The sequence below is a fragment of the Henckelia pumila genome, chromosome 2, assembly GCF_033568475.1.
Source record: "Henckelia pumila isolate YLH828 chromosome 2, ASM3356847v2, whole genome shotgun sequence".
Lineage (NCBI taxonomy): Eukaryota > Viridiplantae > Streptophyta > Magnoliopsida > Lamiales > Gesneriaceae > Henckelia > Henckelia pumila.
Window position 1 is genome coordinate 192,473,266 of NC_133121.1, and position 144,179 is coordinate 192,617,444.

The following is a 144,179-nucleotide window of genomic DNA, read 5'->3' on the forward strand; positions in this document are numbered from 1 at the left end:
ATCCACTCGATAAGTGATAACCACTTGGAAAGTCCGGATAGGGTAGTTCGATCATTCATCATATGAATATCCATTTGCATGCTTCGAACATCTCTATGTTCCCTACCAATGAAACGTGGTACTCTGCATCGCAAATGCTAGTCTCAAACTCGAGCGATCCTTATCCTTATTATCGGACGACTCAATCGACTAGGAACAGTTTAGAATATACAGTGACTATAAGATGTGTTTCATGATAGCCATCCCCATGTGCTACCACATCTTACATACACTATAGTATATTCAAGGTCTTTATCAAAACAACAATAGTATATCACAATATAACAATATGAAGAAAGATAAAGTCATTGCCATTAATAAAAGTGTAAATTATATTAAACAAAAGATTGTTTATATAAAGAGTCATCAAAGCCCTTAGCCACAAGTTGACTCACCGGGCACCCACTCTTTCAGAATAGTAGACACAATCTTCACCCCATGAATGAGATCTCGTGATTCATAGGAACTAAATAAGGAAGAAAACCCCTGGGCAAAAAGTACAAACAGATATGGTGATAAAGGATCACCCTGGCGCAATCCCCTGCCCGGTATTATAGGGCCAGATACATCTTGATTAATCCGGAACGGGTACCTCACTAATCTGACACACTGCATCACTAATTCAGTCCACTTCTGAGAAAAACCCATCCTTGTCATCAATGCCTGCAAAAAGTCTCCTTCTACTCTGTCATATGCTTTGCTCATATCAAGTTTGAGTGCCGCATAACCCCTTCTCCCAGATTTTCTGTTTCGCATCCAATGCATAGTTTCAAATCCCACAATAATGTTATCCGTGATTAGTCTGCCGGGGATGAAAGCACTCTAGAACTCATCTATCAATCTGGACAAGACATACCTTAAGCGATTAGTTATGGCTCGACCTGCAATCTTGGAACACACATTGCATAAACTAATCGGTCTGAACTCCTTCATGAGCATTGGATTTTTCGTCTTTGGAATGAGAGTTACCAACGTGTCATTCCACGGAGCAATTGGGACAGCTTCATTCAGAAATTGGAGGATGGCTCTTGATACATCATCACCCACCACCGACCAAAATTTCTGGTAAAATAGCGCAGACATACCATCCGGGCCTGGGGCTTTGTCCGGGTGCATGTAAAAGAGAGCATTCCGAACCTCCTTTGAGGTGAAAGGCAGACAAAGTTCCTCATTCATTTGATCATCCACAGTACTTGGAACTGCACTAAGAACATGCATCATGTCTGCTGTAGAACGATCACCCAACTTGAACAAGTTCTCGAAATAGTCTAAAACAATTTGAGTCATCCCTTGATTATCTGAGCACCAGTCACTGTGAGACGAGATCAGACCCTGCATAACATTAAATGATCTTCTTTGTGAGGCCATAGAATGGAAATATTTGGAGATACGGTCACCATCTTTCAACCACATCACTTGGCTTCTCTGCCTCCAATAAATTTCATCCTGAGTTTCAAGATTTTCTGTTTCAGCTTCCAAACTTTTAATTTCATTTGCAGCGGCTTCCCAATTCCGACTAGTTCGAAGGTTATTAAGCTTCTCGAGCTTTTTATTCAATTGTTTAGGGATGTGTTGGAAACGTTTAGCAGCCCAACTACGCAATGCACTCTTGCAAGATGATATTAGATCAAGCAAATTCCGATTAGGATCCCTAGGACCCCATCCGATTTTCACAATCTCTGTACAATCCTCCTCAGTCAACCAACAACGTTCAAAACGAAAGAAGTCTCTGATATTCCGAAATTCACTCCTGGTACTGGACTGATGATGTTTTAATTCCAAATAAATCGGACGATGGTCCGAGTGATAAAAATCCAAAGAGGATGTCAATGCTGCCGGATACATAAGTCTCCAATTCATGTTCCCGACGAACTTATCAAGTCGTTCAAAAATTAGACAATCTTGTTCCCTTCGATTAGCCCAGGTGAATAAATCACCATGACAATGTAGATCTTGTAGCTCACATAACTGAAGACAGTTTCTGAAAGTCTGCATTTGTGATGATGCCCGCTTGGTCCCTCCCAATTTCTCATTGTCATAGCATATTTCATTGAAATCACCCCCCACAAGCCACGGTAAAGAACTGAATTCAACCATACTTTTGAGACGTTGTAACAGCTCCCATGAAAAATGAAGCAAAGATGCATTCGGTTGGCCATAAAATCCCGTAAATCTCCATATTTTATCTGCTTCCTTGAGAACCACATCTATATGTCCTTGTGATTATGATTTAATCGACACCTCCAGAGGGTCCTTCCAAAATAGCGCCAGCCCCCTCGCTCTTCCCTTGGTAATCAACAAAGAAACCACCATAGAAGACAAAAATGAAATTTCCACATTTTACATCTATCCTCTCTCATTTTAGTCTCACTCAAAAATAAGAGAGTTGGGTCCTTCTCGGCTATGAGCCGTTTAAGTTCACGGAATTCTCTTGGGTTCCCAAGCCCCCGAGCATTCCAAATAATAATACTCATATTGATCGGCGGGGTTGCGTCGCAACCACCGCCGTAGTATTATTTGTCTCGACGACTCCACCTTGCATTTTTGATCTTTTAACTGCCTGCTCATCACTTTCCTCAGCTAAACAACCATCAATAAATTTTCTGAATGGTCTCTTAGCCCCTAGAGATGTTTTGGTATCAACACTAATCCCCTTGCCTTTTCCCACTTCTCGAGCCAGTCGTTTCCATTGCTTGGATGATTTTTTTTGAGATTCGGCACCCATACCCACAACTTGCATGTGTATTGTTGGTTCAGAGATTGAGAGTGAGTGCTTCGAAGGTGGGGTTGCAACATCTATCTTTTTGGTCAGAGATGAACAAGAGCTAGTTTCCAGCATAGACACCTTAACAAGTTCCAGACCAGTAATTCGATTATGACTAGAATCCTGTCTGCCTAACCTTGAATCATCCAACTGCATATAAACTTGGTCTGCTAACTCATGGAAATCTGAGGGGCTTCTCACCTGAGTTCCCTCTACGTCTGAAGATGTGTTGGTTTTCTGTGATTGGGCATGATGACGTTCATTGTATCTGTTACCCCTCCCATTTCCAACATGAGCAGAAGCTCGCAGCCAAGCACCATATTGAAAATGAGATTTGTCAGCCTTATCATCGACACAATCCCTAAAAGTGTGTCCTAGTTTACCACAAGCAAAGAAAAAGTCTGGTAATCACTCATAGACAAGTAGAACGATCACATCTTATTCACCTCCAATAGCCTTTATACAGATATATTTCTTCAAAGACTTCAAAATATTGATCCGCACTCGGATTCTGGAAAAACGTCCCAGATAGGCTCCATTGTCACCTGGATCTATCTCCTTCGCGTACCCAATTAGCATCCCCAGTTTTGATAAAATCTCCTGTTGCATGAGCTCTAGAGGCAAAATATGACATTGGATCCATACAAAAATTTCATCAAAGGGCATAGCAGTTGGATTAGTCCATCCTCGTGTTTCCTGGAAGACCACCAAATTGCGAAAGAAGTTCCAAGGACCATCCGACAACGCCCGTTTACGATCCCCTTGAGAGGAAAATTCACAAACAAACATATTATCCCCCAGAGATTCGATGATTACCTTCCTTGTTGCTTGCAAAATGCGAGGCATTTGTTGTCTAAATGTCTCTCAATTCACAGCTCAAGGCGAATGCACTTTCGCCACTAAACAAATGGCCAGTTTTTCTTCTCCAATTTTTGTGTCTTTCATGTCTAGGGTTAGGGTTTCTTGCGGTCCCGAGGAAGATAGTTTCATCACCTCTACCAAGCGAGCCACCTCATCTGGATCCATGTCTCAAGGGAAGAATTAAACCAACACTCAAATCCAAAAATATTGAGCGAGACAATCCTGTAGATAGCAGGTCACCAACCTTTATTAGAGTTCACAAACCCTAGAGAGAATTAAAAGCAATACCACGTGACTTTTAAATTCTAAAAAAGTCTATTTTGAATGCCACTAGATTTCTATAGAGTATTTAAAAGTCATGATAGAATACCCATAGACTTTTAAAATCCACAAAAGTAATTAAATGTCATCAATTCTCCTCCATTTAGAGAAACTACATGCTCTCTGGATATAACACTTAACTTTGAAATTTCAAATTATTTGAAAAAAAGAGTGAAAAATAAATAATAAAATCCATTATGTTTTAACTACTCCTTATGGTTAATATTTTAACCCAAAAAATATTCATTTTTTGTTCCCATAAATTTATTAGATTTTTTTGTGAAATTAATTTTAATAAAATAATCAACTTTTTCGTCAAACACAACAGGTGTGCAAATACACTAGTATATAGAAAGATAGCACTTACAGTATCTCATGTCATGAAAAAAATAAAATATTTTTTTATTTATATCACTTTTTTGTGTTCACGGAACAAAAATATTGGTGTCATAGACCTTTCTCGACAGAGAAACTAGAAGACAACACGTGCATTTTCTAATTATAAAACCTCCACACCCAATATAATTACAAGTGATCAATGTTTTTTCAAATTTGTGTAATGATTTTCTAGATATATTAATCGGATTTAGGGTGCTTAGTTTTTTTTCCCTTCTTTTTGGTTGTCATTCTTATTAGTTTAGTTAAAGTAGGAAGATTATAAGTGTATATTTATATTGGTATCATATTAATGAACTAAGTTGGTTAGTATACTCAGCTCAAGTTTAGTTATACTAGAAAAATGGGCACACCCATTATGTGTGTGATGAAGAACACTTATTAATTTTGGTGATGACTAAAGCAGATCAAAAGAACGAAACAAAACCAAAAACAAAGTAAAATCAGAGTGATATCAAATTGATACATTGATATGGACATATTAAAAAGCTTATGGATATCTCTTTTTAACATGCTCGTTGATCGGACAATACAAGTGAGAACAGATCAATACCAGATCAAATCAAACTCTACAACAAGTCAATATATCGATTGATAAGACAAAACAAAGCAGCACGAGATCAGATCAAAGCTACACAACAATGTTGTTAAACTAAAAGACAAGGAAAGTTGTTGGAGATATAGACGTTAACGTCCGTACTCGACAATGATTCAAATGTTCCACTATATTTGGAAATGTACGAGGACACGTGTCATCTTCTGGTTCAATGTCAGATGAAACAGAGACAAACATTCTACTGACTACTTTTGAATAAGAGCGTCTATAAATACTTGATGATACTCAAAGATTAATAATTTTTACCAACTTTTTCTCTTGATGATACTCAAAGATTAATAATTTTTACCAATTTTGCTTTCGTGATTTTAAGCTTAAAGATTATCAAGATTTCATTTGCGAATATTCACGCAGTCAGACAAGTATCAGATCAAAGTTCAATACACAGAGTTCAAGATTATTGCTTATATCAGATCAATTGATTGAGATCACTCTGTGATACTCAGACCAGCTTGTCGAAGCATATCTCACTTAGAATTCAAATTGTAACTCAGTTAGATAGTGATCTGAATTGAGAATTTGATACTAAGAGTTCCTTTCAAGGGTTGATCGAATCGGATTTTTACAATTTTTTGTGTAAATCAAACTCTTCTAGTGAAAATTCTTCTAGAAACTTAAGAAAGAGATCCGTAGAAGTTTTAACTTCGAACTTCCATAAAAATCTCGGGTTCCTTATCTTTACTTACTGTATTTACATATTCGATCTGCCTTAAACTTTGTAGTTCAATTTTTCAAAGAAGATATTCCACTTGATTGGATCAGTTCTTTCGAGAAAAACTGTTGTTAGGATAAAATATGTGTGTAGGGGAGGGGGGGGAGGGGGAGGGGGTGAATACACACTTAAAATATTTCAAATTATTTTCTAAAACTTTTCGCGAGAAGTCTTGATAGTGTTAATTATCGAGACTATTTCCTGTGTTATCAAAAGCAGTTTGGACTACTGAAATAGTGCGGATAAACAGTCCAAGTGCCTTTGTGATATCTATATATATATATATTAGAGTAAGAATAACTTGTGCAGATAGAATAAAATAAGAGAAGATATTATGGAAGTTTGAAGAAAACTGCTTCTACGTCTCCCCTTCTTCCACTTAGAAAGGAATTCACTAGAAGACTTTGGTTTATACATTTCTTTTGTATACAACCCACTTTAATCGTAGGAATTATCCTTCGCCTAGATCGAAACTCCTAGTACACCATACCAAATAAGACACAAAGTCTTAACAGCAACGAGCGAAACAAAATGGGGTTTGAATGAATCCATAGATTCAATCTATTGAGAAACTCTTCTTCAACATTTCGTGAATGAGCAGTTTGAGAGTTTTCTTGATGCCCTTGATAATCCTTAAGATGATCTGATGAATGACTTGAATATGTAGGCTTTTTGAGCAAATAAGATTTGTAGTTTCAAAGTGATCGGAGAGATAACTTTTTTGTATATTTCTTCACTAACTTTTTTCTGAAGCTTTCTCTCTAGTATTTATTGTCATCTTTTGCAAGGATTAAATCTCACTCATCTTGGATCTCTCTAGTTGAGTGAGATTTAATCCTTGCGTTTTATTAATGTGTTCAATAAATTCTCTCCCGGAAATCTTCAAATATAAGGAAGAGTCTACTTGAGCTGACGAGAAGACTTTAATGATTTGAGCATTTCAAGTAATCATGTGAGCACTTCAAGTTTTGAGCAGTTCAGGCAATTCGAGCAGTTGAGGCAATTCAAGCAGTTCAAACTCCTGTTGAGTAGTCCGAATATTCATTTGAGCAGTTCAAGCTTTTTACCTATTTTACAAGACTTGGCAGTTCAATTTTTTGATCACCAAAACTAAGAGTCCAACAAATTTCCCCTTTTGGGTGATGACATAACCTGTGAACTCTTTCTAAAAAATCAAGAGATAAAAAAATTTAAGATAATAATATATGTAAGTATTTTAAGAACAGTTATACAAGATATCAATCAGTTTGTTATGCAAATAACTACTTCTGAAACCACGAAGCTCCAGTTCTTCCAGAGCTACTTACAACACCATTTTTTGTCTTATCTTCTTTCTTTTTCTTTGATTCTTTCACTTCCCCCTTTTTGACATCACCCCGCTGTAAATGAAGTACAATTTCATGCAGCTGAGCAACCAAATTTGCTTCCATTTGATTTATCTTTGCTTCAATTCTTTTCTCTAATTGGTTAATATGAGAAGATAAATCATCAGCAGTGACAACCGTCTGGTGTGCAAGATTTGCAACTTGAGCTTTTTGATCAATTCCCATTTGCACTATCTTGGATAACTCTCTCTCAACTATACGTCGAAAATTGGTCATAGAATAAGAATCAACAACATTTCTGGTTTTTGTATCCTTCACCAACAGTCTTATGGTTTCCAATTGAGAGTAAACAACATCATTTGAAATTGGGATATCTTCTCGTGGAGTGTCATATTCTCGAAAAATATGATGAGAAATCAATTTTTTTCCTTTTAATTGAGGTACCTTATCTTGCTGTTCTTCTGAATCATGATCTTCTGATTGGTGAGAAGAAGATACCAACTCTTTATTAATCATTTTAGGTGTTTGAACCTGTTGCTCTGAAGTTTGTGGGATATCTGATTGTGGAGACTTAGGGAGGGATGGTATTTTCGGAGAAGGATACCTAGTCATTTCAATCTTTGGAGAAGGATCGCAGATAAATTCAATTATTGGATATTGAACAATCATAGAATCATCAATTTTCATGGTTGGACTGGTTGGAGATTTAAGAATTTCTTCCTCAATATTTGTGTCCATGTGGTCAAAATGTTGTAAAGGAAGTTCAAGTTCAAATAAAGATCTAACAACATCATCAACCGAAGCCATTGAAACTTCTGGAATAGAAATTTCAGCAGTTGAAGGACTAACAGTTGATTAGTCAGGAATTGGAACTTCAATCTTTGAAGAGCTTTCTTTAACAATTTGAGCAGATGAAATATCTTGCTGTTATTTAGAAGGTGCAATTTGTTGTTCAACTGATTTAATAGTATCATCATTTCTTGGTGGAGACATGTCTGATTAAGTTTCTTCAGATTCAGAAACTTCTTCTTCAAATTCTTTCAACATATCTCCCCTTCAGTATTGATAGTATGAAGATGTTCATCAATTTCAATGTTGGTAAACTCAAGTCACTTCTCAACATTTGAATTACCATGGAAATATGATGAGCATCCATCTCCAACTGAGAAATCACAGCTGCATCATCAACAACAGTCGGATCAGTTGAAACAAAATTTTCCCTCTTTCTTTGAATGACCATTCGTAACAAACTTTCCCTCAGTTGTTGCTGAATAAAATCTCTTCTAGTGATAAATTCAGTTATTTTCTAGTTTCAGCCCAATTAAGAATTGTTTCTTCACTTTTTCTCAATCGATTTAGAAGTCTTTCCTTTTGAATTGTGGAAAACATGGTATTTTGCCTATGATCCACCTACTGATAAAAAAATAATCATCCTCTTTTCAATAGTTTTATCAATTATTGAAATGGTTAGATCAATAGCTGACTGGATGACAGATTGTTTGGTGGGAGACTCTAAAACTTTCTCCTTTCCTTTTCGTTTAAGTTCTGGAAGGCCTGAAGTCATGTGAGTGACATTGAGTTCAAGAATCTTAAATCCCGATTGAGTTGTAGATGCAGGAATTTGAGCAAGTAGGAGAGGTTATCTAAGATTCTTAACCAATTTCAACCTCTTAACAGATGACGTTTTGTAAACTAGTTTAGCAGTTGAATCAACAATAGAATCCTTTGATAGAATATCCAGAGTGGATGTAGTTTTGGAAAGATACTTTTGCTTTGTAAAAACATGAATAAGAGGATTTTCATCTGCAGATGTCTCATCCTCAGATTCATCAATAACTAATTTCCTTTTGACTGACCCCTTCTGCTTCTTAAGGGATTTGGTTTTACTAGTTATGACAATAGACTGTTTTTCACCTTCTTCAATCTTTACTTGTTGCAATTCATCATCAGTCAAGATATTTTTCTTAATGAAACTAGTTATAAAAACATCATCCATGACCTTGGAGTGAGGAAGCGGTTCGTCCATAATGACAGTTCCACCCAAATTTTTAACATAAATTTGAATAGCAAAGCCTTGAGATTGATGCTTACCTCGCACCAGTTCAGTGAAAATATGAAAGTGAATGTCTGACCAGTTGACCTCTAGTTTGGAAGCGATGAGCACCATGGCTTGAAATTTCTCCAGTGTGATCTTTTCAAAGGTGCCAGATTTTGCCAGTAAGAATTTGGAAACAATATTTGCGAGCCACCTGTACTCCATGTTTAGATCCATCTTATAGTCTGGAGCTTTAAAAGGAGCACCCGTAATGGAGAATGTTTCTATCCAAATAGCAATGTAGCCATCGAGAACATCCGAAAATTTCTAAGCACCAGCAGTGGTCAGTGCTAGAGAATCACCAAAGAATTTATGAGAATTTGAATAGTTCTCTCCCTTAACAATATTGCAAATACATCCATGTATCAAGGATGCATTCTTGAAAAATTCAGTGATTATCTCCGTAGAATAATTTGGCGCACATGAAAGAAAATGACGGAGTCCTGAGGCATCAAGCATATCCAAAATGCAGTTTATAGATTCATTGTTCACACTTCTGATGACCTCAAAGTCGAAGGATAATGCATTTGAGTGGAAATCCATTTGAGTGAAATTATACAGCCGAAACAATAGAATGAACCTAATGTGTTTGATAGAATGATGTTTCGAATATTATAACTGAAAAGAGAGTTTGTGAGTGTGAAAGAAGAGCGATATTGTGTTTTAGTATATATAGTGTGAAGACCTAGAAATTCTACATGCATGCATGACCACTTCATCTAAATAACTACATGTAATTCAAATCGCCAATAGGACTTAGCAAACATACAAGATTGTATTTGTCACTCTCCCTACAATTAAGATACTTTGACCACACCAATAAAGCCAAATCAATTCGACTTTTAAGGCTGAATTTGAAAAGGAATGAAGACCCTTTGGAACGCCCATATTCACCATTATGATCAGCCATTAGGAGACTATTAATGGACCATAAAACCAAGGCTAATGACACCAATTATTCAGCCATGAAACCCCCATCATAAAGGGTCATTATGACCATGATTAAAGAAGGTTTATGACCACTTAATGGGCTAGAAATGTGTGCTCCTTCAGCTGCCCAAAGACCACTATATAAGCACATCTACCTTGAAGAAAAATGACATACCAAACACTCCACACCTTCAAGTTTTCGAGCAAGAGAAAGAGTTGTGATTCTTGTGCATTTCAGTAGCTTTTTAGTGGAGTTATTATTCACTAGTTTCAAAACTAGAGTAGCCTGTGCAAGTAGTTGAGCAAAGAGTGTTGTCTGAAGTATTATCCGAATCGAGCCAAAGTTTCACGAAAGCACTACTAGGCTTGAAGTAGAAATTCTGTCCATAGCATTCACTCACATTCTCATAGGATTCAAGGTAAGTGGGCTTATGTTTCTGAAGCAATTTTTCATCCTATGCTTCGTTTGTTATCCTTTCCTTTCGTCTCATATCTCTTCTCGTATTTTCTAAAAGTAGACTTTTGTACGTATAATTCTTGATATAAATTTTGCACACTTATACTTCTTCATAAGTGGGCTTTTATATATGTTTTGAAATGATGATGTTCCTGTTTTCGAGAATCCGATTGTACACCGATTATTTTGTGTCTTTGATAAGTACCAAATTTATGTTTTAAGAGTTTCGTTTCATTTGATCGTATTTCATTTGTTCCGTGTCCTTTGAACTATATATGTTTCTTTTGAATGATTCGTTATACTTTGAGGTTTTTGAAATAACACTGTTATGATTTGATTTTGAAGTGGAAAGAAAATATAATATGATATATGGCCCTACACGGTGGGTATAAAACCGTTATATGGCCCCTACACGGTGGGTATAAAACCGTTATATGGCCCCCTTCGGTGGGTATAAATCCAAAACAATGGTCTCGCCCCTTAGAGAAGTAACATATAGGGGACAGAAAAATGAACCATGAATAATGAAATGAAGTTTCAGTGCCTTATGTATGTTGACCTTTTGTTTTTCTTGATACGATTCCTTGATCTGTTTCAAATAATTTTGGTCTAATTGAAAGAGTGGGTGCCCTACTAGCCAACTTGTGGCTGAGAGCTTTGATGACTCTTATTGTAAACAATCTTTGTTTAATGTAATTTACACTCTTTATTGGCATTTACTTTATCTTTTGTCATATTTCTATGTTGTGACGTACTATACGAAGTTTAGATAAAGACCTTGAATATACTAGAGTGCATGTAAGATGTGATAGTGGATATGGATGACAATCATGAAACACATCTTATAATCACTATATATTCCAAACTGTTCCTAGTCAATTGAGCCGTCTGTAATTAGGATAAAGATCGCTCGAGATTGAGACTAGCATTTGCGATGCCGAGTATCACGTTTCATTGGTATGGAACATGGAGATGATAAAAGCATGCAAATGAATATTCATTGAATGGATGATCGAACTACCCTATTCGGACTTTCCAATTGGTTCTCACTTTTCGAGTGGATGAGTCCGTGGTTTTGGTTGTACAGCATTAGTCCTTACTACTTGAAATATCATGGAGACTCTATATGCTAGTACTGTACTTTGACTCGTTTACCGGCTCCATGAGGGTCATCATGTGTCGAGATTGGGTGCAGTTACGACGCATATAGGAGTAAATGTTTTGTTGTCAAGGATTCACCACACACGTGCAAGCGTGGATATCCTATGCGATATGAGGAGATATTAGTGTGACAAATCTCTGGCCAGAGTACATGATGTGCTTTAGGATACATGGTTTCCTGGATGCACATGCGATGTCACTATTTGATCTTCAAGATGTATTGCATAGTTATCGAATCTCGAACGACTCTAGATATACCAATGGTTGTTGATTCAATCGGGATATTTGGATGAAGGGACCGTACTGTACTCTAACCGAAACCCACTAGTTCTTGCAAGCACTATTAGTGATACCTAGGGAATCATGGGGCGATGTTGCTAGGCGCTCTTACCATGATTCGATGGGCTAGTCGAAAATTGTTATTTCGAGTCACAAGGAGTTGTGAGCCCACGACTAGTAATATCCCTGGACCATTGAGGGTAACACAAGTAATGGATTTCTAATCCCCGTTGATATAGTTAAATTTAATAAGTTAAATTTAGCGAACGAGAAGTAGGACTTCTTATTGTAGAATAGAGAGAGTGAGGTTTCCTAAAATGACATGAAGATGCTATTTTTGAAAACCACTGAATTTGGATTCAGAAAATTTATCTTGACTTTAATGTATGCAGAAAAGGTTTCTGTACACATTGGTGAAATTGGTTTATCAATTGGAGTCACGATGAATTTTATATTAATTTCTGAACATACGGGCTTTGCTTGTCAGGCTTGAACTTATGACTAACGGGCCCTAAGCTGTTAGCAGCCCATGTTATAAATAAGTTCTTCCAGTACAGAAATTACACACAACACTTCATAATTTTTGAAAACCTAGAGAGCTCCTCTCTAGGGTTGGCCGAAATTCCCCTCTCCCCTGTTCGAAAATTCCAGTCTCAATTTTCGAAATTGCAGTCTGGTTTAACAGATCAAATCTGTTAATCTCTTCGAAGAAACTTCTGATAGACTTTCTAGTGCAGTCTGTCAGAGGGTTTAGAATTCTGTTCATGGACTTGATTCGGGAGTTGATCGATGCATCGGTTCCTGGGATATACAAGAAAAGCAGATTTATCTGTTGGTGTCCATAATCTCAAGCAAAACCTTGAGAGGTAAAATTTAACTTTTTTTTATTTTACGCAATTATTTTAATCGTACAAATATGGTACCCAATGATCTGGAATCGTTTCAGATCTGAAAATAAAATTTTTAAAACTTCTGCTGCCTTGGGTATCAGATCTAACAGATCCGAGAACGTGTTCCAATACTAATGTCTCGATTCCTGTTGTGACATGTTTTGCGACATGTCACTTTTGAACTCATTATATTTCGATATTTTATTTCACGATCAACCTCCACTTGCTGAGTGTTTTCCAAAACGCTCACCCCTTCCCTCCCCAGATAAGAATGAAGATCAAGTGGACGAGGCTGAACAAGACATGTTTTGGGGATGGTGATGAAGTTTCAAGAAAAAAAGACCTCTAAAATTTTCTTTAATCTAGTTTCCTTTATATTATCGCTTCCGCACTCATGTTTCGTATTGTAAAGACAATCCTGTTTTATGAAATATACTTGTTTTGGCAAGAATTGTGCTACGAAGCTTGTTGTTTCAATGTTAAATTGTTAAACAATGCCGGTAAACTTTTTTGATACAAGTTTAACCTTCTTAGCTTCAGAAAAATAACGACCTTAAAATATAGACTCTACTCTTTTTTTCCAACTCAGATTCGACTCCGAATTCGAATATCCATCGAACGAAGGAATCCCATTTTTCTTAAACCAATCCAAATAATAATAAAAATCTCTCATATCTCCTTCATCATATCTCTTTTCATCTCCATACTCATCAACTCTTCTCTCTCCCCTATTACTATCATACTCATAGAATCTCCTTTCAAACATTGTACCTGCAAGAAAAAATTAGTAATAAAATATCATCACCCAAATTCTCACAAGTCACTCCAAAGAAATCGCTCAAACACTCCTTTTTTCACTCAAAATATGGAATAGCTTTATGCTTTGTGGTTTTGTGTGTATCAAACTCACAAGTTCAAAACTTTTAAACACTTGCCAATCGACTCACATAGATTGCACAAAAACAAGGAATTGACTTTATGAAGATTTAAAAACTTGGCACCTAAGGATGAACAAGACACAAGAAAATTGACCACAAGTTATTTTGCTTCCTTTTTTTTGACAATTTCGGTCTCTACTTTTTTTTTGGCCGATTTCAAATCTTTTTTTTTAATTTTCAATTTTTCTCTTTTTTTTGAATAACTTGTAGCACAAGACACAAAACTTGGGCAACAATATTGACAGAACGAAGAACAACGAACGAAGAACGACGAACAACAAACGAAGAACACAAAGAACGGATAAGAAGAACGAAGAATAGATAAGAAGAATAAATAGAAAGATACGACTTACTTGAGTCAATGAAACCTTAATATTTGATAACAAATGATGTGAATTCTTAATGTATGGAAGGCAAACACGAATATATTAAAATCGTACCCTCAATCCAATAGACAATAAGATTCAATTGTGTTGTCCCGATATTTTGAACAAGTAAGTTTCGGATATTCACCTCTAGTTTACAACGAAACTAGCAACAGATAATCACGAGGATAAACAATTAATCACAACGAAACCTTCAAAAAACTTGTTTCTGACAATCCACGAAGATAATCAATCGAAAAATGCCACCAAGTTTATGAAACTTTGATAAGTTTTATTTGATATAAACAAAGCAAAGCTTTGGAAAAATTCTAGAAAGAATTTTAAGAATTGATAAAAATCAATAATTTAATAACTTCAATAATCTATTCAATAATGAATGTATATGTTGTATTTATAATACAACTACAATATAACGCTAAATAATGCAAAATATATCAAAATATATCACCAAAAGTTATCTAATAGGATTAAAAGACTCAAAAAAATAGGAATAATATCAAAAATATCACAAATCACTCAAAACACACACAAACATGCCGCACTGTCTGTGTGCACAGACCCTGGATAAGGGTCCGGACATAGGTCCGTGTGCCCATGGCGATCCGAGCTTAAAATTGACTATGAAGAGCTTCAGGTGCACAGAATCCATGCCTAGGTCCGTGCCTAGGTGCAGGGCTGGTCCAAAGTTGGTTTGAAACTAAACGTATTTCCTTGAAAAAATCATATCTCAAGTTTTAGCCGTCGGATCGAGCTGAAATTTTAACTGTAGCTTTATAAAATCCTAAACTACATTATGAATGGTGGAGATTGGATTTGTATGCCTCTAAATTCTCCAAATAATTTCAGTCCTCCAACTCGAGCTCCATGCATTCTAACTTGGCTCCCATGCTCTCCAACTTGATTCCCATGAATTCCAAACCCTTCAACTCTCGAATGTAAATCACTGAGAAAATCTTGGAATAATATGAATCTTCGAGCGCTTTCTAGATTCATATCACTATCAGAAAAACACAACAATCCGTCTGTCTGAAAGTGAAAACCGGATGTGTTGTCTCCCTGAACAAGTATTGTTAATTTCTGCGTCTTCAAATAAAAAAACTGCACTTCTCGGATACGAACAAACAAGGATGGCTCAGTTATCACAGAGAAAACTCGGATTTCCTATTGTCCTTTCTTATGCCGAAACATAAACCCTGAAGAACAACATTCTTGAATGGTACTAGCTCTTGCACTAATACTGAGAGCACTGATACTCATTTTCTGGCTAAGTGTGTCCGCCACTGGGTTCGAAGTACCTGGATGGTACTTAATCTCGCAATAATAATCTTTGAGAAGATCTAACCATCGACGATGTTGCATGTTCAGCTCTGCTTGAGTGAACAAGTATTTCAAACTCTTATGGTCCGAAAAGATTTCGAACCTCTCGCCATACAGATAATGACACCAAATCTTCAGTGCAACACGATTGTTGCGAGCTCTGAATCGTCTACTAGGTAATTCCCTTCGTGGGTCTTCAATTATCTAGAAGCATTAGGCAATCACATGTCCATTCTATGTCAACACATATCCCAACCCTTGAAGAGATGCATCTGTTAAAACTACATAGCCTCCGGGTCCAGATGGTAATGCAAGAACAGGTGTAGTAGTCAATCGTCCTTTTAACTCGTCAAAGCTCTGCTCGCACTCACTTGACCAGAAAAAAGCAACATCTTTTCTTGTCAGCTGTGTCAACGGTATAGCAATTCACATTAAATTCTTGATAAACCGTCAATAATACCCAGCCAAACCCAAAAAGCTATGAATCTCTGAAGCTGTAGTCGGATGCGACCAATTCAAAATAGCTTCAGTCTTACTTGGGTCAATTGATACTCCTTCTTGAGAGATAACATGACCAAGAAACACCACTCGGTCAATCCAAAACTCGCACTTGCTGAACTTGGCATATAACTGCTTCTCACGGAGAATCTGCAGTACAAGTCTCAAGTGTTGTGCATGTTCATCAACACTGCGCGAGTAGATCAAAATGTCGTCAATGAAGACAACGACAAACTTGTCTAGGTAATCACGGAATACCATGTTAATCAAATCCATGAAGACCGCAGGCGCATTTGTCAACCCAAAAGGCATCACTAAAAACTCATAGTGACCATAACGGGTATGAAATGCTGTTTTTGAGAGATCCACATCTCGAACACGCAACTGATGATACCCTGACCTCAAGTCAATTTTATAGTACACAGAGGTACCCTGGAGTTGGTCGAACAAATCATCAATCAGTGGCAAAGGATATTTTTTCTTAACCATCGAGTGACTAAACTTTCTGTAATCGATACAGAGACGCATAGAACCATCCTTTTTCTTGACGAAAAGAACTAGCGCTCCCCAAGGTGAAACACTCGGTCGGATATATCCCTTATCCAACAAATCCTGCAACTACTGTTGCAACTCTCTCATCTCTACTGGTGCTAGACGATAACGCGCATGAGAAATCGGTGTTGTCGCACAAGTTCAATCCCGAACTCGACCTCTCTGACTGGAGGAAACCTTGGAATCTTATCTGGAAAGACATCTAGTGTAATGCACCGGGCCCTCACCCTCTGCTCTGGAGGTGCAAGGTTCTATCCATGGGGAGGGCAAAAACTCTCCTTTCCAGGTGGGGAGAAAACCATGAGTATGGGTCTGGACCGCCCAGAGCAGAAGGCCAGATGAGCCAGAAGCAGAGGGTGAGGGCCCAGCCCATTACATAAAAAAGCTCAAGTGATACCAGGGATGATAAAAACTTGTACTTATGCCTGAAGGTGCAAGGTTCTATCCCCGAAAAGGGCAAAAACTCCCCTTTTCAGGTGGGGAGAAAACCATTAGTATGGGCCTGGGCCGCTCAGAGCAGAAGGTCAGATGAGCCAGAAGCAGAGGGTGAGGGCCCAGTCCATTACATCTGGGTACTCACAAACTACTGGTAACTCCTCTACAGACCTGCTACCTACGGATCTATCAACCACATGGATAAGGTAGCCTTCCCCACCTGCATCTAAAGCCTAACAAGCCCTCAAAGCGGAAACCAGAGGCATAAGGGGTCGTGCTCCCTCACCATAGAAAAACCAATTATCGCCCTCAACCGAACGAAACTGAATAATCTTTTGATAACAATCCACCGTATCTCTATAAGAGAAAAAAAAATCAATACCCAAAATACATTCAAAATCTTCCATCGCTAGAATCATAAGGTTTGCTAACAACTCAAAGCCCTCAAACTCTAAAGTACATCCCAAGACTAAACGCCTGGCCAAAGCTGAATGACTAGTCAGGTAGAAACGAATAAAACCACGTCTAGAGGTATGTACGGAAATCTATAGCGCTTAGCAAATCTTGCTGAAACAAACGAATGAGATGCACCAGTATCTATATGAACAAAAGCAAGAATTCCGCACAATCTAAATGTACTTGCAATAACTTTCTCATTCTCTTTCTGAACCTGATCATGGCTCAGGGCATAGATTTGTACTGGAATACGTGGTCTCTGGTTGGTGCTTCCAACTGACTATCCCGATGTCCTCTGCAGGACTGATGCTTGTGAACCGGAACCAGATGTTGATCCCCCAACATTCTGCGGTCAATCCCTCTTCATGTGCCCCATCTGGCCATAACGGAAACAGGCGCCACTGGCTACACGACATCTGTATGTAGGATGATGTCCTCCACACTTCTTGAAATGACTCGATCCTACTACTACAAATTTTTTTTAAATAAATATTTATTTATATATATATATGTATATATATATATATATATATATATATATAAAGAGAGTAATAGTAGTGAAACTTATAATAAGACATAAATATTGAAACTTAGAAAATAAACTTACACAAATTATTTTACAATAAATTTAATAATTCTGCATGCAAATAATTATCTTTAAAAATAAACATAAATCCATGCATAAAAATATCACCACTCGAACTCTCGTAAAATCTTTAACATAAAATCCATAAATTCATAAATAAATTATAATACTTGTGCGGAAAAATATAGTTTTCTTCAAGATCACTGAAAACATAAACTGAGCATAGGTCACGGGCTAGCCAACTGTCGGGATCTCATACGTTCTCACCGCCAGTCGGGGTAATATACTCTACATCAGTGTCTCCCTGCTCACCTGCACCATTTAAGTCTAGTGAGCCAAGAGGCTCAGAACGTTCTATCTCATAATAACAACATGATTAAAATAATGCATCACATAACACATGCACGATACATAATAAATAATATATAAACATGCATGTCATAAAATATATAACTCATGATCATCTCATAACATAGCATACATATTCATATCATAATCATCATGCATCATAATAAGGGAATATCATCATTTAAAACTCTGAAGATTATATTCATGTTGTGTGACCGTAAAAGTGATTGATCAATAAAAAAACCAACGTACGTGGCGATGGGATCTCCACCTCTTGGCCCCTTCACCAGGCTCACCCCGGATCCATAGGCAAATCATCATAACATATGGAAAGGCAATCGGGCCCCAGTATCCCAACTCTCAGTCCCATACTCTATGGAAAGGGCTCCGGGCCTAGGTATCCATCCCCAATCCCGTATTTGTCACACATTCATTTCAAATTCCTTAAAATATCTTATTTTTTTATGCCCAACATCATACATATACATACATTATCATGCACATCATAAAAAATTCATTCATGATCTTATTTTTCATAAAATATTGCCCGTAAATATATATTAAATTAATTAATAATATAACTATAAAAACATCTTCTTTTTTATATATATATTTACTTAAAATATTAATGCAATAATTTAATATATATTTACGGACCATGCATATTTTTCATGGATTGATTCAGGCTGCTGACTCCTTAAACTTAGGCCCATTAACTTCTAAACTGGCCCAATATTTCATCTTAAGCCCATTAACTTACGTTTAAGCTCAAATAAATTATTCAATCCCAATAAGACATATATGGCCCAATTATAAAGCCCAAGCCCACTAATAATCTAAACTAGCCTAATGGGCCCAAAAAAATTAAATTGGCCCAATAACTTTCATGGGCCCTAAGCCCATAAAATTTAATGTATTAACTTAAATAATTATTTAAGCCCAAAATATTATCCCAAATAGCCCATTTAAATTCATTAATTCAACTTAGGCTTAATTTAACACTTAAACTAATAATAAATCCTAAAATAAAAATACCCGAGCCCGACTAACACAACCCCGACCCAAAACCAACCAACATGACCCGTGACCCCTCGGACCCGACTCGAACCACCCAGCCCGAGCCCAGCCCGAAGCAAACCTAGAACCCGATCCCCTTTTTCCAGCTGCTGCGTGGCAGCGAGCAGCCTTAAAGAAGGCCGGCGTCCGGCCAAATCCGGCCACCACCGGCCGTAGAACCACCTCTAAACCTAGCCCACATCCAGACATTTCCATCAAGCCAAGAACCAGCCCAAATCGTGACCTGAGCAGCTCACACGAAGACTTGCACTCATACACTTTCCCAGCTCGCGCGCCAGTATGAGCAGCTGCCGTATTTTTGATCGTACGGCCTGCTCCGATAACCAATGACCATGAAACCACTACTCAATCTTATCCAACATCTAGATGGTTCCAATGAAACTGATCTTACATCAAACCCTGGCCTGAGGATGGAGAACGAGCCTCTCTTCCACAAAACCTTTGCACTGCGCAGCTGGTGCATCAGAAATGATATGCCATGGTTCCAGCCTATTCCACCTTGAAACTCTGACCCAGCTCAATCCTAAGGACTCTTAGACACCCCTTAACCATGAGCCAACAAACCTTGAACGTTCCAAGCAAGAAAAACGTGAGGAAAAGATGTAAGGAAACGAATCTGCTTAACATAATAATGCAAATTTCATATCTAAGCCATATCCAACATACATGGTTAAATATTTCATGATGAAAGCAGAATAATAGAACTTAAATGGTGAGAAAATAAGAGAATTCAAACGTGCCTTTGTTAATATTTCAATCAAAATACGATACCGATGCGTATTGGTTCTCCGGGATGAACGAAACTTAAAACCTTGCTTGAACCTTCCAAAAGATCGTGTATGGTATGTGTTGAGAAGAAAGTGTCGGCAGCTAAATGTAAAGGAAGGAAGAAGAAAAGATGGTGGATGAGTGATTCATGTGGTGCAAAAGAAAACAAAATGGGATGGCCCAAGTTCTACATATTGAATGCATGCATGTAGATAGTTGTCTCCTAGCCTTCACGTGCATGGGTTGTGAATTATTGGGTTCAATCATAGCATTTGTTTAGTGATTTTTAAATGGTCTCTTTAATATTAATATGCTTAATTTTCGTCCAAAAAGTTACTTAAATTTTAAAAGTGTACTAAAAGCTCTTAAAATGGACTTAGTAGGTGAAAAATAGGTTTCCAATAATATGTACTTATCAAACAACTATTTTTCTATAAATTAAGTCTTTAAATTAATTATTTTTCCTAATTATGCATGCGAAATCACGTAAAAAAAATTTCGGACGTTACACTTCTCACACTGACCCTTATTCTTTCCAAAACTATACATACCTTTACCGGATCCCAAACCTAACCTAGATCCTGAATAAGAAGGTGTACCTGATTTCTTGAAATATTGGCCTCGCGAACCCAAGGAATTTCCTGGTCGGAAAGAAGAATAAAAGTTTCGGTTTTCTCTTGAGGGTATTCTCGGCTTGGCAGCAACGGTTCACCAATACTTCATACGACGCCGGATCGTCGTTGATAGACACTAGAGAATAAATCTCTGGATTGAGACCTAGCAAAAAAATATCATACTTGACCTCCAAGATGCTGGCAACATACGGACAGTAAGGCAAAAGCTCAAAGAACTTCAATTGGTACTCATCAATAGACATGCTGCCTTGTTTCAGATTCATCAGTTCATTCGTCTTCGCCTGACGTAGAGCTGCAGGAAAGTAAAATTCTCGGAATGCTGTATGGAATTATTCCCAAGTAGCCGAGCCTCGCGCTGCTATGATCGGTGCGGAAGTAGATTTCCACCACTTACGAGCATTCCCATGAAGAAAGAATTTAACATCCTGCATTTTTTGCTCATCAGTGCAACGATACACCTCGAAGCAGGTTTCCATTTCTTCCATCCAATTCTCATCCGCATCCAGATTCTCGCCTCCCTCTAATGGCTTTGGAGACATCTGCACGAATCTGCGCAAATCAAACTTGTCTCTATCATCCCTGGGGAGATGATGCCTCCGACGTGGTTCCCTGACCTCGTCATCTCCCCATCGACCACCGATGCTCCCATGACTTTCATCATCTCAACCAACCATCTAGCATGAGTAGCAAAATTAAACCTCAAAACTGTATACCTATGTACCAATTATGCATGCTCTGATACCAATAAATGTAGTGACTCAACCCATATCACTTCTGGCTCAAAGCTTAAGCATGCAATTTAATTAATCCAATTAAAAATGACAGATACATCGAAAACATTTAAATAAACAATCTTACAATCTACCAGCAGAACATACGGTTTCTAAAATAATAATACAACTCAATCGAAAACTTAATTCTAAAATCTCAATACAAAAAACCTGGAACGATACAATCCTCCCTGCAGATCAACGACCGCTACCACCCGGTCCGTCCAACCTAAGTCATGCCTCGTGGAATGGGGTGTACAGAACAAAACCATGAACATGAGTATAAAACGCCTAGTATAAAAATATGAGTATACAGGTACTATGAATGCAATGCAAGTGAAGGTGTAGGAAACCTATCCTCAAAAGAACTCTACTCAGTCAAAAGCGTCATGATATGTAGCACACTAGGCTGTTGCATCAAGAGGTACTCTCATACCATAAACCGTGGATATATCCGGGTTCAAAACTATGGTACTCATCCACAAAATATAACGGGGCTGAGCGACCCCACTACTGGTAGTACCAATGAAATACAAGCTCAATGTGTCAATGCATGCATCATAATATCAGTGATATAATAGATGCACATATAATTAATGTCACATAAAACATGCAAACATAGAACATGCATAATCAATCAGGATATCTCGGATAGTACGTCTGTACCTCTATCCAGACAAATCAAGAACCCTAGCAACCTAGCAGTCCAGGTACTCAAAGTCCAAGCCTATAAGCAAAAATCACCATATCACTTATAACTCTCTAAAAGTATTAACTAAGCTATTACGTACTCCCTAATCTCTATAGGGATATAAAATTATACCTGCGTTCGTCGCCAGCCTGCTGATGGCGATTGCCTAAAAAACTCATGCACTGCTCCGCTGCTACCCCTTCAGCGTTCCGCCACTCTCGGCCCTCCAGTAGGACGCCTAAAAACCCCTAAAACTCACTAGAAGAAGCTATGAATGAGATAGAGAAGGTGAATGGGCGAGTGAAAAGTGAGCCTCGGCAACCCTATAAATAGACAATGATCGGAACCTCCGATCGCACGATCAGAGCTTCCGATCCATGCTTCTGATCTCTCTCCGCCAACCACGTGTCTTCCTTCTAGAGGTTGCCTGCCGACAGTAGATCGGAGCATCCGATCCCACTTCGGAGTTTCCGATCTCACTGGCATCACTGCCTACGTAATATTCCGAACAATTTACATTCGGAGCTTCCAATCCCACTTCGGAGCTTCCAAACTCCCCAGAGCTTCTGAACCCAAAAATATGGCTCCGATCACTTCGGAACTTCCGAATTCTATTCGGAGCTTCCGATCTTCCCAAAGCTCAAAGCTCTACCGGACCATTTTTGATCATTCTGGATCTATTCCTCAAGTCCTTAAACCCATTTCAGGATCCCTTAATCATGTCTTAGCCAATTAAACATAATTAGGCACTTGATTAACTTAATTTAGAGACGGGTTACTACATCAGATTTGTAGGGGGCTTTCTCTGATATCTTCATTGGCTTTTAGATAGCGTGACGTGTCTATATTTTCTTATGTTTAATTGGAATAGTTTGTTATAATTCGATGCATTTTGAATGATAAATTTGGTTGTATAGCTCATAATCATTGTCTTTGATTTAATATAGGAATATAGGAGAAAAGATGATAAAAAGGAAGTTTAGAGCAGCTGCGTTTGTGAGATTATGGATGAAGAATGGAAAGGAAGCTGCTGCGCGATAGCGCATGTAATCAGCGCAAGCAGCGCTGTTGGGGAGTGCTAATGTTGGGGAGTGCTAACGCGCATGGAAAGAATTGGTTTGCACATGATTTGGTTGAAGAGCACTTGAAGTGTCTGTGCGTGTAGAAATTTAAAGCAGATTTTGGCCGCTCGATCCGCAGACTTCTACCGATCGAGCGGTTCCAAGAAATTGAAGAACAGTAGGGGTCAAGATTTTAGCTCGCTCGATTGGTCAATATTTACCGATCGAGCGCACCAGCGTGCAGAGTTTTTAATTTTGGAAATTCTTTGGTCGAGTTAGGATTAATCTTTGGAAGATTTGGAGACTTTAAATACTGATATAACTCAAAAATTAGGGGGATTGATCAGACTTAGACGACATGGAACGTGAGAAACACATTGGCGGCTAGGTTTCTTCTCTATTTTCTTAGATTCAATTTTTCTTTCATTAAATTTTCTGTAGAATTCATGAATATTGTTGGCTAAGTTTTAGAACTTGATTGAGGAAGACAAGCTCTTGATTTTGTTTATTCATGAGATTCAAATTTTTCAATGTTTAATTTTTATTGAGTATCAAAAGTTGTTCTGTTTTATTTCATGCTTGTATGTGAGATTTTTGGATTGGCCATCTTAGGATTTCGCTATACAATCTAATGCTAAATTAGAATTCAAATCCGTAATTGTTTGAATCAACTAATTTGCGAAGCAACTGTGTTTAATATTTTCCGCTGGTGAATTTGTTAAATCGTAGGAACAACAATTTACTAGATTAAATACAATCGCTGGTATTTGTGTTGCCTAGATTCGTCAGTTTTACTCATTTTAATGCTACCTTAAATTTAAATCTAGATTGCTGGTATCCGGGTTGATTTATTGGTAAGGGTTAATCTAGAACGCTGGTGTCTAATTAACTAAGATTAAGGTGAAACATGAATTTAATTTTCAATAATGAATATTCGATAGAATTAATTATTTTTAGGCAATCAATGATTGAATGAATAAATATCAAGGGTGTAGTCGACCGATACCAAAGCTTGTTTCTCATTGATTTCTTCGTTATAATTTAATCTTGAATGATAGTTGATCGAAATCCATTAAATATTGCTTTTAAATTTTTAGTAGTTAATTCCAAACTCAAAAACCCCTTTTTATTTCATTTTAGAACACATTAAATTTCCCTTTCCTCGTGGGAACGATCCCTACTCATACTACTACGTATTTTGTTTATCTGATTGAGTCGGGTAATTTGGGCATGACACGATCAAGCGCTACCAAATTTTGGCGCCGTTGCCGAGGAATCGGTGTTAAATTTATTGTGTTCTTTTTATTTTTATTTTTTTTCCGTTTAATCTCACTATCTTCTCTTTTCTTTGTTTCTAGTTTTTTCTCTATCGTTCATTCTTTCAGATGACTCTTCTGACGAAGAATTCCCCTTTGACCAGGAGATTGAAAGAACTCTGCACAAGCGAAGGAGAGAAGCTCGTAGAAAACATGAAGAGGAAGAAATTCGTACTGAAATTTCTGAGGAAGAGATGGCTGCTAACGCGAATATGAGCCTAAGACAACTGGGCACTCCTGATCCAAACCAACAACCTTTATGAATTACTTTTCCTAATCTAGAAAATAATGCTACTTTCGAGCTTAAATCTGGATTAATTCATTTATTAACTTATTTTCATGGTCTTGCAGGTGAGGATCCTAACAAGCACTTGATGAAATTTCATGTGGTTTGCATAAGTATGAAACCCCATGAAGTGACAGAGAAGCAGATCCAACTGAGAGTCTTTCCTTTCTCTTTGAAGAGTGCTGCAAAGGATTGGCTGTATTATTTACCCTCTGGATCCATCATGACTTGGACTGAGATGAAAATAATTTTTCTAGAGAAGTACTTCCCAGTTTCCAGAGCAGCGAATATCAGGAAGGAATTTATGGGATCAAGCAATTCACAAGGGAATCATTTCATGAATACTTAGAGCGGTTCAAAAAGCTTTGTGCTACATGTCCGCAACATCAGATAAGTGAAAATTTATTAATTCAATATACCTATGAAGGTTTGTTACCTCATGATAGGAGTATGTTAGATGCGGCTAGTGGAGGAGTCTTTGTAGATAAAACTCCAGTGCAAGCAAGGAATTTGATTGAGAATATGGCTGCTAATTCTCAGCAATTTGGCACCAATAGGAGTGACTCTGCACCTAGAAGGATTAACGAGGTAAAAGTTTCTTCCCTTGAAAGACAATTGATTGAACTGACGTCTCTTGTGCGTCAAATGACTGTAAGGAATGGACAGACTGCAAAAGCATGTGGAATTTGCGCTGCCGTGGGACATGCAACTGACATGTGTCTCACGCTTCAAGAGGGATTTACTAAACAAGTCAATGTAGCAGGAAGATTTCCCGGGCCACCACAACAAAAGTATGATCCTTACTCGAATACATTCAATTCAGGTTGGAAGGATCATCCCAACTTTAGATATGAAAACCCTCAGACAAATCAACCTGGGCCTCAAGCACCACCGCACCATCAAACTTATTGGCCACCGTATCCTCCACAGCCACAGCGTCCTCAAGTTCCAACGCCTGGTGAGTTTCTAGAAAACATTGTTAAGGATCTTGCAACTAATACTGTAACTTTTCAACAGGAAACGAGATCAAGTATCCAACATTTGAACACTCAGGTGGGGCAGTTGGCAACCTCCATTAATAGGTTGGAGGAACAAATTTCTAGTAGTTTACCATCACAGACAGTGGTGAATCCAAAGGAGAATATGAGTGCAATCACCTTGAGGAGTGGAAGAGAGTTAAAAGTTCATGAAAAAGTGGTAAACAAGAAAGTACATAACGAAGATGAGGAGAAATCCAAGGTAGAGGAGACTGAGCTTAATCATGAAGAAGCACCGAAAGGTAAGTTTCCTCCTCTTTATGAGTATAAACCTGTAGCCCCTTTTCCCTTAGCATTAAAAGAGTCCAGGAAGGATGAAGGTATCAAGGGACTATATGAAACTTTTTGTAGATGTGAGGTGAATATTCCTTTATTAGATGATATAAAACAAGTACCTCGCTATGCTAAATTTTTAAAAGAGTTGTGTACTGTGAAGAGAAAACACAAACTGAAGGGGTGTTAGAAAGTTGAATTGGGAGAACAGGTCTCTGCTATCATTCAAAGAAAGGTACCCACAAAATGCAAGGATCCAGGTATGTTTTCGATTCCCTGTAAAATAGGAGATGTTCAGCTTGAGACAACCATGTTAGATTTAGGAGCATGGATCAATGTCATGCCATACTCTGTTTATGCTTCTTTAAAACTTGGGACTTTGAATGAAACTGCAATTGTTATCTAGATGGCTGATAGATCTACTATTTATTCTAGGGGTGTGTTAGAGGATGTTTTTTTTCAAGTTGGTAACTTGGTTTTTCCTGCTGATTTTTATGTGCTTGATATGAAAAATAATGATTTGAATAGTCCAATTTTTCTAAGAAGACCATTTTTGAAAACGTTGAAGTCCATTCACTACAACAAAACTCCAAATACACAACACCTAAAAGACAACGGTTTTTTAAAACCGTTGTCTATGAGCGTTCTTTTTGTGAACAAAGACAACGGTTTTTAAAAACCGTTGTCTTTTAGCGGGTTTTTTTTAGGGCAACAACAACTGTTTTAAAAAATCGTTGTGGTAGTGCCTTTTATTTTAAGGTTTTGTATTTTTTTCCCCTCAATAACATCAATTTTGCAAAAAGACGTCTATTCTGATATATATTACTCTCAAAACCACACGAACCACAAAAAGAAACCAAACGCCAAACCCTACCCTTTCCCGTCACCTCCCGACCAGCGCCAATCAGCCGCCATCACCGCTCTTACTCCAACGGAAACAAGCCGGAGACCACTAAATGTTAGCCCAAGATCTCATGAACTCGATTATGTTCTGAATCCTAGAAACTATGGGGTCAAATTGTGCGAGCCATCGTCCCTGTTTCGATCAAAATCTGCGAGTAGTTCTTCTTTGTTTGTTCCGGGTAATTTGCTCCGATTTATAGTTTTTTTGTGTTCTTATAGCTAGCCTTTGAAATTAGTATAATACTTGAGCAATCTCAGTCCTTTCCCGAAGAAATTTTCATCCGCGGTTACGCCGATTGGTGTGGCTTTTTTCATGAGTTTCCAGAATTTTATTGTGAATTTCGTTTCCGAGGTTCAAATGTTTCATTTTGTCGCAGCTTCTTGTTATCCATATGAATGAGTAATTTTTCATATGAAGGATAATAATTAATTTTCCAAGGTGGACAAATTTTAAAGCTCAATATATTGAGTTTATGTCAACTGAGAGTGTTTGAAGCTTTGTACAACACCATAAACAAACCATAAGTGAATATCCTCTTTTGATATATGTTTTATTATACAACACCATAAACAAACCATAAGCTCAAATTAATTTTTCTGTATCTGATATATGTTTTATTATAAGTCATGTTTCCGATTTTCTAAATGCAGAATTTAGCTGATTGAAGCTTCAAGAAATTTGAGTCTGACATAGTAATATTTTCTCGGATCCAATGCTGGGCACCATACAAGTTTCAGGTATCAACAGATGACTACATTTCACTACAAATTTCTTACACTTTTTAACTCCACGTCGTGTTCTTGGTTTGGTATCATAGTTCTGGAATTTCAAGGGCTATGTGGAGGTCGAACCAAAGCATGCAAATCTTGTCCCTTGAAGTTGATGGGGAACAGAGAAGAACCCTAAGAACCAGAATCAAGAGACCAAAATTTGATACACTACAGAGGTTACTAATTTTTTACATATGTGCAATTACATTGAGGAAATGGTTTCTCTTAACTCGACAGTCTTTTTATTTTGCTTTGGAGCCTCTAGGGATGGAAAATGCAGGGGAATCATGTGTCTTTTTAATGATTAGAAACACACGACTATACAAAAATTTCAGAAACAATTTTTAATTTTAGTATTGCTTAAAGTGGTTATTGATATATTGCATACAAGAAGTAAAATTTGTACCTTTCGAATTTTTGTTATATTACCTCATCTTCCCACATCTGTTATGTTTAGGTATTGGGCACTTGTCATTTATTCATCAATGGCAAAGCTAGGGGCTTCCTTTATTTTTCTTTTTTCAATAGTTGAAAGCTAGCTAGGGGTTTGAAATCTATTTCTTGAGTACCCAAAACATAGGAGTGATGGGATTGATTACTTCTCTGCAGCGAACACTGATGGGATTGATACTTTCACTTCCCACTATATTATATTATTAATTTAAGGGCTTGTTTCTGAAAAATGGGTACAGTACAAAAGATTGTTTCAAATGCAAAAGAGACATTACAGAATCTTTGTTTCAGTAATGGATGGAGTTATGCCCTTTTCTGGGGGTTTGATCACACAAATTATTTGTAAGAATGTTGAATATTCTGCATGTTTCTATTATATGTCCTAAAGTTTAATTTTTCATACATTTCTTTTATTATTCATGTGTCTTGAATCTTGATTCTGAGCTTAGGAGTATATATAAAATGGTGTTGGGTGTTTAGTTAGATGTTTTCTTCGTGTTTATCATTTAATTACAACTTCTTTTGCATGATTTTTTTTATTCCTCTAAAGAAAATCAGGATAAGTACTGCCTTTTTCAAATTTTTGTGTTTTATTAATTTATTCCTTTCATAACATCAAAATATGGTTTACAAAATTATGAAGTTTATTTTGGTAAATGAACTTTTCTCGGATCAATTATTACATGTCGTATTTAGGATGACAATATGTAATATTATGTATTAAAAGTCCTCCTTGAATATGATCATTTTATTGCATAAATAAATGCTTTGTCTTTACTCTACTTTGGAGATCTGATATCAATAATTATTTACATTATATTGTTTTTATTTGCATTTATACTGTTTCTTTTTTAATTATTTTCTCCATCTTGTATAGATTACTTTAATCTTTTTTAATCTGTTTTGGGTCATTGCAGGTAGTTGACATTAAAAGATGCATATTACCAGGAACAAATGAGAGCTGTGATTGAATATGCTGCTACAAGTGCATGTTCTTGGAGAAGGGTAAGCTTTATTAATTCATATATATATGGATGTTTTCATAAGATCACAATGAGAGGCAAAGTTCTTTAGGATCATTCCAAAATCTTGAGGTTTTTCAGGTATAAATCATGTTGGCATTCCTTCCATACATGTTCTCTTAGAATTTTGAACATCATTTTATTTCAGCTGTATTATTAATCTTGTGGAAAATGATTTCATGTCATTTTACGGGATGGTTCTGAATTGTATTGCCAATTCTCCTTGGGGATAGAGGCTCTGACTATTCTTTTAATTGAGAAAATTGTGACATTTTCAATTATATTGTTTCAATCTTGATGTATAAGCTAATCTTGTTGATCGCAAAACTTTATTTGCATACTATAGATAAATTTCAGTAGAACCATGGGGTGTGCAATTTGGTTCTACTCAAAAGGTTAGTATTCGTTTCAATATTACAATGGAATGCACCTTTGCCCAAAAATTTTGTTGTTCAGTTACTTTCAGGTGGAAACCATAACATTGATGTTGATTATTTGAGAAAAAAATACTAAATATATATACTGGAGGTCATAGTGAAGGGAGCCAAACAGTTAAAATATTTTGGGAGGTATGAGCACATGATAACACTCAATCCACCTAATTTTGATTGCTCTCCAGTTATTCTGCTGAAAAATATTTTCCATTTACACTCAATCCAAGTAATTTTTATTGCTCTCCACTTTATCTTCTTTTTGTGAATTTACCATGGTTGTGGAATTCTGATTCTGACTGATGTTTGGAGTGCACGTGTGTTCCATGTTTGACAAGGCAAATGATGAGATCAATCATGGTAATTAAACTAAAAAAAATGGAAGTGCTCATTTTAGTTAACTGAATTTAAAGGTTAAGATTTCTTTGAAGTATGTTTATATGTTAAATGATTCTTAGTGTTCTATCTTGGGTTTGAATCTTAAGCTAGTATTTGAGCCAATCCCATAAATTTCTACTCATTTCAGCTCTAATTTCAGTTTCTCTGACGAGCTACCACCACTCAATCACCATGGAATAGATGTTTGTTCGGTTCCAGCATGATCTAGCTCTAATTCTTGAAGTTTTTAGGCTATTCACAGTTGGGTTCCAGCGAGGGAGTTAGAAGACAGCATAACCAAGGACAATTTATAGTGTGATTGAATTAGATTGAATTAGTTCAATTTAGTGTGATTGGATTAGATTCGAATTTCGAGTGATTTGTAATACTGTAAAATTGTATATTAAATTTTATTTTAAAAAATTTAAATTTTGATTGATTAATAATATTAAAAATTTGTATATTAATTTTTTTTGTTTTTTATTTAAAAAACGACAACGGATTTAAACTGTTGCAGACCCGTTGTCGTATGCCTCCAAAGACAATGAATATAAACTGTTGCAAAATCGTTGTGGTATACCTCCAAAGACAACGGATATAAACTGTTGCAAAACTGTTGTTGTATGCCTCCAAAGACAACGGATATAAACTGTTGTCGTTGGGCATGCTTTTTACAACACCAACAATTACAACGGTTTTAAACCCCCCTACGACAACGGATAAAATCCGTTGTCGTTTTCCGTTTTTCTTGTAGTGATTATAGATGTTAACAATGGCACTCTCACTATGGAGTTTAATGGGGGAGATTGTTAAGTTTCATATTTTTGATACCCTGAAAATTCGTGGTTGTAAAAGTGTTGTTAATAATATTGATGCTAATGATTACTTGTCACAAACGCACAAGATAGTTGTGAATGAGGATAAGTTGAAGGAAGTTATTGGAAAACCTGTAAAAAATTATACTGCTGAAATTTTTCTTTCTGATTTGCAGGTACCTATAACTAAGTCAAAACTTCCTCCAGATCAAGAAAAAGGAATGCCTAAGGGAAAGGGAATAAGTAGTCAAGAAACGGGGATAAGCAAGATATCAAAGCAGAAAAAGCATAGATAGAAAATAACTACAAAACTGTTCAGATGGGTGAAGGTGACAAGGGAACTAGATATGAACCACCTTGATGAACTGAAGCATACAGTCGGGCCGACGACTGTAAACAGAGGCGATGCTTGGGAGGCAACCCAAGGGGAGTATTCCTTTTTATTCTTAGTATTTATTTATTTTTGTAATTTCATTTTTACTTACATTGGGAATGGTAGCGCTAAGTCGTGTCATGTCCAAATTACCCAACTCAATCAGATAAACAAATTATGCAGTAGTGTGAGTAGAGATCGTTCCCACGAGGAAAGTGAAATTTAAATAGTGTTCTTAAAATACTGAAAATAATAAAAGGGGTTTTTTTTTGGATTTTTAAAAACTACTATGCAAAAATTAAAATAAGAAAGATCAATAAACTAACGAGACTTGGTATCGGTCGACTACACCCTTGAAATTATTCATTCGATCATCGATTTCCTAAAAATAATTAATTCACATTGAATATTCATCATTGGAATTTAATTCCCGTTTCACCTTAATTTTAGTTAACTAGACATCAGCGTTCTAAGTTAACCCTTACCCCATAAAGTAACCCAATACCAGCGATTAGATTTAAATCCACGTTAGCATTCAAATGAGTAAAACAGATGAATTTAGACAACACAATACCAGCGATTGTATTTAATCTAGTCAATTTTTGTTCTTACGATTTAACAAATTCACCAGCGGAAAATATTAATCATAGTTGCTTCAAAAATCAGATGATTCAAACAATTACAAATTTGAATTCTAATTTAGCAATAGATTGTATAGCAAAACCCTAAGGTGATCAATCCTAAAATCTCACATAAAAGCATGACAATCAATCCAAAACAACTCTTGATACGCAATTTGGAATTAAACAATGAAAAATTCGAATCTCATGAATAAAAAAAATCAAGGGTTTGTCTTCCTCAACCAAGTACTAAAGCTTAGCCACAAATATTCATGAATTCTCTAGAAAAATTCATGAAATAAAAAGTAAATCTAAGAAAAGAGAGAAGAAACCTAGCCGCCAAGAGATTTCTCTGCTTTCTGCCGTCTAAATCTGATAATTCTCCCTAAGAAAAACGGAATAAAGATCTAATAAAAGTCTCGAGTCCAAAATAAAAGAGTTTCCAAAATTAAAATTTCTTCTCCCGAACAGCGCCTCGCGCTCGATCGGTTAAAGTCTGCCGATCAAGCGCAGGCAAAAATGTGATCCTACTGTCCTTCAAATATAATGCGGCCGCTCGATCGGTATAATCTTGCAGATCGAGCGAGCCAAATTTCCAGCTCCTACTATTTTGCTTCTTCAAATGGCCGCTCGATCGGTTGAACATTGCAGATCGAGCGGTCCACTTTTTCTTCAAAACTTCTCAGCATTTCCTTTTGCTCCATAGTTCATTCATACGTCCTCCAAAACGCACAACCTACACACAAAACCGGGAAATAAATCATGTAGACACACAAAATGCAATACGAACAAAATACGTAATTAAAACACATAAACGAATGCAAAACAACAACTAAATAACATTAAAATAAACAACACAAACATGACTATCAAATACCCTCACACTTAATCCTTGAGCAAGTATGCAAAAACAAAATGAAAACACAACAAAAACATAAGCAAGGATGAATCATGCACAACATAGCCTCAGAGAAGTTATCCCACAAAAAACAAGTTCACAACTACTCTCGATCATCAATGATACAACTTCAGCCGAATGAGAACGTGCGTGTGTGACATGTTACCCCAGCTACATGCAACTTCAAAAGACAAAGCTTCAAAACTATTCGCCGACCTAAGACAATTTAGTGCAAGTTTCATTGTGACGCCTAAAATTTCTTAATTTAATTTTCATGCCTAAATTAGTCTTTAATATTTATTATTTTAATTATTTTAATTATTTTAATTTTCTATGATTATTTGGCTAAATATTATATTCTTCCGCGCATTAGAATTTATTATTTTTAACTTTTTGCGAAAAGTATCATGTTAATTCCCGGAACTAGTAAAATCAAATTTAATATTTTAAATTAGAATTTTAAGCTTATATTTTTATTTAGAGGGTGTTTGGCTAAACTTATTAAAAAGAGCTTATAAGCTCTTAGAGCTTAAAAGCTGTTTTACGAGCTTATAAGTTGTTAGAGCTTATTTTAAAAATAAGCTGTTAAAGTGTTTGGATAAACTTATTTTAAATAACTTAAAGATATTGATATGTTTGGTATTATAAGATCTTTTATTGTCAAAATTACCAAAAAGGGTATAATTCTATGAAAATAATATTTTGAGTTATACACATACGAAAATAGTTTTAGAATAAACCTATATTAAAAAATAAAATTGTTTTAATATTTTATTTTTAGAAAAATTTATGTGATTTGTAATTTTTTTTAAATAATATTTAATATTTAATAAGTGGAGGATAAGATAGAGATTTATTAAAATATTCAATGATATTTTAGAGATATGGAATATTAAAATAAGATCTTTTTAAAAAAGTACATCTCCCTTTACTTTTTTAAAAACAGCTTATTTTGACAGCTTATAAGCTGTTTTTTTAAAAAAATTACCAAACACATTTTCAAAGCTTAAAAGCTCTAAAACAGCTTATAAGCTGTTTGAAAGAGCTTTTAAGCTCTGCCAAATACCCTCTTAGTACGATTTAAATTGTAATCCTAATTTTTTTATTGGTTTGACATTTTTTTTAGTGTATAGCACTTTTCCCTTAAATTTCTTAACACTTCCATTTTTTCTAGGGTTACCTAATCTAGCACAAGGTTCAATCCTAGCCACACATTCACACACACAAAAAACTCACACAACTCATGCACACAAACACACACAACAGCCGAGAACGCCCTGTTCTGTCCCAAGGAAGCATCGGCTTCACTCTCCATTTTCTCTTAGCATCTCCATCTTCAATTCTTCTCCAGTGGATCGATCCTAGGCTAGCTGGTCGAGGTTTGGAGCTCGTTCCCAGCTCGATTCCAGCTCAATCGAGCAACGCCATTCCTCAGCTTGTTCGGCCGCAAGCTTCCCCATATTCTTTTTATTTCTTGTTCTTCGAATTCCTTAGCTAGGAAAGGATATGCTTCTTCTTTTCCCCTTGTAGATTAGTATATATATTGTGTGTATTGTACTCTCTGGAAATATTTTTTTTTTGAAATGCACTTACATGAACTGCCCTGTTTCGGTCATTGCACTTGCACAGAATTGATTTCTTCTCGTTAGTTTTGCTGGAAAAATTACATCGTTTGATGAGTTTTGGAATGGTTGTGAACTGGTAATATGATTATGTTTATGCCTTGAGTTTTCGATAATTTCCATAAATTATGTTCTTACGATGCCAAAATTTCCAGAAAATTTGTCAATCATGTAAATGCTTGGTTCGGTCGGTTGTGTTTGGTGATGAGTTGGATGGTGATTTAGGACTACCATGGTTGTTATGTAGTTCACATGGTAGCTTCTAAGAAGGTTCGAAGTCGACTTGTAGGTTGGATGGGAGGGAGTTTCGAATGCGAGGGTAAGGATGGGCTCGGCTTTGAGGTCGGCTAGGGGCTACTGTAGTTGCTGAGTTTAGGAGGTTTGTGGGGTTAGATTGATGGTGATAGTGAGTCTAATGCAATGGTTGTGGTCCTAGTTCACTAGCTTGGGAGATGGGAGTCACTTAGCTAAGAATTTCAATGGATGTATAGCTAGGACATGAGCAGAATTTTTGGGCTTTGGGCAGGCTGTCCAGAAGCTGTTCGAGACAGGGTTTCAAACTCGGGTTTTGGGTAAGGGCTCGGGTTTGAAAATGGTCTAGGATGTTGGGAATACGTCGGTTCAAGCGAGAATCAATTTGGATAAGTTTCGGTCGGGTTCTAGAGTTTTGTTTGGCTAGGTACAGAATTTTTGAAACCAATAGGGCTGCTGCCCGGAATTTAAATTTTGTAAAATGATAGCTTAGGAAATAAATCCCAAGGATGATTTCCCTACTTATTTCTAAGTGACGAGGAGTCGTGGTTTCAAGCAAAATCCTTTTTGGGTAAGAATCAAGCGAGTTAAACATTTTACGGGCGAAACCCTCCGAGGAGTCCTAAGTGCAAATTTTGAGTTAAAATCTCCACCTTTTGGTTTGTTCCCTAAATCATCATCCCGATCACCCTTGTGTGAGTCATATGCATGATTATCGTTTAATATTTACATAACATCATTTCTACATTTACGACATATTTTCTTTATGCATGCTAAGTCCCATATTCATGAATGAAAGAAAATTATCTTTTTCGAACGAAGTGAATTGGTTGTGACTATATTTATTTACGTGTATGTGTGGGGTTGGGAGACGTTGATAAGTGCATTTTATGCACTTAATTTATATATAATTTGACTTGGATTTTGTTATGTATGGAGTGGATTTTATGCGTGTTAGTTGTTATTTTTGTGAGATGCAAGGAATGACGCAAAAGTAGAGAGAAGAAGCGGAAAGCCGAATTACAGGACAGCAAACTTCAGAAAATTATTGGGAATGTTATAAACCTTCAAATTCGATCTCCACCGTTCAAATTGAAGATTAGGATGTTTTAAAGTTGCTGTCAAAATTTCAGCTTGTTCCGACGGCTAGAACTCAAATTATGATTTTTTCAAGAATGCTGCGCGAGTTGGATGCGTTGTAGCGCACCCGCGCCCGGAACCGGCGCTCCCGCGCCCTGTAACTTTTATTTTGAGACAATTATTGGTGATCAGTGCACCCGCGCCCTGGAACCCAAAAACGCGGCGCACCTGCGCCCGAGGGTGGCGCACCCACGCCTGACGTGTCTTATTTTTGGAAACTTTTAGTCTCAAACTTTAAAAGGACTATTTGGCATATATCAGAGGAGAATCGAGGGTTTTCATCAGTTTTTGAAGGCTAGAGACGGCTAGAGACCAAGGAAAAGGGAGAAGAAGTATTCTTGGCACGAAGACGGACGAAGCGACTACCGGAGACGGAGAAGCATCATCTACCTTCGTTTTTATTTCATTCTTTCTCATAATTTTTGAATGATGTTCAAGAACATGCTTTGTTTGATTTTTATTTTCATTATGAACTAATTCCATTGTCTAGAGGGACGACGTAGCTTGACTTGAAACCATGTTTTTGATATTTTGATTGATATATTAGAATTATTCATTCGGTTTATTTGTGTTTTCCTGATTTGATTGCGTTCAATTTACTGGTCATAGATTGAATGATATTTTATTTAGAATCTATCACTCGAGAGAGGAGATTTTGAATACGACATAGGAAAATACATATTTGGTGTTCATATTGTTCGAAAGACATATAACTCCATAGAAGTCATTAGAAGAATTCTTGTGTTATTTACCGGATTTAATATTTAAACTTATATAGACATATTGAGTTTGCTATTGAATACGAATTTCTTCTTGACACTCGAGAGAGGTAGTAGAAAATAATAGGAATTCTTGGCTAATAAACTAGAAGAAATTATAATTGAACAATCATTATAAATAAATTGTGGTGGACAGTCAAGTGAAGTCGAACCTCTAGCATTCATCGCTTATTGATTTTTTCTCTCGTGAACTCGTGGTTATTTAGTTTTGTTTCTTGAAAATTTTAGTTTTATAAAATCAAACCATTTTCGTAGCTCTACATAGGATTAGGATTTGATTAGTCGCAAATATTTATTATAATATTATTTATTCATTCTCTGTGGGATCGACTTGGACTTAATTCCTATATTATAACTTGACATCGTGCGCTGCGAGCGAAAAACACGTAACAAGTTTTTGGCGCCGTTGCCGGGGATTGAATTTTATTTGATTTATATTAAATTGTGCTAATTAGTCTTAATTTTGATTTAGAGCATTTTATTTTATTTTGTTGGTTCTAATTTAAAAATTTTTCCTGTCTATGCAGTTTATGCGAAAAAGCCAAAGTTACGACTCACTGCTCTTTGATCCGAAAATCGAGAAAACTGCTAAAGCTTTGCGAAAAGCTAGAAGAGAAGAGTTGCAACAAATGGCTGAAGAAAGAGAAAGAGAACGTGTTGTCAATAATGCTCCGATGCCTATCAGAGATCATGTAACGCCCCGTTTTTATCTTAATTGATGTTATTTGAGATAAACAGTGATTTCAGAATTCAAGAGCTGACTTTTTAGAGAACAGGGTCTAATTTGTAGTTTTTGGAATTTTCAGGGACTGAAATGCAAATATGGGATTTGTTATATTATTAGACTTTGACTAAGTCTTTCCCTTCACTCCTTCATCCCCTCCAACCGTGTTCCATCCATTGAAGGCGAGAAAGCTTTCCCCCAAGCTTTGTGATTTCGATTCTAGCTCAATCTGTCCGATAGAATTGATTTCTGACTTGATATCTACGATCACAACGACGAGTGCTCCGTTTGGAAGTAAGTTTATCTTAATTCTGAGAAGTTTGAATTTATCGATGTTGTCAGAATTTGTTTATATTCGGAGAGGATGATTATGAGTTAGCAGTGATCGTATATCTAAGACGGTTCGAAGATCTAACGATGATCGGAATTGTTATGATTTTTCTTGTCATTTTCGAAAATCTTGATTTTGAGATGTGTTGATATTGTGTTGGGTTTGATGTTTGAGGATTGGAATGAGTTTGTTGAGTTGTTGTTTTGCTGTCTGCATTTTCGGTTTGGTCAGTTTACAGCCGTTATGCCGTCAGTTTGAGTTTTGGATATCGTTTCGATGTTTTGAGTTATACCGAGCTTAGTATGAGTTTTGATATCGATTTTGATCACTATGACTTCTTCTGATAGATTGAATTGAAGTTCTTGGAGATTGTGAGCCTTGCAGTCTTGATCAGTTTGGAAGAGTTGAGCCGGTATAATATTGATGTCCTTCTTTATCGATTGATTTAACTTGACTTGGATATTGATTGAGGAATTGATGTTTTCAGATTGAAGTTTTGGAACGACAAAGAAGAGGTATAAGATGACTTTGGAATGGAGTAGGACGATTAACTCGAATCCGGATTGATTCGAGTGTCCTAGAAGAAATCACATATTGCATGTCTTGAATTCTTATTTGATTATATGATTGAATTTATATTGAGTGCATGAGATTACATATGCATTCATATTGAGCCTTGATTTATTCAGATTGAATTAGACAATCTAGGGATTGTAGTCGAGTAGCTTGGTAGGCGATTTACTACCTTGTCGAGTAGCTCACTATAATGCTCTTGACTCTAGAGGATTAAAGCATGCCACGTCCACCTCGAGAGGGAAGTCGGTGTGATTGTAGGATGTTTTAACCTTGGGATCCCAAACCAAAGAAAGAAATAAGAATTCCAATTGATTATCTGAGTCTGATAATCCAGAAGTTTTTAAGACATGCATATCATTTTAATTCAGTACTTGAATGGATTAATTGATAATATGAGGAATGAATTCATAGTATGATTTGATAGGTTTATTTGATTTCATGTTAGTCTCTTTTACTGGGAATATCATATTATCTCGCTCGATCGAAAGACTCTTACCGATCGAGCGAGCACCTTTCAGCGAGGCAGAGTCTGGGACATTTTGTGCCCGCTCGATCGGTAAGATTTTACCGATCGAGCGGGGGTCCTGAATTTTGGGCAGAGAGTTGGATTGTTTTGGCCCTCTCGATCGGTAAGATTTTACCGATCGAGCGAGCACCCCTTTTAATAATAATAAAAAAAAACATTGTTATGCCTTAATCCTTTTAATTAGATTGTCTTGATCTATTGCCTTATCTTAAGAATAGAAGATTAGAATCTAGGTCTCACAGATCACTTTCGACCGGTGATCAATAATCATTATTCTGGGATAGCTCGGCAGAACATCACGGCAAATAATTTTGAGTTGAAGCCAGCTCTGATTAATATGTTGCAGCAGAATCAGTTCAGGGGTGCAGCTACTGAAGATCCAAATCTGCATCTGCGTACTTTTCTGGAGATTGCTGACATAGTGAAGATTCATGGTCTTACTGAGGACACCATCAGACTACGATTGTTCCCGTTCTCTCTTAGGGACAATGCTCGTAGTTGGTTGCAGTCACTACCTCTTGGGAGTATCACTACATGGGAAGACATGGAATCCAAATTTCTGGCTAAGTACTTTCCTCCTGCCAAGTCTGCCCAGCTGAAAATTGAGATCACTACTTTCAAACAGCAAGATTATGAGTTACTGTATGAAGCTTGGGAGCGGTACAAGGAATTGCTTAGGAAATGCCTGAACCATAATTTTCCGGACTGGGAACAGATTGAGTTATTCTACAATGGTTTGAATGGCCCAACGAGGATTTCTGTGGATGCTGCAGCTGGAGGTTCAATATTTTCTAAATTTCCTGAACAGGCTTATGAGATGCTTGAGCAAATGACTGTTAACAGTTATCAGTGGCCGAGTGAGAGATCTGCGATAAGGAATCCTGCTCGAATTCAAGAGGTTGATGCGTTCACTGCTTTGAATGCTCAGATGACTACTATTTCTACACAGTTGGCTGCACTGACCAAAGGCAATCAAGTTTCTATTAAGACAGCATCGCTGGCGACTGCCGTAAATTCTGCTGATGGATTTGAGAGTGTGGAGCAAGCTCAATATGTGAACAACAGAAATTACAACAACTATCGAGGTAATTCTGTACCCAATCAATATCATCCTAGTTTGCGTAATCATGAGAATTTTTCATATGCAAATAATAATAATGTGTTGAATCCTCCTCCGGGATACAATACAAATAAGGGTGAGGGTAAGCCTCCTTTGGAGGATGTTGATGGTGAGGATTGAGACTCGCCTTGACAGCTTAGAGACGCATGTGGCCAACATGGGTGCTGTATTGCAATCCATGGAGACTAGCATTGGGCAGTTAGCGAATGCACTGAAAGATAATAACAGAGGCCAATTCCCAAGTAATACTGAGGTGAATCCCAAGGAGCATTGTAATGCTATCACGTTGAGGAGTGGGAAGCAGGTGGATAATGAAGAGGGCAAATCTGAGAGCAAGGCGTATGAAAAAGTTTCAGTTGACGAGAAGAAGGTCGAGGAGAAAGAGTCTGAACCTGAGCAGAAAGCGATGTACAAACCTCCTCTTCCATACCCCCAAAGGTTCAAAAAGAAGGCAGTGGACGAGCAGTTCTCAAAATTCTTGGAGATTTTCAAGAAAAAACATATCAACATCCCTTTTGCTGATGTTTTGGCACAAATGCCAAATTATGCGAAGTTTATTAAAGAGGTGATGTCCAAGAAAAGGAGACTGCAAGAGAATGAGGTGGTGAGCTTAACTAAAGAATGTAGTGCTGTGCTTCAAAAGAAGATGCCACAAAAGCTGAAAGATCCACGGTGTTTTACTATTCCTTGCACTATTGGTTCTTTTTATTTTAATAATGCACTTTGCGATCTAGGAGCTAGCATTAATCTGATGCCTTTGTCGGTTTTCAGGAGCTTAGGACTTGGCGAGGTGAATCCCACAATGATCGCATTGCAGCTAGCTGATAGATCTATCACATATCCGCTTGGAATCATTGAAGATGTTTTGGTAAAAATAGATAAATTTATTTTTCCGACGAATTTTGTTGTGCTAGATATGGAGGAGGATGCAAATATGCCACTGATATTAGGGAGACCTTTCTTGGCCACTGCTGATGCCAAGATTGAGGTGAAGAATGGTGAGTTGTCGATGGGTGTGGACGGAGAAAAAGTTATTTTTAACATATTCAAGAAATCAAGTAATCCACTCATCTTGGAATTATGCATGATTGAGCGATTTGTGAAGCTGGATGACCATCCCAAACTTGTTCATGAGGTAGATTCAAAGAAGAATGATCGAAGGTGCCAAAGAAAAATAAGAAAACGAAGAAGAAATCAAAGTTTAAAAGGTTGTTGAATATATTTGGAGGGTGAAAGCGAAAGGGAAGACCCTCAACAAAGCGGAACCGGGCTAGAATTGGAATACAGTCGGGCTATGGACTATAAACTAAGCGCTTCTTGGGAGGCAACCCAAGCTAGTTTTTATGCGTTTTTTATTTTTTTTTAGTTGTTTTTGTTTTTATTTTTATCATGAGAAATCTAGACATTAATAATGATTTTTTGAATTGTGTAGGTGAAAAATTATGGAGCTGAAAGAGTTTAGGAGCCACCCCTGAGAAGAGTTTTGAGTGTGCCGAGTACTGACGCTTGGTGCCTAAGGTATGTATCTCTTGTTTTTAATGAATACTGTACATTGAGGACAATGCACAATTTAAGTTTGGGGGGATGTTTAAAATTTGTGAAAATTTGAAATTTTTTATGAGTTAGTTGGAGTTAAAGGCATGATGTTGTAATTGTGTTGGCCTATGATGAAAATAATTTTTTTTTTCGCTAAAAAAGTTCATGTTAGCTATATTTAATCTTGAGTTCTCACATTTATGCACGAATGCCATGATTTTCGATACTCCTAAGAATTAGAGAAAAATTATGTGGATTTGTAATGTGGATTAGAGGAATTGATTCTTAACTCTTGTGATTTTTGCTTGAAACTGAGATAGATTTTTATGAACACAGAAGTGATTTAGGCATTTTTTTTCGAATCTATGGAGCTTTTTTTTAGCCATTTTATATTCATAAAAAATCCAAAACAAATTGAGTAGCTAAAAAGTTCAAAGAAAAGTAATGGTGGAGAAAGTAAGGTGAGGGGAGGCCTTGAAAAAAAAATGGATTGAAATTCTAGTCCAAATACAAGGCATAAAAATGGAGATGTATGGAGTAGAAGAAAGCCAAGACTAATGTCTGGCAATGCAAATAAAAAAAATTTAGCTACTCATAATCCTGCGCAAATTGAAAATATTCAATTTCCTTTGCTTTGAATTCGGAGTCCTTGTTTACATTGATATACATATGGATGCTTATCTCCTGCCGATTATACTTGAGAATAATGTTAACCGAAAAAGTCCTGTTGATCTGTGTGAGTAAAAGTTGAACTTGGTTGAGTGTATTTTGAAACTTGAGGGCGGAGTTAATGATTTTATGAAGCTTACGGTTTGCATGATTTTACCGAAAGTTAGGTGGGTAGAGGAGATTGGCAAATCACACACACACGAGAACTCTTGAGAAAATTAGCCGACATGTGCATTGAATCTTGGAATGTATAAATTCGGAGGTCGACTTTATTGCTCATTATTATTTTTCTCGGGACTAGCAAAAGTCTACGTTTGGGGGAATTTGATAAGTGCATTTTATGCTCTTAATTTATATATGATTTGACTTGGCTTTTGTTATGTATGGAGTGAATTTTATGCGTGTTAGTTGTTGTTTTTGTGAGATGCAAGGAATGACGCAAAAGTAGAGAGAAGAAGCGGAAAGCCGAATTACGGGACAGCAAACTTCAAAAAATTACTGGGAATGTTACAGACATCCAAATCCGATCTCCACTGTTCAAATTGAAGTTTAGGATGTCTTAAAGTTTCTGTCAAAATTTCAGCTTGATCCGACGGCTAGAACTTTATTTTGATTTTTTCAAGAATGCTGTGCGAGTTGGATGCACTGAAGCGAACCCGTGCCCGAAACCGGCGCACCCGCACCCTGTAGCTTTTATTTTGAGAAAATTATCGGCGATCTGCGCCCCTGCACCCTAGGACAGCGCACCCGCGCCCTAGAACCCAAAAACGCGGCGCACATGCGCCCGAGGGTGGTGCACCCGTGCCTGACGTGTCTTATTTTCGGAAACTTTTAGTCTCAAACTTTAAAAGGACTATTTGGCATATATCAGAGGAGAATCGAGGGTTTTCATCAGTTTTTGAAGGCTAGAGACGGCTAGAGACCAAGGAAAATGGAGAAGAAGCATTCTTGGCACGAAGACGGACAAAGCGACTACCGGAGACAGAGAAGCATCATCTACCTTCGTTTTTATTTCATTTTTTCTCCTAATTTTTGAATGATGTTCAAGAACATGATTTGTTTGATTATTATTTTCATTATGAACTAATTCCATTGTCTAGAGGGACGACGTAGCTTGACTTGAAACCATGTTTTTGATATTTTGATTGATATATTAGAATTATTCATTCGGTTTATTTGTGTTTTCCTGAATTGATTGCGTTCAATTTACTGGCCATAGATTGAATGATATTATATTTAAAATCTATCACTCGAGAGAGGAGATTTTGAATACGACATAGGAAAATACATATTTGGTGTTTATATTGTTCTAAAGACATATAACTCCATAGAAGTCATTAGAAGAATTCTTGTGTTATTTACCAGATTTAATAGTTGAACTTAGATAGACATATTGAGTTTGCTATTGAATACGAATTTCTTCTTGACACTCGAGAGAGGTAGTAGAAAATAATAGGAATTCTTGGCTAATAAACTAGAAAAAATTATAATTGAACAATAATTAGAAATAAATTGTGGTGGACAGTCAAGTGAAGTCGAACCTCTAGCATTCATCGCTTATTGATTTTTTCTCTCGTGAACTCGTGGTTATTTAGTTTTGTTTCTTGAAAATTTTAGTTTCATAAAATCAAACCATTTTCGTAGCTCTACATAGGATTAGGATTTGATTAGTCGCAAATATTTATTATAATATAATTTATTCATTCTTCGTGGGATCGACTTGGACTTAATTCCTATATTATAACTTGACATCGTACGCTTGCAAGCAAAAAACGCGCAACAAGTTTTTGGCGCCGTTGCCGGGGATTGAATTTTTTTTGATTTATATTAAATTGTGCTAATTATTCTTAATTTTGATTTAGAGAATTTTATTTTATTTTGTTGGTTCTAATTTAGAAAATTTTCCTGTCTATGCAGTTTATGCAAAAAAGCCAAAGTTACGACTCACTACTCTTTGATCCGGAAATCGAGAAAACTACTAAAGCTTTGCGAAAATCTAGAAGAGAAGAGTTGCAACAAATGGCTGAAGAAAGAGAAAGAAAACGAGTTGTCAATAATGCTCCGGTGCCAATCAGAGATCACTTTCGATCGATGATCAATAATCATTATTCTGGGATAGCTCGGTAGAACATCACGGCAAATAATTTCGAGTTGAAGCCAGATCTGATTAATATGGTGCAGCATAATCAGTTCAGGGGTGCAGCTACTGAAGATCCAAATCTGCATCTGCGTACTTTTCTGGAGATTGCTGACACAATGAAGATTCATGGTCTTACTGAGGACACCATCAAACTACGATTGTTCCCGTTCTCTCTTAGGTACAATGCTCGTAGTTGGTTGCAGTCACTACCTCTTGGGAGTATCACTACATGGGAAGACATGGAATCCAAATTTCTGGCTAAGTACTTTCCTCATGCCAAGTCTGCCCAGCTGAAAATTGAGATCACTACTTTCAAACAGCAAGATTATGAGTTACTGTATGAAGCTTGGGAGCGGTACAAGGAATTGCTTAGGAAATTCCTGAACCATAATTTTTCGGACTGGGAACAGATTGAGTTATTCTAAAATGGTTTGAATGGCCCAACGAGGATTTCTGTGGATGCTGCAGCTGGAGGTTCAATATTTTTTAAATTTCCTAAACAGGCTTATGAGATGCTTGAGCAAATGACTGTTAACAGTTATCAGTGGCCGAGTGAGAGATCTGCGATAAGGAAGCCTGCTCGAATTCATGAGGTTGATGCGTTCACTGCTTTGAATGCTCAGATGACTACTATTTCTATACAATTGGCTGCACTGACCAAAGACAATCAAGTTTCTATTAAGACAGCATCACTGGCGACTGCCGTAAATTCTGCTGATGGATTTGAGAGTGTGGAGCAAGCTCAATATGTGAACAACATAAATTACAACAACTATCGAGGTAATCTTGTACCCAATCAATATCATCCTAGTTTGCGTAATCATGAGAATTTTTCATATGCAAATAATAATAATGTGTTGAATCCTCCTCCGGGATACAATACAAATAAGGGTGAGGGTAAGCCTCCTTTGGAGGATGTTGTTAATGATTTTGTGCAGGAATCGAGCAAGAGGATGGTGAGGACTGAGACTCTCCTTGACAGCTTAGAGACGCATGTGGCCAACATGGGGTCTGTATTGCAATCCATGGAGACTAGCATTGGGCAGTTGGCAAACGCACTGAAAGATAATAACAGAGGCCAATTCCCAAGTAATACTGAGGTGAATCCCAAGGAGCATTGTAATGCTATCACATTGAGGAGTGGGAAGCAGGTGGATAATGAAGAGGGCAAATCTGAGAGCAAGGCGTCCGAAAAAGTTGCAGTTGACGAGAAGAAGGTCGAGGAGAAAGAGTCCGAACCTGAGTAGAAATCGATGTACAAACCTCCTCTTCTATACCCCCAAAGGTTCAAAAAGAAGGCAGTGGACGAGCAGTTCTCAAAATTCTTAGAGATTTTCAAGAAAATACATATCAACATCCCTTTTGCTGATGCTTTGGCACAAATGCCAAATTATGCGAAGTTTATTAAAGAGGTGATGTCCAAGAAAAGTAGACTACAAGAGAATGAGGTGGTGAGCTTAACTAAAGAATGTAGTGTTGTGCTTCAAATGAAGATGCCACAAAAACTGAAAGATCCAGGGAGTTTTACTATTCCTTGCACTATTGGTTCTTCTTATTTTAATAATTTACTTTGCGATCTAGGAGCTAGCATTAATCTGATGCCTTTTTCTATTTTCAGGAGCTTAGGACTTGGCGAGGTGAAGCCCACAATGATCTCATTGCAGCTAGCTGATAGATCTATCACATATCCGCTTGGAATCATTAAAGATGTTTTGGTAAAAATAGATAAATTTATTTTTCCGACGGATTTTGTTGTGCTAGATATGGAGGAGGATGCAAATATGCCACTGATATTGGGGAGACATTTCTTGGCCACTGCTGATGCCAAGATTGAGGTGAAGAATGGTGAGTTGTCGATGGGTGTGGAAGGAGAAAGAGTTATTTTTAACATATTCAAGAAATCAAGTAATCCACTCATCGAAGAATTATGCATGATTGAGCGAGTTGTGAAACTGGATGGCCATCCCAAACTTTTTAATGAGGTATATTCAAAGAAGAATGATCCAAAGGTGCCAAAGAAAAAGAAGAAAACGAAGAAGAAATCAAAGTTTAAAAAGGTTGTTGAATATATTTGGAGGGTGAAAGCGAAAGGGAAGACCCTCAAAAAAGCGGAACCGGGCTAGAATTGGAATACAATTGGGCTATGGACTATAAACTAAACGCTTCTTGGGAGGCAACCCAAGCTAGTTTTTATGCGTTTTTTATTTTCTTTTAGTTATTTTTGTTTTTATTTTTATCATGAGGAATCTAGACATTAATAATGATTTTTTGAATTGTGTAGGTGAAAAATTATGGAGCTGAAAGAGTTTAGGAGCCACCCCTGAGAAGAGTTTTGAGTGATTAAGATGGTGCCGAGTACTGACGCTTGGTGCCTAAGGTATGTGTTCCTTGTTTTTAATGAATACTGTACATTGAGGACAATGCACAATTTATGTTTGGGGGGATGTTTAAAATTTGTGAAAATTTGAAATTTTTTATGAGTTACTTGGAGTTAAAGGCATGATGTTGTAATTGTGATGGCCTATGATGAAAATAAATTTTTTTTCGCTAAAAAAGTTCATGTTAGCTATATTTAATCTTGAGTTCTCACATTTATGCACGAATGCCATGATTTTTGATACTCCTAAGAATTAGAGAAAAATTATATGGATTTGTGATGTGGATTAGAGGAATTGATTTTTAACTCTTATGAATTTTGCTTGAAACTGAGATAGATTTTTATGAACACAGAAGTGATTTAGGCATTTTTTTCGAATCTATTGAGCTTTTTTTAGCCATTTTATATTCATGAAAAATCAAAAACAAATTGAGTAGCTAAAAATTTCAAAGAAAAGTAATGGTGGAGAAAGTAAGGTGAGGGGAGGCCTTGAAATAAAAAATGGATTGAAATTCTAGTCCAAATACAAGGCAGAAAAATTGAGATGTATGGAGTAGAAGAAAGCCAAGACTAATGTCTGGCAATGCAAATAAAAAAATTTTAGCTACTCATAATCCTGCACAAATTGAAAATATTCAATTCCCTTTGCTTTGAATTCTGAGTCCTTGTTTACATTGATATACATATGGATTCTTATCTCCTGCCGATTATACTTGAGAATAATGTTAACCGAAAAAGTCCTGTTGATCTGTGTGAGTAAAAGTTGAACTTGGTTGAGAGTATTTTGAAACTTGAGGGCGGAGTTAATGATTTTATGAAGCTTACGGATTGCATGATTTTATCGAAAGTTAGGTGGGTAGAGGAGATTGGCAAATCAAACATACACGAGAACTCTTGAGAAAATTAGCCGACATGTGCATTGAATCTTGGAATGTATAAATTCGGAGGTCGACTATATTGCTCATTATTATTTTGCTCGGGACTAGCAAAAGTCTAAGTTTGGGGGAATTTGATAAGTGCATTTTATGCACTTAATTTATATATGATTTGACTTGGCTTTTATTATGTATGGAGTGGATTTTATGCGTGTTAGTTGTTGTTTTTGTGAGATGCAAGGAATGATGCAAAAGTAGAGAGAAGAAGCAGAAAGCCGAATTACGGGACAGCAAACTTCAGAAAATTACTGGGAATGTTACATACATCCAAATCCAATCTCCATCGTTCAAACTGAAGTTTAAGTTGCTGTCAAAATTTCAGCTTGATCCGACGGCTAGAACTCAATTTTGATTTTTTCTTAAATGCTGCGCGATTTGGATGCGCTGAAGCGCACCTGCGCCCGAAACCGGCGCACCCGCGCCCTGTAGCTTTTATTTTGAGAAAATTATCGGCGATCAGCGCCCCTGCACCCTAGGATAGCGCACCCGCGCCCTGGAACCCAAAAACGTGGTGCACCTACGCCCGAGGGTGGCGCACCCGCGCCTGACGTATCTTATTTTCGAAAACTTTTAGTCTCAAACTTTAAAAAGACTATTTGGAATATATCAGAGGAGAATCGAGGGTTTTCATCAGTTTTTGAAGGCTAGAGACGGCTAGAGACCAAGGAAAAGGGTGAAGAAGCATTCTTGGCACGAAGACGGACGAAGCGACTACCGAAGATGGAGAAACATCATCTACCTTTGTTTTTATTTCATTCTTTCTCCTAATTTTTGAATGATGTTCAAGAACATGATTTTTTTGATTTTTATTTTCATTATGAACTAATTCCATTGTCTAGAGGGACGACGTAGCTTGACTTGAAACCATGTTTTTTATATTTTGATTGATATATTAGAATTATTCATTCGGTTTATTTGTGTTTTCCTGAATTGATTGCGTTCAATTTACTGGCCATAGATTGAATGATATTTTATTTAGAATCTATCACTCGAGAGAGGAGATTTTGAATACGACATAGGAAAATACATATTTGGTGTTTATATTGTTCGAAAGTCATATAACTCCATAGAAGTCATTAGAAAAATTCTTGTGTTATTTACCGGATTTAATAGTTGAACTTAGATAGACATATTGAGTTTGTTATTGAATACGAATTTCTTCTAGACACTCGAGAGAGGTAGTAAAAAATAATAGGAATTCTTGGATAATAAACTAGAAGAAATTATAATTGAACAATCATTAGAAATAAATTGTGGTGGACAGTCAAGTGAAGTCGAACCTCTAGCATTCATCGCTTATTGATTTTTTCTCTCGTGAACTCGTGGTTATTTAGTTTTGTTTCTTGAAAATTTTAGTTTTATAAAATCAAACCATTTTCGTAGCTCTACATAGGATTAGGATTTGATTAGTCGCAAATATTTATTATAATATCATTTATTCATTCTCCGTGGGATCGACTTGGACTTAATTCCTATATTATAACTTGACATCGTGCGCTTGCGAGCGAAAAACATGCAACAAGTTTTTGGCGCCGTTGCCCGGGATTGAATTTTATTTGATTTATATTAAATTGTGCTAATTAGTCTTAATTTTGATTTAGAGCATTTTATTTTATTTTGTTGGTTCTAATTTAAAAAATTTTCCTGTCTATGCAGTTTATGCGAAAAAGCCGAAGTTACGACTCACTGCTCTTTGATCCGGAAATCGAGAAAACTGCTAAAGCTTTGCGAAAAGCTAGAAGAGAAGAGTTGCAACAAATGGCTGAAGAAAGAGAAAGAGAACGAGTTATCAATAATGATCCGGTGCCTTTCAGAGATCACTTTCGACCGGTGATCAATAATCATTATTCTTGGATAGCTCGGCAGAACATCACGGAAAATAATTTTGAGTTGAAGCCAACTCTGATTAATATGGTGCAGCAGAATCAGTTCAGGGGTTCAGCTACTGAAGATCCAAATATGCATCTGCGTACTTTTTTGGAGATTGCTGACACAGTGAAGATTCATGGTCTTACTGAGGACACCATCAGACTACGATTGTTCCCGTTCTTTCTTAGGGACAATGCTCGTAGTTGGTTGCAGTCACTACCTCTTGGGAGTATCACTACATGGGAAGACATGGAATCCAAATTTCTGGCTAAGTACTTTCCTCCTGCCAAGTCTGCCCAGCTGAAAATTGAGATCAATACTTTCAAACAGCAAGATTATGAGTTACTGTTTGAAGCTTGGGAGCGGTACAAGGAATTGCTTAGGAAATTCCGGAACCATAATTTTCCGGACTGGGAACAGATTGAGTTATTCTACAATGGTTTGAATGGCCCAACGAGGATTTCTGTGGATGCTGCAGCTGGAGGTTCAATATTTTCTAAATTTCCTGAACAGGCTTATGAGATGCTTGAGCAAATGACTGTTAACAGTTATCAGTGGCCGAGTGAGAGATCTGCGATAAGGAAGCCTGCTGGAATTCATGAGGTTGATGCGTTCAATGCTTTGACTGCTCAGATGGCTATTATTTCTACACAGTTGGCTGCACTGACCCAAGGCAATCAAGTTTCTATTAAGACAGCATCGCTGGCGACTGCCGTAAATTCTGCTGATGGATTTGAGAGTGTGGAGCAAGCTCAATATCTGAACAACAGAAATTACAACAACTATCAAGGTAATCCTGTACCCAATAAATATCATCCTAGTTTGCGTAATCATGAGAATTTTTCATATGCAAATAATAATAATGTGTTGAATCCTCCTTTGGGATACAATACAAATAAGGGTGAGGGTAAGACTCCTTTGGAGGATGTTGTTAATGCTTTTGTGCAGGAATCGAGCAAGAGGATGGTGAGGACTGAAACTCTCCTTGACAGCTTAGAGATGCAAGTGGCCAACATGGGTGCTGTATTTCAATCCATGGAGACTAGCATTGGGCAGTTGGCGAACGCACTGAAAGATAATAACAGAGGCCAATTTCCAAGTAATACTGAGGTGAATCCCAAGGAACATTGTAATGCTATCACGTTGAGGAGTGGAAAGCAGGTGGATAATGAAGAGGGCAAATCTGAGAGCAAGGCATCTGAAAAGTTGCAGTTGACGAGAAGAAGGTCGAGGAGAAAGAGTCCGAACCTGAGCAGAAACCGATGTACAAACCTCCTATTCCATACCCCCAAAGGTTCAAAAAGAAGGTAGTGGACGAGCAGTTCTCAAAATTCTTGGAGATTTTCAAGAAAATACATATCAACATCCCTTTTGCTGATGCTTTGGAACAAATGCCAAATTATGCGAAGTTTATTAAAAAGGTGATGTCCAAGAAAAGGAGACTGCAAGAGAATGAGGTGGTGAGCTTAACTAAAGAATGTAGTGCTGCGCTCCAAAAGAAGATGCCACAAAAGCTGAAAGACCCAGGGATTTTTACTATTCCTTGCACTATTGGTTCTTCTTAATTTAATAATGCACTTTGCGATCTAGGAGCTTAGGACTTGGCGAGGTGAAGCCCACAATGATCGCATTGCAGCTAGCTGATAGATCTATAACATATCCGCTTGGAATCATTGAAGATGTTTTGGTAAAAATAGATAAATTTATTTTTCCGAAAAATTTTGTTGTGCTAGATATGGAGGAGGATGCAAATATGTCACTGATATTGATGAGACCTTTCTTGGCCACTGCTGATGTCAAGATTGAGGTGAAGAATGGTGAGTTGTCGATGGGTGTGGACGGAGAAAGAGTTATATTTAACATATTCAAGTATTCCACTCATCGAGGAATTATGCATGATTGAGCGAGTTGTGAAACTGGATGGCCATCCCAAACTTGTTCATGAGGTAGATTCAAAGAAGAATAATCTGAAGGTGCCAAAGAAAAATAAGAAAACGAAGAAGAAATCAAAGTTTAAAAAGGTTTTTAAAATATTTGGAGGGTGAAAGCGAAAGGGAAGACCCTCAACAAAGCGGAACCGGGCTAGAATTGGAATACAATCGGGCTATGGACTATAAACTAAGCGCTTCTTGGGAGGCAACCCAAGCTAGTTTTTATGCGTTTTTTATTTTCTTTTAGTTGTTTTTGTTTTTATTTTTATCATGAGGAATCTAGACATTAATAATGATTTTTTGAATTGTGTAGGTGAAAAATTATGGAGCTGAAAGAGTTTAGGAGCCACCCCTGAGAAGAGTTTTGAGTGATTAAGATGGTGCCGCGTAGTGACGCTTGGTGCCTAAGGTATGTGTCTCTTGTTTTTAATGAATATTGTACATTGAGGACAATGCACAATTTATGTTTGGGGGGATGTTTAAAATTTGTGAAAATTTGAAATTTTTTATGAATTAGTTCGAGTTAAAGGCATGATGTTGTAATTGTGTTGGCCTATGATGAAAATAAATTTTTTTTCGCTAAAAAAGTTCATGTTAGCTATATTTAATCTTGAGTTCTCACATTTATGCACGAATGCCATGATTTTCGATACTCCTAAGAATTAGAGAAAAATTATGTGGATTTGTGATGTGGATTAGAGGAATTGATTCTTAACTCTTGTGATTTTTGCTTGAAACTGAGATAGATTTTTATGAACACAGAAGTGATTTAGGCATTTTTTTTCGAATCTATTGAGCTTTTTTTAGCCATTTTATATTCATGAAAAATCCAAAACAAATTGAGTAGCTAAAAAGTTCAAAGAAAAGTAATGGTGGAGAAAGTAAGGTGAGGGGAGGCCTTGAAAAAAAAAATGGATTAAAATTCTAGTCCAAATACAAGGCATAAAAATGGAGATGTATGGAGTAGAAGAAAGCCAAGACTAATGTCTGAAAATGCAAATAAAAAAAATTTTAGCTACTCGTAATCTTGCACAAATTGAAAATATTCAATTCCCTTTGCTTTGAATTCTGAGTCCTTTTTTACATTGATATACATATGGATGCTTATCTCCTACCGATTATACTTGAGAATAATGTTAACCGAAAAAGTCCTGTTGATCTGTGTGAGTAAAAGTTGAACTTGGTTGAGAGTATTTTGAAACTTGAGGGCGGAGTTAATGATTTTATGAAGCTTACGGATTGCATGATTTTACCAAAATTTAGGTGGGTACAGGAGATTGGCAAATCACACACACACGAGAACTCTTGAGAAAATTAGCCGACATGTGCATTGAATCTTGGAATGTATAAATTCGGAGGTCGACTATATTGCTCATTATTATTTTGCTCGGAACTAGCAAAAGTCTAAGTTTGGGGGAATTTGATAAGTGCATTTTATGCACTTAATTTATATATGATTTGACTTTGATTTTGTTATGTATGGAGTGGATTTTATGCGTGTTAGTTGTTGTTTTTGTGAGATGCAAGGAATGACGCAAAAGTAGAGAGAAGAAGCGAAAAGCCGAATTACGGGATAGCAAACTTCAGAAAATTACTGGGAATGTTACGGACATCCAAATCCGATCTCCACCGTTCAAATTGAATTTTAGGATGTTTTAAAGTTGCTGTCAAAATTTCAGCTTGATCCGACGGCTATAACTCAATTTTGATTTTTTCAAGAATTCTGCGTGAGTTGGATGCGCTGAAGCGCACCCGCGCCCAAAACCGGCGCACCCGCGCCCTGTAGCTTTTATTTTGAGAAAATTATTGGCGATCAGTGCCCCTGAACCCTAGGACAGCACACCCGCGCCCTGGAACCCAAAAACGCGGCGCACCTGCGCCCGAGGGTGGCGCACCCGCGCCTGACGTGTCTTATTTTCGGAAACTTTTAGTCTCAAACTTTAAAAGGACGCTTTGGCATATATCAGAGGAGAATCGAGGGTTTTCATCAGTTTTTGAAGGCTAGAGACGGCATGAGACCAAGGAAAAGGGATAAGAAGCATTCTTGGCACGAAGACGGACGAAGCGACTACCGAAGACGAAGAAGCATCATCTACCTTCATTTTTATTTTATTGTTTCTCCTAATTTTTAATGATGTTCAAGAACATACTTTGTTTGATTTTTATTTTCATTATGAACTAATTCCTTTGTCTAGAGGGACGACGTAGCTTGACTTGAAACCATGTTTTTGATATTTTGATTGATATATTAGAATTATTCATTCAGTTTATTTGTGTTTTCCTGAATTGATTGCGTTCAATTTACTTGCCATAGATTGAATGATATTTTATTTAGAATCTATCACTTGAGAGAGGAGATTTTGAATACGACATAGGAAAATAAATATTTGGTGTTTATATTGTTCGAAAGACATATAACTCCATAGAAGTCATTAGAAGAATTCTTGTGTTATTTACCGGATTTAATAGTTGAACTTAGATAGACATATTGAGTTTGCTATTGAATACGAATTTCTTCTTGACACTCGAGAGAGGTAGTAGAAAATAATAGGAATTCTTGGCTAATAAACTAGAAGAAATTATAATTGAACAATCATTAGAAATAAATTGTGGTGGACAGTCAAGTGAAGTCGAACCTCTAGCATTCATCGCTTATTGATTTTTTCTCTCGTGAAGGTTATTTAGTTTTGTTTCTTGAAAATTTTAGTTTTATAAAATCAAACCATTTTCGTAGCTCTACATAGGATTAGGATTTGATTAGTCGCAAATATTTATTATAATATCATTTATTCATTCTCAGTGGGATCGACTTGGAATTAATTCCTATATTATAACTTGACATCGTGCGCTTGCAAGCGAAAAACACGTAACAGACGTTCTGGCCTACCTTACCACCGACGTGTATATGTGGGGCTGAGAGACGTTTTGGCCTACCTTACCAAATATTTACTTATATGTGTGGGGTTGAGAGAAATCTTGGCCTCCCTTACCAAGTATGGGCAAGATGGGTTGGGTTTTACTTGACCTCCTTGCGGCATAATGCACTGCAACCATGATTATGATCGAAATCACAGAGTCACGACCCAAGGATCTAAGTTCAAATATTTATGTCAATATTCCGTATAGTTTACTTAGCTTTATGCTTATGTTCGACTTAGCCATGTATTTGTTAATTCATGTTCATACCCTTGCATTTGTTAATTCATGTTCATACCCTTCATTTAAATTTCACTCATTTTAAGTTAAGGGAACAAAATTATTTTATTACAAGCTATTTTTAATCTGCCTGTGTTTGTATTTATGTAGTACTCGTTATTCCCCCCATATTCTTGCTGAGTCTTTCGACTCACTCCACTTATTTGTTTTCAGGTGATGACTTTTATCTGGAGGCTGAGGGGCAGGATCCCCAGAGCGAGGTCGCCGGTGGTGCAGGCCGTTGACCGACGTGCTTTAGTTGTTCCGCAAACTCTGATGTTGCCTTTTTATTTATGAGTGGAATATTTTTCTTACGCTGTCTGTCGTTTGCAGGAGGTGTTTTTCCTGCTTTAAAACTTTTGGCATGTAAACTTAACATTTTTATTCCGCAACTGAGTGGGATAAACTTCCCCTTTCTAGATTTTATGATTACCGTATTTGGATTAAATTTATCAGGCGTCTATTTCTTTTGCTGAATTGCTGTCTGTGAAAGGTTGGCTATGTAATAGTTTCAAACGGGTCATGGCAAAATTTTTGAAAAATCCCGTATTTTCTTTATTAAATTAAATAATTTTATTAGTGGTATCTTTCTAGACGTTTCATTCACAATCAAGACTCTCCTCTCAAAAATCCATTAACACAACACAACTCTCTTGAGATATAATTACGCACCATTGGATTTTGCACCCGACATTTGTTAAAAGTCCCAATAATTACCCGCATACTTAGCTATAACTAGATAGGATTCGAATTTCAATCCCCTTGTCTATAGCCCGGATGGAACTACAATCACATGAAATCCGCAAACTTAGCTATGAAATAGTGAATAGGATTTCATTCACATTCCAAGCCCGAATGTAATTGTTATTTTAAAATTTTTTCAAGACTTAACCCCATTTTATCCGCATACTTAGCCACAAACAAGACGAATAGGATTTCAAACATCTCGCTCGCAACCCGGATGAAGTTAATTGGATTTCCAAAAACATTACATAAAATAATTTAAAGATGCGCCCAAGATTGTATATGTTATATCAAAGAAATCATCAAGATTCAAGAACTATTAAGCTCCACAAACACCTATTATCGTGCAATGGTCCAAAATACATCCACAATATCTAATACATCATTATACTTCACCGGTTAAACATGCGTGCGTGAAATATTCAACACATAACCTACGGTTTCTCATATCTAATCAAGAGTAAAATTTTTCAAAAAATTCATTTTTTCACTTCCATCATCATAGGCTAACAAAATTTCATTTTTTCACTTCCATCATCATAGGCTAACAATCATCATCCTACTTATGCATACGAAACAAACAAAAACAAAATGAATGCAATGAATGTAATGAATGCACCCCCCCCCTCCCCCCACACTTAAATGAAGCATTGCCCTCAATGCATCAAAACACAAAACACAAACAAACAACTAAACACAATGCAATGCAAAAATGTAAAACGAAACTCCCCTGGTTTAAGTGTTGTCGCTGTCCTCTTCAACGTCGGACAAAATCATGAAAGAATCATATTGAAACTTTGACTACGGAGGTGGCGGCATTCGGCTTCTGAAAACAAAAAAAATAAAAACGAAAAAACAAAATGAAAGATAAAAACTAACTAAAAGAAAAGAACACTGGGTTGCCTCCCAGTCTGTGCCTCTTTTTACAGTCGTCGGCCCAACTGCATGCTTTTTTTGCTCATGGTCCATATCTAGTTTTTCTCACCACCTTCACCCACTTGCACAGTTTTGCAGTAATGTTTGGTCTTTGCTTCCTCTGCTTCTATTTCCTGGGTACCTGCAGATCAGAACGAAAAATTTCAGCAGTAAAATTCTCAATAGGTCTTGCAATAACCTCTTTAACTTTATCCTCATTCACAACCTTCTTGTGTTCTTGTGTCAAATGATTAATGACATCAAGATTATTAACAACACTTTCACAATCAGGAATTTGCAGGGTATCAAAAATATGAAACTTAACAACCTCCCTATCAAACTCCATAGTGATAGTTCCATTGTTAGCATCTATGATGGACTTTGAAGTTTAAGAAATGGTCGTCCTAACAAAATAGGACTATTCAAATCATTGCTTTTCATGTCAAGAACATAAAATTCAGCAGGAAAGACCAAATTGTTAACTTGCACAAGAACATCTTCTAACAGACCCCTAGGATAAATAGTAGATCGATCAGCCATCTGGATAACAATTTCAGTTTTATTTAAAGGCCCTAAGTTTAAGGAAGCATAAACAGAGTATGACATGACATTAATCGATGCTTCTAAATCTAGCATGGCCGTATCAAGATGAACATCTCCTATTTTACAAGGAATAGAAAACATACCTGGATACTTGCATTTTGTGGGTACCTTTATTTGAATTACAGCAGAAACCTGTTCTCCCAATTCAACTTTCTGACACCCCTTCAGTTTGTGTTTTCTCTTCAAAGTACAAAACTCTTTCAAAAAATTAGCATAACGAGGTACTTGTTTGATAGCATCTAACAAAGGAATATTTACCTCACATCTACGAAAAATTTCATACATCCCCTTAATTCCTTCATCCCTCCAAGACTCTTTCAATGCTAAGGTAAAAGGGGGTATTGGTTTATACTCAAAAAGAGTAGGAAACTTACCTCTCGGTGTCTCTTCCTGATTAAGCTCAGTTTCTTCCAACTTGGATTCCTCCACCTCTTCGTTCTGTACTGGCTCTTTCACCACTTCGTCATTAACCTTTAACTCTCTTCCACTCCTCAAGGTGATTGCACTCACAACCTATTAATGGCGGTTGCCAACTGCCCCACCTGAGTGTTCAAATTTTGGATACTTTCTCTCGTTTCCTGTTGAAAAGTTACAGTATTAGTTTCAAGATCCTTAAAAATGTTTTCTAGAAACTCACCAGGCATTGGAACTTGAGGACGCTGTTGTTGTTGAGGATACGATGACCTATAAGCTAGATTTTGCGGTTGTGCTTGAGGCCCAGGTTGATTTGTCTGAGGGTTTCCGTATCTAAAGTTGGGACGATCCTTCCAACCTGGATTGAATGTATTCGAGTAAGGATCATACTTTTGTTGTGGTGGCCCGGGAAATCCTCCTGCTGCATTGACTTGTTCAGTAAATTCCTCTTGAAGCGTGGGACACATGTCAGTTGCATGTCCCACGGCAGCACAAATTCCACATGATTTTGCAGTCTGTCCATTCCTTACAGCCATTTGACGCACAAAATACGTCAGTTAAATTAATTGTTGTTCAAGGGAAGAAACATTTACCTCGTTGCCCCGTCTGGGTGCATGATCATTACTGTTGGTGCCAAATTGTTGAGAATTGACAGCCATATTCTCTATCAATTTCCTTGCTTGTACTGGAGTTTTATCCACAAAGACTCTTCCACTAGCCGCATCTAACATGCTCCTGTCATGAGGTAACAACCCTTCATAAGTGTATTGAATTAACAAGTTTTCACTTATATGATGTTGCGGACAACTAGCACAAAACTTTTTGAACCGCTCCCAGTATTCATGAAGTGATTCCCCTATGTATTGCTTTATCCCATAGATTTCCTTCCTGATGTTAGCAGCTCTAGAAGCTGGTAAGTGCTTCTCCAAAAAAACTCTTTTCATCTCAGTCCAAGTCGTGATGGATTCAGAGGGGTAAATAATACAGCCAATCCTTAGCAGCACTCTTCAAAGAAAAAGGGAAGGCTCTCAGTTGGATCTACTCCCCGGTCACTCCATGGGGTTTCATACTTGTGCAAACCACATGGAATTCCATCAAGTGCTTGTTAGGGTCCTCACCTGCAAGACCATGAAATGAAGGCAATAAATGAATTAATCCAGATGTAAGCCCAAAAGTAGCATTATTTTCTAGAGTAGGAAAAGTAATGCATAAAAGTTGTTGGTTTGGATCAGGAGTGCCCAATTGTCTCAGACTCAGATTTGCGTTGGCAGCCATTTCTTCCTCAGGAATTTCAGTCCGTAGCTCGTCCTCTTCTTGTTTCCTACGAGCCTACTTCCTTCTTCTATAGAGTGTTCTCTCTATCTCTGAATCGTATAAGAATTCTTATTCAGAAGATTCTCCTGTAAGCATTAACAAACCCGAGAAGCACTGGTGGAAATAATAGAAAATAAAAATAAAAACAAGAACAAAAATAAACTAAACGCCTTCCCCGGCAACGACGCCAAAATTTGGTAGCGCTAAGTCATGTCACGCCCAAATTACCCAACTCAATCAGATAAACAAATTATGCAGTAGTGTGAGTAGGGATCGTTCTCACGAGGAAAGTGAAATTTAAATAGTGTTCTTAAAGTACTGAAAATAATAAAAGGGGTTTTTTTTGGATTTACTACTATGCAAAAATTAAAATAAGAAAGATCAATAAACTAACGAGACTTGGTATCGGTCGACTACACCCTTGAAATTATTCATTCGATCATCGATTCTCTAAAAATAATTAATTCACATTGAATATTCATCATTGGAAATTTAATTCATGTTTCACCTTAATTTTAGCTAACTAGACACCAGCATTCTAAGTTAACCCTTACCCCATAAATTAACCCAATACCAGTGATTAGATTTAAATCCACGGTAGCATTCAAATGATTAAAACTGATGAATCTAGACAACACAATACCAACGATTTTATTTAATCTAGTCAATTGTTGTTTCTACGATTTAACAAATTCACCAGCGGAAAATATTAATCATAGTTGCTTCAAAAATCAGATGATTCAAACAATTACGGATTTGAATTCTAATTTAGCAATAGATTGTATAGCAAAATCCTAAGGTGATCAATCCTAAAATCTCACATACAAGCATGACAATCAATCCAAAACAACTCTTGATACGCAATTTGGAATTAAACAATGAAAAATTTGAATCTCATGAATTAAAAAATCAAAGGTTTGTCTTCCTCAACCAAGTACTAAAGCTTAGCCACAAATATTCATGAATTCTCTAGAAAAATTCATGAAAGAAAAAGTAAATCTAAGAAAAGAGATAAGAAACCTAGCCGCCAAGAGAGTTCTCTGCTTTCTGCCGTCTAAATCTGATAATTCTCTCTAAGAAAAACGAAATAAAGATCTAATAAAAATCTCGAGTCCAAAATAAAAGAGTTTCCAAAATTAAAATTTCTTCTCCCGAACAGTGCCTCGCGCTCGATCGGTTAAAGTCTGCCGATCGAGCGCGAGCAAAAATGTGATCCTACTGTCCTTCAAATATAATGCGGCCGCTCGATCAGTATAATCTTGCAGATCGAGCGAGACAAATTTCCAGCTCCTACTGTTTTGCTTCTTCAGACGGCCGCTCGATCGGTTGAACATTGCAGATCGAGTGGTCCACTTTTTCGTCAAAACTTCTCAGCATTTTCTTTTGCTTCTTAGTTCATTAACGTCCTCCAAAACGCACAACCTACACACAAAACCGGGAAACAAATCATGTAGACACACAAAATGCAATACGAACAAAATACGTAATTAAAACATATAAACGAATGCAAAACAACAACTAAATAACATTAAAATAAACAACACAAACATGACTATCAGGGGACAATGTAAGATTTTAAGTATGGGGGAGAGGACTTAGCCAATCATTGAGAGAATTTAGCTGTGTTTTTGAAAAAAAAAATTAGAGCTCATAGTTTGTGATGAATTGTACTGTTGAAATTTAATAGCCCATGATGATATCTAATTGATGACGTGCATGCTTTTGAAAATAGATGATTTTCTAACCTTGGAACACTTTGATCTCCAATGCAAATTGGACTTTGATATGGTTCTTGAATATTCTTTAGCAAGCATGTGTCATGGCTTGTGAATTGTATATGACATAGTGAAGGTCGTGTGAACCTTGTGATAGTATTAGGAAGTCACTAGCCTATCAACCTCCCTTTTGAGCTTAATCGAAAAAAAAAGAGAAAAGAATGGAGTTAGTAAGGTGAGGGGAGACATTGGAATGAGGATTGAAATTCTAGTCCTACAAATTCCAAGAGCTAAATATGGAGGAGAATGTACGGAGTTGAGGATAATCGGGTGCAATTACTCGGACAAGTGAAAAGGCTATAAAACTTCTCAATGATTTAAATTGATTTGTTGGTGTGCAACTTGAGCTAATGTGGGGTTTGCATTGAATGGACCTGTAAAGTGTGCATGACACTTGCTAATGACCATACACACACACACACGTTCGGGGCTATATCTCAAGTTGAAATGTTTGGATATTGAACTTGTTCCGTTGTTAGAATTTTAACGTCTTTCTTGATCATGCATTGAGTTAATTCCTAAGGCACATATGTGTAAATCATGGTTATTTTTGTTATGGATTATGAGCTCAAGCTTATTTTTGATTTTGTGTTGCTCGAGGGCGAGCAAATGTTTAAGTATGGGGGAGTTTGATGTGTCTATATTTTCTTATGTTTAATTGGAATAGTTTGTTATAATTCGATGCATTTTGAATGATAAATTTGGTTTTATAGCTCCTAATCATTGTCTTTGATTTAATATAGGAATAGAGGAGAAAAGATGATAAAGAGGAAGTTTAGAGCAGCTGTGTTTGTGATATTATGGATAAAGAATGGAAAGGAAGCTGCTGCGCGATAGCGCATGTAATCAACGCAAGCAGCGCTGTTGGGGAGTGCTAATGTTGGGGAGTGCAAACGCGCATGGAAAGAATTGGTTTGCGCATGATTTGGTTGAAAAGAACTTGAAGTGTCTGTGCGTGCAGAAATTTAAAGCAGAGTTTGGCCGCTCGATCCGCAGACTTCTACCGATCGAGCGGTTCCAAGAAATTGAAGAACAGTAGGGGTCAAGATTTTAGCTCGCTCGATCGGTCAATCTTTACCGATCGAGCGACGCCAGCGTGCAGAGTTTTTAATTTTGGAAATTCTTTGGCCGAGTTAGGATTAATCTTTGGAAGATTTGGAGACTTTAAATACTGATATAACTCAAAAATTAGGGGGATTGATCAGACTTAGACGACTTGGAACGTGAGTGTAACAACCCACGTCCTTCCACCGCATCCCTCCCCAGCCCGCAGCATGGGCTCGGACCACATGGTTCGACGGGCATTGCACTCATGACGTCCCCACTCCTGGAAGTGGGTTTTTGTCCTCCCCACGGATAGAACCTTGCACCTCCATGCTTAAGTTCAAGTTCTTATCATCCCTGGTACCAATTGATCTATTTTATGTAACGACCCACGTCATTCCACCGCATCCCTCCCCAGCCTATAGCATGGGCTCGGACCGCATGGTTCGACGGGCATCGCACTCATGACCTCCCCACTCCTGGCAGTGGGTTTTTGCCCTCCCCAGGGATAGAACCTTGCACCTCTAGGCTTAAGTACAAGTTCTTATCATCCCTGGTACCAATTGAGCTATCCCTCCCTAGCCTATAGCATGGGCTCGGACCGCATGGTTCGACGGACATCGCACTCATAACCTCCCCACTCCTGGCAGTGGGTTTTTGCCCTCCCTAGGGATAGAACCTTGCACTTCCAGGCTTAAGTACAAGTTCTTATCATCCCTGGTACCAATTAAGCTAGCTAACCATGCGGTCCGAGCCCATGCTATAGGCTGGGGAGGGATGCGGTGGAAGGACGTGGGTCGTTACATAAAAGGGCGCCCTTTTTTGTAATGACCCACGTCCTTCCACCGCATCCTTTGCCAGCCCGTAGCATAGGATCGGACCGCATGGTTTGACGGACATCGCACTCATGACCTCCCCACTCTTGGCAGTGGGTTTTTTCCCTCCCCAGGGATAGAACCTTGCACCTCCAGGCTTAAGTACAAGTTCTTATCATCCCTGGTACCAATTGAGCTAGGGATGCGGTGGAAGGACGTGGGTCGTTACAAAAAAAAGGGCGCCTTTTTTTGTAACGATTCACGTCCTTCCACCGCATCCCTCCCCAGCCCGTAGCATGGGCTCGGACCGCATGGTTCGACGGGCATCGCACTCATGACCTCCCCACTCCTGGCAGTGAGTGTTTGCCCTCCCTAGGGATAGAACCTTGCACCTCCAGGCTTAAGTACAAGTTCTTATCATCCCTGGTACCAATTGAGCCATGCGGTCCGAGCCCATGCTACGGTCTGGGGAGGGATGCGGTGGAAGTACGTGGGTCGTTACAGTGAGAAACACATTGGCGGCTAGGTTTCTTCTCTCTTTTCTTAGATTCAATTTTTCTTTCATTAAATTTTCTATAGAATTCATGAATATTGTTGGCTAAGTTTTAGAACTTGGTTGAGGAAGACAAGCCCTTGATTTTGTTTATTCATGAGATTCGAATTTTTCAATATTTAATTTTTATTGAGTATCAAAAGTTGTTCTTTTTTATTTCATACTTGTATGTGAGATTTTCGGATTGGCCATCTTAGGATTTCGCCATACAATCTAATGCTAAATTAAAATTCAAATCCGTAATTGTTTGAATCAACTAATTTGCGAAGCAACTGCGTTTAATATTTTCCGCTGGAGAATTTGTTAAATCGTAGGAACAACAATTGACTAGATTAAATACAATCGCTGGTATTTGTGTTGTCTAGATTCGTCAGTTTTACTCATTTGAATGATACCTTAAATTTAAATCTAGATCGCTGGTATCCGGGTTGATTTATTAGTAAGGGTTAATCTAGAATGCTGATGTCTAATTAACTAAGATTAAGGTGAAACGGGAATTTAATTTTCAATGATGAATATTCGATAGAATTAATTATTTTTAGGCAATCAATGATTGAATAAATAAATATCAAGGGTGTAGTCGACCGATATCAAGGCTTGTTTCTCATTGATTTCTTCGTTATAACTTAATCTTGCATGATAGTTGATAGAAATCCATTAAATATTGCTTTTAAATTTTTAGTAGTTAATTACAAACTCAAAAACCCCATTTTCTTTCATTTTAGAACACATTAAATTTATCTTTACTCGTGGGAACGATCCCTACTCACACTACTACGTATTTTGTTTATCTGATTGAGTATGGTAATTTGAGCGTGACATATTAAGCGCTACCATAGAGACCTATACTTGTTTTCTCTATGATTTCTTTTATCATTCCTCCCTATGATAATCAAACTCTCCCCTTGTGATTCAGAGTTTGTATTTATCTTCCTTTGAAGTTCCTTTGATTGGATAGTAGATAACACTTCATCTAGTGTAATGGTTTGTTCTCTTCCATACAATAGAGCATCTCTGAAGTTTCCTAACTTCTTGGAAGAGCATTCAATAGAATGAGAGCCTTATCCTCATCCTCGAGTTTTACTTTGATGTTTTCTAGATCATCCATCATCTTTGTATATTCCTCGATTTGGTCATCAAGATTCTTTCTTCTCTGATTCTGAATGAGTATAGTCTCTGCTTCAAATATAATCGATTTGCCAGAGATTTTGTCATGTATAGGCTCTCAAGTTTGATCCACACAGCCGTAGCAGTCTTTTCTTTGGCTACTTCTCTTAGGGGTTTATCACCTAAGTATAAAATGATGGCACTGTGTGTCGCTCCAGAATTTCATACTTGTCCTTGATCGATGCTGACATCTCCTCCTTGATTTTGAGTGCTTCTATCAGACCTTGATGGATTAAGATGGCTCGCATCTTGATCCTCCATAGTGAGAAATCGTTCTCGCCAGTAAATCTTTCAATAACAAACTTCCAAGATCCCATAATTCAGCATTCGATTCTTCCCACAGACGGCGCCACTTGTTATGAAACCAAAGAAGTAATACCGATATTGATCCAAAACAACGCAATGCACTTGATACACAATATACCAATTTTTAGAACCAAGAAAATGATAGAACACTATGCAATCACCAATCTTTCGATCACCAACCAATTCACTTGCAAAATGATTAATCAAATCAAGCACCAAAGCAATAACTAAAATCAAGACACAAGAATTACGTGGTTCAGCCTTTGAGGGCCTACATCCACAGGAGAGCAAGCTTCTGATTTTATTACTCAATCAAGGAGTATTTTCCTCAAGTTCTATACAAGCTGAAAACTAAACCAAGAACAATAACTAGATACAAGAAAGTCTCTGCTTATGAGATCTCTCTACACCGATCTTTATTTCCTTTCTGCACTTTTGATTCTCGAATCTTGGAGCTCTTCAGCTGGATTTTTTCTCGCTTGAGTTTCTGTTTATGTTAGTTAATCTCTTGGATTTGTTCTGATAACTTTCTTTTGTTTTTCTCGATGGACTCTGCCAACCTTGGTCCATTTCAGAGGCCCACAGGAGTTGAAGCCCAACTAACAACCATACTCTTCCGAGGCCCAAAAATGAGTTGAGACACTTGTTTTACAGTCGTTATTAGAGACAGTTTTTTATACAATAGTCGTTAAAATTAGGAACTAATAATTCAATTAGTCACTAATGAGATTACCTCATCAACAACGACGGTTTAAATCGTTTGAATTCCATCGTAATTAGCGACAAATCATGTAACACAATCGTCGCATTAATTTATTTCGACAATTATATTTGTTAGTCTCAAATTAACGACATATAATTTGAAATTTGTCGCTAGATTTGGGGACACATTATTATTTCGTCTGTAATTTTGCCGTACTTTTCAGCGACGATTTTTTATTAAACCGTCGCTAATTGCGATGGTTTTAGTTAAGCCGTCCATGTTTTCTTGTAGTGCGCAATGAAAAATTTTGACTTTAATTCACATTTTATATATATATATATATATATATATATATATATATATATATAGAGGTAGATATAGATATATGTGTATGTATATATTGGTAGCCGTAGTAGAAAAAGAATTAAAATTATTATTTTTTTTTAAAGGGGAATTCCCATTTGAAACATTTTTTACGTTATTCTGCGGAAATTTTTGGTAGAAGATTTCCTATATTTTATCCGTCGTTTTTACGATTGCTTTGAGACAATTGGTACACGCGTCATACCATGGCTTTGATTTATTTTCAATCTCACATATATATGCTTTAAACCAGTAAAACAGTTCCTATGAAAATAATTACATAAATAACATTAATGTGCATGGGTTTTTGTGAACGGACATAAATTATAAAAATATATTTATAATATATATATATATATATATATATAAATACATATATATATATTTATACATTATTAAAATATATGATGGGAAATAAGTATTGTTTTTATACCGGTGTCAAAGAAGGACCTTCATCCAACAATTGATGTAATTTGATCTCGCCGCATTCTCTAATTATTTTCTCAATCCACAATGAATTAAGACTTTGTGTCCACACGACATTTTTTAGCCTGTTATCTATATATATATATATATATATATATATATTTTAGAAATATATTGATAAGTGGTAGTAAAATTTAGACGATAAATCTCTTAAAAAAAGTAATTAAAACGATAATAAAACGAATATTTTACACACACCATAAGTCGATAATCTCCTTTTTTGCACAAGTAGGGTTTAGTACTATTCCCGTCGTAAATGATGATTGCAACTGAGTTGACCCTGGATTATGATATAGAGAATGAGGCAATTTTAAATTATTTGACATAACAGTATCATAAAAACTTAGTAGAAATTACCTAGATATGTAGTCAATCTAAGGTTGGAGAAGGCCACAATTGTGTGTGTAGCTCCATTTTGTTGCAGCAGTTGTCCTTCGTTTAGTGCGAGATCATCCCATAAGTTGATCGTGATAGTTTCTAACCTGTGAGATATAACATTTTAAAATATTTGGTGAGTTGGTTGGTTATAAGTTTCAAACTTACATTGTGTTCATCAGAGTTACTTCCCTCTTGTAGCCAAATTTTTTAGTTTCATCATTCTTAAAGCGAAAAACATCTCGGACTTTGATCAAAATGCCAACCACATCTGCATAAAATGGGAATGATGTTTAATAAATTATTTTGTAGCACAATTATTTAAAGAAATTATAGATAGATCAGTTACCGTGGTCATCATCAATGGTTGTTGTTGATTTTAAATAAGCAAATTCTTTAAAGTCCCAACTTAGGCTGGAAGTTTGTAGTTCTGGTTGTGCCTCACGCATAGTCGTTGTTCTTTGGATTTGAAGCTGGATTTTGTCATTCACATTGGAGAATTTTTTGTCTATCGGCTGGACAATCGGGTTGCAAATAATATAGCTCTTGTTGATCTTCAATTGATCTTGAAATTGTTGAATAATGGTTGAAAACATTACACCTTGAATCATTGTACCCTTGAACAAATGCAAAAGGAAATTTAGTAAATTAAGTTAATTCAAAAATCATCTCGATAATATTTTTATGTAGAGAAATTAACAAAGGAAGTAGTTAAAGTAATACTAATAAGAGAAACATTTAAAAAAAATGTTTGACGAAAGAAGTATTTTTAAATTTGTATGTTTGAAATGATTATTTTATAGTAAAGTTATGCTAGAAAACTTACCTCTTCATCCAAGAATATTATTTTCCGGATTTTTGTACCATGCTTTGTGGAGTATTCATTTCCTTGTCGAATAACAAGCACCTTAATCTGTATGGCCTTTTGATTTGCTTGTAATGAATTGATAAGATGAATGTCAGATTTCTCCATGATTGTGTGAATAGGAGAAATTTTTTTTTGTTTGTGTTGTGTAAAGATTGGTAATATTTTTTGTTGTTTATGATGATGTTATATATATATATATATATATTCATATAATTTAAATAATGAAAATTAATGGCTGTTTAAATTGGTTATGATTCATTAATAAAATTTGATTCATCATCATTACGTGCGTCTGAAATTTGAATTCAAAATGATTACAGAAGCTATTTTTTGGAATGGATTTGGCTGGAGTTATTTCGTTTGCTAAGAAGAAGGGATTTCATTATTTATTATTTATTATAATACGTAATTAATAGAATTGATAGTCGTTTGGTAGATTTTGAATGTAAAATAAAGGAATATAGTAGAGTAGTGGTTATATTTGACTGCCGTTTATGGTTGGCCGCAACAGTGCAAATGGAGAATCGGTAAAATTTATTATCAATTATGTCTTAAATTTTAAATTTGAAATGATTGAAGAATGAATATTTTGAATTGGATGTCGTAGGTATTTTTTGTAAACAGGATGTCTGAGGTAATTTATTTGCAAAGAAGTATGGATTTCATTAATTAATTACAATATATAATTAGTAGTATTGATTTCCATGTCTTTTTAAATTTGAATTGAATATGTAATTAGTAGTATTGATTTCCATGATTTTTTAATTCAGATTAGAAATTAATCTCATATCAGTTATTTGTATATTTCGTTTTAGTTGGTGAAAGAATGGTGCAAATGAGCAATCGGTAAGTTTATAAGTGTATAAATATTTTTTTTTTCTTTGAAAAACAGTATTAATATTTTGATTAATGCACCATTTATTGTAATTTGGACTAATATAAATGTGTCATTAAGGGATGCATATAAGAATGAAATAAGGAGTAGAACTGAAAAATTCAAATTTTAAAATATTCAAAATTAAATACGATTAATATTTTGAGACAAAAGGTTTTCCATGTGGTATATATATTTTTAAGTTATATATATGTGTATATATATATCGCGTATTGATATTTCGAATAAATAAGGCTGTAATCATGGGAAAATAAATTATGGTAAGTATCCATGATTGTGTATTTTTGTATTAAGCAAACGTAGGGAAATGTTTTGATGATGATCATTTTGAACCATTGTGCCTCATTGAAATCGAGGTAATAATTTGGAGTTATTGGTTCCAATATTATCGTCATATGGAGACAAATTTGATATTGTAGTTAACAATAAGGTGAATGAATTGGGAAAAAAAATACTTTCATTATATTTCCTCATTGAACACAATACAAATAAAAACATTTTAAACGTATTTTTTTTAAAAAAAAATAATAACTAAAATAAACAAAGAAATGGAAAAACAATTGGTTCAGAAAAACAATGATAGGAGATCATTTTGGCAAATATTAGGGAATTGGAAAGTTCATCTCCGAGGAAAAATTGGTTTTCCGGTGAAAGGATCGAATGTGTAAGGGGTTCCAGTAAAGGGATAAAATCTTACTCGAGGGAGAGCTGCTTGTCGGTCGGCACTGGGCGTGATGTCCAAACTCAAATTAAACCCATCTGTGGGTTGATCTGTAGACAAGACGCAACATTGGTTTATTGTAGGGCAAAAATGGATTTTCCTGCAGTGATAATGGATCATTAAACTAATAATAAAATTTTCAATTTCTAACAAATTAAAAAAGTAATGTTCATAACGATTAATGAACACAACTTACCTATTTAAAGGAGACTTAGCATACTTCAAGTAGTGACGTAACGAAGCCTAAGGATCGTTGATGCAGCAACGCCACTAAATCAATTTGCTTTTACCAGTGACATTAACACTACATTAAAATGCTGAGTATATTGGAGCAATAATGATATTCTCTGTTGCAAAGAACAAAATCATAAATTTTGGAACATATGTGAACAGATAAGAACCATAATTCATTGTAACCATAGTTCCATCCCCTTTCCAAACAATACAAAAGAATTTGAAATTTAAAGCATGAAAACAAATAAATCATCAACAATTACGAGAACCCTTTTCATAATTCAACCAGAAACACAACTGTAACATAAAAAACCATACCATACCAGAGTAGAAATATAAATATAAATACACAAGAAAGCAACAAAAATTGTATGAAAGAGAAGAGCAAAATACCTATATTCAAGCCCAGTAGGCAAACTCCTCTTATATATTTTTACAGTAGTCTTCTATGTAAGGCGCTGTATGACATATAACCACACATTAATGAGCATAAAGTTATAAGATAATATTTAGAAGTATAGTCATGAGTCGTGTGAGAAAAATTTTCAGATCTCGTGTATGACATATAAATACACTAGGCTATGCTTATTTGTATATTTACTTGTGACCAATGAAATCCGAAAGTAAAAAAGATACAGTTAGGTAGTAAACAATATCTAAAAAAAGTTATAAATTATTGTTGAATAAGAGAAGTCTTGTAGTTATGTCCGGTGCTTATCTTTTGTTAGGTGACAATCCCTTGGTTTGTATTGATAGCTCACAAGATGTTTCTCATTCTGTCTGTTTGTCCTTTCCCCTTTCATGAGATTTATCCCTATCCCAAAAAAATAATCAGTAATAAATTATAGTTTCATAAGATTCCACCAGGTAATCATATATTAATTGTCAACCAATAGCTTGTTCCAGAAAATTTAATATGCCATGGTGTACATGAGTCAATGAGAGTTCCCAAAATAAAGACCCATGTGATTCATCATTGGATTAAGCTTCAAGAAGTTCAGCAGCATATAGGCCATAGTTTTTATAGAGTAGATACAATAATATAAAGTTTCCAGAGGATTTACCTACCTCGTTTTTGTCGAACACTTAGCTTGTGATTTACTTATTCGGCACCAACCTAACTTGTTCCAACTCCATTGCCGAGCCATGGAGTCTGGATGCTCGGAACAGATGTGATAATTTCGACATATAGAAGCACCCTGCTTTTATCAATTTTTATCGGTTGTTTGTATGCTGTTGTATGACACCATTAATAAGCATAAAATTTAATGAGAATATTTAGAAGTAATGTAATGAGTAGTCTGAACAACCTTTCCATATTCCGTGTATGCATTAAATCAAAAAAAACAGAGCCTCTAGCCTTATTTGTATTTTTATTGTGGCCAATGGAACCTGAAAGTAAAAAAAGATAATGCTAGTAACAATATATACAAAATTTACAAAATAACCTAATTATAAATTGAAAAATAGAATGAGCAGAGATAAGGCAGTTTTACCTGAGCGTACTCTTGTACGTTATATCTGATACCCGAAGAAAATCAGCATACCAAGTTTTCCCTTACAAACTTTTGTCCAGAACCTCCTTATAAACCACATTTTTGGTTCGAGTATCATCAGTATTTTGAATTGCATCCGGTCGAATCAAAACTTTTGTGGTTTCACTTGATGTGCCTCTAGATAATGCAACATATAATTGTCCATGGGAAAAAACAGAATGAGGCAAATATACCCCAACATTAGGTATTGTTTGGCTTTGAGCTTTGTTAATTGTCATTGCAAAACAAAGGCGGACGGGGAATTGTTTTCTTCGAAACTGGAAAGGGTATTCTTCATTTTCAGCAGGAGATAACGGTATTCGAGGAATGAATACTTGTTTTCCAGTGTGTTGGCCAATAGAAATCTCAGCATGAATAACATTGGAGTCAAATGATAGGCAAACCATTCTGGTCCCATTGCACAAACCATCTGAGGGGTCTAGATTTCGGAGCAACATAATTGTGCAATTCTTTTTGAGCACCAAGCGATGAGGAGGCATTCCATTGGGGGTTAATGAATTTAAAAATTCTTGGGGATAATAGTTTTGAGAAACATCAATAGCCTCATCAAAACTTGTAAATACGTGAGCATCTCCAGGAAAAATGTGGATGATTTTGTCATTCAATCGATCTACATACTCATTCTTCGATGCAAGAATTGCTCGACTTGTCATATAAGTTGGTGAATGATAATTATTTTGCAAATCTGGAAATATTTCATCAATCAATTTCTACTCTGAAAACTCCTCGTCATCGCCGTCAAATTTTATGATCATGTCATTGGGAATCTTAACATTTCCTTGAAGATCTGTATGTTCAGTTCCATTCCCAATGCGAAGCAAGAAATCGCAAAAATTTGGGTCAGTTCTTGCTCTCATGTTCTCAAACAAAGTTAGTTGTTTCATTTCACTAAATAAATAGTATTTGACCAAACTTGCATTTATAGTTTCTTGGACATTAGCTTTTGGAAGAACATGCAAAACTTGCATAAAATCTCCTCCAAGAACTACCACTTTTCCACCAAAAAACCTTTGAATTCCAGTTATATCTTGTAGAGTTCGATCAACTGCTTCAATTGCTGTTCTTTTTGCCATTGGAGCTTCATCCCATACAATTAGTTTGGTTTTCCGTAACAATTCCGCTAGACCACTTTGTTTTGATATTGAACAATAACTTTCTTCATGTAAATCAATTGGAATTTTAAAGCGTGAATGAGCAGTTCGACCACCTGGTAATATTGAAGCTGCAACTCCTGAAGTGGCTGTAGCTGGGGCAATCATTTTATTTTTCCTGATATTTGCCAACAATGCTCTATATAAAAACGTTTTTCCAGTTCCTCTAGGTCCATTGACAAAAAATAATCCACCATTTCCCATATTCACAGACTCCATAATTTGTTCAAATGCTTCTTGTTGTGCAACATTTAATTTGAATTGCGCACAATAATCATCGTCTGATATTTGTATAGATTTTTCTTCTTCTATTTCTCGACAAAATTTTTCATTGGACTGAGGAATGTCCAGAGATATTCGTGGAAGATCAAAACCACCGATTTGTTTTTCCATGCTCTCCAAAATTAAATTTATACTCTCAAGTGTTTTTGAGACCAAGAATTCTCGGTTCTGATGAAACTGTCTTTGCAAATCATCGGACATTGCTTCAAAATATGTATCCCATAATGATCTAACATCAGCTGGCTCACAATAGACCAAAATTGTTGCAAATAATCTTCTCAAAGCATGTGGCATTTGGAAGGTAACAGCTTTGTTCATACATTCAAAATTACTTTGATCAGATTCAAGTAAGCCTCTTTTCTGTGCCGATTCTTTAAAACTCAAATAACGATTTCCATTAACCATTAGCAAATAGTCAAAAGAAATGGGTCCTCTTACATGACTTAGCAAGAGCCTCAAATAGTATCTTTCTCCTTCGATTGGGTTTGCAGCATTTATACGACCAATTACTCTTCTTTTCTTTCTCTCGTGCCAACTTTTACTCTGGTTGTCCCAAACATAATATTCAGGGAACTCAATGTATAACAATGTCTTTGCCTTTGCATTCACTGAGCAAGTATGAAAAAATTCGGTTAACATTGTTTTTGAGTTATATTCTTGGCGCAAAACATAATCTAAATTTTGATTCTTCCAGAATGTGACACAATGTTTATTTGGCAAATGTAATGCCAAATTGATGACAGCCGGAGAAATTTCATTAAGCTCAAACTCATAAATTCGCCATAATGCTTCTTGTGCAGAAACCCATCTTGCATCTTGGAAATTTTTAATTTCATCTACAGTTCCGACTTCATTTCCTGATGCAATGTGCACAGCAACTTTGTCATGGCCTTTGTAAATGTACTTGTACAGATATTTAACAGCAGTCAATCCGGAACAAATTTCAACATTTATGTGGCAATCATATCTCATAAGAAGGTAAGGATTGTAGGGAACAACCCACTGATTATTTAACTTTGCTCTTCTTGCATCCACTGTTTGACTATCGTCCCTTCTCCAATAAATAGGATAACCATCTTCTCCTTGTACCGTTCTCTCACAAAACTTTCGTGGATAATGGCTCTTGCATTGTCCTGCGATCATGCAAGAGTTTTTACTATTCAAATGTCCACATGGTCCATGCATCATATGCTTCACAACAAGGTCAAATAACCTTGGATTTTTCTCTTTTTGGGGAAGTTCAGCCAAAACATAATCATCAAATTGATCATTGTTGTTTATTTTATGTTCTTTCTTCAATATGACCAACATGTGAATATGAGGTAGTCCGCGCTTTTGGAATTCAACAACATAAACATAAGCACAAACTTCTCCAAACAGTGATTTCTGAGTTATTTCTTTTTTCAGATTTTGTACTTTTGCTCTGAAAACTCTAGATGTCAAATCCGGTCGATCCTGAGCTCGTTGATTGCCTTTCAAGTTATCTTTTATTTCTTTCCACTCCGGATTACAAGTCATTGTTATAAAGAGATCTGGTTTTCCGAACTTCCGTACCAATGCCATTGCATCTAGATATCTTCTTCGCATGTCTCTTGGACCTCCAATGAACGACACAGACAGTACAATTCTTTTACCAATTTCACTTCCTCTATTTTGTCCACAATTGATGCTATCCACAATGCCTTGATAATACTCTGATCTCAATTCAGCTTGATTGTTTCTGTAATAATCTAATCAAGTCGTCTCAAGTTTGATGTACATGTCAACTGCATATTGTTGAAACAATCTCCCTTGAGTATAAAAGAACCGATGAACTATTGTTTCTCATCTGAAATTTATAACAATAGTATTCACGACAAGAAACCATCTTGTTGCTATCTCTTCTAACAGCTGTAAATACGGTAAAAAATTGTATAAAATATTATTTTTTTGAAATATCAAAGTACAATTAACAAGATCAAATCTATAAACTTACCATTTAAATTATAACACAAAGCAACAGTAAGATATTGTACATAAAATATTATATTCATTAATATTCAATTACCTCTTAGTAACCAAGACAAATTTAAACAATTTCCAAAAAACATGTACAAATATACATAAGTTTATTTATTTTTATTTAAATTAAAATGTAGAACATAAACTTTGAATTATAATTAATTATAAATTTTTTAAAATATTTGATCAACAAAATAAGTTTTAAAAAATAAGAATAATAATTTATTATTCTTATTATTATTTATGTATTGAATTTTTCAAAATTAATTTAATAGAGATTTATAATATATATATATATATATATATAATGATAAAATGAGTAAAATACTGTGTTTAAAAACAATTATTCATTGTATATTGTGATAGTAAATAAATATAATTTCAATTCATTTGCAAGTTCATCTAAATCTAAATCTAAACCTAATTTAATTTTTGCATAGAAAAATATAATTATAATTAAACATAATTTTTAAATATTGAATAAACCAAAGAAGTTAACAAAATCAATCATAATAATAAACTGATAATTAATATTAATTATTATTATTATTTTATACAATTGTTTTTAATAGAATTAATTTAATTTTGAGATATAATCATGATGATTATGATGATGATGAGTAAAACATTTTTATAAAAACCTAGATAATTGTATATTGTGAGACTATATAATTTCAATACACATTCATAAATAATAATTTAATTTTTTGCATCAAACAACATAATTTTATCATCCGCATAATTATATAGCATATGGAAGAATAAGTACTAAAAATTAAAAAAAAAATGTACCAGTGTCTTCCGGGCGAAGAATAGATTCCACCGAGGAGAAATTCGTTGGACTCTTTGTAGTATGATGTGATTGCATAACAGAACTGTCATTCTTAAATTTAGGAATATTTTGGTGTCATCCATTTTCACCGTTTGGGAAAAGAAGTGGATAGTGCAAAGGATCGTAACATCCAAAATAATGTTTTATCCTATGTTTCTGTCCATCATACCCATGAAGTACTATATCCCTATCATATGGAATATTCGGATTATTGCCCTTAATCCAAATAGCAGCAAATTGATCTACTGTAGGATTGTTGTAGCATCGCTGATCTACCCCAGCATTTTTGCATATTTGAAGGGTTACATCTTCAATATAGAGAAAATCATTTATCCTGTGCAACAATTCAGCATATGGATTTTTTTTCATGACATCCATTAATAGCTTCATAGTACCTTCATAAATATCAGCATTGTCAAAAACGCTCATCCTATTAGCCAATTCGTTGTCATTATCCCAAAAATACAACTGAAAATGAGATGGTTTCCCCTCATGAGGATTCAAGGGCGGGAGCGTATGAAACACTTGTCCTAACACTCTAAATGTATAGATTCCACAATTTGAAGAAGCAAGATTATTATCCACTTTAATACTCTAGATTTGTAGCATACACACCCTTTTCAGCTAAAAAATGACGAAAATATCCCTACATAAAATAAATGATAAATTAAATAGTTCATAAAAGTCGAGGGCATTTTCGTCATTTTTTAGCCAGAAGGGATGTGTATGCTATAAATCTAGAATCACAGGGGTTATTAGTTTAAAAAAATTTCACATGGGGTTATTAGCTAACACGAAATTTCACAAGGGTGATATATGCAATTTCTCCTATTTTTTTTATGGAAAAAAAAAACCAAGAAAGAGCGTAGGACTCAAAATTCCTAGTCAATTGTGTTCAAATAAATGCTAAATCTAGAATTACAAGAAACACCAAGAACATAAAAAATGTGTTGATTTCCAAGAGCATGCCCAAACCTTTTTGAAGAGAAAATTGATGGTTTTCGACCCATTGACAAGCCACAGCTGGTGCAACCACAATTGCTAATCTCTTCCTTCGTTTATTCTTCTTCCAGTGGTTTTTTTTTTTTTGGATCGTTGGAGGGGATTGAGTGGTATAATCTATTTAGCAAACCTTCTTAAACAATCAATCGCTTCTCTGTAAATGGGTTTTCTGAAACGGGCCAGTGGGAAATGTTTGTAGACGTTGGAGGGGCATAAGTTGGTGTTCTTATGTAAACCTCTTGAAACGGTCGGCCCACTTTTTATTATGTATTTAATTTGTTGTATTTAAGTTAGTCAGCAAACATTGGAAACGGTGGCCACATATTCTATGTATTTAATTTTCTTTATTTATTTGGCTTAATATATATTATAATATTTACTGACAAACATATTCTTCTATTTAAGTTAGTCAACAAACATTGGAAACGGTGGGCACATATTCTATGTATTTAATTTCCTTTATTTATTTGGCTTAATATATATTATTATATTTAATGAGAAACATATATTTACTTTCATGCCCTTGTTTTATGAATGAATTGTGTGTACATATTTACTATTATAACCTTGTAGAAACATGTTAAAGTATATAAAAGAAGAAATAAAAGGGCAAAGTTGTAAATTCACAATCGTAAAACTTTGCCCTTTTATTCACTTTTTTATATAGGTAATAGATTTATACACTGATCTAAATGACGGAATCAATTCCTGCCGGGAGAAAATAGATGGCTTTTATTTTTTAAAAAACATAACATACATTTGTTGCTCCGATTCCACTATTTTGAGTGATGTTTTTATTTTTAAAACCTTAAAACATAGCATAATCTCATTTTCTTCTTACAAATAAGAAACAGTTGACTACTGGATATAGCTTTTATTTCATAATTACAAAATATCGTAGCATTAAATCTTAAAATAATACTAAAAGTACAACAAATATCGTGTAGAACGATTTTTACTATAATAATAGGAAAAATTGCATATATCACCCCTGTGAAATCCCGAGTTTGCTAATAACTCCCTATGAAATTTTTTTAAGCTAATAACCCTCTATTATTCTAGATTTGTAGCATACACACCCTTTTCAGTTAAAAATTGACAAAAATACCCTTGATTAAATAAATAATTAAATTAATTTGATTTTATAATTTTATATTTAATTGAGTAAAATAATCAAATTTTATTTAAATAACTATGAAAATTATATATAATTATTTTATCATAATATTTGTCATACACGAAATATATTTTAATATTAAAATATCTTATAACATTAAGAACATTTTAGTCATTTTTTAGTCAGAAGGGGATGCATGCTACAAATTTAAAATCATAAGTGGCTTCTAGCTCAAAAACTTTTTATAGGAGGTTATCAGCGAACACGCGATTTCATAAGGGTGATATATGCAATTTACCCACAATAATATCATGATATTTTATTATTTTATTGCGAGATTTTGTACTTAATGTATCGTGAAATTTTGATAAATTAAATTTTTTTATTGAATTTTTGTGTTGTAAGATTTGATATACAAATTTCGTTGTACATGTAGCATCACTCTAAATTTATGTTGCCTTGAGCCAAAAATTTTAAAAATAAAAATATGTAACACACAACTAGTTATGATTATGTATTATCCAAGTAGAACAATTGTGGTCCTGCTGCTAATATATATAAAGAATACAATTCACCAGTTGGGGGAAAAAAAGTTCTCCAGAAAATTTAATCTTGTAACCACTTTTATTCCAAATCTCAATTATAGGGAGCTTTTTTTCCACCATTCACATCAAAGAACACTACACTTAAAATGTACAAACCTATACAATCTGTAACACAGCTTCTGATAGTTGGATTCATCTCGAAGACATGGTGCTTCTGTTCCTATCTTCCAGACATTAAATTTAACAAACCTTGATTTCCATAGAAAGAGCCCACGTCCCAATCTTCTGTTGATGACAAGAGAGTCATCAACGCAACCACAATAGATCTCATGGATGGTCGAATTTGAGGATTTTCATGCGTACAAGCTCTCGCAAGCTCGGCCAACTATACCAACATACAAATATGGGACAATTTTACTAAATTACCACAAATAAGAAATTATGTGATCAGTAGCTTTGAAAAGTAATGAAACCTTGACGACTGATTCGAGGGGATAATCTCCAAGTCTGGGGTCAAACAGTGTTTGGAGGCTTTCGCTCCGGTTTGGATTATTAAAAACTTCTTCAAACTGCGTTCATTGGTTGAAGCCCATCAATAATTAGCGGACACATTCAATAATGGGGTATTGCATCTAAATCATCCAAGAAACTCACTAGAACTTACCAACGCAACAAGCCCCTTTGAGTCTGCAGCAGAGCCAGTGGACTTAACTATTGCATCTTTTGCAGAAATTAACTCATAAAGGACGACACCAAAAGCATAGACATCTACTTTTGGAGAAACATCACCATACTGCGCATATCTACAATCAAGATATTTAAAAGTCAAAACAAGTCTCCTTTCTCAACCAATCATCATGCCCTCATGAAGCAGAATAATTCACAGAAGTTTTCTATTTTACAGTTGCAATAAAATGTCATCATTGTACAGCATGATAATTGTCAATTATTCTCACATCCAAAAGCTTTTGACTTTTGAGGTCTGTCTTTTTAAAAAATTTTGAGAGGAGAATTTAGCCAAATTGATGTAGGACCAAGCACTTGCCGCTTTACCAAAAGCTATAGCTGGTGGTAATGGTGCAACTCAAATCTTTTAAACTGCACAGCAGCCCAAACGTCATGGTTCGAGCAGCCCAAGCGCATGGTTCGATCGCTCTAACAGCATAGGGACAATTATTGCACTCCAATAATCTCCATTCGAATAATTACACTCCTAGCAATCAATGGGAATCGAACCCATGACCTTGACTCTGATACCAATTGCAGGACCGAGCGCTTACCGATTTACCAAAAGCTATAGCTGGTGGTAATATTGCAACTCAAATCTTTTAAACCACACAATCCAACCGTCATGGTTCGATCCCTCTATCAACAAGGACAACTATTGCACTCCAACAATTACTAGTTTTTTCCCTTCTCTAAATTATTGCAACACTAGAGACTCAACGGGTTCATTCATTTAACTAAATTACAGTTTATTTAAAGATAATACAACTCTTCACCCTGGTCGACCAAGGCCAAAACTTAGACAATTAACACGCAGTTCAACTTCATCAGCTATATCAACATCCCCACAACAAAAATTAAGACCGATCATTGAACATGAAGATGTGTTTGGGGACTTACTCTGGTGGCATATACCCAAATGTGCCCACAAGACGGCCCGTTGGCAACGAAGTACTTCCCACTTCAGTTAGTTTTGTTAATCCAAAATCTGCAACCTGCACGGTAGGTTTATCGTGAAGTATGACACAAATTGTTTTAACAATAAGATAAAGATTGTGGTGCAACCTTTGCACGGAAGTTCTTGTCTATTAAAATATTTGCTGGTTTAATATCACGATGGATGTAGACTGGGACAGTGTGTTCATGGATATATTCAAGACCTCTTGCTGAATCCAGAGCGATCTGCACTCTGGTTGACCATGTCAGTGGTTCCCTGCCTGGAAAAACACATGATAAATCTAGTGTCTATTACGAACGCCAAATTGTGTGCCCCATTAATATATTTGCAAACAGCTTACCTGAACCACGAAGATGCTGACTTAAGTTTCCATTCTCAATATATTCATATACAAGAAACAGAGAGCCCTCTACACAATATCCTATCAACCGCACCTGTGTCAAAAGAAAAAATTAGAATAACTATTAAGATCAATCTCACAATCCACCACCAGTGCAGAACTGATCTGTAATCTCAGAAAGCATGAAAAACTTCCACTGTCTAACAAATCATTAAATGACTCAGTTAGGATTCGAAAGAGGACAAAAGCACCAAATGTTTAAATAAAAAATAAAGAAAGAGGAAATCGCAGGATAATTCATTAAAATGTCCCTAATGTTTCGGTCGTGTCCCAAATATATCCCTAAAGAATTCCGTGGGCTGAATAGGTCCCATATCGTTGCACATGTGTCTCAAATATATCCTCCCGTTAACTCTCTCGGTTTGAATTAACGGAATGAACATGTGTTGCTCATCTTTCACCCCCAATTAAAAGCCCCTCATCCTTATCTACGTGAACCCTAATTTAAAGCAGCAAACGAAAAATGAAGATCCATCCTTTAACCATTTTCACGATCCTCTGCCTTCTATTCCTCTTCACGAAACCATCCCAGCAAGCATCAAACTATTCCACACCACTTCCAAACCCTCGACTTTTCAATGCATTCTTAGCTCTCCAAGCCTGGAAACATGCCATCACAGATGACCCCAACAACTTCACTTCAAACTGGTATGGCCATGATGTTTACAAATACAACGGAATTTTATGTGCCCCAGCACCCGATGATCCCCACATAAACATAGTAGCTGGGGTTGATTTGAATCATGCAGGGATTTAAGGTTCATTGCCCCAAGAACTCAGCCTGTTAACTGATATAGCCTTGTTCCATCTAAACTCGAACCGATTCAAAGGCACAATGCCGGATAGTTTTCGTAATCTCCATCTCTTATATGAACTTGATGTTAGTAACAATTTTCTGTCTGGGAAATTCCCTTCTGTCGTTCTCTGTCTCCCTTCACTCAAATTCATGGATATTCGATTCAACAAATTCAAGGGAAAGGTGCTACCTGGCTTGTTTGTCGTTCTCTGTCTCCCTTCGCTCAAATTCATGGATATTCGATTCAACAAATTCCAGGGAAAGGTGCTACCTGGCTTGTTTGATAAAAAAATTCGACGCCCTTTTCATAAACAACAATGATTTCCAGTTCAGTCTTCCTTGAAACCTCGGGAACTCGACAGTTTCTGTTTTAGTTCTTGCCAACAACAATCTTCAGGGATGTTTGCCTTCGAGTATAGGGAAAATGGCGAAAACCCTGAACAAGATTATCATCAGTAACGCTGGACTGGGAGGGTGTTTGGCTGTTTGCCTCAGGAAATCGGGTCATTGACTAAATTGACAGGGTTTGATGTGAGTTCCAACAGGCTTGTGGGGAGTTTTCCTGAAGCTATTGGCAACATGAAGTCCTTGGAACAGCTGCATGTTGCGCATAACAAGCTCTCCAGGCGATTCCTGAGAGCATCTGTTCGTTGCCGAGACTGGAGAATTTCACTTTTGCTGATAATTACTTCTGTTTCGTGTCGCAAGATTAAAGCTAAGGATGATTCCATGAATTGTATTCCCTACAAGCCTAAATAGCGTTCTGATGAAGAATGCCATGCTCTTTACTCGCACCGAAGTTGCAGCTCCCGGCGACGTCTTGCAGCCCACCACCGGAGCAAAGGCGACTTCTAGCAGAGAAATCGGGAGCCAAAGATTTTGGAATTAGGGTTCACCTAGATAAGTGACGTGTGGATGGGGGGCTTTTAATTGGGGGTTGAAAGGTCACGTGAGCAACACATGTCCATTCCGTTAATTCAAACCATGAGAGTTAACGGGAGGATATATTTGAGACACATGTGCAACGATAAGGGACGTATTCAGCCCACGGAATTCTTTAGAGATTGGGACACGACCGAAACATTAGGGACATTTTAATGAATTATCCCGGAAATCGCGATTGATTGTAAGCATTTCATAAATACAGAATAATACACTAATTAGTATCAACTCACAAGGTGCTATTATTATTTGGTGAGCACCCTTTTTAAATCAAAGAGTACAAATAGCATTACATCATTTATCATGGGAGTGGGAGTTAATAGAAGAAAAGCCTTTTTCCTACTTTTCAACAACAATTGTGGCTATGCCTCATTTTCAATTATTTATGGTGGTATAAAAAAACATTTGTCACATACTTAATTCCGGATAAATTGCTTACTGTTCAACATATATATAGATCATAAATCATGTATATAAATATTTATCTAATTAAAAGAGAATTACAAAAATGACCAACATTCTCAAGATAGATGTCTTACACCAGGCAATGCACAAATGTGCATTGCACGTGTTTCATGTATATTTGTGTGCACTAATTCCTTAGTAAAGACAGTCAAGAATGCATTCTACACATTCCATTTGGTATATTATAATGTTTTTTGGGAATCAGAAGTTTGCCTACAGCTTAATAAGACCAAACAAGATCCTATATGGTCTTGTAGCATCTCTGTTACGAACTCAAACCGCAATTACATAAAAGAAAACTATAATTTCATTAACTAAAACAGAAAATTACATAAGAAAAAGATCAATTCTCACAAGGAGAATGATCCCTAGTGCAGAAAATAATTTAAAAAAAGAATAAATCCCCTCTCCCTTGCAAAGCTAGCAGAAACCATAACAAAACACAAACACATCTCCATAACTACCCCCACACCCCCTTTTTATTCTTACACAAAATAACTACCCTACCACATTTTTATTTTTACACACATTAGATAATCCCTATTTGGATCCAACCTAATATTACCTATTAACCGAAACCCACTATTACCCATAAAAGCCTGTAACAATATCCACATTTCATAACTACAAAACCAGGCTTCATGAAGACATGACATTACTAAGATGAGTTGACTTCAATAGGATCGTGTATACAAAATGATGTAGCAAAAAGATGATGAAAATATCACTCATAAATGAAAATCTAACATATTGAAGAATATAGTGAAGTACCAGGTTGAGGTGGTGAACATGTGTCAAAACCTTTAATTCGGCAAGAAACTCTCTACTGGCTTGCATATCCATTTTCTTTATTGCAGCTTTCTGCATGAAATTTTGTCATATAAGAACAGATATGATATAAAAAACCAGATATCTAATAATTCTTCAACTAGCGGTGGATAATGGATGGATGAACCATATGGTATTGGACCTAGAACAACAAAAATGGATAAGATCGAATACATAGGACCATATGCGCCAGATCACAGCACCTAGCAAATTAAGAACCTAAAACCCCCAACAATCTGTTGAAGGGGTCCTACATCAGGACTCCGAACATGTTTCTTGTTATTTCTAAATTCTGACCAAAATACCCTGATACCAATGTGAAAGTTAAATATTAGTTTGATTTAGAAAGCTGACCTGATGACTGTATAAAATTCGCAAACCAAAATTCTAGATATCTAAGTTCAATTCATTTTATTAAAACCAAAGTCATTTGTATACTTGATGTTTAGTTTGAACAAGACTCTCCCTGCATCTTGGCTCCTCAAATGGTCACTTCGCTCAATCATGTCTTAGTTTATTTTATGGTTTTGATCTTGATTAATGATCGAGATTCGGGTCATATCAAATAGTTTAAGAATCGCAAAAAACTTCAAATCGCTAGTTACTTTTATTAGTTTCCACTTTGGTCCCCATTGAATCAGTATTGAAATCAAAATTTTAAGAATCCGCTGTGATCAAGCCTAGTATTCCTCATTAATTCGGATCCAAAAATAAATCTTAATCCATGTTGCACCCATTTACCAGTTAGAACAGACTTTCAAAGAACCGTCAAGTTACACAATTTGCATGGAAATTGAAACTTCAGTACAGTCAGACCCTTGGCTTGCAATGCTATAACAATTCTCTACAGCACAAATTAAGAAACAGACAAACTACTTACTTCACCTCGGAGCTCGGCATAGTAGACAGAACCAAAACCCCCTTCACCAATCTTACAAGCAATATCAAAGTCATTAGATGCGCTTGCAAGTTCTTCATATGAGAACTCAACAGATTTGTCAACAGTAATGCCGGTAAGCCCATGAGAGGCGCCATCCCGATTAACAGCAGAATCATACGCATGGCTAAATGTGCCTCCTGGAGTTAATTGAGAAATGGAAGAAAATTAGCTTACCAAGTAGTGTGTGCACATATATGAGCTTGCATATAATAAAAAGTAGATAAAAACTGAATTGTTTTTTAATGCTTCTGCTGCAATTGCAGTGTCAAATATTCTCCTCGTTAAAATAAAGAATATAAAACAATAACTCCTTATTATGAATGTTCAGGATCCATTGTTTAGAAAGCAATCACTGAAGCCTGCGTAGGAGTTGCAAAATACAGCATTAGCAGGACTTGCATGTTCAAACTGAAGCTCAGCATAGAATAGAGAGTTTTGCATCAGTAATATGTTCACAGTGCCTTGTCTTTGGTTTTAATGAAATCCAAATTGTCTACCATCACAGCTTGTGTGACAATTTTTCCTTCCTCTCTGTGAATGAAGCATCTATCTAGCGACTCCAGATAGAACTCTTAAATCAGCTTCCCTGGATTTCAGTTTTTCTAATTCTAAGTGCATGCCTGTTTTGGCAATTGTCATTGGCTATGGGACATCCCAACCAGGATCGAAAGGGGCTGCTCTCTAGCTAGGATCTGATTTGCTATGTTGGCCCAATCTCTACAGGAACACACCTACTTTGCAGATAGTTCCACTTTGTCACCACATGGTAGACAAATTCAACCTATCAACAAGAGACTGATGTCTTTAAGTTCACTTCTTTAAATGTAAGGCGTTAAGTTCAATCTTTGAAATATAAGGCTGTTAACTACACACACATCAAACTGACCAATGAAACACATTTCCTGAGGCTCCCCCATCTCAATGGCAAGCCATTAAAAGCAACACATTAAATGTGTTGTTTATCTGCATAACAGGTTCTTCCAGCAAGAACTGATCAGGGGAGTCCATATGTCTTCACTCAGATTGCTCATAAAGAAGTACAAGTTCTCTGACCATACATAACTGCTTAAAGTAATCTCACCAAGCAATATAGAAGTATTTTCAGGCAGATACTGAAGGAGGACAACCCAGTTCAAAAGCATCTGGTCAACCCGCAACATCACAGATTAACTTCCAAAGCAAATATGCCTTTATGTGCCCATTAATACTGTGTAACGTTAGAAAAAGAAGTAATTGCTGGATAAATTCTAGGAGCAACATTGCCCTCCAAGTCTATTCGACCAGTGATTACTAACTCTGTTAGGCAATGCAAAGGATATTATGGCATAACCAGATGCCTAGTTCTCTTGCAACTTCCTGTACTTTAAATGTCATCCATATAATCAAGAGTGCAAGCAAGTCAAGCTGTTCGTGAGTAGCTCGGTCAAAACTCGACTCAAGCTTGATTTGACCGAGCACCAGTCAACTTAGAGTAGCTCGACTCTTCACTTGAGTCGAGTTTTACCTGTTTCTACTTGCATAACCAGCGAGTAACTATATATTATATTTTTTAAAATGATATATAATTTAAAGGTTATTTTGTCAATGTAAATACAAAATTCAAGCCTTAAAATTAAAAAAACCTAAAAATTTTCAAGCTCGAGGTCAAGGTCGAGGCCGAGCTTAAAATTGAATACTCGATCGAGTTTGAGTCGAGCTGAAGCCTATAAAATTTAAACTGAGTAGAGCTTGATTAGCATGATACTCGAGCTCGCCATATAGAACACCTAGGAGCCTTAAAAAAATAGACTGTATCAAGGTAAATGGCAACATGATAGCCATCTATATTTTTCTTGTAAGCTGATATATACATTCTTTATTGTTAGAAGTACATATTAGATGCTCTACATCTAAATTTTATAATACTATATGAATGCACACCTCAACAATAAGGTATGTGCCGTGTCTTGTGCTTACTATCTAAGCTTCAAGGCACGAATGCAGCTTAGTGTACACCACTACATCTTTATTCACTATAAGGGGTAATATCCACAAGCATAAACCAAAGATACAATTAACTCATTAGAAACTCTTTCAGTTTGTCATCACTTGGCTACCAAAAAACTAGGATTTATTCAAAATTTCCCCCACAACCAATGTAGGACATAGTATGAGATTTAATAGACTTCACAGTTAGACATGCAGCGTTCTTAATAGGCTTCTTTCTCATTGTCCAACTTCCTCGCCAATAGGACACTGAGGTAGATTTAATACCATATTTGTGATGTCTGGGGTCCTCAAAGACCCATGTAAGAGAAGGAGCTGCCTTCTGGAAAAACTGGTCAAACCAAATATCCCGAAATGCTTCTTCCCTTCGTAGATAAACTCAACCAAACCAAAAGGGACAGCACCTGTTCTTAGTCATTTTTATTAAAACTAGCATGTAGCATGTGTTATTCGTATGTGAATCCATAGTTTATATGATATAAATTAATTAATTAGTTATTCTAACAAAAAATCAAAACAAGAAAAAAATATGTTACTAAACTTTGTGATTCTAACTTAATTTAGTTATGCAGTTTATTTTATCTATTTTTACACTCATTTATAATCATCAACTATATAATAATTGATCATTCATCTATATCTTAATATAACGATATTGTAGCACTGTCACTCCTCGCAAGATAATACCTTTACCTTCCAACTTTTTGCTGTTAAAATTATATTATCCCATTTTTTGGTAAACTTTCGATAGACTTGTTCTTGCTTATTCTGCCTTCATATATGTTAATAAATAAAAATTTATCAATCACAATGAAAAATTAAACATTTATAAATCAATTAAACAATTAAAATTATATATAATTATGATATTAAGTATTAAACATAATTAATTTACCTAGAATTTACGTAATAAATTAAAAAGTACTAAGTAAAAGTTTTAGTATTTAGTAAAAACAAACATTGAAGTATACTAAAATGAAAAACATATCAACCAATTAAATTCATCAAGTACTGAAATATAATTAATTAACCTAGAATTTAAAATGTAGTAATTAAAATTTTTAGTAGTAATATGCATTAAAGTTCACCTTTTAATTTTAATTCTAATTTGAAAATTGAACATATTAATAGTTCATCTTTCACTTTCACAAATTACTCCACCACGTATATATCCTCTGTTGAAGCAATCATAATTAAAAATTAATTATTATATTGCATGTCATTATGGAAAACATGTGTAGTACACATTAATAGTCCACAAATATTTCTATTTCACAAATAAATATGATATTATTATTTGATGATTGATTTAATTTATAAAATATAACTAATAAATTTTAAAAACTATTAAATTCTTTGTAGCTTTTTAATGCTTATACAATCTTTAATGTTCCTACAACAGCTAATTTTTCCATATTTATAAATACCAAAAGAGCAATCATTTTCACATATGCAAAAATATAATTTTTACTATAATTTTCAAGACAAATATATTACAACTAATTAAAAATGAATTAGAAATTCTTTAAAACATTGTTTGGAAATGTGATTTAAATTTCATAGGTATAATAATCAAGGTTCAAAAATTGGCTAGGTGCTAATCGGGTGCCAGACCCGCCCCGGGACTACGCGCCGCTAGGCGGATTCCATGATATAACATAATAAATCACATATTATAAAATCAACACAATAACATCAAATTTAAAATGAGTTCAAAATTACGTAACTAATAAAATACCACAAATTTACTCTACTCCTTCATAATTTTCTCTACTTATTATTCTCCATGGTTTTCTTCTCTTCTCTTTGAAAAGGGCGTTGAAAAGGTTTTCGTGGAAGGGTGAATAAAATTTTTCGTCAGTTTAAAAGCCCAAAAAAACATTTCCTTTCTGCCTACTGCCGCCTAGTCTCGCCTAAGGCCGCCTAGGCTGGTCAACTAGCAGCTTTTCAGTGCGGTCGCCTAGGCGCCAGGCTGATTTTTAGAAAACTGGTAATAATACACGTATATTGCAACTATAATTAAAATATTTGATAATTCAAATCGAAATTTTTATTAAGGTTAATAGGAGTAAATAAACTCAATTAAAGTGTGAGTTAGTGGGAATCACAAAAGTGGTTACTTCTAATTATATCCAAAATTTTCCAACGAATTGACAACTTTGTTTTCATCTGCGCTTTTACAAGTACATAGATTACTAACTGCACAAGATCTCCAGTTTCGATCTCGGATATTTTGAGGGATTGGAAGTTTATATGTTGTTGATGTGATTAGGCTTTTGTTTACCCTTTTGTCTGCATCGGATTTCTTGCCTGCTTTTTGTAATTATTAACTTTATATATTAATATATCTTTGTTCTTATCAAAAAAGAAAAAAGGATCTCCAGTTTCCAGAGACATGAATCATATCTTATTAACTTGAAGTGGTACGTGAAACACTCATTTGATATCGAATATCAAGTAGATGTGATGACGGAATTGCAGTAAAAGAATCAACAATCCACTATGACCAGCTTTAAATGAATGACTGACCTTCAGATACTCCTGAGACCAACTGAATCTTGGCCGCATTCTTTTTTCTACGATATCCAATATACAAACATCCAGAAAATAACAAAACACCAACTACTCCTGCAACAGATATCCCAGCTATGATTCCACCTGATAATCCTGATAACAAGGTATAGAAAAATATCAGCCGAATACAAAGGCTTTCCATTGCTATCTGTAGTCTTATTAGTAAGTGGAAAAACAAATGGAACAATTATAGAAAACCCATATCAAGAGAAAGCCGGGCCACCTGTGCTGCAAAAGATAAAAAAATTAAACTAAATTAAACATCGTTACATTAAAATTCGCAACATGTTCAGTTACAATAATCAATAAAAAAATTTCATATTCTTTGTGTTATAAAAAATAAAATAAAATAAATGGCTAAGGCATGCTACCTGCTATTTAGAGGTGGATAATTCCCATTCTGATCTGCAAAAAACAAGTAGACATATTTAAGACAACAAGTAAACCAGTTGATCACATGATAAAAATCACTAAAGAAAGCATTTGAATTCGTTGAGAGCACGTTAGGGCAATAAATTAAAAACTTCAACAGCTTAGAGCATTAAAGATGATGACAAAAAGAAGGAAATTATAACTGTTGACGTTTCACTTAAAGCTCTAGATCACTTACTAGAACAGGATAGATAGTAGATTTCAAGATATTAGATACTTTGAGGAGGCAAAATAATGGCCTAGAACATAAATGTGTGAACATAACTCATGGAATTTCAAAAGCAAAGCTTTCATCACGGAAAAATTAATACAAACTTCAATTTAAAAAGAGATTATAATGTAAACTTCTCATTAAATTCTTGTACATGTTTTGGTGAAGGAATCAACTAGTTCTATGACATAGAAATAATATATAAGAAAAAAAGAACACATTTCAGATTCACTACTAAAGCCCCTGCTCTGATTTTACAGTGCGTTCAAAACTCATAAAATCTTTTTGATAACTTGAACGTGCTCGGAATACCTTTTTCTATACAAGATCATATCTAACATAAAAATGTAATTATTGACATAATATAGTTTAGGGAAAAATATAATTTATTCACGTGATTTGAATTAATGGTGATATCATATTATGTAAAGCTTATAAAGTAATGTCTGAGCTAATCTGAAATTGATGCATGGAATGCCAACTCTATCCTTGAGCAATTAATGGTTTGAATTACTTATGATATCCTTCCTAAATGAAATAATCCAGGAAGAAAGAAATGATCTACCGAGTATATTTAGAACGTTGAGCAGAATGTACAAAAGTGGTTGAAACATATCCCCATAAAATATATCCTAAATGTAAAGATTCACATTGCACTCTCTTCTATCGCCTAACACATTAAAATTCCCTTAAAGGTTGTAAAATGCATCCCGAGAAGCTGGGTTATTCATGACCAGGAAGAAAAAGGAGGATGCCCCTCTCCTTCCAGAAAACACATTGTGAAAACTTCACAAAGAGAGCAAAACTCGAATTTGCCAAACCCGCACTCAACTATTGCTTCCATGGTCTTACCATTATTTTTTGTCTTCGCAGAGTTTTAGTTCAGGCCAAACCAGAACTAAGCTCAAAAGTTTCTTCCATGGAGCTTCCTACTCCATGGCACATCTCTTGGTTTCCCAAAATCTGTCATTCTCTGAGTTGCATACTCATTTTTATCCACAAAAATCTCTTGGGTTTTCTAAAAGTTTTGATCTTTTGCTACTGTGTGAGTCAGGTAATCTATTAAAAGACCAGATACAATTTATCCTCTATAACGAAGAATTCTACCCATTTATCCACGTATATGTGTGTGTATACTCCTTTCTAGTGCAAGTTGAAGAAAAGCACAGATATAAGAAAATGAGATCAAAATGAAACAATAGTATAACATATCGATCTTTCTTTGTTACCGTTGAGTCCAATTATGTCAGTGCTATATTATTCGTACCGCTAACCATATGTTTCAGGAAACAGTAGAGTATTGAGCATCATCTAGAAAATTTCATCAGGATTCATGCGGCAAGGAATAGAAAATATACCTGTAGATTGAAATAACATGACGCTTACAAAGAAGTATGAGAAAGTTTATAGACCTTCTGATTGTGACTAGTTATAATCTACTCAACAATTTTAACCCGATAATCCCAGCACCGGGCATGAATCATCCCAATATAAAAAATAAGAAACAAACAACTTCATACGGTTCATTTACCAATGGTTGCAGGCTAATATACCAAATCATCTTGAACTAGAAATGAATATGTAAGTTCCGAAAATTCACTTTGAGGGCTCACCTTTCCCCGGAATATACACAACACTGACACCATCACTGAAATTGGCCGTGGGATTATAACTCCTCACCAGAGTAGAACTCAAATTACTGGCTTGGGCCACCGACTCTAAGGTCTCCCCAGACCTTAGAGGATAAGTCACAAACAACCCATAATCTTTCGATACGTCCTTGTCGCCACAACTACAGTTCACAGGGACATTCAACTGCGCAGTGTCGGGAATATTGAAGTCGGGATAACTATTAAACCTCGTCAAAAGCTGCACACTCGTCAAATTCGAGTAGTACGTGTCTGCGATAGTCGTGTAAGTGTCTCCGGAGTTGACATCATAAGTGAAGACGTGGCCGAGGAACTCTCCGTCGATGCAGTCGCAACGGAACGGGATGTTTGTCCGCGTACCAGCTATCACGGTGTCTTGGTTAGAAATCTGAGGATTGTAACTGAGGATTGTTGGGATTGGGACGCCGGTGACTTGGTTCAGGATAGAGAGGTTTGAATTTTGCCACATGTAGTAGGATGCTAGCGCTAAGTCACAGCCGCGGCTGCACCGGCAATCGGCGCCGGATAATAGTCCGATAAGCAGTAGTAGCGATAATTTCAGAAATAGCAGGCTCATCCTGACCGGCGAACGGCGGCGGAGAATTTTCCGATGAAGATTGGCGATGAATATTCCAAAATCGCATGGAATTTATGTAGTTTGAATGAATCAACAAGCATAATTTTAGAACCGTTGACTCAGTCTGTTCTCTATCTAACACGAATATTTTGACCAACGAAAGACAAGAAGAGTAGAAAATTTTAAGATACATTTTTTTGGGAAAATTGGGGAGAAGAGAGTCATTTTTATTTTATTTAAAAAAAAAGATTCAACTCTCAATTTATAATATTGTTTTTGTGTTTAAATTTATATAGAAATGATATGGTGATCAACCACCGTGAGCACCCATGTGAGCACCTACTGATGTGTCACTCAACTATTGGATGTGCATGATGCCACGTCAGCAGGTGCTCACATGGATGCTTACGGTGGTTGCTCACCATATCATTTCTCTAAATTTATATATATCATTATATATTTTAAAACATTAATTAACCCTAAATCTTTATCTCACTTTTATCGCGACTATCTTCTCTCAAAGTCTTCTTACCTTTCCTCATTTATCTCGACTATCCTCTCTCAAAGTCTCATCTCATTTCCTCATTTGCTTTCTCTTTTCCAAATCTTGTCTCACTATTCTCTTCTTTTCAAAAAAACCTTTATTCTTCTTCTCAAATCTTTTTCAGCAAAATGAACAACAATCTGGTATATTTTTTCAAATTATTTAATTATTTATTTAAAATACCAAAAAAATCAAACTGGGAAGACCCAAGCTTGGGTCTGCCAAGCTCGTTCTTGCTGGGTCAGACCCAAGCTTCCAAAGCACGGTGCAGACCCAAACACTTGGGTTTGACCCACGCTTGGGTCGATCCAAGCACTTGGGTCTGGCACGTGCTTGGCAGACCCAAGCTTGGGTCTTACCAAAGTGGTCAGACCCAAGCACGATCTGCCAAGCACTTGGCAGACCCAAGCTTGGGTCTGACCACTTTCTTGGGTCCGCCAAGTGCTTGGCAGACCCGTGTGGTCAGACCCAAGCACGGTCTTGGCATACCCAAGCACAATTTTGGATTGTCTCTTTAATTGTTCTAAATCATATATTTTTGTATTTTGCAGGTGCATTTGCCAACAAAATTAGGTAAAAATGTAATTTTTCGTGTCAAATTGACTATGGAGTCGAGGTATAAAGATACTGCAGAAAATATTCATCACTACCTGAACAACGAGGAGAGAGCGACGTTTTTTGAGCAGTCTCTATTTGATAATCTCGTTAAGTATCACCGAGATTTTAATGTTTCCGGTCAAATTATTTGGTATGTAATGAGTAGGCAGATATTTGATAATAACATTGATGATTTTTGGATGGTCGTGCGCAAGAGACCGGTTAGATTTTCTATGTTAAAGTATTGTTTAATAACCAGTCTCAATTGCGGTATGGAGCCGTTAGATTTACCAGATTTACCAGAGGGAAGTGTCTTTTTATCAGACATTTTGTTGTTAAGTCTCAGATTTTTCTCAGTGATTTTGAGGTAAAGATCAAAGCCGTAGGGCAGAATGAGACCGAGGGGATGGATGTGGAGAAGTTGAAGATAGCTAGTCTTTATTTTTATTGTGTTGTGCTCGCTGGGGGAGTAGGAAAAAGAGCATGAAGATCGATCTTAGATGGCTAAGGATTATAGATGATTTGGATAGGTTTAATAGTTATCCTTGGGGTAGAATAGCCTATCGTGATGCCGTCAGATTTTTGAAAAAGGACCTTTCCGGAAAATATACTAACCTTAGCGAGGCACAGGGTTGTAAAGAAGTTGATGGCAGCTTTTTTCTCTGTGGTTTTGTGCTTTCTCTGCAGGTATATCAAACTCGTTTTGCTTATAAATTTTGCAATTTGCAGAAACAGTTCCGTTGCACCCTTCTTTTTGCACCTGATTTTCAAGTTCTCCGATAAATGCCACGTACAATGGCCATGATGTCCATTTCTATAGACACTAGAAACCACATTAATTATTCCCTGATGTCTGTCTGAAATTATCACCAGTTCATTCTCGTCTGTTACTACTTCTAACAACTTCGTCAAAAACCAACTCCACGAAAAAGTAGACTCAACATCGACGATTCCCCATGCCACAGGATATTGGTGATAATTTCCATCCTGTGCGGATGCCACAAGTAAAACACCATTATATTTTTTGTAAGGCCCAAAAATATTAAATTATTAATTACGGGAATTAAGATTTAAATTCCGAATATGAGAAAATATGAATTTGAGAAATTTCAGAATTAGAGATTTAAATTTCGGGTCGAAAATATTTAATTTGAGGATTTTCGGATTTTAAGATTTTAATATCAAAAATTCTTAAATTAAAAGATTAAAAATATTTGAATTGATATTTATGGAATTTACGATGTAAATTCCAAGATTATAAATATCAAGGATTGACTTTGAGGATGAAATTCGAGCAAGGATCAATTTGCAAATATTGATAAGTTCAAGGACTAGAATGCGATAAGGTCCGAAATTATTTAATTTTAATCCAAGAATATTTAATTTGAGAATATTTAGAGTTTATAATTAAATTCTAATATTTTAAATTATTTAGGATTGAAATTGAATTAAATCGCTTGTCTAGGGGACTAATTTGCAAATAGGCCAAAATTCAGGGACTAAACAGCAAATAGGCCAATATATATCCAAAATTTACATATTTCCTAGAATTTCACGTGGTTGGCAGCAGCTAAGGCCGAGAGTTCTGAAAAAATTTCCAAAGCCATTTTCGATTCTTTCAAACTCCGATAAAAATTGATCCGTCCGATAGAATTTTCGATTGATCATATATTTGCGATCACGACTTCGAGTGCTACATTTTGACGTAAGTTTTATGAAGTTCTACCATGTTTGAATTTTATGATGTTGTAAGAATTAATATTTGATTGTATAAACATGTTCTAGCATATACGACGATAATATATCTAAGACGGATCGAGAAAAGATCGTCGTTTGGACATGTTTTCGAATTATTGAAGACTTTTGTAAATTCTGAAATTTGGAGACTGTTTTGTATGTATTTAAGCTGCTGAATTGGTGTTAAGTTTTGGTTGAAATGATTAACTTGATGATGTTAATCAATTGGAATAATCAAATTCGAACCGTTACGCCGCCGGTTTGCATTTTAATCCAATTTCAGCTATTGATTGAACTTAGACTAAAGATCAGATTTGAGAATAATAGTAAGCATATTGTACACTTCATTTCAGTTGGGAATTGAAGTTATCGAAGTCGAATCGATGAGTTCGAGCCATTTGAACAAGTAAAGTTGAATCAAGACTTTGATCAACTATCAACGTCGATGAGCAAGCGTAGAATGAGCAGAAGTTTAGATACGCCATCAGATGTGAAGCTAGCAAGCTTGAATATGTCAACACTAAGATTGAAAGGTATGAATAGACATTAATAAGATGGGCAGAATAACTCGAGATCGGTTTTGAATATTGAGTTGCCTAAAATTACATACATCATGTTTATATGTCTATTTGCTCACATTTGCATAAATGGGATAGAACATTCAAGATAGATATCTTCTTGACTTCCCAGAACATTTATGTAAATGTTTACTTGTTTTCTTTGCTGTATTATATGATTTTCTGTATTGAAGATGTTTTATTTATGTCAATTGATGCTTACAGATTTGTAAGTATTTAAAGATAATATCTGTTTAGATTTAATTGTTATCATTGCTTAGAATGATTAAGTGATTTGATTATTCAAGATGTTTTACAGTATTAATGCATACAGATTATGTTACATTCATCTTGAACCCTACCTTGAAAAGCACAGAGGGCTGATTGGCCTAGAGTGCATATGACGTTTGGAGGGTTGTAGTTGAGTGACACGGAATGTAGATTTACTTCAAGAGCTAGAAGACTCACTATAGTTGCACCAAAGTCAGGGGATTTGAGATATTTAACGCAACCTCGATTGGTGGTCGGTTAAAGATTTTATTTCCCTGGGATCCCAATAACTAATATTTATTGGTATCAGATTTGATAGCCTATTTCTTGAAACATGCATTGCATTTATGCATAGAATATGCAGTTATAAATGCTAGTATGTTGTTATATGTCATTCTAGATTTTTGAAAAAGGACCTTTCCGGAAAATATACTAACCTTAGCGAGGCACAGGGTTGTAAAGAAGTTGATGGCAGCTTTTTTCTCTGTGGTTTTGTGCTTTCTCTGCAGGTATATCAAACTCGTTTTGCTTATAAATTTTGCAATTTGCAGAAACAGTTCCGTTGCACCCTTCTTTTTGCACCTGATTTTCAAGTTCTCCGATAAATGCCACGTACAATGGCCATGATGTCCATTTCTATAGACACTAGAAACCACATTAATTATTCCCTGATGTCTGTCTGAAATTATCACCAGTTCATTCTCGTCTGTTACTACTTCTAACAACTTCGTCAAAAACCAACTCCACGAAAAAGTAGACTCAACATCGACGATTCCCCATGCCACAGGATATTGGTGATAATTTCCATCCTGTGCGGATGCCACAAGTAAAACACCATTATATTTTTTGTAAGGCCCAAAAATATTAAATTATTAATTACGGGAATTAAGATTTAAATTCCGAATATGAGAAAATATGAATTTGAGAAATTTCAGAATTAGAGATTTAAATTTCGGGTCGAAAATATTTAATTTGAAGATTTTCGGATTTTAAGATTTTAATATCAAAAATTCTTAAATTAAAAGATTAAAAATATTTGAATTGATATTTATGGAATTTACGATGTAAATTCCAAGATTATAAATATCAAGGATTGACTTTGAGGATGAAATTCGAGCAAGGATCAATTTGCAAATATTGATAAGTTCAAGGACTAGAATGCGATAAGGTCCGAAATTATTTAATTTTAATCCAAGAATATTTAATTTGAGAATATTTAGAGTTTATAATTAAATTCTAATATTTTTAAATTATTTAGGATTGAAATTGAATTAAATCGCTTGTCTAGGGGACTAATTTGCAAATAGGCCAAAATTCAGGGACTAAACAGCAAATAGGCCAATATATATCCAAAATTTACATATTTCCTAGAATTTCACGTGGTTGGCAGCAGCTAAGGCCGAGAGTTCTGAAAAAATTTCCAAAGCCATTTTCGATTCTTTCAAACTCCGATAAAAATTGATCCGTCCGATAGAATTTTCGATTGATCATATATTTGCGATCACGGCTTCGAGTGCTACATTTTGACGTAAGTTTTATGAAGTTCTACCATGTTTGAATTTTATGATGTTGTAAGAATTAATATTTGATTGTATAAACATGTTCTAGCATATACGACGATAATATATCTAAGACGGATCGAGAAAAGATCGTCGTTTGGACATGTTTTCGAATTATTGAAGACTTTTGTAAATTCTGAACTTTGGAGACTGTTTTGTATGTATTTAAGCTGCTGAATTGGTGTTAAGTTTTGGTTGAAATGATTAACTTGATGATGTTAATCAATTGGAATAATCAAATTCGAACCGTTACGCCGCCGGTTTGCATTTTAATCCAATTTCAGCTATTGATTGAACTTAGCACTAAAGATCAGATTTGAGAATAATAGTAAGCATATTGTACACTTCATTTCAGATGGGAATTGAAGTTATCGAAGTCGAATCGATGAGTTCGAGCCATTTGAACAAGTAAAGTTGAATCAAGACTTTGATCAACTATCAACGTCGATGAGCAAGCGTAGAATGAGCAGAAGTTTAGATACGCCATCAGATGTGAAGCTAGCAAGCTTGAATATGTCAACACTAAGATTGAAAGGTATGAATATACATTAATAAGATGGGCAGAATAACTCGAGATCGTTTTGAATATTGAGTTGCCTAAAATTACATACATCATGTTTATATGTCTATTTGCTCACATTTGCATAAATGGGATAGAACATTCAAGATAGATATCTTCTTGACTTCCCAGAACATTTATGTAAATGTTTACTTGTTTTCTTTGCTGTATTATATGATTTTCTGTATTGAAGATGTTTTATTTATGTCAATTGATGCTTACAGATTTGTAAGTATTTAAAGATAATATCTGTTTAGATTTAATTGTTATCATTGCTTAGAATGATTAAGTGATTTGATTATTCAAGATGTTTTACAGTATTAATGCATACAGATTATGTTACATTCATCTTGAACCCTACCTTGAAAAGCACAGAGGGCTGATTGGCCTAGAGTGCATATGACGTTTGGAGGGTTGTAGTTGAGTGACACGGAATGTAGATTTACTTCCAGAGCTAGAAGACTCACTATAGTTGCACCAAAGTCAGGGGATTTGAGATATTTAACGCAACCTCGATTGGTGGTTGGTTAAAGATTTTATTTCCCTGGGATCCCAATAACTAATATTTATTGGTATCAGATTTGATAGCCTATTCCTTGAAACATGCATTGCATTTATGCATAGAATATGCAGTTATAAATGCTAGTATGTTGTTATATGTCATTCTAGATATGAATGTGTTGATATGCTTGTTATAATATTGCTTTAGCTGAATAGCCATGCTTTCAGAATTTAAGAATGAAGTATGTTTTGATGATTTAAGATTATTATGGCAGATAGATTTTATATGCTTAAAGGTGGTATATGCATGTCGTTCATACTGAGATTTATTTTCACCGGAGTTATCCGGTTGTTGCTTTGTTTGTATGTGTGCATTGCATCAGGTTGGGGCATAAGAAAGTCATATGTGGCTTGGATAGTACGAGATTGAAAGATTAGAAGTGGTGAGTCGGGTTTTTAAGCAGATGGCATGTATGAAATGAATTTCTTAAACATGTTAGAATACAAAGAATCTTGTACATGTTTTCAATTTTCGGAATCCTAGTTTATATTCAAGATTTGATGAATTGTAGGGACTAGGATTATTAAATAATTGCATGTCCATTATGTAGAATTATGTTGAAAAGTTTATATGATATTGTGTATCATTTTTCAGACTTGAACAGAGTAAGTTCTGAATTTTTAGTACAGGGCATGGACCCCGTGTCAAGGTCCGTGCAAGGGTCCGGGTGGACTCTGTCTCGCAATTCCTTCATTTTCGATTCAGCCTTGAGCACGGACCCAGGTCCAGAGGAGGCACGGACCCCGTTCCTTGGTCCGTCGCCAAATGTCCTGTATTATTTATTTGATTATTAAGCAGACTAATATTCAGATTGAATATTTCTAGTTATTAATCGCCTTGTAAGATTTGATTAGCACCCGAGGTCCCCACAACAGGTGGTATCAGAGCATAAAGTCTTGGACTAAGATAGAAGTTGAGCGGGGTAGATTGAGTCGCATGCATTTATAGTATTGTATGACTATGCTTTACTTGCTTTATAGATTTGTATGTGACTATAATTGCTTGATTGAACACTGCTTACTTTATTGTGATGAGAATTACATGCTTATATGCTGCTATGTAACGCCTGATTTATTGAATTCATTAGAATAAGTGAATTTGTTGCAAGCATGTATTATTGGAAACACATGAGAATTTGCAAGTATGTGTTCTATTCAGAAGCATGAGATTATATGTATGATATATTGAACTATATTTTATAATCTCTGCATTATATATTGCTTCTGTTATCGAATAAGACAGATTGTGCAGATAGCATGAGAAGCTCAGACAGAACAGAACCTCAGACAAAACAGAATAGTGTTGAGATAAGGTTTTGAGCCGATCGATATGATGATTGACCTAAGGAGTATGTTAGTTGAACAACTCCAGAGCTATTAATCACCAACTCAAAAAGATGAAGAATATACTATGTCTAGAAAGGGGTTGAGTTGAAAAGCTGGATCAGTTGTTCAAGCAAAGAATATTCAGATGAACATAGAACCAGTCTGATTTTATATCAACTTCATGGCTTAGCAAGAAGTTGGTAAATTTGACAGAAGAACTTATGAAATAGCAGACGTATTGAAATGGTTTGGCAGGTAAGTAAACAGAATTGTTTCCTTTTTGTATTTGATAAAGAAGATAGAAAAGCAGAATTTGCAGAACAGAAGCATAACAACTTGAAATAGTTGATGGAAGCCAGTGATAGAATAAAGAAACCACGAACCGGTAGTATGAGGCAGAGTTGAATTTTATTCATGCCTCTGTAGTTGCAACAACGATGATCATCACCTCACTATAGATTTCATAGCAGTATAGCTATGAAACAGGTGATAGTGATTATAACAGCAAATATCGATTCAGTTTAAAATCCAGCATATGAAGAATATGAGAATAGCTCCCCTAGCTGAAACAGATCAAGAGAAAATTCGAAAGTAGATAATTTTATAGGCAATAAGCAAGTACAGAAGATTGGTCTCAAGTTGCATCAGATAATGAGATTGCAGGTAATTGAGTAATTTAATTAATTTGCGTATATATTGATTGTATTGCATACATTCATAGAACAGTGATTTGTTATGCTACAATCGTTATCTATTGAGCCTTTATGCATTGTATTTGCTGAGATTTTGCCTTTGCGTAGATGTAAAGAATTGTGAAAGACAGATTTGAGGAAATAAGATTGAATTTGATCATATAAAATTTAGGATACTAAGCTCAGATTCATTAACGATATGAATGCAATAACTGAATATCAGATAAGAATTGATTGATTCTGTGCAGTGATTAAGTTATATCAACAATAGAAATGAGCAGAGATATATTTGATATGAGTTTCAGAAAATAAAATTTCTATTATTTCGGTACTGGTTATAACAAGATGAAAGTAGAAGAAAGTCGGAAGAATTTTAGTTGATGTACTGAATTAGTATAGAACTAACCTAGAAATGACAGATATGTCAGTGGTTAGGCTGTACAGAAATATTCAGATGAAATATTCCGACCTTTCTACGACATGAATGCAGTTCTATATAGAGTGGTGTCTAGTACGAAGGTCTTATGACAACTCGTATAAAAACTTTACTTTAAGAACTCCAGAAATATCAGAAGAGTGATGACTGAAGAATTATTCGAGTACCGAATTGTCGATGCATTAAGTCGAATAGATGATATTCGACTATCGTCATGCAGAAAGTTAGAGATAAACTCATATGAATAGAGGATAAGAAAAATCAGTTACAGTAGAGCTTTTTCTTCAATTTTGCTGAAGCTATTACATCATAGAAATCATGATTCTTGAATTTCTTGATATCGAATCTGAGGTTTTTGTATTCAACCTCAATTGATTTGATTGACTCTTATTCCTTTGCTAGAGTCTGATTTGATTTACTCGCTTTAAGTTTTGATATGCAAGTGAGTTGTTTTCACTGTGCAGATTTTGTCATTCAGAATATTTGATTTTGGATGACCTTAACTTGAGCGAGCTCCTTCGAATTGAAATTTGAGAATTATTGATTATTTGATGTGTCTATTCAGTGTATCTTGAAGTATTTGGCTCGTAACTGATAGAAATTCAGATTTAAAGTATCCACAATATTTATGGGTTGATTTCATAAGTTTCCAATAATTGGAAAATAGAAAGAAGGAATTAGCTAATTGCTTGATCGATTGAGTACAGATCTGTAATTTTTGTACTTTTTGTACTTGAGTTTCTAGACAGATACTCAAACAATCAAGAATTGTTGCAATCCAAGCTAAGCTAGATTAGTTTGGAAAGATTAAAGCAACATAGATATTAGATCAAGCAGTGAAAATTCGATTGAGAACGCTAGATTACGATATGAGACAAAAAGCAGATCAGAGTAGATGGATTATGAAGTGAATAAGTAGTTTGCTTATGCCAGATATTCTAGAAATGGAATATCCGATTCTGACAGAAGCATACTGCAACAGATTTCATATTCATTCAGTTGTCTAAACATGTATGACTTACATGTAGTCAGTACTTGGAAATCCGTATTGGTGAAAGAAATAAAAGCAGATACGACAGAATTGACATTACCAATACTAAAATTCCAGTAAAAGAAGCAGAAAAGAAGAACCCAAGTGGTTTCTGTAACAGATTAGTTACATAAGAGCTGAAAGAAAATCAACTTTTCGAAAGATTTTAGTTTGAATATACTCAAATCGTCATGATTTTGCGATTTAGATGGTAGTAGATTTCGACAGATTCAAGAATATGTTGTATTAGACATAATACAGACATAAAGAGATAACTGTTAAGAAGTTAGCAAGATGATCAGATTACAGGAATTATTGAAATCTATTGTCGAGATAGAGACTTAAGATTTGTTTTTTAGATTGTGGCTCTGATTATCAGATGTTCTGAGTGTTTGGTTGTATGAGATGTCATTATACCATTCTCCGATTAGTGGACTATCAGATGTGATTATCCAGATTTCCGAGGATATGCTCAGAACTATAGTACTAGATTCGGTACTAGTTGATTGATTATTTGCCACTTGATTACTATAATTCCTGTGATAGCTATCTGATAGATATAGAGACAGTATTTTGATTTTACATGATAAGAAAAGCAGAAGTCTATAATATTTTAAGAGAAGCAGACTGTGAGGACCTCGGGTGCTAATTTTTCTTCTTAATGGGCAATCAATATTCATTACAAACCAAGAAGTAAATAAGAAAGAAACCAAATTCTTTTTTTTTTTTCATATGGGCGCGGGTGCGCCCGGAGTGGCAGAAACTTTTCTTCAACAGGGCGTGGGTGCGCCCGGGGACAGCGCGGGTGCGCCCAGACGACCAGAAAACTTCCAACATACATTCTTTTGCTGTCAAAGCTTGGCCTCAATCCGAAGCATCACAAATCAACTCCAAAACAAAGTTTATCAAATCTAAAACATGCATATATACATGTAGAAAATCTCAAGCATCAAATCATGCGTTTATTACATCAAACGAATAGCATAAAAGCATGAAACGATAAGCTACACTAAGTCTCAAAAGTGAGCTTCTAAATCACAAGTTTCATGTCCTGTTCGATGCTATCTAAATACCATTCTTTAGCTTAAACCCGAGTCCACACATGCTAAGTCTCGCTCCCGAGCTATCAACGTCATCTCAGACTAGCTCCTGCTCCATTTGTTGCAATGCACACATACAAAACAAAGCAACAACCGGATAAACTCCGGTGAGAAAACACTCTCAGTATAATCGACATATAAAGCGTTAAATAAATCATATCAACTCTATTCGTAACGACTCAACAATAGAGTAAATAACGCATATCTTGATTAAGAATTGATTCATATATCATCGATGCCATCAAGATTCGTAACCGATCTTGACATGGATATCCATCTATTGTAGTCATTCTGGACTCGAAAATAAGGTCGCCTCAGACCTTGGCATAGAATCAATTCAATATCATATCATATCGTAAACATATCGACTCAAACTCAAAGATCCACTACCTGAGATGGATCGACAACATCAAAATCAAATCAAAACATAAACAAGTATGTGGTTTTGGCGGGACAACTCAAGAATAATCGATCTTGAGTTTCAAAATCCCTGACTCGCGATGTCGTCATTATACCTTCGTATTTCTTCTGTTTTGAACGCTTCAAATCTAAAACATAGCATCAAAACATTCATATAAAACTTCATTCTATTCAATCATGTCAGAATCAAATCAAAATCAACAATATATCTTCAATCAACATCATGTCAAACCTCACTTCTTCTTCTTCGGTTCGAATTCAACGTTCTTGAGTCGTTAGCCTTCCAAACTAGTCTGAAATGAAAGAATAAAATTTCTACAACATCAATAACATCTCCAATAATGTCTCAGCTCAATCATCGGCTCGCAAAACGGTCTCAAAACATTAATCGACGGCGTAGCGATTGAAAATCGGTAACCGACGACATATCGAAATCAATTCTAACTTCATATATACTTCGAACCAACATATCACATCAAGACATTATCAAATCTCAGTATACACAAAGCAGAACTAATCGAATCCATGCTGCTATGTCATAAGACATCCAAACAATCTCCGTTCGTCACTTCAAGTTCGAATAAACAAGATACAAAAGCTCAAGAAAATGCATAAAGCATAAAATTCTGATCTCTGCCACATACTAATTTCGAAATATGTTGAAAACATCAAAATACTTACATCAAATCGAAGTCTTCGTCGCAAGGATTCCAGAACAATTTTTGGAATTGAAATCGGACGATCGGATCAAAAGTTACGGGGTTTCGAACATCGAAAATTCAAAGAAAAGAAAAGGATCTCGGCTCTCTGTTCTGAAAATTCTGAAGTGTATATGAAATACACGTAACATGCTGATAAATCTGATTCAAAATCATATATGTATTACATAAATTGCAATTTAGTCCCTCAAGTCTTCATTAATTGTAATTCAGTCCTCGACCTTCTTTTTAATTCAATTTCAATCCTAAATAATTTAAGAATATTAGAATTTAAATGAAAACTCTAAATATTCTCAAATTAAATATACTCGGATTAAAATTAAATAAATTCGGATTAAATTCAATAATCCCGACCTTTTGCACTTCAGCCCTTGAAACTTCGATATTTCAAATCAGTCTCTGATCGGGTTTCACCTTCGAATTAAATCATATTCATTCTTGAACCTTGGAATTTAATCTTAAATTCCATAAATATTCAAATCAAATATTTAATCTTTTAATTTAAGAATTCCCGGAATTTAAATCTCAAAATCCGTAAATTCTCAAATTAAATATTTTCGGCTCATAAATTAAATCTATAATTCCCATAACTTCTCCTATCAATATTTTCCCAAATTATGGAATTAAATTCTCAAATCCCATAATTATTAATTTAATATTTTCGGGCCTTACAATTACTCCCCTCTAAGAAATGATTTCGTTCTCGAAATCGTATTTAATCGAACTATTCAATATGATAGACCGAATGATTATCTAAAGTAATTATCACTTCAATCATCCAACTCAGCTCTTTGTATCTCATCTCTTCATTTCTTATCAGACTATTTCTTCGAATTTGCTTCTATTTTCTTGTACTTTAATTAACTGAAAAGAATTCTTTCTGAGTTGTTTCCTTCCTCAATCAAGGATCTGTCAAATATTCTATTTAACTCAGAATCTCGTCAATATCTCTTATTAAAGTACATAGAAAAAAATCGAATTGATATTTCCTTATCTTAGATATGTGGAATGAATCGGATCCATCATATCAAACTGAAAAGAATAAATCATTCAATCAAATCATCAATTCTGTCTGACATCTCAGTCAGTGAAATTCAGTTTCAGTGACGACTTGTTTCTTTCTCTATATTATTCTATGCTCTGTATAGAACATATATCAAATCTACATTGTCATTCTGTTCATCGCTTCAAGATCAGTATCTACCATTCATATTCAGAATCTGTATATCAAACACTGTTATTTCTCTATTCTGAATCGAATGATATTTCAAGAATAAATTTTTCGCTTAACCAATCAATTTCAGCTGTTAAAATTTATATCTATCATTCAATTGTTAACTCTGTTTCTTCTTCTCTGTTCTTATTTCGTACAGATTCATATTCGTAATCTTTGTGTATCTCAAATCACATCTGATCTGATATCGGATACTTCTATAAATCATTCCAACACAAAGAAATCTGATTTCTTATCATCGTATCATCACATCATTATCTCAATATCGACTCGATAACTGTTACAGGAATCATAATCATCAAGTGGCAATATATATAATCAATTAATACCGAATCAGGTATTACAGTTCTGAGTATATCCTCAAAATCTAGAAAATCAACTCAGATAATCCATCGATCAGAGAATGGTATAATGCAATCACATATAACCAAACACTCAGAACATCGATCAATCAATTCCACAATTCGATCAACTAAATCTAAAGTCTCTATCATGACAATAGATTTCAATCCTTCCTGTAATTTCATCATATCATTACTTCTTAACAGATCTGAATAGATAACTGTTATTCACATCTCATGCAGCGTATTCTGAAAAATCTGATTTGTCAATTCGGACTATCCATTAATCAAAGAAGAATATGCTGTATTCACAAATTCCAAAGTACTCAGAGCTTGTGATAATCTATATCATGTCCGATATACTTTATTCTTGAAATTCGATTCATCTGCCCTGACTATCCTTCAAGGATAATATTTTGTACTTTTACATCAAAGAGTACTCAGAGTTGTAGATACTCTGACTCATAATTCAATAGTAAGTTTACTGTCTCAATATGAAACAATAATCCTTGGCTAACTATGCATCTTGCAACAATTCTGATCACAAATCAGTGATCTGATCCTCAGTCATATCATCTTATGCAATAATGTAAATCAAGTTGATCATAAGTCATATCATAGTATTCAGTAATTCAACTCAATTCAATCATCACTACCACAATGTACATCAAGCATACTGCTTCATCTTGGTAGTTTCGCAAAATATTCTTTCAAATCATGATCTCATTACAATTCTGGAGTTTTTAAACTGTCATTGAACCAATCTAGTCAATGATTTTCAACTTCATCAAAAATTCTTTCTATACGTTTAACTTCTAAAACGTACTAATTCGGTTACATCTGTTCGCTTTATCTTCTGATAAAACAATTATTGGATGAATATTGAATTCATTGTTGTGCATTTCTTTCAAAATCTGATATTTATTTTCGGAAACATCAAACAGAATCAAATAATCAATCACAAGACAATTCATCCACTCTGATATGAGGTTTCAATTCATATCTCAATCTGACATTCTTTACCGAATTCTAATCGCTGTGATTTACTTTCTGTGTTTCTTTCATCTTCTGAACAATTATGGCGCATTTACAATCGAGAATCATTTTGCTGGGTTATATATTCGTCTGAATAGTCAAACCAGAATACACAGAAATCTGAAATCAATCGATCGAATGCTTATTTCATTTCTCACTTCTATTTCCAAATTACTGACAAATCATACAATCAATCCAAAATATGGATAATAGTCAAATCTTTCTATCAGTTACGAGCCAAAAATCTTAAAATATGCTGAGATATCCATCAATGGATCAATAATTCTCAAAATCAAAAGAATAAATCAAGATTGAGAAAATCTCTCAATCAAGGTCATCCAAAATCAAATGTTCTGGATAACAAACTCTGCTAAGTGAAAACAACTCACTTGCATTTCATAACTCAGAATGAGTAAGTCAACTCAGGCTCTATGAACAAAACAAGGAGAGCCACTCAAAATCAAATATTTCAAGAATCATATCTCCAATTGATGTATTCGATTCAGCATAATCAAAGAAAAGACTCAACTGCAACTGATTTTCATATCGTTATCTATAACCTCAAAAGCAGTATTCAATTCATAAACTCAGCAATTCGCTATTGAATTCCAGTTCAAAACTTAAACTAAAGTTGAAATCTTACTGGAACATATCTGCAATCTCTACTCATTGACATATCTACCAATGCTTGTTTAGATCTTGAACATATCTAGTGCATAAAATATACTTATTTCGGAATATCTTTGTAATAAAAACAATATACACTGATCCGAAATCAAAGAATTTTAATTCTAGATTCCATACTATATCATTATATTCATATGCACATTATGTTCTTGTTGATCTAATTCAATCGTTTCTTATCATCAATCTTCTGCTAATCTGTATTTGGTTATTACATTATCATCTATCATGAAACATACACAGATATTTCAAATACGAACAAAATCATGTTCAATTTCATTTCATCGAAGGAGTAGTTCAGTTCTTCAGTTCAATTCACAAATTCTCTTTTCTGATACAGAGGTGAAAATATAGTAAGCGTTCGGCTATCATATATCTCTTGCACCAATAACATAAACAGGTTAAAACAAAATAAATCTGTTACCTGTAATTCTCATTCTCAGGTGCAATTTCATTCTGATCCTCTGTATATTTCTGGAGCTGTTCTTCATTCGAATCTTCTCAGAATCTAATTTGCTTCGAACATATTCTAGCACATCTGCTTGACATGTCTTTACACTGATTGCTAGGATATCTCCTTTCACAATGAGTGTAAGAATTTCTATCATACTCTGCATTCAGACTAAAATAAATCTGTTTCGGTCCGCTAGAGTTAAAGAAACTACTTTCATAGCATCTATTTCATATCTGTTCTGGAATAGAAATTGTAATTGAAATGGTGAGTATCTCAAAACACCGTGGCATGTCTACAATTTTATTCCTTCTGCTTCATCATTCATCTTCAGTTCTCATAGCCCTGTCTATGTCTTTCATTAAATGTTTCAATCGTAAACACTGATTTAGACATATTCTTCGAATTCAAGCCATGAATAGACAACTCAATCTTGAGCTTCTTCATCATCTGCAATTCAAAGAATCGTAATAGGCTTAAACATCTAATAATATATTCTTAAGTATTCAAATTATTCAACTTCAAGTTGGTATATTCTTCTTTTTCTCATCATTCTATCTGTTGTGGCAAAGAACCGTTAAATCAAACTCTGTTCTAAGCACTGACCAACAAAACAATATACCTCGATTCTGTCAGAATTTCTTCGTCACAAACTATCAGCTAGTTGCTAGGTCTCGAAGTTGGTATATCATCAATCCAATGAAACACACATCTGCATATTCAAAAGCTTTGCACAACTGATCCAGCTCTGCAAACCAACTTCTACCTGCAATAACTTCTATTCATTCGCTAATATACTGTTCTGTTCAATCAGAGATACCTCATTCAGCTGAGCACTATAGTTTTGTTCAATCTGACCACAGAATTCTGTTCAGTTTGGGGTGCTTATGTCACCCAAAGATCAACATTCTATTCACTTCTGGGTGCTTACATCACCCGGGGAAAATCTTATAACAAATCAATAAGAAATTCAAAAATTTACAAATAAAAAAATCAAGCAGTTTCATTTCAAAAGTAGATCATGCTCACATGCAATTCATCAAGTCATCAAATCAAGTAATGCATAATCATGCAATACTATAAATGTATGCGACTCAATCTACCCCGCTCAGCTTCTATCTCAATCCAAGAAACTTACGCTCTGATACCACCTGTTGTGAGGACCTCGGGTGCTAATCTATCTTCTTAATGGGCAATCAATATTCATTACAAACCAAGAAGTAAATAAGTAAGAAACCAAAATTTTTTTTTCATATGGGCGCGGGTGAGCCCAATGACCAACGCGGGTGCGCCTGGAGTGGCAGAAACTTTTCTTCAACAGGGCGCAGGTGCGCCCGGGGACAGCGCGGGTGCGCCCAGACGACCAGAAAACTTCCAACATACATTCTTTTGCTGTCAAAGCTTGGCCTCAATCCGAATCATCACAAATCAACTCCAAAACAAAGTTTATCAAATCTAAAACATGCATATATACATGTAGAAAATCTCAAGCATCAAATCATGCGTTTATTACATCAAATGAATAGCATAAAAGCATGAAATGATAATCTACACTAAGTCTCAAAAGTGAGCTTCTAAATCACAAGTTTCATGTCCTGTTCGATGTTATCTAAATACCATTCTTTAGCTTAAACCCGAGTCCACACATGCTAAGTCTCGCTCCCGAGCTATCAACGTCATCTCAGACTAGCTCCTGCCCCATCTGTTGCAATGCACACATACAAAATAAAGCAACAGCCGGATAAACTCCGGTGAGAAAACATTCTCAGTATAATCGACATATAAAGCGTTAAATAAATCATATCAAATCTATTCGTAATGACTCAAAAATAGAGTAAATAACTCATATCTCAATTAAGAATTGATTCATATCATCGATGCCATCAAGATTCGTAACCGATCTTGACATGGATATCCATCTATTGTAGTCATTCTGGACTCGAAAATAAGGTCGCCTCAGACCTTGGCATAGAATCAATTCAATATCATATCATATCGTAAACATATCGACTCAAACTCAAAGATCCACTACCTGAGATGGATCGACAACATCAAAATCAAATCAAAACATAAACAAGTATGTGGTTTTGGCGGGACAACTCAAGAATAATCGATCTTGAGTTTCAAAATCTCTGACTCGCGATGTCGTCATTATACCTTCGTATTTCTTCTGTTTTGAACGCTTCAAATCTGAAACATAGCATCAAAACATTCATATCAAACTTCATTCTATTCAATCATGTTAGAATCAAATCAAAATCAATAATATATCTTCAATCAACATCATGTCAAATCTCACTTCTTCTTCTTCGGTTCGAATTCAACGTTCTTGAGTCGTTAGCCTTCCAAACTAGTTTGAAATGGAAGAATAAAATTGCTACAACATCAGTAACATCTCCAATAACGTCTCAGCTCAATCATCGGCTTGCAAACGGTCTCAAAACATTAATCGACGGCGTAGCGATTGAAAATCGGTAACCGACGACATATCGAAATCAATTCTAACTTCATATATACTTCGAACCAACATATCACATCAAGACATTATCAAATCTCAGTATACACATAGCAGAACTAATCGAATCCATGTTGGTACGTCATAAGACATCCAAACAATCTCCGTTCGTCACTTCAAGTTCGAATAAACTAGATACAAAAGCTCAAGAACATGCATAAAACATAAAATTCTGATCTCTGACACATACTGATTTCGAAATATATTGAAAACATCAAAATACTTACATCAAATCGAAGTATTCGTCGCAAGGATTCCAGAACAATTTTCAGAATTGAAATCGGACGATCGGATCAAAAGTTACGGGGTTTCGAACATCGAAAATTCAAAGAAAAGAAAAGGATCTCGGCTCTCTGTTCTGAAAATTCTGAAGTGTATATGAAAAACACGTAACATGCTGATAAATCTGATTCAAAATCATATATGTATTACATAAATTGCAATTTAGTCCCTCAAGTCTTCATTAATTGCAATTCAGTCCTCGGCCTTCTTTTTAATTCAATTTCAATCCTAAATAATTTAAGAATATTAGAATTTAAATCAAAACTCTAAATATTCTCAAATTAAATATACTCGGATTAAAATTAAATAAATTCGGATTAAATTCAATAATCCCGGCCTTTTGCACTTCAGCCCTTGAAACTTCGATATTTCAAATCAGTCTCTGATTGGGTTTCACCTTCGAATTAAATCATATTCATTTTTGAACCTTGGAATTTAATATTAAATTCCATAAATATTCAAATCGAATATTTAATCTTATAATTTAAGAATTCCCGAAATTTAAATCTCAAAATCCGTAAATTCTCAAATTAAATATTTTTGGCTCAGAAATTAAATCTATAATTCCCGTAACTTCTCCTATCAATATTTTCCCAAATTATGGAATTAAATTCTCAAATCCCATAATTAATAATTTAATATTTTCGGGTCTTACACAGACTATCCGATGCAGAGTTAGATCACGAGAAAGAGCAACTTAGATATAAGTTGACTCAGTGATTATATGTTAATGAGAATAGATATAATTGCAGAAGGGATCAAAAGAAGAATAAGATACTATAGAAAAGAAAATATTAGAATAGATATCTAAAGCTCACAGAATTGAAGTAAGTATTACTTCAGTTAACTATATAGCTTACGAGATTCAGTAAGCAGATTGAATGCGATTTCGATGACGAAATCATTTCTTAGAGGGGAGGAATTGTAAGGCCCGAAAAGATTAAGTTATTAATTATGGGATTTAAGATTTAAATTCTGAATATGAGAAAATATGAATTTGAGAAATGTCAGAATTAGAAATTTAAATTTCGGGTCGAAAATATTTAATTTGAGGATTTTTGGATTTTAAGATTTTAATATCCAAAATTCTTAAATTAAAAGATTAAAAATATTTGAATTGATATTTATGGAATTAACGATGTAAATTCCAAGATTATAAATATCAAGGATTTACTTTGAGGATGAAATTCGAGCAAGGATCAATTTGCAAATATTGATAAGTTCAAAGACTAGAATGCGATAAGGTCCGAAATTATATAATTTTAATTCAAGAATATTTAATTTGAGAATATTTAGAGTTTAGAATTAAATTATAATATTCTTAAATTATTTAGGATTGAAATTGAATTAAATCGCTTGTCCGGGGACTAATTTGCAAGAATTTCACGTGGTTGGCAGCAGCTAAGGCCGAGAGTTCTGAAAAAAATTCCAAATCCATTTTCGATTTTTTCAAGCTCCGATAAAAATTGATCCGCCCGGTAGAATTTCCGATTGATCATATATTTGCGATCACGGCTTCGAGTGCTACGTTTTGACGTAAGTTTTATGAAGTTCTACCATGTTTGAATTTTATGATGTTAGAATTAAGATTTGATTGTATAAACATGTTCTAGCATATACGACGATAACATATCTAAGACGGATCGAGAAAAGATCGTCGTTTGGACATGTTTTCGAATTATTGAAGACTTTTGTAAAATCTGGAATTTGGGGACTGTTTTGTATGTATTTAAGCTGCTGAATTGGTGTTAAGTTTTGGTTCAAATGATTAACTTGATGATGTTAATCAATTGGAATAATCAAATTCGAACCGTTACGCCGCCGGTTTGCATTTTAATACAATTTCAGCTATAGATTGAACTTAGCACTAAAGATCAGATTTGAGAATAATAGTAAGCAAATTGTACACTTTATTTCAGTTGGGAATTGAAGTTATCGAAGTCGAATCGATGAGTTCGAGTCGTTTGAACAAGTAAAGTTGAATAAAGACTTTGATCAACTATCAACGTCGATGAGCAAGCATAGAATGAGCAGAAGTTTAGATACGCCATCAGATGTTAATCTAGCAAGCTTGAATATGTCATAACTAAGATTGAAAGGTATGAATAGACATTAATAAGATGGGCAGAATAACTCGAGATCGGTTTTGAATATTGAGTTGCCTAAAATTACATACATCATGTTTATATGTCTATTTGCTCACATTTGCATAAATGAGATAGAACATTCAAGATAGACATCTTCTTGACTTCACAGAACATTTATGTAAATGTTTACTTGTTTTCTTTGCTTTATTATATGATTTTCTGTATTGAAGATGTTTTATTTATGTCAATTGATGCTTACAGATTTGTAAGTATTTAAAGACAATATATGTTTAGATTTAATTGTTATCATTGCTTAGAATGATTAAGTGATTTGATTGTTCAAGATGTTTTACAGTATTAATGCATACAGATTATGTTGCATTCATCTTGAACCCTACATTGAAAAGCACAGAGGGCTGATTGGCCTAGAGTGCATGTGACATTTGGAGGGCTGTAGTTGAGTGACACGGAATGTAGATTTACTTCCAGAGCTAGAAGACTCACTATAGTTGCACCAAAGTCAGGGGATTTGAGATATTTAACGCCACCTCGATTGGGTAAGTTGGTGGTTGGTTAAAGATTTTATTTTCCCAGGATCCCAATAACTAATATTTATTGGTATCAGATTTGATAGCCTATTCCTTGAAACATGCATTGCATTTATGCATTAACATAGAGATTTCTATGGTTTAGAATATGCAGTTATAAATGCTAGCATGTTTTTATATGCCATTCTAGATATGAATGTGTTGATATGCTTGTTATAATATTTCTTTAGCTGAATAGCCATGCTTTCAGAATTTAAGAATGAAGTATGTTTTGATGATTTAAGATTATTATGGCAGATAGATTTTATATGCTTAAAGGTGGTATATGCATGTCGTTCATATTGAGATTTATTCTCACCGGAGTTATCCGGCTGTTGCTTTGTTTGTATGTGTGCATTGCATCAGGTTGGGGCATAAGCAAGTCAGATGTGGCTTGGATAGCACGAGATTGAAAGATTAGAAGTGGTGACTCGGGTTTTTAAGTAGATGGCATGTATGAAATGAATTTGTTAAACATGTTAGAATACAAAGAATCTTGTACATGTTTTCAATTTTCGGAATCCTAGTTTATATTCAAGATTTGATGAAGTGTAGGGACTAGGATTATTAAGTAATTGCATGTCCATTATGTAGAATTATGTTGAAAAGTTTATATGATATTGTGTATCATTTTTCAGACTTGAACAAAGTAAGTTCTGAATTTTTAGTACAGGGCACGGACCCCGTGTCAAGGTCCGTGCAAGGGTCCGGGTGGACTCTGTCTCGAAATTCCTTCAATTTCGATTCAGCCTTGAGCACGGACCCAGGTCCAGCACGGGTCCGGAAATTTTTTTTTTATTTTTTTAGCGACGTGATTTTGCGTTGCCAAATGTAAGGATTTGCGTCGCCAAATGTCCTGTATTATTTATTTGATTATTAAGCAGACTAATATTCAGATTGAATATTTCTAGTTATTAATCGCCTTGTAAGATTTGATTAGCAACCATGTGCCATCAATTGATACAACTTTTCGCTTGCTTCGATATCCCCTGACACATGCACCAAAAGCAAGAAACATATACTTGAATCGATTTTTCTCGTCAACACATATGTCTGTTATGCTTCCTTGATTCATCTTCTCAACCATGTGTAAATAACAAGGCAGTAAAGTAAAACTTTTGGTAGGATCACCTTTCAAAATATTGTCTGCTAGTTCTTTCCCTCTCCATGCCTTGTAATATGATATATCACCATTCATATTATTGCGTATCATCGCCATGACTGCTTTTGGAGCTATTGATACTGGATTACCTTGGAAATTATTCACCAACATATCATGAACAACAGCCGAACTAGCTCCGCGGATTCTCTTACTTCTCCCCGTCAAATCACAAGTGTGTGTATTTCAATATGTTTGAATGGAGAATCCATGTGAATCTTTAATATTGAGGTCTAGATTCTCCACTTACAATCAGCCACTATACATTTTACAGTATACACTATATGACTACTTTTTACTGTCTCAAATTCAAAGCATGCTTCCAAACTGATTCTTCTTAACACCTTTTTCACTGCATCTCTGTTTGGAAATTCTTGACCAAAAAATAAGTTTGAACCATCTGTGAATGAAAATGTGTCATTAGAAATATCCACATTTGCAACCACATCTGCCTCATTTCTTGCAATCACAACTGTCTCATTACTTGCAATCACAATTGCCTCGCTATCAATATCCACATTTGCAACCACATCTGCTTCATTTCTTGCAATCACAACTGCCTCATTACTTGCAATCACAATTGCCTCGCTATCAATATCCACATTTGCAACCACAACTACCTAGCTATTTGCAACCACATCTGCCTCATCAAAAGCCTCATTGATATTATTACGATCCAAAGAAACAATATTCAAATCAAAATAATCATCATAAGAGGTTTGATCGTTATAATCAGTATTGCCTTCATCAATACCAACTTCATGCACGTTATTAGAAACATCCAAAAAACCAACAACATGTTCAATTTCGACTTTAAGAATTAGCCTCGTTTTGGGACAACAAAAATACAGATATGCTTTCAAATCTTGGTCATTCTCTATATAGATCGGTTGAATGTTGCATGGCAACTCTAGAAGGTAACTCAACCTTAGGTTGGCAGACTCTTCTATTTTCCCAGTTCTATATAGTTCACGATTTAAATTTTAAAGAAAAAAAAAATCATCATCTACTGGAATAACAACAAACTTTGAATTGGGCCTGGATTCCATTTATATATGTTATTTTCACTCGCTTCCCATCGACCATCAAAATGAACAACAATAACTGTAGACATAACCTACAAAATTCACAAAAATAATGAGAATAAGACTATTTTAATTACCAAAAATAACAAGAATTCTCCATGGTCTACCATGGTCTACCCATGGTCTAGCATGGTCTACCCATGGTCTATCAAGAGAGTTTATGGTCGACCAAAAGAAAGTTCTGGGTCTAACCCTGATCCCAAGAACTCTTTGGGTCGACCAAAAAATTCTCCTGGGCTACAAATCACCAATAAAATCAAACCCAACTTATTCCAACACATCATTTTTTAATCCACACTTGCTAAATGAAAAAAAAAAACTTAAATCGTATTAATGCTTACATTCAACAACAATGGAGAAAACTTGCGCTTGTACTGAGATAAGTTTCTTCAAATACAGATGAATGAGCAATAGACAATGTTTGAAATAGATTAGGTCTTCTTCACAGCTCAAGGATCGGAGCAGCCATGTGAAGAGAAAAATGAAGAAGATGACAAGTTTTTCTTGCGAGAAAATAGGGCAAATTGTGGGAAAGAATCAAATAAAACTGATAGGATTGTTAATTAGTTTAACTAATTAACTTATTAGGTTTAATTTTAATTTAAATGAGTCAACTCCCTTTTTAAAAAAATTTTTTTTTTTAAAAAAAGGAGTCAACATCCTTTTTTTTAAATACTCCCCAAAGTAATCATACTTTTTTAACCAGCCCCATTTTTTTTATTATCAGTGTTTTTAAATAAGCATGGGCCAGAAACTAAATTTCAGATTCAGATCTTGAGATGATATCCATTTTGGTTTCTTTGGTTCAATAAATTTTTGATTAAGGCTCTTTTTTTTTAAAAAAAATTCTTAAAATAGTCCTTCGTATTTGGAGATTGTCCTATCTTCTCCCAAATTTCAATTCTACTATTGTTTTATTTTTTTTTTCAGTTCATCATGCTTCCGTAAAATAAATTAAATCTTGTATATTTTTTGACCAAAATGCCATGGGTTATCCACAGGATTTTACGAACTGTTCCTCACAACCTAATCACATAGTATTCAGTATTTATTGATGGATCCTATAGTGACCCTTTTTGAATCACTTGCTAGCTTTAAAAAGTTGAGCATTCAATTAACTTAACAGAAAGCATAATAAGAGTGAACTGTGGAAACTTAAATAAATACTATCCTGTCAGAATACAATCGGAAGTAATAACTTAAAACCCAAATAAAACAATGACAACTCAATCGAAATAATCAAATAGTACCACAAACAATTTTTAAACTAAAAACCACCGGATTGCGGCAACCCCTGCTCTCAAGCCTTGGTCACCGACCGAAAACTGCACTAGTTCCTGGTTGACCCGCAAAACTGCCCCGTCAAATAGGGTGTCCGAGATAAAAGCAGGGACGTAAGCGCTAATGCCCAGTATGTAAATATGAGTATACATGTCTATATGATGCATGCAACATGAAACATGAATGCTCTAGTAAACATGGATCAAACTCTGGAACATCATGTTCAAAATGTAGGCGCCATCTGTATGCACTCTCTTATCTCAAAGGATCCAAGTGGTGTCACATATACTGACTCCGATCTTGGATTATAACCGTCCTGGGTAAACGCATACGCTACCCCGTCAGTCCATTGGTGTCATACGGTACTCGATCATGTTAGGATCGAATTTGGACTGCTCTTATGTGTCTTCAGAGAGCAGTTTGCTTGACAAATTTCTTATATGAGAGTAGTTGCGCTATTAAACAACTATTTCTATTCCTTATCGCGTTTCAATGTTAATTGGCCAACAAATATATGTGCAAAAAGAGGTCAAATAATAGATTAAACAATGATAAAGATGGCATGACAGAAATTTAAATAACACAAAGATGTTTATGGATGTTCGGAGACAAAACTCCTACGTCACCCCTTATTCCACGAGGGAAGGATCCACTAGAAGACTTTGATTTATAAAACATCTTGTATACAACTCACTTCAATCGTAGTACTTATCCTTTTTCCTAAATCGAAACTCCTAGAACACAATCAAGTTAATACACCCCGTCCTAACAATCAAATTACAATGATGAATGAATCCGTAGATTCAAACAGTATATCAACTCCTTATAAACAAATAGGCAGTTGAGAGTTGATTCTTGGCCCTTGACGATCCTTTAAAATGATATGATGAATGACTTTTATATGTGGGCATGTTGTTGAGCAGATTAGATAAATCTTTTATGATTGCTCAAGAAGCTTGTATCTTCGTGTATCTTGCTGTTTTATATGTTGTAAATGTTTTCTTTCTTCTTAAGTTTGTCTTCTGAAGATTTCACATGCATTTATATATTCATATTTGCAACGTTCATCTTTGTCATAAATGCATGTCTCTTTTGCCTCTAGATCTACAATAAGTCTTTATGAGGACTTTAATGATGTTACTCGTTCTTCAATGAAATTGTCTGGATCTTGAAACAGTCTTTATATTTGAAATATGTCTTGAATAATTTGATTCCTCAGCACTTATGATACTTGGAGTGGATATGTGAACAAGTCTTGAACTATATCATATAATGTCCGACTAGACTGCTCAGTTATGGACTGCTAGTATTTGGACTGCTTCGAACATTAATTCATGTTTTGTCAAATACCAAAACTTATCCCAACATATCATAGAAAGAAAGAATAAGGCTGAGCGACCATTAGAAATAACAGGCTATCTCGAAAGGATGACATGTTCAACATGGTATGCCAATGCCGCATAAAAAATCAAGAACAATATACTCATGTATCATATGACAAATAATAATACAACAGATAAACATGCATACTCAACTAATTATCTCAATCTGTACTTACGTACCTCAACTAACTGATCTAGCAGTACAACTGTCTACAGTGCAAGCCTATAAGTCAAGTGAATACTTGTGACGTCCCGTATTTCTCACTTGTGCTTATGAAAATATGAAATACGGAATAATTTTTTTTGTATGCATCGTGATCTTAAGTATAATAAACCGTGCATAAAATTAACTTCGATCAATGATTCAAAATCTCATGGCTCGACACTTGTATAAAAATCTATTTGTGCATAACGATGCTAAAACATATCGGAACGCCAAAACTACCTCATACGTGCAAAACTTGATACTATAAAAATTTGTGATCCCAAAATAGCGTATTTTAAAAAAATTGATCTTAAATGACATGCTAAAACATGAGTTCCAAATAAACATTCATAACATTGATAAAATGCATTAACTTTCGTGGACATGCTTGACATAAGGTTTTCGAACATCTATGCCATGCGAATCCTTCTCGCCTCCTCGACTACTCAACCCCATGACCAATTTTTAGATCATTAACTTCTTCATTTTCATCTACACTATTTAAGTATAGTGAGTCTAAAGACTCAAAAAACGTACATATGTAATAAAGTATACATAATCAAAATCTTGAAACATTCTTTGGACATGTCTAACAATATAGTCATGCATAGCAAATAAAATCAACTGCTTCATTTTGGGGTGATGAAATATGTGTAAATGTGGTAACCATTAGAGCCTTTGGGTCCCGTGATCACGATTGTTGTACAACAAGCATATAGAACATACTGGCCTTGGACAATACGTATCATCTCGGCCTTGACTGCCTAAACTTTCATTTTTTATGAAAGGCTCTACAACGGAGCTCATCTCGGGACACCAATCCTGTATTTTCCACCACAAGTCCACACAAGACTTCAAAATATTTATATGCTTAAAGCTTGTTCCAATAATGTGAGGAAGTTGGTGTGGTGATGTTGATGACTTGATCCATGATGATGTCAGCGTTAATAATTTTATTGTACGTTTCTACAATGGTGTGGTGATATTGTAGTGGTGATATTGAAATATTATTTTTTATTATATTTAATACTTTTCTTTAACATAATAAAATTGCGCATAAATATAATAAATTTAAAATAAACAATTAAAATTTAAAACTTAATTGAAATATAAAAACACACAATAAAAATTACACGCAATAACAAAAGACAAAAAATAAAATAAAAAATATAATAAATTTAAAAGATTACAATCGAATAAAATATAATAAAATACTACCGAAATAAAGTGCTAATTGAATCTTTTTCGAAGAATTTGTTCTTGAATCTTCATGTAATACTGACGTTGAATGTCAGTAAGCCTTGGATTGTAAACATATTTTTCCATGATTTGATTTTCTAGCTCCATATCCATTCTTTCTTGTTCCCGCACCCTCATCTCGTGCTCCATCATCCTCATTTCAAACTTATTTTCCATATTTTGAGCCATTGTTGCATATTCTCTTTTGTCAAAGCAATCTTCTTATCATCCTTTTTTTTTTTTCTCTAATTGATGTATTGTTTTCAACATTTCTTCCTTGTTTGCATCTTTCGATCTCTCTCCTCTCATTTCCCTTTTGAAGGCCTTCTTTCCCTTAACCTAGTGGTTTTACTCACTTCTTGCATATCATCTCCTTCTTCGATTGTTTATGTATCAGATGGCATGGAAAAAGGATATGGAGAGGATTCACCATCAATATTCTTTAGCTTCTTCGTAGAATTCTTCGAACCTCCTATGAATTTATCTAACGACCATATCTTCCATTTTGGTTGATCGTTCAACACTAACCAAGCTTTCTCATCGGACCATGGATGGTTATAATCTTTCTCGTACATCGTCTGAACTTGAGCATACTAAATAATAAAAAAAACCTGTTCGAATATGTTGAATTTAAATTTTAAAAAAATTATGTAATCATATCCTCATATCAAATTAAGATCCGCTTTGGTTGAGTGATTCAAGTTTGCTCATTTTGTTTTGGAATGCAAACACTCATCTTAAAATATCATTCCAATGTTGTCGCATGTTGTCCAATGAGTGTACTTTCCATCGTGGAAACTCATTCATTTCAAACCAATCCCCAAAAACTCCCGTTGCTTTGATTATTTCCAAGTGTCGGATTGGTGGAAGCGTTGCACCATGTCTTTGCTAGACGTTCATCTTCAACCTTCGTCTAAGGTTTCCCTTTGATGCCTTCACCACCATCACCAACAACAATTTTTTTCCCTTTTTGATATGAATTCTTATATGCATGAAAAGAAAGCATGATTATAAAACGAATCGCACCCTCAATTCGATAACAAAAAGAAATCAAAGAATTTTTCCCGATCTTTGAAACAAGTAAAATTTGGATATTCACCTATAGTTTAAAAGAAACTAGCAATAAATAATCACGACAAACAATTGTGAATCAAGAGAACCTTCAAAGAACTTGTCTTTGACAATCCACGATGAAAAACAATCGGCAAATGCCACAAATCTGTTAAACTTTGATAAGTTTGAATTTTGGCAAAACAAAGCTTCAATAAAATTTTAGAGAGAATTTTGATAGAAATTTCAATAATCTGAATAATTGTTATTGAATAATGAATGTATTTAGTTGTTTTATGTTACAACTTCAAAAGGCAAAGATAACGCAAAATATGCAAAATATAGTTTCCTAATATGTCTCAAACACTTAAAAATAGGAATAATATCTCCAAAATAATAAAATCCACTAAAACACACACAAACACACCGCACTGTGTGTGCACGGACCCTGGATTAGGGTCCGAACATAGGTCCGTGTGGCTACAACGATCCGAAACAAAAGTTGATGATGACGTCTTCTCAGGGCACGAACACCGTGCTGGGTCCATGCCCTACGCGGATGTGGCACGAATCATATTAAAACATCTTCCAACTTAATTCTCATGCTCCTCAACTCCTTCAAGACTCCGTACCACGCATGCAAATATTCCTTGGAGTGCTTTCTTGAATCGCTTGCTTCGACCCCTAGTCGTTGGTCCTTGTGGCAGCTCCAACGGATCCCTCACATGATTAGAAACTTGATCATCATGCGAGCCAACCATGTTCTCATCATCCTCCCCTTCTTGAAAAGGATTTGTCCTCAAATCAAGATCATCAACTACATCAAACAGAGAAATATCAGAAACATTAAAATTAGTACTGACATTATACTCACCTGGCAAATCCAATTTGTAGACATTGTCATTATTCTTCTCAAGAACTTGGAATGGTCCATCACCCTAGGCAATATTTTCGACCGTCTATTTTTTGGAAATCGTTTCTTCCTCAAGTGCAACCAAACTCAATCACCGGGTTCAAAAACAACCTTCTTCTTCCTCTTATTTGCTTGCTTAGTATATGCAAATTCTTTTTCTCAATATTCGTTCGCACCTTCTCATGAAAACTTCTAACAAACTCCGTCTTTTTCTTACCATCCATATCCACCCTTTCACTCATAGGCAAAGACAATAAATCCGAAAGGGTTAATGGATTAAAACCATAAACAATTTCAAAAGGAGAAAAATTCGTAGTAGAATGCACACTAGATTATAAGCAAACTCAACAAAAGGCAAACATTCCTCCCAACTATTCAAAATATTTTTAATTATAGTACGCAACAAAGTTCCTAAAGTCCTATTAACAACTTCAGTTTGACCATCCGTTTGAGGATAACATGTAGTAAAAAATAGTAATTTAGTACCAAGTTTGCACCATAAAGTTTTCCAAAAGTAGCTCAAGAAACGAGTATCTCTATCAGAAACAATACTCCTAGGCATGCTATGCAATCTAACAATTATAACAAAGAATAAATTAGCAACATGTGAAGCATCATCAGATTTATGACACACAATAAAGTGAGTCATCTTTGAAAATTTATCAACCACTACAAAAACAGAATCCATCCCTTCTTAGACATTGGTAGTCCTAAAACAAAATCCATAGAAATATCTACCTATGGTTCACTAGGAAAAAGAAGTAGAGAGTAAAGTTCATGTGGTTGTTGTCTAGACTTTGCTTTCTTACAATTCACACACCTCTTGTGACGCCCCGTTTTTATCTTAAATGAATTTATTTGAGTTAATCGAAGATTGCAGAGTTCTCGAGCCGGTTTGATTTTGATCAGGGTCCTTTTTGCAAAAATTGGATTTTTCAGGGACTAAAACGCAATTATCGGTTTTTATAGATATTTATAAGGCTTTTGGGCCCATTCTCTTCTCCATCACCTCCATTGCATCGCCTCCCTCCATTGAAGTCGATTCATTGAGCTTTCAAGCTTTCTGATTTCAGTCCGAGCTCGATCCGGCCGTTGGAATTTATTTCTGAAGGCAGATTAGTGATCACTGCAGCGAGAGCTCCGTTATACCGTAAGTTTTTCAACGATCAGATACATTCTAGTTTTTGGATGTTGTTAGAATCGATTTAGATTCGAGTATGTTGTTCTCTACAGAGTTCTGATCGTTTATTATCTGTCAGTTTTGAAATAGAGCGACGTTCGGATTTGTTATGATTTTTGGAAGCCATTTTCGAAAATCTTGGTTTTGAGATTTGTTGGGTTTGTCTTGTTGTTGTTGTATTAGCATTGAATTGAGTTGTTATCAGTATTGAACTGCTGTCTGCGTTGCCGGTTTGTTCAGTTATAGCCGTTATGCCGTCGGTTTGAGTTTTTGGAGATTTTGAACCGTTTTTGAGTTTGAACTTGGCTTGTAAGTTGATCGTGGTTATTGATCAATCATCTCTTGTATCTGAACAGATTCGTTTGGAGTTGTCAAGCCCAGAGTTAGCAGCTGTTTGATCATTTCAGAGAATTGGACGAAGAACGGTATAAAGAGTTTTCCTTGAACCGTTGCCTTGTTGTTGTTAGATTGTGTAGTTGTTTATACAATCTCTTTTGTAGCTTATCAAGAGTTGGAGCTACTGCATTGAAAGATAAAAGCAGTCATCGTAGCGGGATAGCATACTCGGGACTGTGGTTCTCGAGTTTTCCCTTTTGAAATCACATACTTGCATCTACACTTGTTCTAGCATGAGGAACTTGTGTATTGTTTGATTGTATTGGTTTTTGTTAAAAGGATTATGTTTTATGTTTCTGTTATGCATTCATCTTGAGCCAATCTTGTTTCAGCGGGCAGAACCGCCCTTTTTGTTTAGACGTTTGGGAACTATGATTGAGTGGCCCAGGTCGTAGTCGTTTCGTCTGGTGCTAGCATACTCATTATAGTTGCTCAAAGTCTAGAGGAGTGAGATACGTGGCACCACCTCGATTGGGAGAGTCGGTGAGTTGTTACGTGATCTTATCGTCGGGATCCCAAAGGCACAGCAGCAATCCCTCGTTATCAGATTTGATATCCCTGTTTAAAGACATGCATTTCATTACGATGTTATTGATTTCGTTATTGTATTGAAAGCATGTTTGTTACTTGTATTACCTGTTATGTTGCTTTTACTGGGAATGTCGTTCTCACCGGTTATCCGGCGGTTGCTTTGTTTTGTATGTGTACTTGGCAATAGGTGGGGCAGGAACAAGTCAGAAGAGGCATGGTTAGCTTCGAGGGCAAGTAGTAGAAGTGAGACTCGGTTTAGAAGTCGAATTAGCATGTTTATCTAGTTTAAGATTGAAGCATGTTAGAACTCGAACTTGATATGTTTTGTTATTCGAATTAGTTTGTATTCGGATTGTAATCTAAAATCGAAGTATGTTGTTGTTGTATCGATTTAGACTTCTGGTTGTTTTTAGGCCTTCTGAAAGCATGACTTGTTATGGCATGTTTCCCTACACCCTGTTATTGCATATGTATTTGAAGGCATGTCGGACCAAGCGCGGAATCCTTTCTTTATTTTCTGCAGCCTGAGCATTTTCTGCCCAGGCCTTCCGCGCGCGGGCGAGGCGTTCCTCGCGCGCGCGCGAGGCCTTCGTTGGGTCTCTTATTTGTTTGCCCGCGCGCGCGCGAGCTTGGTACCTCGCGCGGGCGCGAGCCTTTGGTTGGTCTCGGTTGTTGAAGCCCGCGCACGCGCGAGCTTGGTTCCTCGCGCGGGCGCGCGGCGTTTAAAAAAAAAAAAAAAAAAACCTTGAATTGTTTTACTCTTGGATTCTTGTTCGCTTAATTGTTGTTTAATCCGAGATTAGTGGTTTAGAATCGAGGTCTCACATTAAGTGGTATCAAAGCGTTAAGATTCTTGGTCGAACTAGAGTGAGCGGGGTAGATCGAGTCTGTGTGCAATGACTCCTCGCATGTGTTTGAATTATTTAATTGTGTACTTAATTCCATGCGAGCATGCTTTATTGTTTGAGCATTATTTGAATTACATGGCTGTGTGATTTAAATTAATAAAGCATGATCTACTTGAGATATAACTGCTTCTGTTCTCGACTGGTATTCGGTATTCCAAGCGGTTGTAAGGGCACTGATGGTAGCGATTGAGATATCTCGTGTGCTAACCTTTGATTATCAGATGGGTCCTCGTCGAGTGATAAACAGAAACACACCACCAGTTATCCCTGCGACTGAGCAAGCTAGCACTGAGGTTGATCAGTTGGATGCTTCAGCGACTCCTATGGAAACCTTGCTGAAGAGGTTTCAGTCGTTCAATCCGCCATTGTTGATGGGTTCAGAAAATCCAGTTGACTGTGAGAGTTGGTTGGATGATATGGATCAGTTGTTTGATTCCATTGACTACACAGATGACCGCCGAATCAGGTTAGTAATTCATCAGCTGCGTGGTGGTGCTAAGAGCTGGTGGATCATGACAAAGAAAGCAATTGAGAGGTACAGAGGTTACTTGGACTCTTTTTAAATCTGAGTTTTATAAGCGGTTTTTCCCTATCTCGTATCGTAAGGATAAGGGAGCAGAGTTTGCAAATCTGAGGCAAGGGAATCTGAACATTGAAGAGTACGTGGCTAAGTTCGATAGTCTGTTGCGTTTTGCACCGCTAATTGCCGGAGATGAAGAAGCTAAGGCAGATCAGTTCATCAACGGGTTGAACCCCGATGTCTTCACGCTGGTTAACACCAACAGGCCTAGCAACTTTGCGGATGCCATGAATTACGCAAAGGGAGCAGAAGCAGGCTTGTGGAGGCAAAGAGGTAATCAGGGGGCACCTCAGCAGCAGAGGCAGTATCAGAACCAACCATCTCAGTACCAGAATCAGCCACCTCAACATCAAAACCAGTAGCAGAGGTATGAAGGTGGAAACAGTGGGGGAAACAGAAAGGATCAGTACAAGGCAAGAGGTAAACAGTTCAAGAGACAGGGGAACAGTTCGTCCAGTTCCAGTGGTTCGAAGCAATTCGGTTCAGGACCGAGTTCTGGGTCATCATCCTTGTACTGCAGCAAGTGTGGAGGAAGACACTCACCGGATCAGTGTGTGGGAGTCTTCGGAAATTGTAACACATGTCAGCAACCGGGACACTTCTCTAAAGTGTGCCCTCAACGTAATAGAGATAGAGCTCAGAGTGGGAGTTCGTCTAGACCTGCAGCTCAGCCGGAGAGGCAGTCGTCTGCAGTGCACTCTTTCCAACCCCAGCAACAGCATAACAGACAGGGAGGTAGCTCTAGTGCAAATCAACCTCCGAGACAGCAAGCACGAGTCTTTGCATTGACAGAGGATCAGGCTCAGGCAGCACCTGACGATGTCATAGCAGGTAACTGTTCGATTTTCGGTCATTCTGCTCATGTATTGATAGATACAGCTGCTTCCCATTCCTTTATCTCTGAGAAATATGTGTTATTGCATGCTTTGCCAACTGAATTGTTGCCTACAGTAGTAGCTGTTACTTCACCTTTGGGTGGAGGAATTGTTTCTGTCCGACTAGTCAGGAACTGTGAACTTTGTTTTGAGGGAAATTTGTTAGAATTCGACTGTATTGTACTTGGGCTGTCAGATTTTGATTGTATTGTCGGGATAGATGCTTTAACCAAGTACAGGGCGACAGTTGATTGTTTTCTGAAGGTTGTCAGGTTCAGACCTGAAATGGCAGACGAGTGGAAATTCTTTGGTAAGGGTTCTCGATCTAGAATTCCTTTGATTTCAGTGTTATCTATGACTCGTTTGTTACAGAGAGGTGCAGAAGGATTTTTGGTTTATGCGGTTGATGTACTGAAATCTAGCCCAGCTTTGGTTGACTTACCAGTGGTTAGAGATTTTGCTGATGTGTTTCCGGAAGATGTTCCTGGATTGCCACCCATTCGAGAAGTCGAATTCAGCATTGACTTAGTGCCAGGTACTCAACCTATTTCAAAAGCTCCTTATCGTATGGCACTTGTTGAATTGAGAGAGTTGAAGGAGCAGCTTGAGGATTTGATTTCCAAGGGATACATCAGACCTAGTGTATCGCCTTGGGGTGCTCCTGTTCTATTCGTTCGGAAGAAGGATGGTTCTATGCGGCTCTGTATCGACTACCGTCAATTGAATCAGGCTACAGTTAAGAACAGATATCCTTTACCCTGAATAGATGACTTGTTTGATCAACTGCAGGGTTCTTCTGTCTACTCTAAGATTGATCTGAGGTCAGGCTACCATCAGCTGAGAGTGCGAGAGGAAGATGTTCCTAAGACCGCATTCAGAACGAGGTATGGTCACTTTGAGTTTATAGTCATGCCGTTCGGTTTGACTAACGCTCCAGCTGTTTTTATGGGTTTGATGAACCGTATCTTTCAGCGTTATTTAGATGAGTTCGTCATTATTTTCATCGATGATATTCTTATCTACTCGAAGAACCGTACTGACCATGTAGAGCACTTGAGAATCGTCTTCCAGATTTTGCGAGTTGAGCAGTTGTTTGCCAAGCTATCGAAATGCGAATTCTGGTTAGATCGAGTTGTCTTTCTCGGTCATATTATTTCTGAAGATGGGATTTCTGTCGATCCCAGCAAAATCGAAGCGGTTATGAATTGGCCTAGACCAACATCAGTACCTGAGATCCGAAGCTTCATGGGTTTAGCTGGTTATTACCGTCGTTTCATCGAGGGTTTCTCATCTATTGCCAAGCCTATTACCCAGCTGACTCAGAAAAATGTGCCTTTTGTCTGGACTACAGATTGTGAGGCTAGCTTTGTTGATCTGAAGAGGAGACTGACCAGTGCTCCAATTCTTTCTATTCCGAAGGGTAATGGAGGTTTCACAGTGTATTGTGATGCTTCTAACCAAGGTTTGGGTTGTGTTCTTATGCAGCATAAGCATGTGATAGCGTATGCATCGAGGCAGCTGAAACCGCACGAGACTCGTTATCCTGTTCATGATCTTGAACTTGCAGCGATTGTATTTGCTTTGAAGATCTGGCGTCACTATCTTTATGGTGAGTCTTTCGAGATCTTTTCTGATCATAAGAGTCTTAAGTACTTGTTTTCACAGGCAGAGCTGAATATGAGACAGAGAAGATGGTTAGATCTGTTGAAGGATTTCGACTGTGAGATCAAGTATTATCCAGGGAAGTCGAATGCAGTTGCAGATGCCTTGAGCCGAAAGCTTTGTTCTTTATCTCTTTCAACTATCGGTGTTTCTCAGTTGGTCGATGATTGTTGCACTTTTGGTTTAGAGTTTGAAACAGATAGGGAGACTATCAGAGTGTTTGCTATTCAAGCCGAGCCGGAGTTGTTTGTTGCAATCAGAGAAGCACAGAAGTCTGAGCCGAGCGTTCAGGTTTCAGTAGAGAAAGTCAGAACTGGGCATCAGTCAGAATTCCAGGTTAGAGATGACATTTTGTTTGTGAATAACCGTATTGTTGTGCCTGATATTTCGGAGTTGAGACAGCGTATTCTCCGAGAGGCTCATTGCAGTCGGTTTAGCGTTCATCCTGGAGGTCGTAAGATGTACAATGATCTGAAGAGTCAGTTCTGGTGGAAGAGAATGAAGGACGATGTTGCGAGATTTGTATCTCGGTGTTTGAATTGTCAGCAAGTGAAAGCAGAGCGGAAGCGACCAGGTGGTCTTTTGCACAGCCTATCTGTTCCTGAATGGAAATGGGATCACATTTCTATGGATTTTGTCACGAAACTACCACGATCCGTTCGAGGATGCGATGCTATTTGGGTAGTGATCGACCGATTGACGAAGTCTGCGTGTTTTATTCCGTACAGGATGACGTATCGTCATGATCAGATGGCTGAGTTGTATGTTAGCAATGTTGTGAGATTGCATGGTGTGCCGAAGTCGATCGTTTCAGACAGAGATCCTAGATTCACTTCTCACTTCTGGCACAGTCTTCAGGGGGCACTTGGTACTCGATTGCATCTGAGTACAGCTTATCATCCTCAGACAGATGGACAGTCAGAGCGGACTATACAGACGTTGGAGGATATGCTGCGAGCGGTAGTGCTAGACTTTGGCACTAGTTGGCAGGATTCTTTGCCTCTTGTCGAGTTTTCTTACAACAACAGCTTCCAAGCGAGTATCGGTATGGCGCCTTTTGGGGCTTTGTATGGTAGAAAGTGCCGATCTCCGTTGTTTTGGGATGAATTGTCCGAGTCACCAGATTTGGGACCGGAGATGCTTAGAGATATGGCAGAGCAGGTTAAGATCATTCAGACCAGAATGAAGTCAGCTCAAGATAGACAAGCGAAGTATGCGAATGTCAGACGTCGACCTCTGAGTTTTGAGCAGGGAGACCGTGTATTCCTTAAGATTTCTCCGTTCAGAGGCACCGTCAGATTCGGTAAGAGAGGAAAGTTATCTCCGAGATTCATCGGTCCGTACGAGATTCTCGAGAAGATAGGCGATCTTTCCTACAGACTTGCACTTCCTCCGTCTTTATCTGGTATTCACGACGTTTTTCACGTCTCTATGCTGCGAAAGTATCATCCAGATCCTTCTCATATCCTTCAGCCTGACAAAGCCGAGTTAGACGAGACTTTGAGCTATTTTGAGCGACCGATTCAGATCCTTGATCGGAAAGAAAAGCAACTCAGGGCCAAGTTGATTCCGTTAGTGAAGGTGCAGTGGAGCCGTCACGGTGTTGAGGAAGCGACTTGGGAGACAGAGTCTGACATGAGACAGCGTTTTCCAGAGCTATTCGGATGACGTGAGTTCTTCTTACTGTCTTTAGTTCTTTATTCTATCTTTGAGTTGTGGTTCTCGTTGATTTCGAGGACGAAATCTCTTCTTAGTGGGGGAGAATTGTGACGCCCCGTTTTTATCTTAAATGAATTTATTTGAGTTAATCGAAGATTGCAGAGTTCTCGAGCCGGTTTGATTTTGATCAGGGTCCTTTTTGCAAAAATTGGATTTTTCAGGGACTAAAACGCAATTATCGGTTTTTATAGATATTTATAAGGCTTTTGGGCCCATTCTCTTCTCCATCACCTCCATTGCATCGCCTCCCTCCATTGAAGTCGATTCATTGAGCTTTCAAGCTTTCTGATTTCAGTCCGAGCTCGATCCGGCCGTTAGAATTTATTTCTGAAGGCAGATTAGTGATCACTGCAGCGAGAGCTCCGTTATACCGTAAGTTTTTCAACGATCAGATACATTCTAGTTTTTGGATGTTGTTAGAATCGATTTAGATTCGAGTATGTTGTTCTCTACAGAGTTCTGATCGTTTATTATCTGTCAGTTTTGAAATAGAGCGACGTTCGGATTTGTTATGATTTTTGGAAGCCATTTTCGAAAATCTTGGTTTTGAGATTTGTTGGGTTTGTCTTGTTGTTGTTGTATTAGCATTGAATTGAGTTGTTATCAGTATTGAACTGCTGTCTGCGTTGCCGGTTTGTTCAGTTATAGCCGTTATGCCGTCGGTTTGAGTTTTTGGAGATTTTGAACCGTTTTTGAGTTTGAACTTGGCTTGTAAGTTGATCGTGGTTATTGATCAATCATCTCTTGTATCTGAACAGATTCGTTTGGAGTTGTCAAGCCCAGAGTTAGCAGCTGTTTGATCATTTCAGAGAATTGGACGAAGAACGGTATAAAGAGTTTTCCTTGAACCGTTGCCTTGTTGTTGTTAGATTGTGTAGTTGTTTATACAATCTCTTTTGTAGCTTATCAAGAGTTGGAGCTACTGCATTGAAAGGTAAAAGCAGTCATCGTAGCGGGATAGCATACTCGGGACTGTGGTTCTCGAGTTTTCCCTTTTGAAATCACATACTTGCATCTACACTTGTTCTAGCATGAGGAACTTGTGTATTGTTTGATTGTATTGGTTTTTGTTAAAAGGATTATGTTTTATGTTTCTGTTATGCATTCATCTTGAGCCAATCTTGTTTCAGCGGGCAGAACCGCCCTTTTTGTTTAGATGTTTGGGAACTATGATTGAGTGGCCCAGGTCGTAGTCGTTTCGTCTGGTGCTAGCATACTCATTATAGTTGCTCAAAGTCTAGAGGAGTGAGATACGTGGCACCACCTCGATTGGGAGAGTCGGTGAGTTGTTACGTGATCTTATCGTCGGGATCCCAAAGGCACAGCAGCAATCCCTCGTTATCAGATTTGATATCCCTGTTTAAAGACATGCATTTCATTACGATGTTATTGATTTCGTTATTGTATTGAAAGCATGTTTGTTACTTGTATTACCTGTTATGTTGCTTTTACTGGGAATGTCGTTCTCACCGGTTATCCGGCGGTTGCTTTGTTTTGTATGTGTACTTGGCCACAGGTGGGGCAGGAACAAGTCAGAAGAGGCATGGTTAGCTTCGAGGGCAAGTAGTAGAAGTGAGACTCGGTTTAGAAGTCGAATTAGCATGTTTATCTAGTTTAAGATTGAAGCATGTTAGAACTCGAACTTGATATGTTTTGTTATTCGAATTAGTTTGTATTCGGATTGTAATCTAAAATCGAAGTATGTTGTTGTTGTATCGATTTAGACTTCTGGTTGTTTTTAGGCCTTCTGAAAGCATGACTTGTTATGGCATGTTTCCCTACACCCTGTTATTGCATATGTATTTGAAGGCATGTCGGACCAAGCGCGGAATCCTTTCTTTATTTTCTGCAGCCTGAGCATTTTCTGCCCAGGCCTTCCGCGCGCGGGCGAGGCATTCCTCGCCCGCGCGCGAGGCCTTCGTTGGGCCTCTGAATTGTTTGCCCGCGCGCGCGCGAGCTTGGTACCTCGCGCGGGCGCGAGCCTTTGATTGGTCTCGGTTGTTGAAGCCCGCGCACGCACGAGCTTGGTTCCTCGCGCGGGCGCGCGGCGTTTAAAAAAAAAAAAAAAAAAAAACCTTGAATTGTTTTACTCTTGGATTCTTGTTCGCTTAATTGTTGTTTAATCCGAGATTAGTGGTTTAGAATCGAGGTCTCACACCTCTCACAGGTACTTTCAACATCATGTTTCATGTGAGGCCAATAGAAATGTTCATGAAATGTTTGAAAAGTTTTAGCCATACTAAACTGTCCCATAAAACCTCCCCGATGTGATTCCCTAACAAGCAATTCTTGAATAGAAGACTTAGGAATACACAATTTATTTTCCTTGAACAAATAACCATGATGCATATAAAATTTATCCAATGGACCACGCATACATGACTCATAAATTCCACCAAAATCACTATCCACAACATACAATTCCTTAACATGCTCAAATCCCAAGAACTTAGAATCTTAAGTGGATAAAAGTACATACATTCGTGATAGTGCATCCGCTACCATGTTTTCTTTCCCTTGCTTGTACTTGATCACGTAGGAAAAAGTCTCCACAAACGCTACACACTTATCATGTCTTTTGTTAAGCTTTTGCTGCCCCTTAAGGTACTTTAAAGACTCATGATCCGTGTGAATCACAAACTCCTTAGGCCTTAAGTATTGCTGTCACGTCTCAAGCACTCTCACCAATGCATTGAACTGATAAGTGTATTTTGTGCACTTAATTTGTTTATGATATTACTTGACTTTTGTGAATTATTTGGGAGATATTGCGTGAGTTGTTGTTGTTCTTGGTGTTTGTAGGAAATAATGGAGTTGATGAGTTCAAGTGAAAATAAGGCAAAAGATTGGAGAAAAAAGTGAAAATCAAGACTTGAACAAGTAGAAAAAATGCTCAAAGTCGAAGTAGAGGCGCGCCCGCACCTGTGAAGTAGCGCGCCCGCGCTTTGAAGGAGTTTTGGAAGAATTATTGTGCGAAACATTAGCGCGCCCGTGCTACGAAAAACTTGAAGTCGAGAATTTTATTATGGAAGGAAACTTGGGTATTTTCGTGGGTTTTTTCTTGGACGATTTGGAGGCCATATAAAAGAGAGTTTCTGACCCTAGAAGAGATCATCAGCCTCCACACACATCAGACATAATTTGGAGAGCTTGAACGCGATTTTTGAGACAAGAACATCAATCAACAAATATGGAGATCGATCGATTGGACACAAAAGATCGACTACGGATTTGTTTTCTTCTTTTGAATTATATTTATTGATTTGATGTTGGGATTTATAAACATGTTTTGTGTTTATTTAAATTCGATTATGAACTAAATTTTTAGAGTCTAGAGGTCGGATGGAACCTGGTATAGACACTTTCATGAATTTGTGATTTTATTGAATTGAGTTTCTCTAGATTAATTGTGTTTCTAGAATTGAATGTCTTTTCAATTACCTGATCAATAATTGAACTATAATATTTATTTAAAATCTGGCACTCGACAGAGGCAATTTTTAATAGGACCAATAGAAATTACACTGTTAATTATTTATATAATTCGAGAGAGTGTATAATTTAACAGAACCTTTAGAAGAACATTGTTTTACATAGATAACTGCAAGTAGATTCTTAATAGGGATATTGGAATTGAACTGTAGTTAATATATTTTATTCGGCACTCGGGAGAGGGAATAATACACTTAAGTGTTCTTGGTTATTAATTGAAAGGAATTCATGAAAATAAATTATTTAGGAGTGATTGTCGTCGAAACCGTGTGAAATTTAAACCTCTAGACCATTTTTTCTTTGATTGATTAATCTTTGAATTTTGTGTGTGTGCTATAAAATACTCAGCTTATTTAAATTTTCTGCAAACCTTTTCAAACTTTGATTTTCTAAATAAAATTAGAACTATTTTAATTACAAGTACTGAATATTTTCATTTTACTCCTCGTGGAAACGATACTTGATTCATCACTTTATTAAAACTTGACACCGTGCACTTGCGGGCACAAAATTACGCAACAAGAACTCCTTATCGTAGGTAGGGTAGTTCAATGCTGCTCCACTAAGCTTCTCGCTAAAGTAAGAAACTGGCCCTCCTTGCATCAAAATGCCTCCAATTCCTACACCTGATGCATCACATTCAATTTCAAAAGTATTAGCAAAATCAGGTAAAACAAGTAAAGGAGCATTAATTAATTTTTGCTTAATATTATTGAAAGACTTCTCTTGCTCCTCACCCCAATGAAATGGAACGTTTTTCTTGACCGCTGCAGTCATAGATGCCGCTATAGTGCTGAAATATTTTACAAACCTCCTATAGAAGCTTGCAAGTCCATGAAAACTTTGAACTTGACCAATAGAAGTAGGCGTTGGCCAATCTCGAATAGCACTTACCTTTTCTTCATCAACTCTCACCCCTTGAGCACTTATAACAAAACCAAGAAACACAAGTTCTTGTGTACAAAATACACACTTTTTCAAATTAGCATATAAATATTCAGCTCTTAGTGTGATTAGTACAATTCTCAAGTGTTCAACATGCTCATTCAAATTCTTGTTATACACCAAAATATCATCAAAATAAACTACAACAAATTTTCCAATGTGTTCATGCAAGACATGATTCATTAAGCGCATAAAAGTGCTAGGTGCATTAGTTAATCCAAAAGGCATAACCAACCACATACATAATCCATACTTAGTTTTAAAAGCATTTTTCCACTCATCACCTATGATACCTCGGTTTTAAACAACTAATCTTGGACTAAACAACAATTAATAATACAAGATCCAAGACTAAAATCAACGCAAGAATTTATTTGTTTTTAAAGGGGGGTGCGCTCGGTCTGCTAAAAACAGCAGACCGTGCGCCCCCAACCAAAAAACCCACTGTTTTGCTCAACAAGGGTTGCGCTCGGTCTGCTAAAAACAGCAGATCGAGCACGGCCAAGATAGAAAACCTTCTGGTTTGCTCAAGGGGGGGCGCTCGGTCTGCTAAAAATAGCAGACCGTTCACACCCTGCTCCAGAACAAAAAAACCAAAAAATCAACTAGAATTTCAGCAAACTCGATTCCAACACATTCCAATCATAATCATGCATTACAAACGCAGTTCTTCCAACTAATACATGAAGTTATAGAGTTTAACAACTGCTCAAAGTATAGAACATGCAACAACAACATTCAACCAGAAAGCTCGCATAATCAATACAACATAACAACGATGTTCGATATCTAAACATGTTCCAACATTACTAGGTAGACATGCTGACATGACTTCTAAACCGAGTCTCACTTCTATCCCTTGGTCCCGAAGCTAACCATGCCTCTTCTGACTTGGTCCTGCCCCACCTGTTGCCAAGTACACATACAAAACAAAGCAACAGCCGGATAAATCGGTGAGAATGGTATTCCCAGTAAAAGCAACATAACAAGTAATACATGTAATATCTCAACAACATTCTTTCAAGACAACATAATCAAATCAAGATAATGATATGCATGTCTTTAAATTGGGATATCAATTCTGATAAACGGGGGATTGTTGCTGTACTTTTGGGATCCCGAGGATGAGATCACGTAACGACTAACCGACTCTCCTAATCGAGGTGGTGCCACGTATCCCACTCCCCTAGACTTTGGTGCAACTATAAGAAGTATGCTGACACTAGGTGAACCTCTACACCCAGGCCACTCACAGTATAGCCCCCAAAAATTCTAAACAAAAAGGGCTGTTCTGCCCGCTGAAATCAAAGTTGGCTCAAGATGAATGCATAACAAAACATAAAACATAAGCCACATAACAAAAGCTCAATCAATCAACAAAATACAAGTTCCACATACTAGAACAAGTATTGATGCAAGTATGTGATTTTAAGAGAAACTCGAGAACCAACTGTCCCGAGTATGCTATCCCGTTAACGATGACTTCTTTTACCTTTCAATGCAGTAGTTCCAACTCTGGATAAGCTACAACAAAAGATTGTATCAAAAACTATACAACCTAAACAACAACAACGGCTCAAGGAAATCTCTTTACCGTTCTTCGTCCAACTCTTGACGATCAAATGCTGACAACACAGGGCTCAACGAACTCCAACGAATCTGTACGGAGACAAGAGACGATCAACAACAACGATCAACTCACAAGCCAAAGTTCAACAATTCAAAAACGGTTCGACATCCCAAAAACTCAAACCGGCGGCATAACGGCTATAAACTCAACAAACCGGAAACGCTGACAGTAGTTCAACAACGATACTTGTGAGGCCTCGGTTCTAATCTTCTATTCTTAAGATAATATAAACAATTATCATGCACCATCTATAAGTTAAGGCAACAAGAAGAAATAAAAAAAAATTTCTTTTTTTTTTTGAATGAACAGTACTGCGCTCGATCCTATAAAAGTCTAGGATCGAGCGCACCAAAATTACAAACTCTCTGCTGAGAAAAATGCAGGGTGCCGCGCTCGATCCGGCAAAAAGCCAGGATCGAGCGCACCATTTTCTGAAACTCTCTGTCTCGGAAATCACAGGGGCCGCGCTTGATCCTGCAATAACCTAGGATCGAGCGCACCCCCTTGCCCAGAAAAATTCAGAACATGGAATGCCTTTCCTTCAAACTCAATCCAACAATAATTATAACAGAACAAAAGCAAGGCTAACCAATGCCATTCAAGCCATTCTATGCTTCAAAACATAAACATGCATTACAACTCAATTCTTCCAACTAGTACATAAAATTCTGGAGTTCAACAACTGTTCAAAGTAGAGGACATGCAACCACAACATAACGATGAAGTTCGATATATAAAACATGTTCCAACAACACTAGGTAGACATGCTGACACGACTTCTAAACCGAGTCTCACTTCTACATCTTTTCCTCGGAGCTAACCATGTCTCTTCTGACTTGTTCCTGCCCCACCTGTTTCCAAGTACACATACAAAACAAATCAACAGCCGGATAACCGGTGAGAATGATAATCCCAGTAAAAGCAACGTAAAAAGTAATACAACAATAAACATGATTTCGAGACAACAACACAATCAATCACAACGTAATGAAATGCATGTCTTTAAACCGGGATATCAAATCTGATAAGAAAAGGATTGCTGCTGTGCTTTTGGGATCCCGAGGATGAGATCACGTGACGACTCACCGACTCTCCCAATCAAGGTGGTGCCACGTATCCCACTCCTCTAGACTTTGAGCAACTATAATGAGTATGCTAGAACTAGGCGCAACGACTACGTCCTAGGCCACTCGACTATAGCTCCCAAACATCTAACAAAAGGGCTGTTCTGCCCATCGAAACAATAGTGCTGGCTCAATATGAATGCATATGGGAACAAAAGGAACTTAACCATATAATTCATTCAAATAATCAACAAAATACAGGTTCCATAAACTAGAACCAGTATCGATGCAATATGTGATTTTAAGCAAAACTCGAGAACCAACTGTCTCGAGTATGCTATCCCGCTACGATGACTGCTTTTACCTTTCAATGTCGTAGATCCAACTCCGGACAAGCTACAACAAAATATTGTATCAACAACTATACAACCTAAACAACAAACAACGGTTCAAGGAAGTCTCTTTACCGTTCTTCGTCCAAAACTCGACGATCAAATGTTGCTAACACAGGACTCGACAACTCCAACGAATCTGTACGAAGATAAGAGATGATCAACTACAATGATCACTCACAAGCCAAAGCTTCAATCAATACAAAAACGGTTCTAAATCTCCAAAACTCAAACCGACGGCATAACAGCTATAAACTGAACAAACCGGAAATGCAGACAGCAGTTCAATAATGATATAACCTCATAACAATGCCCAAAACAACAATAACAAGGCAACCCCATCAATCTCAAAATCCAAGTTTTCGAAAATGGCTTCCAAAAATCATAACAAATCCGAACGTCGCTCTAATTCAAAACCGACAGATAATAAACGATCAGAACTCCGCCAAGAACAACATACTATAATCTAAATCGATTCTAACAACCTCCGAAAAACAAAACATATCCGATCGGAGAAATACTTACGGTATAACGGAGCTCTCGCTGCAGTGATCGCTAATCTGCCTTCAAAATTAATTTCTAACGGACGGATCGAGCTCGGACTGGATTTTGAAAGCTTGAAGAGGGTTTGAGGCGTCTCTAATGGTGGATATCGGTTTGGAGAGGAAGATGAAGACTTTTCCCAATCAATTCCAAGTGTAGATAATATATCAAAAACAATATTTGCGTTTTAGTCCCTGAAATTTCCAAAATTTGCAAAAAGGACCCTGATCAAAATCAAATCGGCTCGAGAACTCTGTAATCTCCGATTAACTCTAATAAACTTATTTAAGATAAAAACGGGGCGTTACAATACTAACTCATAACAATGCTAAGACAACAACAACAAGGCAAACTCATCAAATCTCAAAACTAGATTTTCGAAAATAGGCTTCCAAAAATCATAACAAATCCGAACGTCGCTCTATTTCAAAACCGATAGATAATAAACGATCAGAACTCCGCCAAGAACAACATACTCGAATCTCGAACGATTCTAACAACACCCAAAAACTAGAATGTATCTGATCATAGAAAAACTTACGATATAACGGAACTCTCGCTGTTGTGATCGCTAATCTGCCTTCAGAAATAATTTCCAACGGACGGATCGAGCTCGGAGAGAAATCTAAAAGCTTGAAGAAAGCTTGGGGCGCAACAATGGTGAAGGAGACGGCTTGGAGAAGGAGATGGAATGAATGACCAAGTCAAACCATGCTAGATATTATATAAAATCCATTATTTGCGTTTTAGTCCCTGAAAAATTCAAATTTTGCAAAATAGACCTCGATCAATAAAAAGTCGGCTCTTTAACTCTGGAAAATCTGATTATCTCAAATAAGCTCAATTAAGATAAAATCGGGGCGTTATATCACCTTCCCTCATTCTAATTTGGTGATAACCACACTTAAGATCAATTTTGCTAAAAATACTAGAAACATGCAACTCAACCAACATATCATCTAATCTAGGTAGGAGATGCCTATACTTGATGTTAATATTATTTATAGCTCTACAATCAACACACATTCTCCATGATCCATCTTTCTTAGGAACTAACAAAACAGGCACAACACACAGTGACATGGACTCACGCACAAAACCTTTATCTAACAACTCACTTACCTGCCTTTGTAATTCTTTAGTTTCTTCTGGGTTGCTCCTATAAGCTGAACGATTTCGCAACACACTTCTAGATATAAGATCAATTTGATGTTAAATTCCCCTTAAATGTGGTAATCCTTGAGGTAACTCCTCCGGAAACAAGTTCTCAAATTCCTGCAAAAGAGAAACAACATTGCTCGGAAGATCTCCGACTACATCACTTGTGTTTAGGAGAAACTCCTTATAAACAATTAACACAAGTAGAACATGTGTATGTAAGATCTATCACAACTCACTCTTTTGGGTCATACATATTGTTTTTCAGCCTCTTTCCTCTCAATTTTTTTTTCATATTTTTTTCTCTCATTTTTTTCTCTAAGGCCATCTCACTTTTTTATCACTTTTTTTTTCGGCCTCTTCTTTCTTTTTCTTTTTAATTGATCCTTCAACACTTTTTTTGGAGACATAGGTAACAATACAACGGGTTTTTTCTTCAAAGTAAAAAAATATCAATTTTTAAACCCATCATGTACCACCCTCCTATCGTATTGCCATGGCCTACCCAACAAGCGTTGTGAAAAATACTCGCAAGCGTATGAGTGTCAAGTTTTAATAAAGTGATGAATCAAGTATCGTTCCCATAAGGAGTAAATTGAAAATATTCAATACTTGTAATTAAAATAGTCTTAATTTTATTTAGAAAATTAAACTTTAGAGATTTGCTGACAAATTAAATAAATAATGAAGTTTGTAAAGCGTGCGCACACACAATCCTTAAGAGATTATCAATCAAAGAGAAATAGTCTAGAGGTTTTGATTTCACCTGGTCTCGACAATATTCATTTTTAATTAATCGATTTTCATGAGTTTCTTTCAATTAATAACCAAGAACACATAGATAATTCTATTTCCCTCTCCCGAGTGTCAAACAGAGTGTATCAACCACAGATCAATTCTAATATCCCTATTGAGAATCTACTTGTAGCGATATGTGTAAAATAATATTCTTTCTAGGCTCTATTAAAGTTATAAACTCTCCCGAGATAAATAAACAATTAATAGTGTGAATTCTATTGATCCTATTCGAAATCCCCTCTCCCGAGTGCCGGATTCTAAATAAATATGACAAATCAATTTATGGCCAGTAAATTGAAAAGACTTTCAAAACTAGAATCAAAATTAATTTAGAAGAACTCAATTCAATAAAATCAAAAATTCATAAACATTTCTTGACCAAGTTCCATCGTCCCTCTAGACTCTAAAAATTTAGTTCATAATCAAAAATAGTTGAAGCCAATTCATATTCATGAAACTAGACATCAAATCAGTAATATAAATTCAAGAGAAAGAAAACAAATCCAAATATTCGATCTTCTGTGTCCGAACGATCTATCTTCGTCTTTGTTCTTTGATGCTCTTCCAACTTGTGCAGAATTTTCTCTTCCAAAGTCTCCAAAATCTTCTCTCGATCGATCCTTGATGTGTTTCTCTCTATGAGGCGGCTTCTGCCTCAATTATGTGCAAAAGAATCCCTTTTATATGTGCTTCAAATCCAATAAATAAAATCCCACGAAATTCCAAAGGTTTCCTTCCCGAAAAACCAAAAAAACCGACTTTCGCAATGACGCGCCCGCGCATGTGATTCTGTCTCCTGGATGCTCAAAATTTCTCAACCGGCGCGCCCGCGCAAGAAGATAGACGCGTCCGCGCATGCCTCTCGGGTATGAAAATCGGCATCGCACGACAATTTTCAAAAAATCATATCTAACAATCTGACCGTCGGATTGATCTGAAATTTTGACAGAAACTTTAAATGAACGGTGGAGATTGGATTTTGATGCCTGAATAATTCCCAGTAATTTTCTGAATTGATACTCCATAATGCATCCTTCCGCTTCTTCTTGCTACTTTTGCATCAATCCTTGCAACTCGCAAAAACAACAACTAATACACATAATATCCACTCGATACATCACAAAAGTCAAGCCAAATCATATATAAATTAAGTGCATAAATTGCACTTATCAATAAGATATGACAAGCATGCATAGGCACTACATCATACAACACTTTATCCACATACTTCCCAATAAAAAATGGTACCAAAACTTGCTTGGTCACCTTCACCTCTACACTATAATTAAACCACTGCAATCTATATGGTTGAGGTTGCTTCACTGCAACTATATGGTTGAGGTTGCTTAAAAGTAGGCATACTCAATTTTTCCACAAGTTCACAGCTAGCCACATTGGTGCAACTCTTACCATCAATAATAAGACTGCACACTTTTTTATTCACAAAACATCTAGTATGAAACAAATTTTCCCTCTAGTTATCCTCCTCCTCTTTATGTTGGGCACTCATTTTCCTCCTAGTCACCAACAACTCTCCAACCTCAGCCTCATATCCCTCATTAGGATCCTCCAATGCAGACATATCATCATAAATTTCAACATCATCCTCACTTTTAGACTCATATTCACAACATGCATTCACAAGCATCAACTTTTTATTTGGGCATTGGCTAGCAATATGACCAATCCCTTGATATCTAAAGCATTTAATATCTCTAAAACGAATAATAGGAGTTTCAAGTTTACTTTGCACTCCTTTCTTTGGCGTATCTTGCTTGGTGTCAGTTTTTGGTTTGGACACCGCCTTGCCATCCTCTCGTTTTGCAATGTTTGGACGCCAAGGAGCCGAAGAACCTCCAACTGTTGTGGTTCGACCCATGCCTCTCCTTGTAAGTTGTTGCTCTACTTTCATGGTAGTTTGTGCACCATCTTATCAATATCAAAATAGTGCCAAAATTCCACCTAGTCTTGAATCTCCCTATTCAAACCACATGAAAATCGAGCCATGGTCGCTACGGCTCTCCTCAATGTTAGTTCTAATCTTAGTAGTCTCCAACTCCTTGAAATAATCCTCTATACTCCTTGAACCCTGCTTTAAATTCTTCAATCGCCTAAACATCTCACGATAGTAGAGATTAGGCACAAACCTCTTCCTCAGGACCCAACTCTCAATAGGTCTCTCACCACATCTCCTCCTAGTAGTAATTAGCTAATCCCACCAAATAAGGGCATAATCTACAAATTCAACCACCGCTAACCTTACCTTTTAAAGATTGGAATAGTGGTGACAATCTAATACGAACTCTACCCTATTTTCCCACTCCAGATACCCTTCAGGATCAGATTTTCCATGAAACGCAGGAATCTTCATCTTAATACTACTAATATTTCCATCCTCTCTACCCCCCATCAGTAAATCTCCCACGCACCGTTTCTTTCCTAACTCTACCAAACCCTTGGTCTTGCCTTTCCCTCTCTCAATTTTCATTAAAACTCTCATCATCTCCACCAACATCGTAGTCATCCTCAGCTGTCTTATTTTTAGTCTTACTCCCACTCTCACTAACTTCAAGCTTACTTATTTTATCATGTGTGGGCTCCAATGTCGCCCTCATCATCTTAGTCAATTCGTCTACTTGATTCTTGGAAAACTCTAGGCTAGAACTATCCCCTCCTTCTTTATTAGAACTCAATGTATCTGCAAGAAATGGTTAGTAATAAAATTATCCTCACTCAAATTCTCACAAGTCACTCCAAGGGAAAAACGCTCAAACATTCGTTTTTTTTTGTCACTCAAATATGTAGAAGGCTTATGCTTTGTGATTTTATGTGTATCAAACATACAAGTTTAAAACTTGTAGACACTTGCAAATTGATTCACGTAAACAACACAAAAACAAGAAAATAATGAGATTGGAAAATTGAAATAAACTTGTGCCCACAGAGATAAACAACGGACAAAGAAATTGACCAAAAGTTTTTTTCTCTTTCTTTTTTTTTTGAATTTTGGTCTCCTTATTTTTTGACCGATTTTTTTGATTTTTTATTTTTTTTGAATAACTTGTAGCACAAGACACAAAACTTGGGCGACAAGATTGATAGAAATGACGTATAAATTTAACAAAAAATAGATTCAAACGAAGAACAGATAAGAATCAAATATATTGAAAAATTACTTGTTTCAAAACCTTTGCTCTTAATACCAACAGATATGAATTCTTATATGCACGAAAAGCAAACACGATTATAAAACGAATCTCACCCTCAATTAGATAACAAAAAGACATCAAAGAAATTTTCTCGATCTTTGAAACAAGTAAAATTTTGATATTCACCTCTAGTTTAAAAGAAACTAGAAATAAATAATCACGATAAAAAATTGTGATTCAAGAGAACCTTCAAAGAACTTGTCTTTGACAATCCACGATGAAGAACAATCGACAAACGCCACAAAGTTGTTAAACTTTGATACGTTTGATTTTTGGCAAACAAAAGCTTCAATAAAATTCTAGAGAGAATTTTGATAGAAATTTCAATAATCTGAATAATTGTTATTGAATAATGAATGTATTTAGTTGTTTTATGTTACAACTTCAAAAGGCAAAATATAACGCAAAATATGCAAAAAATAGTTTCCTAACGAGTCTCAAACACTCAAAAATAGGAAAAATATCTCCAAAATAATAAAATCCACCGAAACACACACAAAAATGCCATACTATGTGTGTGCACGGACCCTAGATAAGGATCCGGGCATAGGTCCGTGTGGCTACAACGATCTGAAACAAAATTTGACGATGACTTCTTCTCAGGGGTCCGTGGCCTACATGGATGTGACACAGAACCTGGGCCTGGGTCTGGACCAGATCTATGCCTAGGTCCGGGCCTTGGGTCCAGGCTCCTCCACGAGCAGATTCCGAGTGGTTCCGAGCATATCTTCTCTTATTGATTTTCATGCACTTTAATCTTAAAACATCTTCCAACTTGATTCCCATGCTCCTCAATTCCTTCAAGACTTGGTACCACGCTTGCAAACATTCCTTGGAGTTCTTCCTTGAATCGCTTGCTTCGACCCCTAGTCATTGGTCCTTGTGGCAGCTCCAACGGATCCCTCACATGCTTAGCAACTTGATCATCATGCGAGCCAACCATGTTCGCATCACTTTCCTTCTAGATTTAGTTGACGTGGTTTCAAAATTAGTAGGCGAGACTTCGATGGGATTTAAGGAGAATTGAGTTTGGTTGAACATAAAACTCAACATTTGCTCGTCGGTGAATTGAGTAGTATTTGGTGAAGGAGTATTGAGATCGTTATTTTTTCATGAATCCATTTTTTGAAATTGGATTGAAAATGTAATGCAATTTGGAAAATATTGAGTTTTTGGAAATCAAGTAGAATAAATTTTGAATTTTATGATATGTATCCAAACCAATTTACAGAAGAATGCTTAAATTTTGAAAATATGGCCGTTCGTACTTGTTCAGAAATATTTTAAAAAAATTCATATTTTTAAAAATATTTTTGTTTCGATTTTTAATATTTAATTTTGTTGGATCCTTTAGCTTTGGTGATAACAAAACAATACATCATCGACCGCTTGCAAAGAAGACTCACATCAACCGCTTACATTCAAGAAGAGTATCAACCGCACAAGACTAAGTAGTTAAATTTACATCTACCGGTCAAGTGCTCAAGATACTGTCTACCGCTCATTTGTCTACCGATCTCATTAAAGCATGAACCGCTTGAAGGCGTGTCTACCAATGATCTCATCTCACAGAATCTACTCAACGGCTGTCTGAAAATACATCTTTAATACAGAATTCATGAAGCATTTAATGGAGCCGTCTGAAGCATTTATGAGCAGACAAAAAATAATGAAAGTAAGTTACTCTAAATGATCACCAAGTCATTTTATATTAGAGTCTAACTGCAGCCGTTACCCATCAATACGGAAAGGGAAAAATCACATTTATTGCAGGTACTACTTTCGAGTAAGATAGTACCAACACATTTAAGATGATTGAGACATCATAAGCCACCTGTTCCAGACAAAGGAAAACAACCTCGATTGAAGAAATAAAGACGTTGGAATCATTTAACTATAAATAAGAGAGAAGACTCAAAGAAGAAGGATACCGAAGCATTATCAAAGCATTCTCTAAGCTATCTTCTTGAGCACTCGTACTTGTCAAAATACTACTTGCTCACTACAACCCTCACTCAACAGATGTCATATCTGATATTCTAAGGATCTTTCAAGGGTTACTCAAATCCAGTCATCAATTGAATAATACGAGCTGAATCAAAGGATTTGAGAAGAATATGAGTTTAAATAACTCAGCTACAATCATCAAGAGTTCGAGAGAAGTTTGATAAGAACTTAGAATCTTATCCTTGTGAAATCTAGGAGTTCCATATTAGGTAATTTATAAGTCCTGATATTGGAGTGGGTGAATTGCAAGACGTAGTAATTACCAAAGTCTTCTAGTGAATTCCTTCTTGTGTGGAAAAAGGGAAGACATAGAAGGATATTGCCTTCGAACTTCCATAAACTCTGTGTTATTTACTTTACAAGAACTTCACCTTATTTCCAACAAGTTGCTCACACAACTCAGGAAGTTGAGAAAAACGGTTGAACACACACCCGATCCCCAACAAGTGGTATCTGAGCGGGTCCTTTTTCAACCGCTGATATCTATTCTTAAATCATGACATCTTTCAATAAAATTCCTATGTTT

The 144,179-nt window shown here is 36.0% G+C and overlaps 4 protein-coding genes, 1 long non-coding RNA gene, 3 other non-coding genes and 1 pseudogene across 9 annotated transcripts; 2 read left to right on the forward strand and 7 right to left on the reverse strand.

Annotated features, from left to right (window-relative positions):
• Positions 1–27,144: 27,144 nt before the first annotated feature.
• Positions 27,145–30,679, forward strand: LOC140884845 (uncharacterized). Its single transcript, XR_012150741.1, has 4 exons — positions 27,145–27,358; positions 27,831–27,917; positions 27,998–28,126; positions 29,321–30,679. It is a non-coding gene; the product is annotated as an uncharacterized lncRNA (long non-coding RNA).
• Positions 30,680–39,483: 8,804 nt separating this feature from the next.
• LOC140885673 (small nucleolar RNA R71) lies at positions 39,484–39,589 on the reverse strand. Its single transcript, XR_012151092.1, has one exon. It is a non-coding gene; the product is annotated as a small nucleolar RNA R71 (small nucleolar RNA).
• Positions 39,590–44,643: 5,054 nt separating this feature from the next.
• Positions 44,644–44,749, reverse strand: LOC140885701 (small nucleolar RNA R71). The gene has a single exon (XR_012151120.1). It is a non-coding gene; the product is annotated as a small nucleolar RNA R71 (small nucleolar RNA).
• A 5,085-nt stretch (positions 44,750–49,834) lies between these two features.
• Positions 49,835–49,940, reverse strand: LOC140885875 (small nucleolar RNA R71). The gene has a single exon (XR_012151288.1). It is a non-coding gene; the product is annotated as a small nucleolar RNA R71 (small nucleolar RNA).
• Positions 49,941–56,690: 6,750 nt separating this feature from the next.
• Positions 56,691–57,805, reverse strand: LOC140879272 (uncharacterized). Its single transcript, XM_073282951.1, has 2 exons — positions 57,518–57,805; positions 56,691–57,437 (listed from the first exon to the last, which is right to left on the reverse strand). Exons 1-2 carry the CDS (start codon positions 57,803–57,805, stop codon positions 56,691–56,693), a joined length of 1,035 nt encoding a protein of 344 aa, XP_073139052.1.
• An 8,012-nt stretch (positions 57,806–65,817) lies between these two features.
• Positions 65,818–75,902, reverse strand: LOC140882468 (uncharacterized). 2 transcript variants are annotated; one of them, XM_073288493.1, is made up of 12 exons: positions 75,755–75,902; positions 70,454–73,836; positions 70,268–70,349; positions 70,026–70,190; positions 69,351–69,771; positions 68,920–69,070; positions 68,700–68,823; positions 66,589–66,856; positions 66,408–66,510; positions 66,222–66,346; positions 66,063–66,144; positions 65,818–65,929 (listed from the first exon to the last, which is right to left on the reverse strand). In XM_073288493.1, the coding sequence occupies exon 2, from the start codon at positions 73,531–73,533 to the stop codon at positions 71,224–71,226; it is 2,310 nt and encodes a 769-aa protein (XP_073144594.1). In that variant the 5' UTR covers positions 73,534–73,836; positions 75,755–75,902; the 3' UTR covers positions 65,818–65,929; positions 66,063–66,144; positions 66,222–66,346; positions 66,408–66,510; positions 66,589–66,856; positions 68,700–68,823; positions 68,920–69,070; positions 69,351–69,771; positions 70,026–70,190; positions 70,268–70,349; positions 70,454–71,223. The 2 variants fall into 2 exon arrangements, with proteins under 2 accessions (XP_073144594.1, XP_073144595.1); XM_073288494.1 differs by lacking the exons at positions 65,818–65,929; positions 75,755–75,902 and adding an exon at positions 74,740–74,876 and having other exon boundaries at positions 66,026–66,133.
• On the reverse strand, positions 69,729–71,166 carry LOC140879273 (uncharacterized). Its single transcript, XM_073282952.1, has 3 exons — positions 70,524–71,166; positions 70,268–70,349; positions 69,729–69,771 (listed from the first exon to the last, which is right to left on the reverse strand). Exons 1-3 carry the CDS (start codon positions 71,164–71,166, stop codon positions 69,729–69,731), a joined length of 768 nt encoding a protein of 255 aa, XP_073139053.1.
• A 1,478-nt stretch (positions 75,903–77,380) lies between the features above and the next one.
• On the reverse strand, positions 77,381–91,075 carry LOC140882176 (chitin elicitor receptor kinase 1-like). The gene is made up of 11 exons (XM_073287991.1): positions 90,315–91,075; positions 88,437–88,463; positions 88,014–88,169; positions 83,439–83,635; positions 82,502–82,591; positions 79,468–79,561; positions 79,235–79,386; positions 79,070–79,164; positions 78,108–78,246; positions 77,917–78,012; positions 77,381–77,828 (listed from the first exon to the last, which is right to left on the reverse strand). The coding sequence occupies exons 1-11, from the start codon at positions 90,925–90,927 to the stop codon at positions 77,664–77,666; spliced, it is 1,824 nt and encodes a 607-aa protein (XP_073144092.1). The 5' UTR covers positions 90,928–91,075; the 3' UTR covers positions 77,381–77,663.
• LOC140882520 (leucine-rich repeat extensin-like protein 6) lies at positions 80,363–82,487 on the forward strand (annotated as a pseudogene).
• Positions 91,076–144,179: the final 53,104 nt, after the last annotated feature.

Bases quoted from the DNA above. Each gene is read 5' to 3' on its own strand.
- LOC140879272 (XM_073282951.1), bottom strand. From the start codon at position 57,805: ATGTGTCCCACGCTTCAAGAGGAATTTACTGAACAAGTCAATGCAGCA. The intron at 57,438-57,517 runs GTAACTTTTCAA...CGCCATTAATAG, and splicing joins AGGATCTTGAAACTAATACT to GTTGTGAGTGCAATCACCTT.
- LOC140882468 (XM_073288493.1), bottom strand. From the start codon at position 73,533: ATGCGAAGAAGATATCTAGATGCAATGGCATTGGTACGGAAGTTCGGA.
- LOC140879273 (XM_073282952.1), bottom strand. From the start codon at position 71,166: ATGACAAGTCGAGCAATTCTTGCATCGAAGAATGAGTATGTAGATCGA. The intron at 70,350-70,523 runs GTTTGTAAGGGA...TTTTACTTTCAG, and splicing joins TAAGGAGGTTCTGGACAAAA to GTTCCATTGGCCACAATAAA. The intron at 69,772-70,267 runs GTTGTTCAGACT...TTTTTGGGATAG, and splicing joins CATACACGGAATATGGAAAG to GGATAAATCTCATGAAAGGG.
- LOC140882176 (XM_073287991.1), bottom strand. From the start codon at position 90,927: ATGAGCCTGCTATTTCTGAAATTATCGCTACTACTGCTTATCGGACTA. The intron at 79,165-79,234 runs GTTGCACCACAA...CCTACCGTGCAG, and splicing joins ACAAGAACTTCCGTGCAAAG to GTTGCAGATTTTGGATTAAC. The intron at 77,829-77,916 runs GTTTCATTACTT...ATGTTGGTATAG, and splicing joins CCCTCGAATCAGTCGTCAAG to TTGGCCGAGCTTGCGAGAGC.